General features: G+C 49.6%; 29 non-coding genes across 29 annotated transcripts; all 29 read right to left on the reverse strand.

Annotated features, from left to right (window-relative positions):
• Positions 1–15358: 15358 nt before the first annotated feature.
• Positions 15359–15430, reverse strand: TRNAP-UGG. The gene has a single exon. It is a non-coding gene; the product is annotated as a tRNA-Pro (tRNA).
• A 2377-nt stretch (positions 15431–17807) lies between these two features.
• TRNAP-UGG lies at positions 17808–17879 on the reverse strand. The gene has a single exon. It is a non-coding gene; the product is annotated as a tRNA-Pro (tRNA).
• Positions 17880–20225: 2346 nt separating this feature from the next.
• On the reverse strand, positions 20226–20297 carry TRNAP-UGG. Its single transcript has one exon. It is a non-coding gene; the product is annotated as a tRNA-Pro (tRNA).
• A 1344-nt stretch (positions 20298–21641) lies between these two features.
• Positions 21642–21713, reverse strand: TRNAP-CGG. Its single transcript has one exon. It is a non-coding gene; the product is annotated as a tRNA-Pro (tRNA).
• Positions 21714–26492: 4779 nt separating this feature from the next.
• On the reverse strand, positions 26493–26564 carry TRNAP-CGG. The gene has a single exon. It is a non-coding gene; the product is annotated as a tRNA-Pro (tRNA).
• Positions 26565–29928: 3364 nt separating this feature from the next.
• TRNAP-UGG lies at positions 29929–30000 on the reverse strand. The gene has a single exon. It is a non-coding gene; the product is annotated as a tRNA-Pro (tRNA).
• A 1328-nt stretch (positions 30001–31328) lies between these two features.
• TRNAP-CGG lies at positions 31329–31400 on the reverse strand. Its single transcript has one exon. It is a non-coding gene; the product is annotated as a tRNA-Pro (tRNA).
• Positions 31401–32336: 936 nt separating this feature from the next.
• TRNAP-UGG lies at positions 32337–32408 on the reverse strand. Its single transcript has one exon. It is a non-coding gene; the product is annotated as a tRNA-Pro (tRNA).
• A 1340-nt stretch (positions 32409–33748) lies between these two features.
• On the reverse strand, positions 33749–33820 carry TRNAP-CGG. The gene has a single exon. It is a non-coding gene; the product is annotated as a tRNA-Pro (tRNA).
• A 936-nt stretch (positions 33821–34756) lies between these two features.
• Positions 34757–34828, reverse strand: TRNAP-UGG. The gene has a single exon. It is a non-coding gene; the product is annotated as a tRNA-Pro (tRNA).
• Positions 34829–36168: 1340 nt separating this feature from the next.
• TRNAP-CGG lies at positions 36169–36240 on the reverse strand. Its single transcript has one exon. It is a non-coding gene; the product is annotated as a tRNA-Pro (tRNA).
• Positions 36241–37178: 938 nt separating this feature from the next.
• TRNAP-UGG lies at positions 37179–37250 on the reverse strand. The gene has a single exon. It is a non-coding gene; the product is annotated as a tRNA-Pro (tRNA).
• A 1349-nt stretch (positions 37251–38599) lies between these two features.
• TRNAP-CGG lies at positions 38600–38671 on the reverse strand. The gene has a single exon. It is a non-coding gene; the product is annotated as a tRNA-Pro (tRNA).
• Positions 38672–39607: 936 nt separating this feature from the next.
• Positions 39608–39679, reverse strand: TRNAP-UGG. Its single transcript has one exon. It is a non-coding gene; the product is annotated as a tRNA-Pro (tRNA).
• A 1345-nt stretch (positions 39680–41024) lies between these two features.
• On the reverse strand, positions 41025–41096 carry TRNAP-CGG. The gene has a single exon. It is a non-coding gene; the product is annotated as a tRNA-Pro (tRNA).
• Positions 41097–44452: 3356 nt separating this feature from the next.
• Positions 44453–44524, reverse strand: TRNAP-UGG. The gene has a single exon. It is a non-coding gene; the product is annotated as a tRNA-Pro (tRNA).
• Positions 44525–45869: 1345 nt separating this feature from the next.
• On the reverse strand, positions 45870–45941 carry TRNAP-CGG. Its single transcript has one exon. It is a non-coding gene; the product is annotated as a tRNA-Pro (tRNA).
• Positions 45942–48311: 2370 nt separating this feature from the next.
• On the reverse strand, positions 48312–48383 carry TRNAP-CGG. Its single transcript has one exon. It is a non-coding gene; the product is annotated as a tRNA-Pro (tRNA).
• Positions 48384–49337: 954 nt separating this feature from the next.
• Positions 49338–49409, reverse strand: TRNAP-UGG. The gene has a single exon. It is a non-coding gene; the product is annotated as a tRNA-Pro (tRNA).
• A 2349-nt stretch (positions 49410–51758) lies between these two features.
• Positions 51759–51830, reverse strand: TRNAP-UGG. Its single transcript has one exon. It is a non-coding gene; the product is annotated as a tRNA-Pro (tRNA).
• A 1348-nt stretch (positions 51831–53178) lies between these two features.
• On the reverse strand, positions 53179–53250 carry TRNAP-CGG. The gene has a single exon. It is a non-coding gene; the product is annotated as a tRNA-Pro (tRNA).
• Positions 53251–54206: 956 nt separating this feature from the next.
• TRNAP-UGG lies at positions 54207–54278 on the reverse strand. Its single transcript has one exon. It is a non-coding gene; the product is annotated as a tRNA-Pro (tRNA).
• A 1355-nt stretch (positions 54279–55633) lies between these two features.
• On the reverse strand, positions 55634–55705 carry TRNAP-CGG. Its single transcript has one exon. It is a non-coding gene; the product is annotated as a tRNA-Pro (tRNA).
• A 947-nt stretch (positions 55706–56652) lies between these two features.
• Positions 56653–56724, reverse strand: TRNAP-UGG. The gene has a single exon. It is a non-coding gene; the product is annotated as a tRNA-Pro (tRNA).
• A 1348-nt stretch (positions 56725–58072) lies between these two features.
• Positions 58073–58144, reverse strand: TRNAP-CGG. Its single transcript has one exon. It is a non-coding gene; the product is annotated as a tRNA-Pro (tRNA).
• Positions 58145–59098: 954 nt separating this feature from the next.
• Positions 59099–59170, reverse strand: TRNAP-UGG. The gene has a single exon. It is a non-coding gene; the product is annotated as a tRNA-Pro (tRNA).
• Positions 59171–61529: 2359 nt separating this feature from the next.
• Positions 61530–61601, reverse strand: TRNAP-UGG. Its single transcript has one exon. It is a non-coding gene; the product is annotated as a tRNA-Pro (tRNA).
• Positions 61602–64221: 2620 nt separating this feature from the next.
• Positions 64222–64293, reverse strand: TRNAP-UGG. Its single transcript has one exon. It is a non-coding gene; the product is annotated as a tRNA-Pro (tRNA).
• Positions 64294–65645: 1352 nt separating this feature from the next.
• On the reverse strand, positions 65646–65717 carry TRNAP-CGG. The gene has a single exon. It is a non-coding gene; the product is annotated as a tRNA-Pro (tRNA).
• Positions 65718–140977: the final 75260 nt, after the last annotated feature.

The raw sequence follows: 140977 nt of genomic DNA on the forward strand, positions 1-140977 counted from the left end.
TATTTACCCCTTCACAAAACACATGAACCTGGGTTCACCCAATTATATTAATAGGCAGCGGGTTTGAAACAAACATAAGCAAGTACTTCTTCACACAACACACAGTCAACCTGTGGAACTCCTTGCCAGAGGATGTTGTGAAGGCCAAAAATATCACAGGGTTCAGAAAAGAATTAGATAAGTACATGGAGGACAGGTCCATCAATGGCTATTAGACAGGATAGTCAAGGTTACAACCCCATGCTCTGAGTGTCCCTAAAATTCTGATTGCCAGAACCCAGGACGGGATGACAGGGGATGTATCACTCGATAGTGGCCCTGTTCAGTTCATTCACTCTGAAGCATCTGACACTGGCCACTGTCACAAGACAAGATACTTGGCTAGATAGACCATTGTCTAACCCAATATGTAAACAATTAGTAATTTTCTTTTTGTCAGATCTTGGAATTTCCAGGAACCCCATTGTGCTGGCTGGTGTACAAACACAGAACCAAAAGACAGTTCATGGCTCACAGAACTTACAATCGAAGTATAAGACAAGAGGCAACAGCTGGCTGCAGACAGACAAGGGAGTACAGCAAAACAACAAGAAAATATTGGGCCGCATGATAGGTAGTGGTAATCCAGTCTAAATGAAAGCCATGTGTTATATCACTCGACTCATATCCTAAATGGAACAAAGATGGGAACCACTGAATGGCTGATGCTGAAATACTTCTTCACCCAGGCAATGCAAGTTGCAATTGCTCAACACCTCAGGAAAATCAAGCCACTTATATAGGTGCCTGATTATAGGCTTAAAGGCCAGGTGTTTAAAGGTAATTAGGTGCTTAAAGATGCAGATAGGTACCTATGTTCCTAACTTCTATTGCAATCAAGGGGAGCTGGGTTCCCAGGTGTTTTGAAAACCTTACTAGTCACCTAGATGCATCTTAATGTGCCCAAGTGCCTTTAAATCTTTGGCCCTAGATGTCTAATCTTAAACTATATCCCCCTTCAAGTGACTTACCCAAGTCCATACGGTGTATCATGGCATAGCTAGGAATAGAACCCAAGGGTCCTGGTTCACCATTTCAACTTCTGACCTGTAGAATTAATTTCATATACGCTCTAGCTAGCATGACTTGTTAAGGGTTATTTTTCTCTTGGAGGCTGGAGCAAAATTTTGCATTCTGAGTGCATGGCAGTGTTTTTTTGCTAGACATCTTCATTTATTTTCTTTACAACCAAGGTAACCAGCCCAAATTAATCTACTTTGTATTACTAAGGTACTTGGCAATCTGCTTTTCACTGGTAGTATAACTGGCAGATTTTTTTTTCACCAAAGATTTTCTCCATTCTCTGGTTAGTTCTCTTAGGTTAGTATATCAGTGCTTGTTCTTTGGACATGGGAAATGGCTTAAGAGTAACAGTTCTCATTTTTTTTTTCAATATTAAAGTCAGTTTTATTCAGTGATTCAACATGCATGTGGTTCTCTGGGCCCTCTATAGAAATACTTTTTTAGATCTTCAGTTTCAGTTGTCTGGATTTGCTGGGCAACTTTTCATCCTAGAATCCTTCCGACCTTTCATTGTTTCTACTTTTTTCCCCCCACACACTTGTTTTCCTTGCTATATCAACTGTTGCTATTAAGGAATCTCCAGTGAATACTGTATGTTGGCTTCAGTTTGGGCTTTTAAATTAGTTAGAACTAACTCCTAGGTTCTCTTTTTAGGCTTGTACCCTTGCAGCTACAAGGAAGATGAAACTAACTCAATTCAATTGGCTCTCAAAGAGAGACAATTACACATTCTGCTGCTAATTGCTAGAGCTGGTCAAAAGAATAGTTTAAAAAATCATGGGACGTTTTAAAAGGTTTTTACTGGATTCTTGATTTTTTTTTTAAAATCAACATTGAGAAATTTTGGACCAACTCTATATCTGGCTTTAACTAAATAAATAAAGTGGAACATGTTAAAGGAAATTTTCATTGAAAAATTTTTCTGTTTTTTTTTTAAATGACAATGGAATTTTTGTTGGAAATAATGGTCAAATTCAATATCTTTCAACCAGCTCTAATGATGATCTCTCCATCCTGCTAGCTAGACAATTAACGTGACAGACACCACTATATAAACCATAGCCTAGATTCACTCTCACTGACACAGGGACTGCAAACTGCATTCTTCAGGAACTGCTGAGACTCTGCAGAGGATGGATTTTGAAGCGAGGTCATGTTTTCAGTGGAGCCCCACTTACAGAAGCTGCCACAGGACAATGTTCAGAATAAGTGTATCACACTGAAAAATTATGTGTTGCTTGCCCTTTTAATGACTGGTTCACTAAGGATAACAACCTTGTGATGCTGTATGGAATCTGGGGGACACTTGAGGATATTATGAATATTAATATTGTAAAATTGTCATGAGTTATACCAGATATGCCATGTAAGGTATCTGCAAAAATGTTATAACTTGCCAGATATGATAATCTCCTTTATGTGTTTGTATCACCTTTGTATTATGAGTTATAGATATGTACGTCCGTATTTCAAACTTGTGCTATGCTACTGGGTGTCACCCCCAGACAGTTTGGGCATCCATTAAGGACCATCAGCTATACAACTGACCCACTGAGAGAAGGCAGATATACCTTATGACTCAGCAAGGCATGCAGGGGCATGCCTGTGGAGAGAACTCTAAGGTATCCAAGCCATGTGCTGGGCAGATTGTGTTTGGAACAAAAGAAGCACAGGCTGCATGGCAAAAGACCATAAAAGGCAGCTGCATCTTCTCCATCCGAAGAAGTGGGTATTCACCCACGAAAGCTCATGCTGCAAAACGTCTGTTAGTCTATAAGGTGCCACAGGATTCTTCTTTGAAATCTTTGTATATATATGACTGTTTTACCATTTATCATCTCTCTTCTTGTTCTTTCTTTTTTCTTTTTAATATACCTTTAGTTTTAGATGCTAAAGGGCTTGGCTGGCAGCGTGGTATTTTGGGTGAGATCCAAACCTATACTGACCTGGTAACGTGGCTGACTCTTTGGGGTCAGAAGAACATTTTGTACATGTGATCAGAGTTTAAAATAACTTCTCACTGTACTGGACCTATGTGCTGACTGGGAACCAGAGAACTGGAATGCAATAAAGGGGGCTGGCTGATTTCTTTTTTTGCTTCTTGATAGCCAGTGTTTGGGATCAGAAGCACAGTTTGTGACTGGTTGGGAGGTGTTATCCACCAGTCTTGGGAGCATCTGCTCTCCCTTTTGCAGCCTGCCCTGACCTTGGCATTTCCAGCGTGGGCTGCCCTAGGCACCTCCAGCCACAAACCCATTACTGTTAAAAGAACTACTTTTGGCATTTTTTCTTTAGCTAGTTGCAGTAATAGGGTTCTTATCCTTTGGCAGCACATAGCAATGCAGAATCTGTACAATGGGTAGAGGTCTGAACTGAAGGTCTCACATTCAAATATTGCTTATGACCCCAGTTTGAAACCATTACCAAAGCTGTGTGTCCTAATCGTGTACTCGCCTAGCCAACACCCTCCCTTGGCAGAATAGGGGATGTGGATTCATTTATTGATTGAGATTTCTATAGGGCAGGTCTTATACTTTGAGCCTCAAGTTCAGAAGCGGATGAGTAGCATGTTTGAAACCCTGAGGCTTTTACAGATTCTTTGCCAAACTGTGAGCACAGCCTAACAGTAAGTCGGTGGAAAGGAACATGTGCAGGCTTTCAAAGGCTCACAGCAATGTTCCTTCCAGATACTGGTAACTTACATGCTCAAAATATTGGCTGGAATTAATATTTAAAAGTTATCCTGCTGTGTGAAAGCAATGGAATTAACTTTGTCTAACTATGAAACCAGGGCAAAATGAATATGATGAGGTAATTAAGGCAATTATTAGAGACTACTAATTCAGATGTGAGAAATTGAAAGAGATTCATAAGGTTAATATCGGTTTTGGAGATTATAGACTATATTATGAGATGCACTATATAACTTTTGCTCCTGTCTCTAAATTTAAGATCTTTACCGGGGATTTGAAGCAAAACACTGTATCAAATGGATTTTAAAGGTCATTGAGGGAGCGGGGAAGAAGTGGAAGAAAAAAACCAAGGGTGGGAATCTCTATCATTCTGTTTGTGGAACTATAATTTTACCAGTTAAATTGCAATAAAGACGATAAAAACAAAGCAACTGTCAAAAATGAAAGTTGCCCTTTATTAAAAGAGAGATTTTTTATTCTAATAGCCTTTAAAATGGCAAATAAATAAATAAACTAGGTAAAAAAAACATTTGACATCGCATTAATTTGCAAGTATTTTTTAAACTAAAGGAATTCTGGCTCTGGAGATGTTTATGGGTGAGACTGAAAAGGGGTGCTGGGGAAACTGAATTTAAATTAAAATTACAAGCAGAAGTATATTATCCCTCCTTAATCTACCAGGCCATCTACTGCGGGGAGTGCTGGTTCTTTGGAAGATGAAAAGTCTTAGCCTCTGGTGCTCTTTGCACTACTGCAGGGAATTTGGTTTCCTTAGACCAGAATGATTAGGGGAATGCAAAAACTCTCATACGTGGATGGATAATTTATCTTAGAAAGGAGATGAATAAGAGGGGACATGATAAAATAGCAAATAATGGCTGCTGTATGGAAGGTACTTCTGTTTGCCCAGTCTCATAGCACAAAAGCAAGAGACATTCAGTGAAATTGAAAAGTAGCAAATTCAAAATGGATTAAATGAAATATTTTCCCACACAGAGCTTAAGTGGATGTGACCCTTAATAACAAAGTAAAAAACAAAATATCCACTGACTTCAACGGAAGCAGCAGAAGGCTTTTAATGTGGAGTGCTGACATTAGTGTAATGCCTCTATCCTACCCAACTACCTCCTCTTGCACTATACTTCCCGTGGGTTTGACAAACAGGCCTGGGTTCTTCTGGGTCCTGCCTCCAGCCTTGGCTGAGTGTTTTCTTCATCTCATTCTGACACACAGTCACCTAGGAGAACCTCCACCTCCCATGCTCTTCCCTGGCAGAAGTACCAGTGTTCTGCTTGGAAGGATACAATTCTAGCTACTGTCTTAACTGTAACCAGCCACCTGATATATGGATACTCCCAAGGAATAACACAGAGACACAGTATATCAGACTGGGTAATTGTATTAAACAAAAGGTGAACATTATTTAACAATGCAAACCATGTTAGGGTTACCAGTGCCCAACCCTGTGACTTACACTGAAGGGGAATAAGACTTTAATGTCCTGTTATTACACATACTATGTTGGGGCCATGGCTGGATGGTTAGGGTGGCAAATTTGTTAGTAGATGAGAGCAAGCTTCCTCCACTTTAGGAGATAGTCAGTGTATAAGTATCTTCCAGACAATGCCCCTGAATACCTAACTAAGTATTGATGCACTCACAAACTCCGTGACATGGCTAATCCTCAGGTTCAGATCCTGTCCTGGTTCCCTCAGCAGTTATAGGAGGGGTTTGATGGTCTTGGTCCTGGTCCTTGCTAGACTATGCTGGTCATGAAGAATTTTTCACTACCAAAAGGATACTGCTGCTGTGCCTCAGCCCACCATACAGGGACTCAGGGAATATGTGCTGAAAATGGAACTGGCTATGTGAGGCATTGCCTCTGTTTTCTTTGTCTCTGGTATATTTCGGATGAAATGCGCCACAGCACAGAGAACCTCACAAAGCTCTATGCACAGCTTAAATCCCACTTTAAACCTCAATACATACTTTAAGCAGTTCATAAGCCTTTAGCTGGCCCTCTACACGAGGGTGAATTTCACCCATTGTGAATAAAATAAGCTAGGGGAAATAGCCCTTTTTCATTTTGGTCCCAATGAGGGATCAGCACAAGTTGCAACCACTCGGCATCTGGGCCATAAATGTGAGAGCTCTCAGCCTGAACAAGAAACAAAGTATCTGCCATCTCTTAATTGGAAATTAAATTTAATTAAAATGCAGAGAAAAACACTCATCACCCACTTAATGAAATGAAGGAGGCTTCAATGTCATTATCTAGGGAAAGCAGCCTTTGTAGACTCTAGTTAAATATCAAAATCAGTCTTGAAAGACTCTGCTGTAATCTTAGTTCTTGACATTAGAATTAGATAACCACATTTATTTAGTTATTTTGGTTAAATGTTACCCTGGGATCCTTTACTGCTTTTATCTTTAGTGCCAAATTTTTAATTTGTAAACCTACAGTTTCGCTGTATGAAGCACCCAGGGAAGATATTTAGTGCTCTCAGAAATTCTGGGTGAGAGCTCAAACTGCTGGTGATTGTTAATTTCAGGAGGGACCCCACACTCTTAAAACCTGGCCCTTGGTGATGCTGACAACGCTGGGCAGAAGGGTTACAGGTAGATACATTTTCAGTTAGGATGGCTTATGTCAAGCCTCACTTGTGACAGCCAGTGGCTTTGCTCTGCTAAGTACAATGCTGGAAAAAAATGTGACTCAAGAGAGGTGTGTTCTATTCTTGGCTCTGACAGGCTTTCTTTTTCAAAAGGGATATGCTGTAGCTTAACCAGAAGTTATGAGCTTGATGCAGGAATTACTGGGTACAATCTCTGGTGTGTGTTATGCAGGAGATCTGTATCTTCTAGTGTTAAATCTATGGAAATGAGAGGGTGATGAGTTGGCCACCTGTATTCACAGCCATACACGCGATGGGGGTAGGGAAATGCTGAGCTGTGATTCTGACCTTTTTGCTAAACTCTATTTGAGTTATTGTGTCCTTATCCTCCCAGCCCACTCCCCACCACTGTTTCATCCTCCTGTTGTGCCTGTTCTTTGAGGCGCTTATGAGTTCATTAGGGCACAACTACCTTCGCTGTTACATGTCTTTCTAGTGCCTAGCATAATGAGACTACGACTGTGGTTCCTGGTAGTACCATAATAAATAGATTCATAAGGAACCCTTATGATAATCTAGTCTGACCTCCTGTATAACACAGGCCATACAATGTCACTCAGTAATTTCTTCATCAAGCCCCTAATCATAAACTATCAGGGTTGGAAAGGATGTCATCTAGTCCAATACGCTGCTCAAAGCAGGATAAATCCCCTGACAGATTTTTGCCCTGAACCTTAAATGGCCCCCTCAAGGACTGAGCTCACAACCCAAAGTCGAGGGGCACCAAACCTCAAACCACTAAACTGTCTCGCCCTCTAGTTAAGCTAGAGTATATCTTTTACAGTCTTGATTTAAAGACTTCAAGTGATGGCGAATCAACCACGTGTCTAGGTAAGTAGTTCAAATGGTTAATAACCCTTACTGCTAAAAATGTGATATGGTCTGTTCTCCATACTCGTTTTGATTCAAGTTCCAGCCATTTGAGCGTGTGTGTGTGTGTGTGTGTGTGTGTGTGTGTGTGTGTGTGTGTGTGTGTGTGTGTGTGTGTGTGTGTGTGTGTGTGTGTGTGTGTGTGTGTGTGTGTGTGTGTGTGTGTGTGTGTGTGTGGAGCCCGCTGCAAACAGAAATCTTCTCCCTAGGCCATCACTGGCAATTTTTAAATCAAAACTGGGTGTTTTTTTTCTGAAAGATTGGCTCCAATTCCAACAGGAATTGTTTTGGGGAAGTTCTGTGACCCCTGTTATGGAAGACGTCAGACTAGATCACAGCAGTTTCTTCTGGCCTTAGAATCTCTGAATACCATGATCAAGTCATCTCTTAACCTTCTCTTGGATAAACTAAATAGATTGAGCTTCTTTAGTCTCTACCTGCGAGGGAGGTTTTTCACCTCTCAAATCTTTGTAGTGCTTCTGAACCCTGTCCAATTTGACCACATTTTTTAATGTGGTCACCAGAACTAGACATCATATTCCAGAAATGGTCTCACGACTGCTGTAGGCAAAGGGTGTCTGTGCCAGAGGCGTTCAGAGAAATGGGGCGGGCACGTGTTGCCCTATAAGACACAGCGACATGTCACCTCTGGGGGGCCATGAGTATGCTCCAGGCTGCAGTGCGCCCTGGACTGCCTGCAGTAGATAGCACCCATCTACCTGTTCCGGGATGGCCATGAACAGACCTGGAGCTCACAGCTAGAGCAGGAGGCTGCTTGTAAGTCCCGTCACTGGGGGATGAGCACGTGCAGGGTGGAAATTTGTCCTGGGGGTCCAGGGAAGGAGCAGCGGTGAGTGGACCCGTGCCGTCACGCAAACCAAATAGAAAGAACAGCAGGAAAAGCACCCCCAGGGAGAGACTAGCCCCCGGCCCGCCCCCCACGAATTTACAGGAGAGCAGCAAAGAAACCATGGCAAGGGCTTGTCCGGGATTTCTCGCACCCTACGCGAGACTCCTCTCTCTAGACCAGGGGTCTGCAACCCGCGGCTCCGGAGCCGCATGCGGCTCTTCAGCCTCCTTGTTGTGGCTCCCTTCGGCCTTGACAAAAGAAAAAAAAAAGAATAACGGTTATTTATTAATTTATTTTTTATTTATATTATTTTATTTTTGTTTATTTTGTTGCACAGTTATCTTGGAGTTTGAGGTGATATTTTAACATCGAATTTTTAAAAAGTTTTTATAATTTGTCAATTAAAATATGCGTCACATCCACGTCTATAGCCCTCACCTTTACCTGCAGGCGGCTTCTTGAGTGTGCGACCCCCGCGGTAAGCTAACCATGAATACATCCCAAAAAAGTAAAATCTCAGAAGAAAATAGAGAGTTTAATTCTGCATGGACAGATTCCTTTGCCTTCACTGCCAACGACACTGGCTTACCTGTGTGCTTGATATGTGGCGAGAAATTAGCAAACAACAAAAAATGTAATGTTGAAAGACATTTTCAAAACAAGCACTCAGCATTTTCTGAAAAGTACCCAACTGAAGATGGGCGAAAGAGAGCGATTTCGGAACTACTACGGAAAGTTGAGCAGAGCAAACATACTTTCAAGAAGTGGATCAACTCTCCAAACTCAACTACAGCTGCTAGTTTTGTGGCAGCTCATGAGATCGTAAGGAGGGGGAAGCCATTCACAGATGGAGAATACATGAAAGAATCGTTCATAAAAATATCAGAGCATCTATTCTCCGAATTCAAAAACAAACACGAAATTATTCAGAAAATTAAAGAAATGCCTCTCTCTGCAAAGACCGTCAAGGACAGGACCATTAAAATGGCAACAAACATCACCAGTAAGCAAATTGATGACATCAATTCAGCTCAAGCATATTCAATTGCCTGTGATGAGTCAAGTGATGTAAACGATATTGAGCAGACAGCACTGTTATGCAGATATGTGAACTCTGATGGGAAGAACTGATTGAACTCATACCGCTAAAGGGCCGAAGGCGGGGACAGGACATTTGTGAGGCTGTTTAGAGTTGTCTAAAAGCCAAAGGAATAAACACCACTCACCTGGTGTCAGTGTCTACTGATGGTGCACCCAGTATGAGAGGAGCACAGAAGGGCTTTGTGATTTTTACTTCAAAAGTCGCTGGATCGAGAGCTGATGACGTTTCACTGCATCTTGCACCAAGAAGCACTGTGCGCTCAAATATTCCCCCCTGAATGTGTGGAAGTGATGAACCTCGTTATTAAGATAGTGAACAAAATAATTGCAAACGGGTTAAACCACCGACAGTTTTGTTCATGGTTAGATGAAGTCGAGAGCGCATATTTGGATCTCCTGCTGCACAACAGAGTTCGGTGACTGTCAAGGGGAGACGTGCTGAAATGCTTCGCTGCTTGTCTGGAACATGTGAAAACCTTCTTGGAAAGCAAAGGCCTCAGCTATCCCGAACTGGGAGACCTCGATTGGCTGGAAAAGTTTTATTTCATGGTGGATATGACAAGTCACTTAAACACGCTGAATAAAAATCTCCAGGGAAAGGGAAGCACGGCCCTGCAGTTGCTGGAGGATGTTCTGGCGTTTGAGCGCAAGATGACAGTGTTTGCCAGAGATGTACAGAGAGGTACGCTCTCACTTCCCCTCCCTGAGAGAGTTCAAAGAAAAGAACAATCACATAAATTGTGATTATTTACACCGTGCAATTATGGCAATGCAAGCTGCATTTGGAGAAAGATTCAGCGAGTTCAGAAAGGAAAAAAACACTCTGTCCTTCCCTGTCACACTGCTGGACATCGGACCCATCCCTGCTGAACATATCTGCATTCACAGGGATAAGTCAGCCCGATCTTGAAATTGAACTGGCCGACATAGCGGATAAAGACTTATGGGTGTCCAAGTTCAAAAGCCTGACAGCGGATCTCGAAGAAGTCGCCCGTCAGAAGGCCACTCTCGCTAAAGAGCGCAAATAGCATGATATTGAAAACCTCCCCAGCCCCGACAAACTTGTTTTTGAAACATGGAGTGCCATTCCCGACACGTATATGAACATGAAAAAGTATGCATTTGGAGTCCTGTCCATCTTTGGCTCAACATACTTATGCAAGCAAGTTTTATCGAGCATGAACTTCATAAAGTCCAAATATCGCTCCCGCCTCACAAATGAGAGCCTACAGTCCTGTGTGAAGATCAAAGTCACATCTTACAGCCCCGACATCGGGAAGATCAGCATCGAGCTTCAGAAACAGAAGTCACATTAAACAGGTGAGAACACTAATATTTAATAGGCTATTATTATTCAGAAAAAAACATTTATTTCAGACCCGGAGCTGATGTAGTTTTTTATTGTATGTTCAGGTGCTTCGGTTGATTGCTGGCCGAGAAAGAAACCCGAAGAGGATGAGAGCACACTGAAATGGACTTGTCAAAAAACGTTCCTAATTTTATGTTTACTTTTTTAAAACTGCTAAGCTGCAACTATATGTTTTTTATATTAAAGTGGGCTACGTTTTATTTTAATTTTACACAAATACGGGAAGGACTCAAAAAGGCCTGCATAGTTCAGTGTTTAATTTATTTCAAAGTAGGCCTACACATGCACACTCCACTTCTGTTTGTTGTATTCTGTTGTTGTAACAGGTAAAATTAAAAAAAGATTAAAACTTTTAAAAGTTTATAAGCAGTGTTATATTTTGCGGCTCCAGACTATTTTTCTTTAGTGGAAGAGGGGGCAAAATGGCTCTTTTGATAGTAAAGGTTGCCGACCCCTGCTCTAGACCAACAAGCCTCTCTTGCCAGGGAGGGGCTCGGCACGCCTCGGAAGTCGGGGAGAAACAACAGGCCGCTGTAGGCCTAAAGTTGAAAAGGACCGCGCCTCTCTTCAGCTTTCCAAGGTCACCTCCACGCTGGCTCTGTCGCACGCCTAGGGCAACAAACCACCTTTACACCCTAACGCCACTCTCACGCCACGGGACTGGGGAGAAAAACGCAGGCAAAAGTTGGGGGAAAAAAGAAAGGGAGAGTGGCAACCAGACCCTTTGGCGAGGGCTTGTCCGGGAGTTGACCCCGGGGACTCTCGCACCCGAAGCCACACTGGGACTGGCAAGAGTCAACAAACCGTTTCTTTGGAGAACAGTCTTTTTTCAGATTTTTGCAACCAAACCAAGCCAAGCTCCACAAGAACAGGCAGAGTTAGCCCTAAAATGAAAAAATACCCCGCGTGCCTGACTTCACCTTTCCAAGGTCTCCTCCTCGCTCTCTCACGCCGTAAGTGAGAACCGTTCAGCCGGACCGAGGAACCAAATTCAGACCCTAACGCAGCCCTCACTCTTCGGGACGTTGGGGAGCAATAGGGGGAAAAAACGAACAAGCCATGAACAAACAAAGAAGCGCGCAATAGTCAGCCGCAAAGGCAGGCTTGGCAAGGGCCTGGATGAAACTGAGACCCGTGATCTCTTGCGCCCAAAAGCAGACTCACGCTCCTTTCCGACTCATCCTTTTGGAACTGTAAGGAAAGCAGCGTTTCCCAGGAGTTTCCAAAAACGGGCCCCGAAAGAGCCTGACGGCACGAAGGGAGGGCAGGAAACACGGCCTCGGGGAGGGCTTGTCTGGGATTTGAACCCGGGACCTCTCGCACCCGAAGCGAGAATCATACTCCTAGACCAACAAGCCACCTTTGGGTGTGGGGCCTGTCGTATGGCCTCAGAAGGTTAGGCCAAAACCCAAGCCGCCTGTAAATTTTCACCAGTTCTAACTGGTGCTCCTCCAGTGCCACGACGCCCTAGGCAACAGTCTGTGTGTGCTGTTGGTTGCCGGTCGGTAGCATGGAGTGCCTGCGTCTTTGCCTCCCAGGGAGAGATAGGTTGAGCCCTCGCCAGTGAGGAGAAGTGTGGGTAGAAAAAAAGATCCAGAAAGTCCCCCTTTCCGTCTGAGCGGGGTGCTCCCTTGTGGAGTCGGGGGTCCTGCCCCTGAGAGCTGTCCGGCTAGGGTGCGGGCGCCCCCAGGTCTGTGTGCACTTTTGTGTCTGAGGCGTGCGCTGGGTTCTTGTCTTGGGGCTGGGAGCGTGTGCCTGTGCCCAGTGGAGGGCTGGTGTGCGGGGAGCTGTCAAGCTCGTCCTCCTGCGTAGGCCCACAGGTAAGCCTCCCCCCATGGTCGGGGTTTCCATCGGAAAGGCTCCCCAGCGTGGTGTAGAGCTGGACGGTTAAGCCTCCCTGCGTGGCTTGCGGTGGGGCGCATGAAGGCCCGGCGGGCGTCATTTGTGGGGACACGGCCTCAGGAAAGGATTTGGGCCACCAGGTCAACCCCTTTGGGTCCAATGGGCGGAGGATGCCGCTGTCTCCCTGTGCCCCCACCTCGAGCCGGTTCCCCCGCCAGTGGCTGAGACGGCTGCCCAGCCTCCCCTGGCCCGCGCCCCCAGTTGCCCTTGCGCCACGTGCTCAAGATGGCCCTGCCCACACTGGAGGAGGCGGCCCTCTGCAACCCTAGCTCCCAGGCTCTGCCGGCCACCAGGGCAACCCGGCACTCCCTTCGGACGCTAAGGCAGCTGTGGCTCGACAGACGGTTGGAGCAAAAACACAGGCCGGGTGAATCGCACCATCCGAGAGAGCTCCCGCAAGGGCTTGTCCGGGATTTGAACCCGGGACCTTTCGCTCCCAAAGCAAGAATCATGCTCCTAGACCAACAAGCCACACCCCCAGGTGCTGGACATGCCCTGGCCCCTCAGAGTGAACCAAACAAAACGCTCACTGTGCTGATGAGGTTTCGCTCCCCCGCCAGGACTGGAAGGCGTTACGGTGGCCAGCTAGGCCTATCAACGCCGCCAACGGGCTGCACCTGGAGCAAGAGCCAGGGAGCAGAGATGGAGTGCAAGCGGACTCAGCTGGGCAGGAACGGGCAGGGCCTCTAAAGCCAGGAAGCCGGCAACAGACAGAGGTTGCTGCTGCTGGGAAAGGGCACTCGCTCCCTGGGAGGATTTGCAGCTGGTACACCCGGAGCCAGGAGGGAAACCAGGACTTTTAGGAAGCAGTCCAGGGAAGGAGCAGCGGTGAGCGGACCCGTGCCGCCACGCGAACCGAATAGATTGACCATCAGGAAAAGCACCCCACGGGAAAGACTAGCCCCCGGCCCGCACCCCCCGAATTTACAGGAGATCAGCAAAGAAACCATTGCAAGGGCTTGTCCGGGATTTCTCTCAGCCTACGCGAGACTCCTATCTCTAGACCAACAAGCCTCTCTTGCCAGGAGGGCTCGCACGCCTCGGAAGTCGGGAGAAACAACAGGCCGCTGTAGGCCTAAAGTTGAAAAGGACCGCGCTCTCTTCAGCTTTCCAAGGTCACCTCCACGCTGGCTCTGTCGCACGCCTAGGGCAACAAACCACCTTTACACCCTAACGCCACTCTCACGCCACGGGACTGGGGAGAAAACGCAGGCAAAAGTTGGGGGAAAAAGAAAGGAGAGTGGCAACCAGACCCTTTGGCGAGGGCTTGTCCGGGAGTTGACCCCGGGCCTCTCGCACCAAGCCACACTGGGACTGGCAAGAGTCAACAAACCGTTTCTTTGGAGAACAGCCTTTTTTCAGATTTTTGCAACCAAACCAAGCCAAGCTCCACAAGAACAGGCAGAGTTAGCCCTAAAATGAAAAAATACCCGCGTGCCTGACTTCACCTTTCCAAGGTCTCCTCCTCGCTCTCTCACGCCGTAAGTGAGAACCATTCAGCCGGACCGAGGAACCAAATTCAGACCCTAACGCAGCCCTCACTCTTCGGGACGTTGGGGAGCACTAGGGGAAAAAACGAACAAGCCATGAACAAACAAAGCGCGCAATAGTCAGCCGCAAAGGCAGGCTTGGCAAGGGCCTGGATGAAACTGAGACCCGTGATCTCTTGCCCAAAAGCAGACTCACGCTCCTTTCCGACTCATCCTTTTGGAACTGTAAGGAAAGCAGCGTTTCCCAGGAGTTTCCAAAAACGGGCCCCGAAAGAGCCTGACGGCGCAAAGGGAGGGCAGGAAACACGGCCTCGGGGAGGGCTTGTCTGGGATTTGAACCCGGGACCTCTCGCACCCGAAGCGAGAATCATACTCCTAGACCAACAAGCCACCTTTGGGTGTGGGGCCTGTCGTATGGCCTCAGAAGGTTAGGCCAAAACCCAAGCCGCCTGTAAATTTTCACCAGTTCTAACTGGTGCTCCTCCAGTGCCACGACGCCCTAGGCAACAGTCTGTGTGTGCTGTTGGTCGCCGGTCGGTAGCATGGAGTGCCTGCGTCTTTGCCTCCCAGGGAGGGATAGGTTGAGCCCTCGCCAGTGAGGAGAAGTGTGGGTAGAAGAAAAGATCCAGAAAGTCCCCCTTTCCGTCTGAGCGGGGTGCTCCCTTGTGGAGTCGGGGGTCCTGCCCCTGAGAGCTGTCCGGCTAGGGTGCGGGCGCCCCCAGGTCTGTGTGCACTTTTGTGTCTGAGGCGTGCGCTGGGTTCTTGTCTTGGGGCTGGGAGCGTGTGCCTGTGCCCAGTGGAGGGCTGGTGTGCGGGGAGCTGTCAAGCTCGTCCTCCTGCGTAGGCCCACAGGTAAGCCTCCCCCCATGGTCGGGGTTTCCATCGGAAAGGCTCCCCAGCGTGGTGTAGAGCTGGACGGTTAAGCCTCCCTGCGTGGCTTGCGGTGGGGCGCATGAAGGCCCGGCGGGCGTCATTTGTGGGGACACGGCCTCAGGAAAGGATTTGGGCCACCAGGTCAACCCCTTTGGGTCCAATGGGCGGAGGATGCCGCTGTCTCCCTGTGCCCCCACCTCGAGCCGGTTCCCCCGCCAGTGGCTGAGACGGCTGCCCAGCCTCCCCTGGCCCGCGCCCCCAGTTGCCCTTGCGCCACGTGCTCAAGATGGCCCTGCCCACACTGGAGGAGGCGGCCACTCGGGCCGGCCCTCTGCAACCCTAGCTCCCAGGCTCTGCCGGCCACCAGGGCAACCCGGCACTCCCTTCGGACGCTAAGGCAGCTGTGGCTCGACAGACGGTTGGAGCAAAAACACAGGCCGGGTGAATCGCACCATCCGAGAGAGCTCCCGCAAGGGCTTGTCCGGGATTTGAACCCGGGACCTCTTGCTCCCAAAGCAAGAATCATGCTCCTAGACCAACAAGCCACACCCCCAGGTGCTGGACATGCCCTGGCCCCTCAGAGTGAACCAAACAAAACGCTCACTGTGCTGATGAGGTTTCGCTCCCCCGCCAGGACTGGAAGGCGTTACGGTGGCCAGCTAGGCCTATCAACGCCGCCAACGGGCTGCACCTGGAGCAAGAGCCAGGGAGCAGAGATGGAGTGCAAGCGGACTCAGCTGGGCAGGAACGGGCAGGGCCTCTAAAGCCAGGAAGCCGGCAACAGACAGAGGTTGCTGCTGCTGGGAAAGGGCACTCGCTCCCTGGGAGGATTTGCAGCTGGTACACCCGGAGCCAGGAGGGAAACCAGGACTTTTAGGAAGCAGTCCAGGGAAGGAGCAGCGGTGAGCGGACCCGTGCCGCCACGCGAACCGAATAGAAAGAACAGCAGGAAAAGCACCCCCAGGGAAAGACTAGCCCCCGGCCCGCCCCCCACGAATTTACAGGAGAGCAGCAAAGAAACCATGGCAAGGGCTTGTCCGGGATTTCTCGCAGCCTACGCGAGACTCCTATCTCTAGACCAACAAGCCTCTCTTGCCAGGGAGGGGCTCGGCACGCCTCGGAAGTCGGGGAGAAACAACAGGCCGCTGTAGGCCTAAAGTTGAAAAGGACCGCGCCTCTCTTCAGCTTTCCAAGGTCACCTCCACGCTGGCTCTGTCGCACGCCTAGGGCAACAAACCACCTTTACACCCTAACGCCACTCTCACGCCACGGGACTGGGGAGAAAAACGCAGGCAAAAGTTGGGGGAAAAAAGAAAGGGAGAGTGGCAACCAGACCCTTTGGCGAGGGCTTGTCCGGGAGTTGACCCCGGGGCCTCTCGCACCCGAAGCCACACTGGGACTGGCAAGAGTCAACAAACCGTTTCTTTGGAGAACAGCCTTTTTTCAGATTTTTGCAACCAAACCAAGCCAAGCTCCACAAGAACAGGCAGAGTTAGCCCTAAAATGAAAAAATACCCCGCGTGCCTGACTTCACCTTTCCAAGGTCTCCTCCTCGCTCTCTCACGCCGTAAGTGAGAACCGTTCAGCCGGACCGAGGAACCAAATTCAGACCCTAACGCAGCCCTCACTCTTCGGGACGTTGGGGAGCAATAGGGGGAAAAAACGAACAAGCCATGAACAAACAAAGAAGCGCGCAATAGTCAGCCGCAAAGGCAGGCTTGGCAAGGGCCTGGATGAAACTGAGACCCGTGATCTCTTGCGCCCAAAAGCAGACTCACGCTCCTTTCCGACTCATCCTTTTGGAACTGTAAGGAAAGCAGCGTTTCCCAGGAGTTTCCAAAAACGGGCCCCGAAAGAGCCTGACGGCGCAAAGGGAGGGCAGGAAACACGGCCTCGGGGAGGGCTTGTCTGGGATTTGAACCCGGGACCTCTCGCACCCGAAGCGAGAATCATACTCCTAGACCAACAAGCCACCTTTGGGTGTGGGGCCTGTCGTATGGCCTCAGAAGGTTAGGCCAAAACCCAAGCCGCCTGTAAATTTTCACCAGTTCTAACTGGTGCTCCTCCAGTGCCACGACGCCCTAGGCAACAGTCTGTGTGTGCTGTTGGTCGCCGGTCGGTAGCATGGAGTGCCTGCGTCTTTGCCTCCCAGGGAGGGATAGGTTGAGCCCTCGCCAGTGAGGAGAAGTGTGGGTAGAAGAAAAGATCCAGAAAGTCCCCCTTTCCGTCTGAGCGGGGTGCTCCCTTGTGGAGTCGGGGGTCCTGCCCCTGAGAGCTGTCCGGCTAGGGTGCGGGCGCCCCCAGGTCTGTGTGCACTTTTGTGTCTGAGGCGTGCGCTGGGTTCTTGTCTTGGGGCTGGGAGCGTGTGCCTGTGCCCAGTGGAGGGCTGGTGTGCGGGGAGCTGTCAAGCTCGTCCTCCTGCGTAGGCCCACAGGTAAGCCTCCCCCCATGGTCGGGGTTTCCATCGGAAAGGCTCCCCAGCGTGGTGTAGAGCTGGACGGTTAAGCCTCCTGCGTGGCTTGCGGTGGGGCGCATGAAGGACCGGCGGGCGTCATTTGTGGGGACACGGCCTCAGGAAAGGATTTGGGCCACCAGGTCAACCCCTTTGGGTCCAATGGGCGGAGGATGCCGCTGTCTCCCTGTGCCCCACCTCGAGCCGGTTCCCCGCCAGTGGCTGAGACGGCTGCCCAGCCTCCCCTGGCCCGTGCCCCCAGTTGCCCTTGCGCCACGTGCTCAAGATGGCCCTGCCCACACTGGAGGAGGCGGCCACTGGCCGGCCCTCTGCAACCCTAGCTCCCAGGCTCTGCCGCCACCAGGGCAACCCGGCACTCCCTTCGGACGCTAAGGCAGCTGTGGCTCGACAGACGGTTGGAGCAAAAACACAGGCCGGGTGAATCGCACCATCCGAGAGAGCTCCCGCAAGGGCTTGTCCGGGATTTGAACCCGGGACCTCTTGCTCCCAAAGCAAGAATCATGCTCCTAGACCAACAAGCCACACCCCCAGGTGCTGGACATGCCCTGGCCCTCAGAGTGAACCAAACAAAACGCTCACTGTGCTGATGAGGTTTCGCTCCCCCGCCAGGACTGGAAGGCGTTACGGTGGCCAGCTAGGCCTATCAACGCCGCCAACGGGCTGCACCTGGAGCAAGAGCCAGGGAGCAGAGATGGAGTGCAAGCGGACTCAGCTGGGCAGGAACGGGCAGGGCCTCTAAAGCCAGGAAGCCGGCAACAGACAGAGGTTGCTGCTGCTGGGAAAGGGCACTCGCTCCCTGGGAGGATTTGCAGCTGGTACACCCGAGCCAGGAGGGAAACCAGGACTTTTAGGAAGCAGTCCAGGGAAGGAGCAGCGGTGAGCGGACCCGTGCCGCCACGCGAAACGAATAGAAAGAACAGCATGAAAAGCACCCCCATGGAAAGACTAGCCCCCGGCCCGCCCCCCACGAATTTACAGGAGAGCAGCAAAGAAACCATGGCAAGGGCTTGTCCGGGATTTCTCGCAGCCTACGCGAGACTCCTATCTCTAGACCAACAAGCCTCTCTTGCCAGGGAGGGGCTCGCACGCCTCGGAAGTCGGGAGAAACAACAGGCCGCTGTAGGCCTAAAGTTGAAAAGGACCGCGCCTCTCTTCAGCTTTCCAAGGTCACCTCCACGCTGGCTCTGTCGCACGCCTAGGGCAACAAACCACCTTTACACCCTAACGCCACTCTCACGCCACGGGACTGGGGAGAAAAACGCAGGCAAAAGTTGGGGGAAAAAGAAAGGAGAGTGGCAACCAGACCCTTTGGCGAGGGCTTGTCCGGGAGTTGACCCGGGCCTCTCGCACCAAGCCACACTGGGACTGGCAAGAGTCAACAAACCGTTTCTTTGGAGAACAGCCTTTTTTCAGATTTTTGCAACCAAACCAAGCCAAGCTCCACAAGAACAGGCAGAGTTAGCCCTAAAATGAAAAATACCCCGTGCCTGACTTCACCTTTCCAAGGTCTCCTCCTCGCTCTCTCACGCCGTAAGTGAGAACCGCTCAGCCGGACCGAGGAACCAAATTCAGACCCTAACGCAGCCCTCACTCTTCGGGACGTTGGGGAGCAATAGGGGAAAACGAACAAGCCATGAACAAACAAAGAGCGCAATAGTCAGCCGCAAAGGCAGGCTTGGCAAGGGCCTGGATGAAACTGAGACCCGTGATCTCTTGCGCCCAAAAGCAGACTCACGCTCCTTTCCGACTCATCCTTTTGGAACTGTAAGGAAAGCAGCGTTTCCCAGGAGTTTCCAAAAACGGGCCCCGAAAGAGCCTGACGGGCGCAAAGGGAGGGCAGGAAACACGGCCTCGGGAGGGCTTGTCCGGGATTTGAACCCGGGACCTCTCGCACCGGCGAGAATCATACTCCTAGACCAACAAGCCACCTTTGGGTGTGGGGCCTGTCGTATGGCCTCAGAAGGTTAGGCCAAAACCCAAGCCGCCTGTAAATTTTCACCAGTTCTAACTGGTGCTCCTCCAGTGCCACGACGCCCTAGGCAACAGTCTGTGTGTGCTGTTGGTCGCCGGTCGGTAGCATGGAGTGCCTGCGTCTTTGCCTCCCAGGGAGGGATAGGTTGAGCCCTCGCCAGTGAGGAGAAGTGTGGGTAGAAGAAAAGATCCAGAAAGTCCCCTTTCCGTCTGAGCGGGTGCTCCCTTGTGGAGTCGGGGTCCTGCCCCTGAGAGCTGTCCGGCTAGGTGCGGGCGCCCCCAGGTCTGTGTGCACTTTTGTGTCTGAGGCGTGCGCTGGGTTCTTGTCTTGGGGCTGGGAGCGTGTGCCTGTGCCCAGTGGAGGGCTGGTGTGCGGGGAGCTGTCAAGCTCGTCCTCCTGCGTAGGCCCACAGGTAAGCCTCCCCCCATGGTCGGGGTTTCCATCGGAAAGGCTCCCCAGCGTGGTGTAGAGCTGGACGGTTAAGCCTCCGCGTGGCTTGCGGTGGGCGCATGAAGGCCCGGCGGGCGTCATTTGTGGGGACACGGCCTCAGGAAAGGATTTGGGCCACCAGGTCAACCCCTTTGGGTCCAATGGGCGGAGGATGCCGCTGTCTCCTGTGCCCCCACCTCGAGCCGGTTCCCCGCCAGTGGCTGAGACGGCTGCCCAGCCTCCCTGGCCCGCGCCCCAGTTGCCCTTGCGCCACGTGCTCAAGATGGCCCTGCCCACACTGGAGGAGGCGGCCACTGGGCCGGCCCTCTGCAACCCTAGCTCCCAGGCTCTGCCGGCCACCAGGGCAACCCGGCACTCCTTCGGACGCTAAGGCAGCTGTGGCTCGACAGACGGTTGGAGCAAAAACACAGGCCGGGTGAATCGCACCATCCGAGAGAGCTCGCAAGGGCTTGTCCGGGATTTGAACCCGGGACCTCTTGCTCCCAAAGCAAGAATCATGCTCCTAGACCAACAAGCCACACCCCCAGGTGCTGGACATGCCCTGGCCCCTCAGAGTGAACCAAACAAAACGCTCACTGTGCTGATGAGGTTTCGCTCCCCCGCCAGGACTGGAAGGCGTTACGGTGGCCAGCTAGGCCTATCAACGCCGCCAACGGGCTGCACCTGGAGCAAGAGCCAGGAGCAGAGATGGAGTGCAAGCGGACTCAGCTGGGCAGGAACGGGCAGGGCCTCTAAAGCCAGGAAGCCGGCAACAGACAGAGGTTGCTGCTGCTGGGAAAGGGCACTCGCTCCCTGGGAGGATTTGCAGCTGGTACACCCGGAGCCAGGAGGGAAACCAGGACGGTTAGGCAGCAGTCCAGGGAAGGAGCAGCGGTGAGCGGACCTGCCGCCACGCGAACCGAATAGAAAGAACAGCAGGAAAAGCACCCCAGGAAAGACTAGCCCCGCCCGCCCCACGAATTTACAGGAGAGCAGCAAAGAAACCATGGCAAGGGCTTGTCCGGGATTTCTCGCAGCCTACGCGAGACTCCTATCTCTAGACCAACAAGCCTCTCTTGCCAGGGAGGGCTCGCACGCCTCGGAAGTCGGGGAGAAACAACAGGCCGCTGTAGGCCTAAAGTTGAAAAGGACCGCGCCTCTCTTCAGCTTTCCAAGGTCACCTCCACGCTGGCTCTGTCGCACGCCTAGGGCAACAAACCACCTTTACACCCTAACGCCACTCTCACGCCACGGGACTGGGGAGAAAAACGCAGGCAAAAGTTGGGGGAAAAAAGAAAGGGAGAGTGGCAACCAGACCCTTTGGCGAGGGCTTGTCCGGGAGTTGACCCCGGGGCCTCTCGCACCCGAAGCCACACTGGGACTGGCAAGAGTCAACAAACCGTTTCTTTGGAGAACAGCCTTTTTTCAGATTTTTGCAACCAAACCAAGCCAAGCTCCAAAAGAACAGGAAGAGTTAGCCCTAAAATGAAAAAATACCCTGCGTGCCTGACTTCACCTTTCCAAGGTCTCCTCCTCGCTCTCTCACGCCGTAAGTGAGAACCGTTCAGCCGGACCGAGGAACCAAATTCAGACCCTAACGCAGCCCTCACTCTTCGGGACGTTGGGGAGCAATAGGGGGAAAAAACGAACAAGCCATGAACAAACAAAGAAGCGCGCAATAGTCAGCCGCAAAGGCAGGCTTGGCAAGGGCCTGGATGAAACTGAGACCCGTGATCTCTTGCGCCCAAAAGCAGACTCACGCTCCTTTCCGACTCATCCTTTTGGAACTGTAAGGAAAGCAGCGTTTCCCAGGAGTTTCCAAAAACGGGCCCTGAAAGAGCCTGACGGCACGAAGGGAGGGCAGGAAACACGGCCTCGGGGAGGGCTTGTCCGGGATTTGAACCCGGGACCTCTCGCACCCGAAGCGAGAATCATACTCCTAGACCAACAAGCCACCTTTGGGTGTGGGGCCTGTCGTATGGCCTCAGAAGGTTAGGCCAAAACCCAAGCCGCCTGTAAATTTTCACCAGTTCTAACTGGTGCTCCTCCAGTGCCACGACGCCCTAGGCAACAGTCTGTGTGTGCTGTTGGTCGCCGGTCGGTAGCATGGAGTGCCTGCGTCTTTGCCTCCCAGGGAGGGATAGGTTGAGCCCTCGCCAGTGAGGAGAAGTGTGGGTAGAAGAAAAGATCCAGAAAGTCCCCCTTTCCGTCTGAGCGGGGTGCTCCCTTGTGGAGTCGGGGTCCTGCCCTGAGAGCTGTCCGGCTAGGTGCGGGCGCCCCAGGTCTGTGTGCACTTTTGTGTCTGAGGCGTGCGCTGGGTTCTTGTCTTGGGGCTGGGAGCGTGTGCCTGTGCCCAGTGGAGGGCTGGTGTGCGGGAGCTGTCAAGCTCGTCCTCCTGCGTAGGCCCACAGGTAAGCCTCCCCCCATGGTCGGGGTTTCCATCGGAAAGGCTCCCCAGCGTGGTGTAGAGCTGGACGGTTAAGCCTCCCTGCGTGGCTTGCGGTGGGGCGCATGAAGGACCGGCGGGCGTCATTTGTGGGGACACGGCCTCAGGAAAGGATTTGGGCCACCAGGTCAACCCCTTTGGGTCCAATGGGCGGAGGATGCCGCTGTCTCCCTGTGCCCCCACCTCGAGCCGGTTCCCCCGCCAGTGGCTGAGACGGCTGCCCAGCCTCCCCTGGCCTGCGCCCCCAGTTGCCCTTGCGCCACGTGCTCAAGATGGCCCTGCCCACACTGGAGGAGGCGGCCACTCGGGCCGGCCCTCTGCAACCCTAGCTCCCAGGCTCTGCCGGCCACCAGGGCAACCCGGCACTCCCTTCGGACGCTAAGGCAGCTGTGGCTCGACAGACGGTTGGAGCAAAAACACAGGCCGGGTGAATCGCACCATCCGAGAGAGCTCCCGCAAGGGCTTGTCCGGGATTTGAACCCGGGACCTCTTGCTCCCAAAGCAAGAATGATGCTCCTAGACCAACAAGCCACAGCCCCAGGTGCTGGACATGCCCTGGCCCCTCAGAGTGAACCAAACAAAACGCTCACTGTGCTGATGAGGTTTCGCTCCCCCGCCAGGACTGGAAGGCGTTACGGTGGCCAGCTAGGCCTATCAACGCCGCCAACGGGCTGCACCTGGAGCAAGAGCCAGGGAGCAGAGATGGAGTGCAAGCGGACTCAGCTGGGCAGGAACGGGCAGGGCCTCTAAAGCCAGGAAGCCGGCAACAGACAGAGGTTGCTGCTGCTGGGAAAGGGCACTCGCTCCCTGGGAGGATTTGCAGCTGGTACACCCGGAGCCAGGAGGGAAACCAGGACTTTTAGGAAGCAGTCCAGGGAAGGAGCAGCGGTGAGCGGACCCGTGCCGCCACGCGAACCGAATAGAAAGAACAGCAGGAAAAGCACCCCCAGGGAAAGACTAGCCCCGGCCCGCCCCACGAATTTACAGGAGAGCAGCAAAGAAACCATGGCAAGGGCTTGTCCGGGATTTCTCGCAGCCTACGCGAGACTCCTATCTCTAGACCAACAAGCCTCTCTTGCCAGGGAGGGCTCGCACGCCTCGGAAGTCGGGAGAAACAACAGGCCGCTGTAGGCCTAAAGTTGAAAAGGACCGCGCCTCTCTTCAGCTTTCCAAGGTCACCTCCACGCTGGCTCTGTCGCACGCCTAGGGCAACAAACCACCTTTACACCCTAACGCCACTCTCACGCCACGGGACTGGGGAGAAAAACGCAGGCAAAAGTTGGGGGAAAATAGAAAGGAGAGTGGCAACCAGACCCTTTGGCGAGGGCTTGTCCGGGAGTTGACCCCGGGCCTCTCGCACCAAGCCACACTGGGACTGGCAAGAGTCAACAAACCGTTTCTTTGGAGAACAGCCTTTTTTCAGATTTTTGCAACCAAACCAAGCCAAGCTCCACAAGAACAGGCAGAGTTAGCCCTAAAATGAAAAAATACCCCGCGTGCCTGACTTCACCTTTCCAAGGTCTCCTCCTCGCTCTCTCACGCCGTAAGTGAGAACCGCTCAGCCGGACCGAGGAACCAAATTCAGACCCTAACGCAGCCCTCACTCTTCGGGACGTTGGGGAGCAATAGGGGGACAAAACGAACAAGCCATGAACAAACAAAGAAGCGCGCAATAGTCAGCCGCAAAGGCAGGCTTGGCAAGGGCCTGGATGAAACTGAGACCCGTGATCTCTTGCGCCCAAAAGCAGACTCACGCTCCTTTCCGACTCATCCTTTTGGAACTGTAAGGAAAGCAGCGTTTCCCAGGAGTTTCCAAAAACGGGCCCCGAAAGAGCCTGACGGGCGCAAGGGAGGGCAGGAAACACGGCCTCGGGAGGGCTTGTCCGGGATTTGAACCCGGGACCTCTCGCACCGGCGAGAATCATACTCCTAGACCAACAAGCCACCTTTGGGTGTGGGGCCTGTCGTATGGCCTCAGAAGGTTAGGCCAAAACCCAAGCCGCCTGTAAATTTTCACCAGTTCTAACTGGTGCTCCTCCAGTGCCACGACGCCCTAGGCAACAGTCTGTGTGTGCTGTTGGTCGCCGGTCGGTAGCATGGAGTGCCTGCGTCTTTGCCTCCCAGGGAGGGATAGGTTGAGCCCTCGCCAGTGAGGAGAAGTGTGGGTAGAAGAAAAGATCCAGAAAGTCCCCTTTCCGCCTGAGCGGGTGCTCCTTGTGGAGTCGGGGTCCTGCCCTGAGAGCTGTCCGGCTAGGTGCGGGCGCCCCCAGGTCTGTGTGCACTTTTGTGTCTGAGGCGTGCGCTGGGTTCTTGTCTTGGGGCTGGGAGCGTGTGCCTGTGCCCAGTGGAGGGCTGGTGTGCGGGGAGCTGTCAAGCTCGTCCTCCTGCGTAGGCCCACAGGTAAGCCTCCCCCCATGGTCGGGGTTTCCATCGGAAAGGCTCCCCAGCGTGGTGTAGAGCTGGACGGTTAAGCCTCCCTGCGTGGCTTGCGGTGGGGCGCATGAAGGCCCGGCGGGCGTCATTTGTGGGGACACGGCCTCAGGAAAGGATTTGGGCCACCAGGTCAACCCCTTTGGGTCCAATGGGCGGAGGATGCCGCTGTCTCCCTGTGCCCCCACCTCGAGCCGGTTCCCCCGCCAGTGGCTGAGACGGCTGCCCAGCGTCCTGGCCCGCGCCCCAGTTGCCCTTGCGCCACGTGCTCAAGATGGCCCTGCCCACACTGGAGGAGGCGGCCACTCGGGCCGCCCTCTGCAACCCTAGCTCCCAGGCTCTGCCGGCCACCAGGGCAACCCGGCACTCCTTCGACGCTAAGGCAGCTGTGGCTCGACAGACGGTTGGAGCAAACACACAGGCCGGGTGAATCGCACCATCCGAGAGAGCTCCCGCAAGGGCTTGTCAGGGATTTGAACCCGGGACCTCTTGCTCCCAAAGCAAGAATCATGCTCCTAGACCAACAAGCCACACCCCCAGGTGCTGGACATGCCCTGGCCCTCAGAGTGAACCAAACAAAACGCTCACTGTGCTGATGAGGTTTCGCCCCGCCAGGACTGGAAGGCGTTACGGTGGCCAGCTAGGCCTATCAACGCCGCCAACGGGCTGCACCTGGAGCAAGAGCCAGGAGCAGAGATGGAGTGCAAGCGGACTCAGCTGGGCAGGAACGGGCAGGGCCTCTAAAGCCAGGAAGCCGGCAACAGACAGAGGTTGCTGCTGCTGGGAAAGGGCACTCGCTCCTGGGAGGATTTGCAGCTGGTACACCCGAGCCAGGAGGGAAACCAGGACTTTTAGGAAGCAGTCCAGGAAGGAGCAGCGGTGAGCGGACCCGTGCCGCCACGCGAACCGAATAGAAAGAACAGCAGGAAAAGCACCCCAGGAAAGACTAGCCCCGGCCCGCCCCACGAATTTACAGGAGAGCAGCAAAGAAACCATGGCAAGGGCTTGTCCGGGATTTCTCGCAGCCTACGCGAGACTCCTATCTCTAGACCAACAAGCCTCTCTTGCCAGGAGGGGCTCGCACGCCTCGGAAGTCGGGAGAAACAACAGGCCGCTGTAGGCCTAAAGTTGAAAAGGACCGCGCCTCTCTTCAGCTTTCCAAGGTCACCTCCACGCTGGCTCTGTCGCACGCCTAGGGCAACAAACCACCTTTACACCCTAACGCCACTCTCACGCCACGGGACTGGGGAGAAAACGCAGGCAAAAGTTGGGGAAAAAGAAAGGAGAGTGGCAACCAGACCCTTTGGCGAGGGCTTGTCCGGGAGTTGACCCCGGGCCTCTCGCACCCAGCCACACTGGGACTGGCAAGAGTCAACAAACCGTTTCTTTGGAGAACAGCCTTTTTCAGATTTTTGCAACCAAACCAAGCCAAGCTCCACAAGAACAGGCAGAGTTAGCCCTAAAATGAAAAATACCCGCGTGCCTGACTTCACCTTTCCAAGGTCTCCTCCTCGCCTCTCACGCCGTAAGTGAGAACCGCTCAGCCGGACCGAGGAACCAAATTCAGACCCTAACGCAGCCCTCACTCTTCGGGACGTTGGGGAGCAATAGGGGGAAAAAACGAACAAGCCATGAACAAACAAAGAAGCGCGCAATAGTCAGCCGCAAAGGCAGGCTTGGCAAGGGCCTGGATGAAACTGAGACCCGTGATCTCTTGCGCCAAAAGCAGACTCACGCTCCTTTCCGACTCATCCTTTTGGAACTGTAAGGAAAGCAGCGTTTCCCAGGAGTTTCCAAAAACGGGCCCCGAAAGAGCCTGACGGCGCAAAGGGAGGGCAGGAAACACGGCCTCGGGGAGGGCTTGTCCGGGATTTGAACCCGGGACCTCTCGCACCCGAAGCGAGAATCATACTCCTAGACCAACAAGCCACCTTTGGGTGTGGGGCCTGTCGTATGGCCTCAGAAGGTTAGGCCAAAACCCAAGCCGCCTGTAAATTTTCACCAGTTCTAACTGGTGCTCCTCCAGTGCCACGACGCCCTAGGCAACAGTCTGTGTGTGCTGTTGGTCGCCGGTCGGTAGCATGGAGTGCCTGCGTCTTTGCCTCCCAGGGAGGGATAGGTTGAGCCCTCGCCAGTGAGGAGAAGTGTGGGTAGAAGAAAAGATCCAGAAAGTCCCCCTTTCCGTCTGAGCGGGGTGCTCCCTTGTGGAGTCGGGGGTCCTGCCCCTGAGAGCTGTCCGGCTAGGGTGCGGGCGCCCCCAGGTCTGTGTGCACTTTTGTGTCTGAGGCGTGCGCTGGGTTCTTGTCTTGGGGCTGGGAGCGTGTGCCTGTGCCCAGTGGAGGGCTGGTGTGCGGGGAGCTGTCAAGCTCGTCCTCCTGCGTAGGCCCACAGGTAAGCCTCCCCCCATGGTCGGGGTTTCCATCGGAAAGGCTCCCCAGCGTGGTGTAGAGCTGGACGGTTAAGCCTCCCTGCGTGGCTTGCGGTGGGGCGCATGAAGGCCCGGCGGGCGTCATTTGTGGGGACACGGCCTCAGGAAAGGATTTGGGCCACCAGGTCAACCCCTTTGGGTCCAATGGGCGGAGGATGCCGCTGTCTCCCTGTGCCCCCACCTCGAGCCGGTTCCCCCGCCAGTGGCTGAGACGGCTGCCCAGCCTCCTGGCCCGCGCCCCCAGTTGCCCTTGCGCCACGTGCTCAAGATGGCCCTGCCCACACTGGAGGAGGCGGCCCTCTGCAACCCTAGCTCCCAGGCTCTGCCGGCCACCAGGGCAACCCGGCACTCCCTTCGGACGCTAAGGCAGCTGTGGCTCGACAGACGGTTGGAGCAAAAACACAGGCCGGGTGAATCGCACCATCCGAGAGAGCTCCCGCAAGGGCTTGTCCGGGATTTGAACCGGGACCTCTTGCTCCCAAAGCAAGAATCATGCTCCTAGACCAACAAGCCACACCCCAGGTGCTGGACATGCCCTGGCCCTCAGAGTGAACCAAACAAAACGCTCACTGTGCTGATGAGGTTTCGCTCCCCGCCAGGACTGGAAGGCGTTACGGTGGCCAGCTAGGCCTATCAACGCCGCCAACGGGCTGCACCTGGAGCAAGAGCCAGGAGGAGAGATGGAGTGCAAGCGGACTCAGCTGGGCAGGAACGGGCAGGGCCTCTAAAGCCAGGAAGCCGGCAACAGACAGAGGTTGCTGCTGCTGGGAAAGGGCACTCGCTCCCTGGGAGGATTTGCAGCTGGTACACCCGGAGCCAGGAGGGAAACCAGGACTTTTAGGAAGCAGTCCAGGAAGGAGCAGCGGTGAGCGGACCCGTGCCGCCACGCGAACCGAATAGAAAGAACAGCAGGAAAAGCACCCCAGGGAAAGACTAGCCCCCGGCCCGCCCCCCACGAATTTACAGGAGAGCAGCAAAGAAACCATGGCAAGGGCTTGTCCGGGATTTCTCGCAGCCTACGCGAGACTCCTATCTCTAGACCAACAAGCCTCTCTTGCCAGGGAGGGGCTCGGCACGCCTCGGAAGTCGGGAGAAACAACAGGCCGCTGTAGGCCTAAAGTTGAAAAGGACCGCGCCTCTCTTCAGCTTTCCAAGGTCACCTCCACGCTGGCTCTGTCGCACGCCTAGGGCAACAAACCACCTTTACACCCTAACGCCACTCTCACGCCACGGGACTGGGGAGAAAAACGCAGGCAAAAGTTTTGGGAAAAAACAAAGGTAGAGTGGAAAAAAGACACTATGGCTAGGGCTTGTCCGGGAGTTGACCCCGGGCCTCTCGCACCAAGCCACACTGGGACTGGCAAGAGTCAACAAACCGTTTCTTTGGAGAACAGCCTTTTTTCAGATTTTTGCAACCAAACCAAGCCAAGCTCCACAAGAACAGGCAGAGTTAGCCCTAAAATGAAAAATACCCCGCGTGCCTGACTTCACCTTTCCAAGGTCTCCTCCTCGCTCTCTCACGCCGTAAGTGAGAACCGTTCAGCCGGACCGAGGAACCAAATTCAGACCCTAACGCAGCCCTCACTCTTCGGGACGTTGGGGAGCAATAGGGGGAAAAAACGAACAAGCCATGAACAAACAAAGAAGCGCGCAATAGTCAGCCGCAAAGGCAGGCTTGGCAAGGGCCTGGATGAAACTGAGACCCGTGATCTCTTGCGCCCAAAAGCAGACTCACGCTCCTTTCCGACTCATCCTTTTGGAACTGTAAGGAAAGCAGCGTTTCCCAGGAGTTTCCAAAAACGGGCCCCGAAAGAGCCTGACGGCGCAAAGGGAGGGCAGGAAACACGGCCTCGGGGAGGGCTTGTCCGGGATTTGAACCCGGGACCTCTCGCACCGGCGAGAATCATACTCCTAGACCAACAAGCCACCTTTGGGTGTGGGGCCTGTCGTATGGCCTCAGAAGGTTAGGCCAAAACCCAAGCCGCCTGTAAATTTTCACCAGTTCTAACTGGTGCTCCTCCAGTGCCACGACGCCCTAGGCAACAGTCTGTGTGTGCTGTTGGTCGCCGGTCGGTAGCATGGAGTGCCTGCGTCTTTGCCTCCCAGGGAGGGATAGGTTGAGCCCTCGCCAGTGAGGAGAAGTGTGGGTAGAAGAAAAGATCCAGAAAGTCCCCCTTTCCGCCTGAGCGGGTGCTCCTTGTGGAGTCGGGGTCCTGCCCTGAGAGCTGTCCGGCTAGGTGCGGGCGCCCCAGGTCTGTGTGCACTTTGTGTCTGAGGCGTGCGCTGGGTTCTTGTCTTGGGGCTGGGAGCGTGTGCCTGTGCCCAGTGGAGGGCTGGTGTGCGGGGAGCTGTCAAGCTCGTCCTCCTGTGTAGGCCCACAGGTAAGCCTCTCCCCATGGTCGGGGTTCCCATCGGAAAGGCTCCCCAGCGTGGTGTAGAGCTGGACGGTTAAGCCTCCTGCGTGGCTTGCGGTGGGCGCATGAAGGCCCGGCGGGCGTCATTTGTGGGGACACGGCCTCAGGAAAGGATTTGGGCCACCAGGTCAACCCCTTTGGGTCCAATGGGCGGAGGATGCCGCTGTCTCCTGTGCCCCCACCTCGAGCCGGTTCCCCGCCAGTGGCTGAGACGGCTGCCCAGCCTCCTGGCCCGCGCCCCAGTTGCCCTTGCGCCACGTGCTCAAGATGGCCCTGCCCACACTGGAGGAGGCGGCCACTGGCCGGCCCTCTGCAACCCTAGCTCCCAGGCTCTGCCGGCCACCAGGGCAACCCGGCACTCCTTCGGACGCTAAGGCAGCTGTGGCTCGACAGACGGTTGGAGCAAAAACACAGGCCGGGTGAATCGCACCATCCGAGAGAGCTCCCGCAAGGGCTTGTCCGGGATTTGAACCCGGGACCTCTTGCTCCCAAAGCAAGAATCATGCTCCTAGACCAACAAGCCACACCCCCAGGTGCTGGACATGCCCTGGCCCTCAGAGTGAACCAAACAAAACGCTCACTGTGCTGATGAGGTTTCGCTCCCCCGCCAGGACTGGAAGGCGTTACGGTGGCCAGCTAGGCCTATCAACGCCGCCAACGGGCTGCACCTGGAGCAAGAGCCAGGAGCAGAGATGGAGTGCAAGCGGACTCAGCTGGGCAGGAACGGGCAGGGCCTCTAAAGCCAGGAAGCCGGCAACAGACAGAGGTTGCTGCTGCTGGGAAAGGGCACTCGCCTCCTGGGAGGATTTGCAGCTGGTACACCCGGAGCCAGGAGGGAAACCAGGACTTTTAGGAAGCAGTCCAGGGAAGGAGCAGCGGTGAGCGGACCTGCCGCCACGCGAACCGAATAGAAAGAACAGCAGGAAAAGCACCCCAGGGAAAGACTAGCCCCGCCCGCCCCACGAATTTACAGGAGAGCAGCAAAGAAACCATGGCAAGGGCTTGTCCGGGATTTCTCGCAGCCTACGCGAGACTCCTATCTCTAGACCAACAAGCCTCTCTTGCCAGGAGGGGCTCGCACGCCTCGAAGTCGGGAGAAACAACAGGCCGCTGTAGGCCTAAAGTTGAAAAGGACCGCGCCTCTCTTCAGCTTTCCAAGGTCACCTCCACGCTGGCTCTGTCGCACGCCTAGGGCAACAAACCACCTTTACACCCTAACGCCACTCTCACGCCACGGGACTGGGGAGAAAACGCAGGCAAAAGTTGGGGGAAAAAGAAAGGGAGAGTGGCAACCAGACCCTTTGGCGAGGGCTTGTCCGGGAGTTGACCCCGGGCCTCTCGCACCAAGCCACACTGGGACTGGCAAGAGTCAACAAACCGTTTCTTTGGAGAACAGCCTTTTTTCAGATTTTTGCAACCAAACCAAGCCAAGCTCCACAAGAACAGGCAGAGTTAGCCCTAAAATGAAACATTACCCCGCGTGCCTGACTTCACCTTTCCAAGGTCTCCTCCTCGCCTCTCACGCCGTAAGTGAGAACCGCTCAGCCGGACCGAGGAACCAAATTCAGACCCTAACGCAGCCCTCACTCTTCGGGACGTTGGGGAGCAATAGGGGAAAACGAACAAGCCATGAACAAACAAAGAAGCGCAATAGTCAGCCGCAAAGGCAGGCTTGGCAAGGGCCTGGATGAAACTGAGACCCGTGATCTCTTGCGCCCAAAAGCAGACTCACGCTCCTTTCCGACTCATCCTTTGGAACTGTAAGGAAAGCAGCGTTTCCCAGGAGTTTCCAAAACGGGCCTCAAAGAGCCTGACGGCGCAAAGGGAGGGCAGGAAACACGGCCTTGGGGAGGGCTTGTCCGGGATTTGAACCCGGGACCTCTCGCACCCGAAGCGAGAATCATACTCCTAGACCAACAAGCCACCTTTGGGTGTGGGGCCTGTCGTATGGCCTCAGAAGGTTAGGCCAAAACCCAAGCCGCCTGTAAATTTTCACCAGTTCTAACTGGTGCTCCTCCAGTGCCACGACGCCCTAGGCAACAGTCTGTGTGTGCTGTTGGTCGCCGGTCGGTAGCATGGAGTGCTCTGCCTTTGCCTCCCAGGGAGGGATAGGTTGAGCCCTCGCCAGTGAGGAGAAGTGTGGGTAGAAGAAAAGATCCAGAAAGTCCCCTTTCCGCCTGAGCGGGTGCTCCTTGTGGAGTCGGGGTCCTGCCCTGAGAGCTGTCCGGCTAGGGTGCGGGCGCCCCCAGGTCTGTGTGCACTTTTGTGTCTGAGGCGTGCGCTGGGTTCTTGTCTTGGGGCTGGGAGCGTGTGCCTGTGCCCAGTGGAGGGCTGGTGTGCGGGGAGCTGTCAAGCTCGTCCTCCCGCGTAGGCCCACAGGTAAGCCTCCCCATGGTCGGGTTTCCATCGGAAAGGCTCCCAGCGTGGTGTAGAGCTGGACGGTTAAGCCTCCTGCGTGGCTTGCGGTGGGGCGCATGAAGGCCCGGCGGGCGTCATTTGTGGGGACACGGCCTCAGGAAAGGATTTGGGCCACCAGGTCAACCCCTTTGGGTCCAATGGGCGGAGGATGCCGCTGTCTCCCTGTGCCCCCACCTCGAGCCGGTTCCCCCGCCAGTGGCTGAGACGGCTGCCCAGCCTCCCCTGGCCCGCGCCCCCAGTTGCCCTTGCGCCACGTGCTCAAGATGGCCCTGCCCACACTGGAGGAGGCGGCCGGCCCTCTGCAACCCTAGCTCCCAGGCTCTGCCGGCCACCAGGGCAACCCGGCACTCCCTTCGGACGCTAAGGCAGCTGTGGCTCGACAGACGGTTGGAGCAAAAACACAGGCCGGGTGAATCGCACCATCCGAGAGAGCTCCCGCAAGGGCTTGTCCGGGATTTGAACCCGGGACCTCTTGCTCCCAAAGCAAGAATCATGCTCCTAGACCAACAAGCCACACCCCCAGGTGCTGGACATGCCCTGGCCCTCAGAGTGAACCAAACAAAACGCTCACTGTGCTGATGAGGTTTCGCTCCCCCGCCAGGACTGGAAGGCGTTACGGTGGCCAGCTAGGCCTATCAACGCCGCCAACGGGCTGCACCTGGAGCAAGAGCCAGGGAGCAGAGATGGAGTGCAAGCGGACTCAGCTGGGCAGGAACGGGCAGGGCCTCTAAAGCCAGGAAGCCGGCAACAGACAGAGGTTGCTGCTGCTGGGAAAGGGCACTCGCTCCCTGGGAGGATTTGCAGCTGGTACACCCGGAGCCAGGAGGGAAACCAGGACTTTTAGGAAGCAGTCCAGGGAAGGAGCAGCGGTGAGCGGACCCGTGCCGCCACGCGAACCGAATAGAAAGAACAGCAGGAAAAGCACCCCCAGGGAAAGACTAGCCCCCGGCCCGCCCCCCACGAATTTACAGGAGAGCAGCAAAGAAACCATGGCAAGGGCTTGTCCGGGATTTCTCGCAGCCTACGCGAGACTCCTATCTCTAGACCAACAAGCCTCTCTTGCCAGGGAGGGCTCGCACGCCTCGGAAGTCGGGGAGAAACAACAGGCCGCTGTAGGCCTAAAGTTGAAAAGGACCGCGCCTCTCTTCAGCTTTCCAAGGTCACCTCCACGCTGGCTCTGTCGCACGCCTAGGGCAACAAACCACCTTTACACCCTAACGCCACTCTCACGCCACGGGACTGGGGAGAAAAACGCAGGCAAAAGTTGGGGAAAAAGAAAGGAGAGTGGCAACCAGACCCTTTGGCGAGGGCTTGTCCGGGAGTTGACCCCGGGCCTCTCGCACCAAGCCACACTGGGACTGGCAAGAGTCAACAAACCGTTTCTTTGGAGAACAGCCTTTTTCAGATTTTTGCAACCAAACCAAGCCAAGCTCCACAAGAACAGGCAGAGTTAGCCCTAAAATGAAAAAATACCCCGCGTGCCTGACTTCACCTTTCCAAGGTCTCCTCCTCGCTCTCTCACGCCGTAAGTGAGAACCGTTCAGCCGGACCGAGGAACCAAATTCAGACCCTAACGCAGCCCTCACTCTTCGGGACGTTGGGGAGCAATAGGGGAAAACGAACAAGCCATGAACAAACAAAGAAGCGCGCAATAGTCAGCCGCAAAGGCAGGCTTGGCAAGGGCCTGGATGAAACTGAGACCCGTGATCTCTTGCGCCCAAAAGCAGACTCACGCTCCTTTCCGACTCATCCTTTTGGAACTGTAAGGAAAGCAGCGCTTCCCAGGAGTTTCCAAAAACGGGCCTCAAAGAGCCTGACGGGCGCAAGGAGGGCAGGAAACACGGCCTCGGGGAGGGCTTGTCCGGGATTTGAACCCGGGACCTCTCGCACCCGAAGCGAGAATCATACTCCTAGACCAACAAGCCACCTTTGGGTGTGGGGCCTGTCGTATGGCCTCAGAAGGTTAGGCCAAAACCCAAGCCGCCTGTAAATTTTCACCAGTTCTAACTGGTGCTCCTCCAGTGCCACGACGCCCTAGGCAACAGTCTGTGTGTGCTGTTGGTCGCCGGTCGGTAGCATGGAGTGCCTGCGTCTTTGCCTCCCAGGGAGGGATAGGTTGAGCCCTCGCCAGTGAGGAGAAGTGTGGGTAGAAGAAAAGATCCAGAAAGTCCCCCTTTCCGTCTGAGCGGGTGCTCCCTTGTGGAGTCGGGGTCCTGCCCTGAGAGCTGTCCGGCTAGGGTGCGGGCGCCCCCAGGTCTGTGTGCACTTTTGTGTCTGAGGCGTGCGCTGGGTTCTTGTCTTGGGGCTGGGAGCGTGTGCCTGTGCCCAGTGGAGGGCTGGTGTGCGGGGAGCTGTCAAGCTCGTCCTCCTGCGTAGGCCCACAGGTAAGCCTCCCCCCATGGTCGGGGTTTCCATCGGAAAGGCTCCCAGCGTGGTGTAGAGCTGGACGGTTAAGCCTCCCTGCGTGGCTTGCGGTGGGGCGCATGAAGGCCCGGCGGGCGTCATTTGTGGGGACACGGCCTCAGGAAAGGATTTGGGCCACCAGGTCAACCCCTTTGGGTCCAATGGGCGGAGGATGCCGCTGTCTCCCTGTGCCCCCACCTCGAGCCGGTTCCCCCGCCAGTGGCTGAGACGGCTGCCCAGCCTCCCCTGGCCCGCGCCCCCAGTTGCCCTTGCGCCACGTGCTCAAGATGGCCCTGCCCACACTGGAGGAGGCGGCCCTCTGCAACCCTAGCTCCCAGGCTCTGCCGCCACCAGGGCAACCCGGCACTCCTTCGGACGCTAAGGCAGCTGTGGCTCGACAGACGGTTGGAGCAAAAACACAGGCCGGGTGAATCGCACCATCCGAGAGAGCTCCGCAAGGGCTTGTCCGGGATTTGAACCCGGGACCTCTTGCTCCCAAAGCAAGAATCATGCTCCTAGACCAACAAGCCACACCCCAGGTGCTGGACATGCCCTGGCCCTCAGAGTGAACCAAACAAAACGCTCACTGTGCTGATGAGGTTTCGCCCCGCCAGGACTGGAAGGCGTTACGGTGGCCAGCTAGGCCTATCAACGCCGCCAACGGGCTGCACCTGGAGCAAGAGCCAGGAGCAGAGATGGAGTGCAAGCGGACTCAGCTGGGCAGGAACGGGCAGGGCCTCTAAAGCCAGGAAGCCGGCAACAGACAGAGGTTGCTGCTGCTGGGAAAGGGCACTCGCCTCCTGGGAGGATTTGCAGCTGGTACACCCGGAGCCAGGAGGGAAACCAGGACTTTAGGAAGCAGTCCAGGGAAGGAGCAGCGGTGAGCGGACCCGTGCCGCCACGCGAACCGAATAGAAAGAACAGCAGGAAAAGCACCCCAGGGAAAGACTAGCCCCGGCCCGCCCCACGAATTTACAGGAGAGCAGCAAAGAAACCATGGCAAGGGCTTGTCCGGGATTTCTCGCAGCCTACGCGAGACTCCTATCTCTAGACCAACAAGCCTCTCTTGCCAGGGAGGGCTCGCACGCCTCGGAAGTCGGGAGAAACAACAGGCCGCTGTAGGCCTAAAGTTGAAAAGGACCGCGCTCTCTTCAGCTTTCCAAGGTCACCTCCACGCTGGCTCTGTCGCACGCCTAGGGCAACAAACCACCTTTACACCCTAACGCCACTCTCACGCCACGGGACTGGGGAGAAAACGCAGGCAAAAGTTGGGGGAAAAAGAAAGGAGAGTGGCAACCAGACCCTTTGGCGAGGGCTTGTCCGGGAGTTGACCCCGGGGTCTCTCGCACCCGAAGCCACACTGGGACTGGCAAGAGTCAACAAACCGTTTCTTTGGAGAACAGCCTTTTTTCAGATTTTTGCAACCAAACCAAGCCAAGCTCCACAAGAACAGGCAGAGTTAGCCCTAAAATGAAAAAATACCCCGCGTGCCTGACTTCACCTTTCCAAGGTCTCCTCCTCGCTCTCTCACGCCGTAAGTGAGAACCGTTCAGCCGGACCGAGGAACCAAATTCAGACCCTAACGCAGCCCTCACTCTTCGGGACGTTGGGGAGCAATAGGGGGAAAAAACGAACAAGCCATGAACAAACAAAGAAGCGCAATAGTCAGCCGCAAAGGCAGGCTTGGCAAGGGCCTGGATGAAACTGAGACCCGTGATCTCTTGCGCCCAAAAGCAGACTCACGCTCCTTTCCGACTCATCCTTTTGGAACTGTAAGGAAAGCAGCGTTTCCCAGGAGTTTCCAAAAACGGGCCCCGAAAGAGCCTGACGGCGCGCAAAGGAGGGAGGGCAGGAAACACGGCCTCGGGGAGGGCTTGTCCGGGATTTGAACCCGGGACCTCTCGCACCCGAAGCGAGAATCATACTCCTAGACCAACAAGCCACCTTTGGGTGTGGGGCCTGTCGTATGGCCTCAGAAGGTTAGGCCAAAACCCAAGCCGCCTGTAAATTTTCACCAGTTCTAACTGGTGCTCCTCCAGTGCCACGACGCCTAGGCAACAGTCTGTGTGTGCTGTTGGTCGCCGGTCGGTAGCATGGAGTGCTCTGGTCTTTGCCTCCCAGGAGGGATAGGTTGAGCCCTCGCCAGTGAGGAGAAGTGTGGGTAGAAGAAAAGATCCAGAAAGTCCCCTTTCCGTCTGAGCGGGTGCTCCTTGTGGAGTCGGGGTCCTGCCCTGAGAGCTGTCCGGCTAGGTGCGGGCGCCCCAGGTCTGTGTGCACTTTTGTGTCTGAGGCGTGCGCTGGGTTCTTGTCTTGGGGCTGGGAGCGTGTGCCTGTGCCCAGTGGAGGGCTGGTGTGCGGGGAGCTGTCAAGCTCGTCCTCCTGCGTAGGCCCACAGGTAAGCCTCCCCCCATGGTCGGGGTTTCCATCGGAAAGGCTCCCAGCGTGGTGTAGAGCTGGACGGTTAAGCCTCGCGTGGCTTGCGGTGGGCGCATGAAGGCCCGGCGGGCGTCATTTGTGGGGACACGGCCTCAGGAAAGGATTTGGGCCACCAGGTCAACCCCTTTGGGTCCAATGGGCGGAGGATGCCGCTGTCTCCTGTGCCCCCACCTCGAGCCGGTTCCCGCCAGTGGCTGAGACGGCTGCCCAGCCTCCCTGGCCCGCGCCCCAGTTGCCCTTTGCGCCACGTGCTCAAGATGGCCCTGCCCACACTGGAGGAGGCGGCCACTCGGGCCGGCCCTCTGCAACCCTAGCTCCCAGGCTCTGCCGGCCACCAGGGCAACCCGGCACTCCCTTCGGACGCTAAGGCAGCTGTGGCTCGACAGACGGTTGGAGCAAAAACACAGGCCGGGTGAATCGCACCATCCGAGAGAGCTCCCGCAAGGGCTTGTCCGGGATTTGAACCCGGGACCTCTTGCTCCCAAAGCAAGAATCATGCTCCTAGACCAACAAGCCACACCCCCAGGTGCTGGACATGCCCTGGCCCCTCAGAGTGAACCAAACAAAACGCTCACTGTGCTGATGAGGTTTCGCTCCCCCCGCCAGGACTGGAAGGCGTTACGGTGGCCAGCTAGGCCTATCAACGCCGCCAACGGGCTGCACCTGGAGCAAGAGCCAGGGAGCAGAGATGGAGTGCAAGCGGACTCAGCTGGGCAGGAACGGGCAGGGCCTCTAAAGCCAGGAAGCCGGCAACAGACAGAGGTTGCTGCTGCTGGGAAAGGGCACTCGCTCCTGGGAGGATTTGCAGCTGGTACACCCGAGCCAGGAGGGAAACCAGGACTTTTAGGAAGCAGTCCAGGAAGGAGCAGCGGTGAGCGGACCTGCCGCCACGCGAACCGAATAGAAAGAACAGCAGGAAAAGCACCCCAGGAAAGACTAGCCCCCGGCCCGCCCCCCACGAATTTACAGGAGAGCAGCAAAGAAACCATGGCAAGGGCTTGTCCGGGATTTCTCGCAGCCTACGCGAGACTCCTATCTCTAGACCAACAAGCCTCTCTTGCCAGGGAGGGGCTCGGCACGCCTCGGAAGTCGGGGAGAAACAACAGGCCGCTGTAGGCCTAAAGTTGAAAAGGACCGCGCCTCTCTTCAGCTTTCCAAGGTCACCTCCACGCTGGCTCTGTCGCACGCCTAGGGCAACAAACCACCTTTACACCCTAACGCCACTCTCACGCCACGGGACTGGGGAGAAAAACGCAGGCAAAAGTTGGGGGAAAAAAGAAAGGGAGAGTGGCAACCAGACCCTTTGGCGAGGGCTTGTCCGGGAGTTGACCCCGGGGCCTCTCGCACCCGAAGCCACACTGGGACTGGCAAGAGTCAACAAACCGTTTCTTTGGAGAACAGCCTTTTTTCAGATTTTTGCAACCAAACCAAGCCAAGCTCCACAAGAACAGGCAGAGTTAGCCCTAAAATGAAAAAATACCCCGCGTGCCTGACTTCACCTTTCCAAGGTCTCCTCCTCGCTCTCTCACGCCGTAAGTGAGAACCGTTCAGCCGGACCGAGGAACCAAATTCAGACCCTAACGCAGCCCTCACTCTTCGGGACGTTGGGGAGCAATAGGGGGAAAAAACGAACAAGCCATGAACAAACAAAGAAGCGCGCAATAGTCAGCCGCAAAGGCAGGCTTGGCAAGGGCCTGGATGAAACTGAGACCCGTGATCTCTTGCGCCCAAAAGCAGACTCACGCTCCTTTCCGACTCATCCTTTTGGAACTGTAAGGAAAGCAGCGTTTCCCAGGAGTTTCCAAAAACGGGCCCCGAAAGAGCCTGACGGCGCGAAGGGAGGGCAGGAAACACGGCCTCGGGGAGGGCTTGTCCGGGATTTGAACCCGGGACCTCTCGCACCCGAAGCGAGAATCATACTCCTAGACCAACAAGCCACCTTTGGGTGTGGGGCCTGTCGTATGGCCTCAGAAGGTTAGGCCAAAACCCAAGCCGCCTGTAAATTTTCACCAGTTCTAACTGGTGCTCCTCCAGTGCCACGACGCCCTAGGCAACAGTCTGTGTGTGCTGTTGGTCGCCGGTCGGTAGCATGGAGTGCCTGCGTCTTTGCCTCCCAGGGAGGGATAGGTTGAGCCCTCGCCAGTGAGGAGAAGTGTGGGTAGAAGAAAAGATCCAGAAAGTCCCCCTTTCCGTCTGAGCGGGGTGCTCCTTGTGGAGTCGGGGTCCTGCCCTGAGAGCTGTCCGGCTAGGGTGCGGGCGCCCCCAGGTCTGTGTGCACTTTTGTGTCTGAGGCGTGCGCTGGGTTCTTGTCTTGGGGCTGGGAGCGTGTGCCTGTGCCCAGTGGAGGGCTGGTGTGCGGGGAGCTGTCAAGCTCGTCCTCCTGCGTAGGCCCACAGGTAAGCCTCCCCCCATGGTCGGGGTTTCCATCGGAAAGGCTCCCCAGCGTGGTGTAGAGCTGGACGGTTAAGCCTCCCTGCGTGGCTTGCGGTGGGGCGCATGAAGGCCCGGCGGGCGTCATTTGTGGCGACACGGCGTCAGGAAAGGATTTGGGCCACCAGGTCAACCCCTTTGGGTCCAATGGGCGGAGGATGCCGCTGTCTCCCTGTGCCCCACCTCGAGCCGGTTCCCCGCCAGTGGCTGAGACGGCTGCCCAGCCTCCTGGCCCGCGCCCCCAGTTGCACTTTCGCAACGTGCTCAAGATGTCCCTGCCCACACTGGAGGAGTCGGCCGTCTGCAACCGTTGCTCCGAGGCTCTGCCGGCATCCAGGGCAACCCGGCACTACCTTCGGACGCTAAGGCAGCTGTGGCTCGACAGGCGGTTGGAGCAAAAACACAGGCCGGGTGAATCGCACCATCCGAGAGAGCTCCGCAAAGGGCTTGTCCGGGATTTGAACCCGGGACCTCTTGCTCCCAAAGCAAGAATCATGCTCCTAGACCAACAAGCCACACCCCCAGGTGCTGGACATGCCCTGGCCCCTCAGAGTGAACCAAACAAAACGCTCACTGTGCTGATGAGGTTTCGCTCCCCCGCCAGGACTGGAAGGCGTTACGGTGGCCAGCTAGGCCTATCAACGCCGCCAACGGGCTGCACCTGGAGCAAGAGCCAGGGAGCAGAGATGGAGTGCAAGCGGACTCAGCTGGGCAGGAACGGGCAGGGCCTCTAAAGCCAGGAAGCCGGCAACAGACAGAGGTTGCTGCTGCTGGGAAAGGGCACTCGCTCCCTGGGAGGATTTGCAGCTGGTACACCCGGAGCCAGGAGGAAACCAGGACTTTTAGGAAGCAGTCCAGGAAGGAGCAGCGGTGAGCGGACCCGTGCCGCCACGCGAACCGAATAGAAAGAACAGCAGGAAAAGCACCCCAGGAAAGACTAGCCCCGGCCGCCCCCCACGAATTTACAGGAGAGCAGCAAAGAAACCATGGCAAGGGCTTGTCCGGGATTTCTCGCAGCCTACGCGAGACTCCTATCTCTAGACCAACAAGCCTCTCTTGCCAGGGAGGGGCTCGGCACGCCTCGGAAGTCGGGGAGAAACAACAGGCCGCTGTAGGCCTAAAGTTGAAAAGGACCGCGCCTCTCTTCAGCTTTCCAAGGTCACCTCCACGCTGGCTCTGTCGCACGCCTAGGGCAACAAACCACCTTTACACCCTAACGCCACTCTCACGCCACGGGACTGGGGAGAAAAACGCAGGCAAAAGTTGGGGGAAAAAAGAAAGGGAGAGTGGCAACCAGACCCTTTGGCGAGGGCTTGTCGGGAGTTGACCCGGGGCCTCTCGCACCAAGCCACACTGGGACTGGCAAGAGTCAACAAACCGTTTCTTTGGAGAACAGCCTTTTTTCAGATTTTTGCAACCAAACCAAGCCAAGCTCCACAAGAACAGGCAGAGTTAGCCATAAAATGAAAAAATACCCTGCGTGCCTGACTTCACCTTTCCAAGGTCTCCTCCTCGCTCTCTCACGCCGTAAGTGAGAACCGTTCAGCCGGACCGAGGAACCAAATTCAGACCCTAACGCAGCCCTCACTCTTCGGGACGTTGGGGAGCACTAGGGGAAAAAAGCAGACAAGCCATGAACAAACAAAGAAGCGCGCAATAGTCAGCCGCAAAGGCAGGCTTGGCAAGGGCCTGGATGAAACTGAGACCCGTGATCTCTTGCGCCCAAAAGCAGACTCACGCTCCTTTCCGACTCATCCTTTTGGAACTGTAAGGAAAGCAGCGTTTCCCAGGAGTTTCCAAAAACGGGCCCCGAAAGAGCCTGACGGCGCAAAGGGAGGGCAGGAAACACGGCCTCGGGGAGGGCTTGTCCGGGATTTGAACCCGGGACCTCTCGCACCCGAAGCGAGAATCATACTCCTAGACCAACAAGCCACCTTTGGGTGTGGGGCCTGTCGTATGGCCTCAGAAGGTTAGGCCAAAACCCAAGCCGCCTGTAAATTTTCACCAGTTCTAACTGGTGCTCCTCCAGTGCCACGACGCCCTAGGCAACAGTCTGTGTGTGCTGTTGGTCGCCGGTCGGTAGCATGGAGTGCCTGCGTCTTTGCCTCCCAGGGAGGGATAGGTTGAGCCCTCGCCAGTGAGGAGAAGTGTGGGTAGAAGAAAAGATCCAGAAAGTCCCCCTTTCCGTCTGAGCGGGGTGCTCCCTTGTGGAGTCGGGGGTCCTGCCCCTGAGAGCTGTCCGGCTAGGGTGCGGGCGCCCCCAGGTCTGTGTGCACTTTTGTGTCTGAGGCGTGCGCTGGGTTCTTGTCTTGGGGCTGGGAGCGTGTGCCTGTGCCCAGTGGAGGGCTGGTGTGCGGGGAGCTGTCAAGCTCGTCCTCCTGCGTAGGCCCACAGGTAAGCCTCCCCCCATGGTCGGGGTTTCCATCGGAAAGGCTCCCCAGCGTGGTGTAGAGCTGGACGGTTAAGCCTCCCTGCGTGGCTTGCGGTGGGGCGCATGAAGGCCCGGCGGGCGTCATTTGTGGGGACACGGCGTCAGGAAAGGATTTGGGCCACCAGGTCAACCCCTTTGGGTCCAATGGGCGGAGGATGCCGCTGTCTCCCTGTGCCCCCACCTCGAGCCGGTTCCCCGCCAGTGGCTGAGACGGCTGCCCAGCCTCCTGGCCGCGCCCCAGTTGCCCTTGCGCCACGTGCTCAAGATGGCCCTGCCCACACTGGAGGCGGCCACTCGGGCCGGCCCTCTGCAACCCTAGCTCCCAGGCTCTGCCGGCCACCAGGGCAACCCGGCACTCCCTTCGGACGCTAAGGCAGCTGTGGCTCGACAGACGGTTGGAGCAAAAACACAGGCTGGGTGAATCGCACCATCCGAGAGCTCCGCAAGGGCTTGTCGGGATTTGAACCCGGGACCTCTTGCTCCCAAAGCAAGAATCATGCTCCTAGACCAACAAGCCACACCCCCAGGTGCTGGACATGCCCTGGCCCCTCAGAGTGAACCAAACAAAACGCTCACTGTGCTGATGAGGTTTCGCTCCCCCCGCCAGGACTGGAAGGCGTTACGGTGGCCAGCTAGGCCTATCAACGCCGCCAACGGGCTGCACCTGGAGCAAGAGCCAGGGAGCAGAGATGGAGTGCAAGCGGACTCAGCTGGGCAGGAACGGGCAGGGCCTCTAAAGCCAGGAAGCCGGCAACAGACAGAGGTTGCTGCTGCTGGGAAAGGGCACTCGCTCCTGGGAGGATTTGCAGCTGGTACACCCGGAGCCAGGAGGAAACCAGGACTTTTAGGAAGCAGTCCAGGAAGGAGCAGCGGTGAGCGGACCCGTGCCGCCACGCGAACCGAATAGAAAGAACAGCAGGAAAAGCACCCCCAGGAAAGACTAGCCCCGGCCCGCCCCACGAATTTACAGGAGAGCAGCAAAGAAACCATGGCAAGGGCTTGTCCGGGATTTCGCAGCCTACGCGAGACTCCTATCTCTAGACCAACAAGCCTCTCTTGCCAGGGAGGGCTCGGCACGCCTCGGAAGTCGGGAGAAACAACAGGCCGCTGTAGGCCTAAAGTTGAAAAGGACCGCGCCTCTCTTCAGCTTTCCAAGGTCACCTCCACGCTGGCTCTGTCGCACGCCTAGGGCAACAAACCACCTTTACACCCTAACGCCACTCTCACGCCACGGGACTGGGGAGAAAAACGCAGGCAAAAGTTGGGGAAAAAGAAAGGAGAGTGGCAACCAGACCCTTTGGCGAGGGCTTGTCGGGAGTTGACCCGGGGCCTCTACGCAGCCACACTGGGACTGGCAAGAGTCAACAAACCGTTTCTTTGGAGAACAGCCTTTTTTCAGATTTTTGCAACCAAACCAAGCCAAGCTCCACAAGAACAGGCAGAGTTAGCCCTAAAATGAAAAAATACCCCGCGTGCCTGACTTCACCTTTCCAAGGTCTCCTCCTCGCTCTCTCACGCCGTAAGTGAGAACCGTTCAGCGGACCGAGGAACCAAATTCAGACCCTAACGCAGCCCTCACTCTTCGGGACGTTGGGGAGCAATAGGGGGAAAAAACGAACAAGCCATGAACAAACAAAGAAGCGCGCAATAGTCAGCCGCAAAGGCAGGCTTGGCAAGGGCCTGGATGAAACTGAGACCCGTGATCTCTTGCGCCCAAAAGCAGACTCACGCTCCTTTCCGACTCATCCTTTTGGAACTGTAAGGAAAGCAGCGTTTCCCAGGAGTTTCAAAAGCGGGCCCGAAAGAGCCTGACGGCGCGAAGGAGGGCAGGAAACACGGCCTCGGGAGGGCTTGTCCGGGATTTGAACCGGGACCTCTCGCACCAGGCGAGAATCATACTCCTAGACCAACAAGCCACCTTTGGGTGTGGGGCCTGTCGTATGGCCTCAGAAGGTTAGGCCAAAACCCAAGCCGCCTGTAAATTTTCACCAGTTCTAACTGGTGCTCCTCCAGTGCCACGACGCCCTAGGCAACAGTCTGTGTGTGCTGTTGGTCGCCGGTCGGTAGCATGGAGTGCCTGCGTCTTTGCCTCCCAGGGAGGGATAGGTTGAGCCCTCGCCAGTGAGGAGAAGTGTGGGTAGAAGAAAAGATCCAGAAAGTCCCCCTTTCCGTCTGAGCGGGGTGCTCCCTTGTGGAGTCGGGGGTCCTGCCCCTGAGAGCTGTCCGGCTAGGGTGCGGGCGCCCCCAGGTCTGTGTGCACTTTTGTGTCTGAGGCGTGCGCTGGGTTCTTGTCTTGGGGCTGGGAGCGTGTGCCTGTGCCCAGTGGAGGGCTGGTGTGCGGGGAGCTGTCAAGCTCGTCCTCCTGCGTGAGCCCACAGGTAAGCCTCCCCATGGTCGGGGTTTCCATCGGAAAGGCTCCCCAGCGTGGTGTAGAGCTGGGCGGTTAAGCCTCCCTGCGTGGCTTGCGGTGGGGCGCATGAAGGCCAGCGGGCGTCATTTGTGGGGACACGGCGTCAGGAAAGGATTTGGGCCACCAGGTCAACCCCTTTGGGTCCAATGGGCGGAGGATGCCGCTGTCTCCTGTGCCCCACCTCGAGCAGTTCCCCGCCAGTGGCTGAGGCGGCTGCCCAGCCTCCTGGCCCGCGCCCCAGTTGCCCTTGCGCCACGTGCTCAAGATGGCCCTGCCCACACTGGAGGAGGCGGCCACTCGGGCGGCCCTCTGCAACCCTAGCTCCCAGGCTCTGCCGGCCACCAGGGCAACCCGGCACTCCTTGGACGCTAAGGCAGCTGTGGCTCGACAGGCGGTTGGAGCAAAAACACAGGCCGGGTGAATCGCACCATCCGAGAGCTCCCGCAAGGGCTTGTCCGGGATTTGAACCCGGGACCTCTTGCTCCCAAAGCAAGAATCATGCTCCTAGACCAACAAGCCACACCCCCAGGTGCTGGACATGCCCTGGCCCCTCAGAGTGAACCAAACAAAACGCTCACTGTGCTGATGAGGTTTCGCTCCCCCGCCAGGACTGGAAGGCGTTACGGTGGCCAGCTAGGCCTATCAACGCCGCCAACGGGCTGCACCTGGAGCAAGAGCCAGGGAGCAGAGATGGAGTGCAAGCGGACTCAGCTGGGCAGGAGCAGGCAGGGCCTCTAAAGCCAGGAAGCCGGCAACAGACAGAGGTTGCTGCTGCTGGGAAAGGGCACTCGCTCCTGGGAGGATTTGCAGCTGGTACACCCGGAGCCAGGAGGAAACCAGGACTTTTAGGAAGCAGTCCAGGAAGGAGCAGCGGTGAGCGGACCCGTGCCGCCACGCGAACCGAATAGAAAGAACAGCAGGAAAAGCACCCCCAGGAAAGACTAGCCCCGGCCGCCCCCACGAATTTACAGGAGCAGCAAAGAAACCATGGCAAGGGCTTGTCCGGGATTTCTCGCAGCCTACGCGAGACTCCTATCTCTAGACCAACAAGCCTCTCTTGCCAGGGAGGGGCTCGGCACGCCTCGGAAGTCGGGGAGAAACAACAGGCCGCTGTAGGCCTAAAGTTGAAAAGGACCGCGCCTCTCTTCAGCTTTCCAAGGTCACCTCCACGCTGGCTCTGTCGCACGCCTAGGGCAACAAACCACCTTTACACCCTAACGCCACTCTCACGCCACGGGACTGGGGAGAAAAACGCAGGCAAAAGTTGGGGGAAAAAAGAAAGGGAGAGTGGCAACCAGACCCTTTGGCGAGGGCTTGTCGGGAGTTGACCCGGGGCCTCTCGCACCCGAAGCCACACTGGGACTGGCAAGAGTCAACAAACCGTTTCTTTGGAGAACAGCCTTTTTTCAGATTTTTGCAACCAAACCAAGCCAAGCTCCACAAGAACAGGCAGAGTTAGCCCTAAAATGAAAAAATACCCCGCGTGCCTGACTTCACCTTTCCAAGGTCTCCTCCTCGCTCTCTCACGCCGTAAGTGAGAACCGTTCAGCCGGACCGAGGAACCAAATTCAGACCCTAACGCAGCCCTCACTCTTCGGGACGTTGGGGAGCAATAGGGGGAAAAAACGAACAAGCCATGAACAAACAAAGAAGCGCGCAATAGTCAGCCGCAAAGGCAGGCTTGGCAAGGGCCTGGATGAAACTGAGACCCGTGATCTCTTGCGCCCAAAAGCAGACTCACGCTCCTTTCCGACTCATCCTTTTGGAACTGTAAGGAAAGCAGCGTTTCCCAGGAGTTTCCAAAAAACAGGCCCCGAAAGAGCCTGACGGCACGAAGGAAGGGCAGGAAACACGGCCTCGGGGAGGGCTTGTCCGGGATTTGAACCCGGGACCTCTCGCACCCGAAGCGAGAATCATACTCCTAGACCAACAAGCCACCTTTGGGTGTGGGGCCTGTCGTATGGCCTCAGAAGGTTAGGCCAAAACCCAAGCCGCCTGTAAATTTTCACCAGTTCTAACTGGTGCTCCTCCAGTGCCACGACGCCCTAGGCAACAGTCTGTGTGTGCTGTTGGTCGCCGGTCGGTAGCATGGAGTGCCTGCGTCTTTGCCTCCCAGGGAGGGATAGGTTGAGCCCTCGCCAGTGAGGAGAAGTGTGGGTAGAAGAAAAGATCCAGAAAGTCCCCCTTTCCGTCTGAGCGGGGTGCTCCCTTGTGGAGTCGGGGGTCCTGCCCCTGAGAGCTGTCCGGCTAGGGTGCGGGCGCCCCCAGGTCTGTGTGCACTTTTGTGTCTGAGGCGTGCGCTGGGTTCTTGTCTTGGGGCTGGGAGCGTGTGCCTGTGCCCAGTGGAGGGCTGGTGTGCGGGGAGCTGTCAAGCTCGTCCTCCTGCGTAGGCCCACAGGTAAGCCTCCCCCCATGGTCGGGGTTTCCATCGGAAAGGCTCCCCAGCGTGGTGTAGAGCTGGACGGTTAAGCCTCCCTGCGTGGCTTGCGGTGGGGCGCATGAAGGACCGGTGGGCGTCATTTGTGGGGACACGGCGTCAGGAAAGGATTTGGGCCACCAGGTCAACCCCTTTGGGTCCAATGGGCGGAGGATGCCGCTGTCTCCCTGTGCCCCCACCTCGAGCCGGTTCCCCCGCCAGTGGCTGAGACGGCTGCCCAGCCTCCTGGCCGCGCCCCAGTTGCCCTTGCGCCACGTGCTCAAGATGGCCCTGCCCACACTGGAGGAGGCGGCCACTCGGGCCGGCCCTCTGCAACCCTAGCTCCCAGGCTCTGCCGGCCACCAGGGCAACCCGGCACTCCTTGGACGCTAAGGCAGCTGTGGCTCGACAGGCGGTTGGAGCAAAAACACAGGCCTGGGTGAATCGCACCATCCGAGAGAGCTCCGCAAAGGGCTTGTCCGGGATTTGAACCGGGACCTCTTGCTCCCAAAGCAAGAATCATGCTCCTAGACCAACAAGCCACACCCCCAGGTGCTGGACATGCCCTGGCCCCTCAGAGTGAACCAAACAAAACGCTCACTGTGCTGATGAGGTTTCGCTCCCCCGCCAGGACTGGAAGGCGTTACGGTGGCCAGCTAGGCCTATCAACGCCGCCAACGGGCTGCACCTGGAGCAAGAGCCAGGGAGCAGAGATGGAGTGCAAGCGGACTCAGCTGGGCAGGAACGGGCAGGGCCTCTAAAGCCAGGAAGCCGGCAACAGACAGAGGTTGCTGCTGCTGGGAAGGGCACTCGCTCCCTGGGAGGATTTGCAGCTGGTACACCCGGAGCCAGGAGGGAAACCAGGACTTTTAGGAAGCAGTCCAGGGAAGGAGCAGCGGTGAGCGGACCCGTGCCGCCACGCGAACCGAATAGAAAGAACAGCAGGAAAAGCACCCCCAGGGAAAGACTAGCTCCCGGCCCGCCCCGCACGAATTTACAGAAGAGCAGCAAAGAAACCATGGCAAGGGCTTGTCCGGGATTTCTCGCAGCCTACGCGAGACTCCTATCTCTAGACCAACAAGCCTCTCTTGCCAGGGAGGGGCTCGGCACGTCTCGGAAGTCGGGGAGAAACAACAGGCCGCTGTAGGCCTAAAGTTGAAAAGGACCGCGCCTCTCTTCAGCTTTCCAAGGTCACCTCCACGCTGGCTCTGTCGCACGCCTAGGGCAACAAACCACCTTTACACCCTAACGCCACTCTCACGCCACGGGACTGGGGAGAAAACGCAGGCAAAAGTTGGGGGAAAAAGAAAGGGAGAGTGGCAACCAGACCCTTTGGCGAGGGCTTGTCCGGGAGTTGACCCCGGGGTCTCTCGCACCCGAAGCCACACTGGGACTGGCAAGAGTCAACAAACCGTTTCTTTGGAGAACAGCCTTTTTTCAGATTTTTGCAACCAAACCAAGCCAAGCTCCACAAGAACAGGCAGAGTTAGCCCTAAAATGAAAAAATACCGCGTGCCTGACTTCACCTTTCCAAGGTCTCCTCCTCGCTCTCTCACGCCGTAAGTGAGAACCGTTCAGCCGGACCGAGGAACCAAATTCAGACCCTAACGCAGCCCTCACTCTTCGGGACGTTGGGGAGCAATAGGGGGAAAAAACGAACAAGCCATGAACAAACAAAGAAGCGCAATAGTCAGCCGCAAAGGCAGGCTTGGCAAGGGCCTGGATGAAACTGAGACCCGTGATCTCTTGCGCCCAAAAGCAGACTCACGCTCCTTTCCGACTCATCCTTTTGGAACTGTAAGGAAAGCAGCGTTTCCCAGGAGTTTCCAAAAACGGGCCCTGAAAGAGCCTGGACGGCGCAAAGGAGGGCAGGAAACACGGCCTCGGGGAGGGCTTGTCCGGGATTTGAACCCGGGACCTCTCGCACCCGAAGCGAGAATCATACTCCTAGACCAACAAGCCACCTTTGGGTGTGGGGCCTGTCGTATGGCCTCAGAAGGTTAGGCCAAAACCCAAGCCGCCTGTAAATTTTCACCAGTTCTAACTGGTGCTCCTCCAGTGCCCCGACGCCGGAGGCAACAGTCTGTGTGTGCTGTTGGTCGCCGGTCGGTAGCATGGAGTGCCTGCGTCTTTGCCTCCCAGGGAGGGATAGGTTGAGCCCTCGCCAGTGAGGAGAAGTGTGGGTAGAAGAAAAGATCCAGAAAGTCCCCCTTTCCGTCTGAGCGGGGTGCTCCCTTGTGGAGTCGGGGGTCCTGCCCCTGAGAGCTGTCCGGCTAGGGTGCGGGCGCCCCCAGGTCTGTGTGCACTTCTGTGTCTGAGGCGTGCGCTGGGTTCTTGTCTTGGGGCTGGGAGCGTGTGCCTGTGCCCAGTGGAGGGCTGGTGTGCGGGGAGCTGTCAAGCTCGTCCTCCTGCGTAGGCCCACAGGTAAGCCTCCCCCCATGGTCGGGGTTTCCATCGGAAAGGCTCCCCAGCGTGGTGTAGAGCTGGACGGTTAAGCCTCCCTGCGTGGCTTGCGGTGGGGTGCATGAAGGCCCGGCGGGCGTCATTTGTGGGGACACGGCGTCAGGAAAGGATTTGGGCCACCAGGTCAACCCCTTTGGGTCCAATGGGCGGAGGATGCCGCTGTCTCCCTGTGCCCCCACCTCGAGCCGGTTCCCCCGCCAGTGGCTGAGACGGCTGCCCAGCCTCCTGGCCCGCGCCCCCAGTTGCCCTTGCGCCACGTGCTCAAGATGGCCCTGCCCACACTGGAGGAGGCGGCCACTCGGGCCGGCCCTCTGCAACCCTAGCTCCCAGGCTCTGCCGGCCACCAGGGCAACCCGGCACTCCCTTCGGACGCTAAGGCAGCTGTGGCTCGACAGACGGTTGGAGCAAAAACACAGGCCGGGTGAATCGCACCATCCGAGAGAGCTCCCGCAAGGGCTTGTCCGGGATTTGAACCCGGGACCTCTTGCTCCCAAAGCAAGAATCATGCTCCTAGACCAACAAGCCACACCCCCAGGTGCTGGACATGCCCTGGCCCCTCAGAGTGAACCAAACAAAACGCTCACTGTGCTGATGAGGTTTCGCTCCCCCGCCAGGACTGGAAGGCGTTACGGTGGCCAGCTAGGCCTATCAACGCCGCCAACGGGCTGCACCTGGAGCAAGAGCCAGGGAGCAGAGATGGAGTGCAAGCGGACTCAGCTGGGCAGGAACGGGCAGGGCCTCTAAAGCCAGGAAGCCGGCAACAGACAGAGGTTGCTGCTGCTGGGAAAGGGCACTCGCTCCCTGGGAGGATTTGCAGCTGGTACACCCGGAGCCAGGAGGAAACCAGGACTTTAGGAAGCAGTCCAGGGAAGGAGCAGCGGTGAGCGGACCCGTGCCGCCACGCGAACCGAATAGAAAGAACAGCAGGAAAAGCACCCCAGGGAAAGACTAGCCCCGGCCCGCCCCACGAATTTACAGGAGAGCAGCAAAGAAACCATGGCAAGGGCTTGTCCGGGATTTCGCAGCCTACGCGAGACTCCTATCTCTAGACCAACAAGCCTCTCTTGCCAGGAGGGGCTCGGCACGCCTCGGAAGTCTGGGAGAAACAACAGGCCGCTGTAGGCCTAAAGTTGAAAAGGACCGCGCCTCTCTTCAGCTTTCCAAGGTCACCTCCACGCTGGCTCTGTCGCACGCCTAGGGCAACAAACCACCTTTACACCCTAACGCCACTCTCACGCCACGGGACTGGGGAGAAAACGCAGGCAAAAGTTGGGGAAAAAGAAAGGGAGAGTGGCAACCAGACCCTTTGGCGAGGGCTTGTCCGGGAGTTGACCCCGGGCCTCTCGCACCAAGCCACACTGGGACTGGCAAGAGTCAACAAACCGTTTCTTTGGAGAACAGCCTTTTTTCAGATTTTTGCAACCAAACCAAGCCAAGCTCCACAAGAACAGGCAGAGTTAGCCCTAAAATGAAAAAATACCCCGCGTGCCTGACTTCACCTTTCCAAGGTCTCCTCCTCGCTCTCTCACGCCGTAAGTGAGAACCGTTCAGCCGGACCGAGGAACCAAATTCAGACCCTAACGCAGCCCTCACTCTTCGGGACGTTGGGGAGCAATAGGGGGAAACGAACAAGCCATGAACAAACAAAGAAGCGCGCAATAGTCAGCCGCAAAGGCAGGCTTGGCAAGGGCCTGGATGAAACTGAGACCCGTGATCTCTTGCGCCCAAAAGCAGACTCACGCTCCTTTCCGACTCATCCTTTTGGAACTGTAAGGAAAGCAGCGTTTCCCAGGAGTTTCCAAAAACGGGCCCCGAAAGAGCCTGACGGGCGCAAAGGGAGGGCAGGAAACACGGCCTCGGGAGGGCTTGTCCGGGATTTGAACCGGGACCTCTCGCACCCGAAGCGAGAATCATACTCCTAGACCAACAAGCCACCTTTGGGTGTGGGGCCTGTCGTATGGCCTCAGAAGGTTAGGCCAAAACCCAAGCCGCCTGTAAATTTTCACCAGTTCTAACTGGTGCTCCTCCAGTGCCACGACGCCCTAGGCAACAGTCTGTGTGTGCTGTTGGTCGCCGATCGGTAGCATGGAGTGCCTGCGTCTTTGCCTCCCAGGGAGGGATAGGTTGAGCCCTCGCCAGTGAGGAGAAGTGTGGGTAGAAGAAAAGATCCAGAAAGTCCCCTTTCCGTCTGAGCGGGTGCTCCTTGTGGAGTCGGGGTCCTGCCCTGAGAGCTGTCCGGCTAGAGTGCGGGCGCCCCAGGTCTGTGTGCACTTCTGTGTCTGAGGCGTGCGCTGGGTTCTTGTCTTGGGGCTGGGAGCGTGTGCCTGTGCCCAGTGGAGGGCTGGTGTGCGGGGAGCTGTCAAGCTCGTCCTCCTGCGTAGGCCCACAGGTAAGCCTCCCCCCATGGTCGGGGTTTCCATCGGAAAGGCTCCCCAGCGTGGTGTAGAGCTGGACGGTTAAGCCTCCCTGCGTGGCTTGCGGTGGGGCGCATGAAGGCCCGGCGGGCGTCATTTGTGGGGACACGGCGTCAGGAAAGGATTTGGGCCACCAGGTCAACCCCTTTGGGTCCAATGGGCGGAGGATGCCGCTGTCTCCATGTGCCCCACCTCGAGCCGGTTCCCCGCCAGTGGCTGAGACGGCTGCCCAGCCTCCCTGGCCCGCGCCCCAGTTGCCCTTGCGCCACGTGCTCAAGATGGCCCTGCCCACACTGGAGGAGGCGGCCACTGGCCGGCCCTCTGCAACCCTAGCTCCCAGGCTCTGCCGCCACCAGGGCAACCCGGCACTCCTTGGACGCTAAGGCAGCTGTGGCTCGACAGGCGGTTGGAGCAAAAACACAGGCCGGGTGAATCGCACCATCCGAGAGAGCTCCCGCAAGGGCTTGTCCGGGATTTGAACCCGGGACCTCTTGCTCCCAAAGCAAGAATCATGCTCCTAGACCAACAAGCCACACCCCCAGGTGCTGGACATGCCCTGGCCCCTCAGAGTGAACCAAACAAAACGCTCACTGTGCTGATGAGGTTTCGCTCCCCCGCCAGGACTGGAAGGCGTTACGGTGGCCAGCTAGGCCTATCAACGCCGCCAACGGGCTGCACCTGGAGCAAGAGCCAGGGAGCAGAGATGGAGTGCAAGCGGACTCAGCTGGGCAGGAACGGGCAGGGCCTCTAAAGCCAGGAAGCCGGCAACAGACAGAGGTTGCTGCTGCTGGGAAAGGGCACTCGCTCCCTGGGAGGATTTGCAGCTGGTACACCCGGAGCCAGGAGGAAACCAGGACTTTTAGGAAGCAGTCCAGGGAAGGAGCAGCGGTGAGCGGACCCGTGCCGCCACGCGAACCGAATAGAAAGAACAGCAGGAAAAGCACCCCAGGAAAGACTAGCCCCGGCCCGCCCCCCACGAATTTACAGGAGAGCAGCAAAGAAACCATGGCAAGGGCTTGTCCGGGATTTCTCGCAGCCTACGCGAGACTCCTATCTCTAGACCAACAAGCCTCTCTTGCCAGGAGGGGCTCGCACGCCTCGGAAGTCGGGAGAAACAACAGGCCGCTGTAGGCCTAAAGTTGAAAAGGACCGCGCCTCTCTTCAGCTTTCCAAGGTCACCTCCACGCTGGCTCTGTCGCACGCCTAGGGCAACAAACCACCTTTACACCCTAACGCCACTCTCACGCCACGGGACTGGGGAGAAAAACGCAGGCAAAAGTTGGGGGAAAAAAGAAAGGGAGAGTGGCAACCAGACCCTTTGGCGAGGGCTTGTCCGGGAGTTGACCCCGGGGCCTCTCGCACCCGAAGCCACACTGGGACTGGCAAGAGTCAACAAACCGTTTCTTTGGAGAACAGCCTTTTTTCAGATTTTTGCAACCAAACCAAGCCAAGCTCCACAAGAACAGGCAGAGTTAGCCCTAAAATGAAAAAATACCCCGCGTGCCTGACTTCACCTTTCCAAGGTCTCCTCCTCGCTCTCTCACGCCGTAAGTGAGAACCGTTCAGCCGGACCGAGGAACCAAATTCAGACCCTAACGCAGCCCTCACTCTTCGGGACGTTGGGGAGCAATAGGGGGAAAAAACGAACAAGCCATGAACAAACAAAGAAGCGCGCAATAGTCAGCCGCAAAGGCAGGCTTGGCAAGGGCCTGGATGAAACTGAGACCCGTGATCTCTTGCGCCCAAAAGCAGACTCACGCTCCTTTCCGACTCATCCTTTTGGAACTGTAAGGAAAGCAGCGTTTCCCAGGAGTTTCCAAAAACGGGCCCTGAAAGAGCCTGACGGCACGAAGGGAGGGCAGGAAACACGGCCTCGGGGAGGGCTTGTCCGGGATTTGAACCCGGGACCTCTCGCACCCGAAGCGAGAATCATACTCCTAGACCAACAAGCCACCTTTGGGTGTGGGGCCTGTCGTATGGCCTCAGAAGGTTAGGCCAAAACCCAAGCCGCCTGTAAATTTTCACCAGTTCTAACTGGTGCTCCTCCAGTGCCACGACGCCCTAGGCAACAGTCTGTGTGTGCTGTTGGTCGCCGGTCGGTAGCATGGAGTGCCTGCGTCTTTGCCTCCCAGGGAGGGATAGGTTGAGCCCTCGCCAGTGAGGAGAAGTGTGGGTAGAAGAAAAGATCCAGAAAGTCCCCCTTTCCGTCTGAGCGGGGTGCTCCCTTGTGGAGTCGGGGGTCCTGCCCCTGAGAGCTGTCCGGCTAGGGTGCGGGCGCCCCCAGGTCTGTGTGCACTTTTGTGTCTGAGGCGTGCGCTGGGTTCTTGTCTTGGGGCTGGGAGCGTGTGCCTGTGCCCAGTGGAGGGCTGGTGTGCGGGGAGCTGTCAAGCTTGTCCTCCTGCGTAGGCCCACAGGTAAGCCTCCCCCCATGGTCGGGGTTTCCATCGGAAAGGCTCCCCAGCGTGGTGTAGAGCTGGACGGTTAAGCCTCCCTGCGTGGCTTGCGGTGGGGCGCATGAAGGCCCGGCGGGCGTCATTTGTGGGGACACGGCGTCAGGAAAGGATTTGGGCCACCAGGTCAACCCCTTTGGGTCCAATGGGCGGAGGATGCCGCTGTCTCCATGTGCCCCCACCTCGAGCCGGTTCCCCCGCCAGTGGCTGAGACGGCTGCCCAGCCTCCCCTGGCCCGCGCCCCCAGTTGCCCTTGCGCCACGTGCTCAAGATGGCCCTGCCCACACTGGAGGAGGCGGCCACTCGGGCCGGCCCTCTGCAACCCTAGCTCCCAGGCTCTGCCGGCCACCAGGGCAACCCGGCACTCCCTTCGGACGCTAAGGCAGCTGTGGCTCGACAGACGGTTGGAGCAAAAACACAGGCTGGGTGAATCGCACCATCCGAGAGAGTTCGCGCAAGGGCTTGTCCGGGATTTGAACCCGGGACCTCTTGCTCCCAAAGCAAGAATCATGCTCCTAGACCAACAAGCCACACCCCCAGGTGCTGGACATGCCCTGGCCCCTCAGAGTGAACCAAACAAAACGCTCACTGTGCTGATGAGGTTTCGCTCCCCCGCCAGGACTGGAAGGCGTTACGGTGGCCAGCTAGGCCTATCAACGCCGCCAACGGGCTGCACCTGGAGCAAGAGCCAGGGAGCAGAGATGGAGTGCAAGCGGACTCAGCTGGGCAGGAACGGGCAGGGCCTCTAAAGCCAGGAAGCCGGCAACAGACAGAGGTTGCTGCTGCTGGGAAAGGGCACTCGCTCCCTGGGAGGATTTGCAGCTGGTACACCCGGAGCCAGGAGGGAAACCAGGACTTTTAGGAAGCAGTCCAGGGAAGGAGCAGCGGTGAGCGGACCCGTGCCGCCACGCGAACCGAATAGAAAGAACAGCAGGAAAAGCACCCCCAGGGAAAGACTAGCCCCCGGCCCGCCCCCCACGAATTTACAGGAGAGCAGCAAAGAAACCATGGCAAGGGCTTGTCCGGGATTTCTCGCAGCCTACGCGAGACTCCTATCTCTAGACCAACAAGCCTCTCTTGCCAGGGAGGGGCTCGGCACGCCTCGGAAGTCGGGGAGAAACAACAGGCCGCTGTAGGCCTAAAGTTGAAAAGGACCGCGCCTCTCTTCAGCTTTCCAAGGTCACCTCCACGCTGGCTCTGTCGCACGCCTAGGGCAACAAACCACCTTTACACCCTAACGCCACTCTCACGCCACGGGACTGGGGAGAAAAACGCAGGCAAAAGTTGGGGGAAAAAAGAAAGGGAGAGTGGCAACCAGACCCTTTGGCGAGGGCTTGTCCGGGAGTTGACCCCGGGGCCTCTCGCACCCGAAGCCACACTGGGACTGGCAAGAGTCAACAAACCGTTTCTTTGGAGAACAGCCTTTTTTCAGATTTTTGCAACCAAACCAAGCCAAGCTCCACAAGAACAGGCAGAGTTAGCCCTAAAATGAAAAAATACCCCGCGTGCCTGACTTCACCTTTCCAAGGTCTCCTCCTCGCTCTCTCACGCCGTAAGTGAGAACCGTTCAGCCGGACCGAGGAACCAAATTCAGACCCTAACGCAGCCCTCACTCTTCGGGACGTTGGGGAGCAATAGGGGGAAAAAACGAACAAGCCATGAACAAACAAAGAAGCGCGCAATAGTCAGCCGCAAAGGCAGGCTTGGCAAGGGCCTGGATGAAACTGAGACCCGTGATCTCTTGCGCCCAAAAGCAGACTCACGCTCCTTTCCGACTCATCCTTTTGGAACTGTAAGGAAAGCAGCGTTTCCCAGGAGTTTCCAAGAACGGGCCCCGAAAGAGCCTGACGGCGCAAAGGGAGGGCAGGAAACACGGCCTCGGGGAGGGCTTGTCCGGGATTTGAACCCGGGACCTCTCGCACCCGAAGCGAGAATCATACTCCTAGACCAACAAGCCACCTTTGGGTGTGGGGCCTGTCGTATGGCCTCAGAAGGTTAGGCCAAAACCCAAGCCGCCTGTAAATTTTCACCAGTTCTAACTGGTGCTCCTCCAGTGCCACGACGCCCTAGGCAACAGTCTGTGTGTGCTGTTGGTCGCCGGTCGGTAGCATGGAGTGCCTGCGTCTTTGCCTCCCAGGGAGGGATAGGTTGAGCCCTCGCCAGTGAGGAGAAGTGTGGGTAGAAGAAAAGATCCAGAAAGTCCCCTTTCCGTCTGAGCGGGGTGCTCCTTGTGGAGTCGGGGTCCTGCCCTGAGAGCTGTCCGGCTAGGGTGCGGGTGCCCCCAGGTCTGTGTGCACTTTTGTGTCTGAGGCGTGCGCTGGGTTCTTGTCTTGGGGCTGGGAGCGTGTGCCTGTGCCCAGTGGAGGGCTGGTGTGCGGGGAGCTGTCAAGCTTGTCCTCCTGCGTAGGCCCACAGGTAAGCCTCCCCCCATGGTCGGGGTTTCCATCGGAAAGGCTCCCCAGCGTGGTGTAGAGCTGGACGGTTAAGCCTCCCTGCGTGGCTTGCGGTGGGGCGCATGAAGGACCGGTGGGCGTCATTTGTGGGGACACGGCGTCAGGAAAGGATTTGGGCCACCAGGTCAACCCCTTTGGGTCCAATGGGCGGAGGATGCCGCTGTCTCCCTGTGCCCCCACCTCGAGCCGGTTCCCGCCAGTGGCTGAGACGGCTGCCCAGCCTCCTGGCCCGCGCCCCAGTTGCCCTTGCGCCACGTGCTCAAGATGGCCCTGCCCACACTGGAGGAGGCGGCCACTCGGGCCGGCCCTCTGCAACCCTAGCTCCCAGGCTCTGCCGGCCACCAGGGCAACCCGGCACTCCCTTCGGACGCTAAGGCAGCTGTGGCTCGACAGACGGTTGGAGCAAAAACACAGGCCGGGTGAATCGCACCATCTGAGAGAGCTCCCGCAAGGGCTTGTCCGGGATTTGAACCCGGGACCTCTTGCTCCCAAAGCAAGAATCATGCTCCTAGACCAACAAGCCACACCCCCAGGTGCTGGACATGCCCTGGCCCCTCAGAGTGAACCAAACAAAACGCTCACTGTGCTGATGAGGTTTCGCTCCCCCGCCAGGACTGGAAGGCGTTACGGTGGCCAGCTAGGCCTATCAACGCCGCCAACGGGCTGCACCTGGAGCAAGAGCCAGGGAGCAGAGATGGAGTGCAAGCGGACTCAGCTGGGCAGGAACGGGCAGGGCCTCTAAAGCCAGGAAGCCGGCAACAGACAGAGGTTGCTGCTGCTGGGAAAGGGCACTCGCTCCCTGGGAGGATTTGCAGCTGGTACACCCGGAGCCAGGAGGGAAACCAGGACTTTTAGGAAGCAGTCCAGGAAGGAGCAGCGGTGAGCGGACCCGTGCCGCCACGCGAACCGAATAGAAAGAACAGCAGGAAAAGCACCCCAGGGAAAGACTAGCCCCCGGCCCGCCCCACCCGAATTTACAGGAGAGCAGCAAAGAAACCATGGCAAGGGCTTGTCCGGGATTTCTCGCAGCCTACGCGAGACTCCTATCTCTAGACCAACAAGCCTCTCTTGCCAGGAGGGCTCGCACGCCTCGGAAGTCGGGAGAAACAACAGGCCGCTGTAGGCCTAAAGTTGAAAAGGACCGCGCCTCTCTTCAGCTTTCCAAGGTCACCTCCACGCTGGCTCTGTCGCACGCCTAGGGCAACAAACCACCTTTACACCCTAACGCCACTCTCACGCCACGGGACTGGGGAGAAAAACGCAGGCAAAAGTTGGGGGAAAAAAGAAAGGGAGAGTGGCAACCAGACCCTTTGGCGAGGGCTTGTCCGGGAGTTGACCCCGGGGCCTCTCGCACCCGAAGCCACACTGGGACTGGCAAGAGTCAACAAACCGTTTCTTTGGAGAACAGCCTTTATTCAGATTATTGCAACCAAACCAAGCCAACCTCCACAAGAACAGGCAGAGTTAGCCCTAAAATGAAAAAAATACCCCGCGTGCCTGACTTCACCTTTCCAAGGTCTCCTCCTCGCTCTCTCACGCCGTAAGTGAGAACCGTTCAGCCGGACCGAGGAACCAAATTCAGACCCTAACGCAGCCCTCACTCTTCGGGACGTTGGGGAGCAATAGGGGGAAAAAACGAACAAGCCATGAACAAACAAAGACGCGCAATAGTCAGCCGCAAAGGCAGGCTTGGCAAGGGCCTGGATGAAACTGAGACCCGTGATCTCTTGCGCCCAAAAGCAGACTCACGCTCCTTTCCGACTCATCCTTTTGGAACTGTAAGGAAAGCAGCGTTTCCCAGGAGTTTCCAAAAACGGGCCCCGAAAGAGCCTGACAGCGCGAAGGGAGGGCAGGAAACACGGCCTCGGGGAGGGCTTGTCCGGGATTTGAACCCGGGACCTCTCGCACCCGAAGCGAGAATCATACTCCTAGACCAACAAGCCACCTTTGGGTGTGGGGCCTGTCGTATGGCCTCAGAAGGTTAGGCCAAAACCCAAGCCGCCTGTAAATTTTCACCAGTTCTAACTGGTGCTCCTCCAGTGCCACGACGCCCTAGGCAACAGTCTGTGTGTGCTGTTGGTCGCCGGTCGGTAGCATGGAGTGCCTGCGTCTTTGCCTCCCAGGGAGGGATAGGTTGAGCCCTCGCCAGTGAGGAGAAGTGTGGGTAGAAGAAAAGATCCAGAAAGTCCCCCTTTCCGTCTGAGCGGGGTGCTCCCTTGTGGAGTCGGGGGTCCTGCCCCTGAGAGCTGTCCGGCTAGGGTGCGGGCGCCCCCAGGTCTGTGTGCACTTTTGTGTCTGAGGCGTGCGCTGGGTTCTTGTCTTGGGGCTGGGAGCGTGTGCCTGTGCCCAGTGGAGGGCTGGTGTGCGGGGAGCTGTCAAGCTCGTCCTCCTGCGTAGGCCCACAGGTAAGCCTCCCCCCATGGTCGGGGTTTCCATCGGAAAGGCTCCCCAGCGTGGTGTAGAGCTGGACGGTTAAGCCTCCCTGCGTGGCTTGCGGTGGGGCGCATGAAGGCCCGGCGGGCGTCATTTGTGGGGACACGGCCTCAGGAAAGGATTTGGGCCACCAGGTCAACCCCTTTGGGTCCAATGGGCGGAGGATGCCGCTGTCTCCCTGTGCCCCCACCTCGAGCCGGTTCCCCCGCCAGTGGCTGAGACGGCTGCCCAGCCTCCCCTGGCCCGCGCCCCCAGTTGCCCTTTGCGCCACGTGCTCAAGATGGCCCTGCCCACACTGGAGGAGGCGGCCACTCGGCCGGCCCTCTGCAACCCTAGCTCCCAGGCTCTGCCGCCACCAGGGCAACCCGGCACTCCTTCGGACGCTAAGGCAGCTGTGGCTCGACAGGCGGTTGGAGCAAAAACACAGGCCGGGTGAATCGCACCATCCGAGAGAGCTCCCGCAAGGGCTTGTCCGGGATTTGAACCCGGGACCTCTTGCTCCCAAAGCAAGAATCATGCTCCTAGACCAACAAGCCACACCCCCAGGTGCTGGACATGCCCTGGCCCCTCAGAGTGAACCAAACAAAACGCTCACTGTGCTGATGAGGTTTCGCTCCCCCGCCAGGACTGGAAGGCGTTACGGTGGCCAGCTAGGCCTATCAACGCCGCCAACGGGCTGCACCTGGAGCAAGAGCCAGGAGCAGAGATGGAGTGCAAGCGGACTCAGCTGGGCAGGAACGGGCAGGGCCTCTAAAGCCAGGAAGCCGGCAACAGACAGAGGTTGCTGCTGCTGGGAAAGGGCACTCGCTCCTGGGAGGATTTGCAGCTGGTACACCCGAGCCAGGAGGAAACCAGGACTTTTAGGAAGCAGTCCAGGGAAGGAGCAGCGGTGAGCGGACCCGTGCCGCCACGCGAACCGAATAGAAAGAACAGCAGGAAAAGCACCCCAGGGAAAGACTAGCCCCCGGCCCGCCCCCCACGAATTTACAGGAGAGCAGCAAAGAAACCATGGCAAGGGCTTGTCCGGGATTTCTCGCAGCCTACGCGAGACTCCTATCTCTAGACCAACAAGCCTCTCTTGCCAGGGAGGGCTCGCACGCCGGAAGTCGGGAGAAACAACAGGCCGCTGTAGGCCTAAAGTTGAAAAGGACCGCGCCTCTCTTCAGCTTTCCAAGGTCACCTCCACGCTGGCTCTGTCGCACGCCTAGGGCAACAAACCACCTTTACACCCTAACGCCACTCTCACGCCACGGGACTGGGGAGAAAAACGCAGGCAAAAGTTGGGAAAAAGAAAGGGAGAGTGGCAACCAGACCCTTTGGCGAGGGCTTGTCCGGGAGTTGACCCCGGGGCCTCTCGCACCCGAAGCCACACTGGGACTGGCAAGAGTCAACAAACCGTTTCTTTGGAGAACAGCCTTTTTTCAGATTTTTGCAACCAAACCAAGCCAAGCTCCACAAGAACAGGCAGAGTTAGCCCTAAAATGAAAAAATACCCCGCGTGCCTGACTTCACCTTTCCAAGGTCTCCTCCTCGCTCTCTCACGCCGTAAGTGAGAACCGTTCAGCCGGACCGAGGAACCAAATTCAGACCCTAACGCAGCCCTCACTCTTCGGGACGTTGGGGAGCAATAGGGGGAAAAAACGAACAAGCCATGAACAAACAAAGAAGCGCGCAATAGTCAGCCGCAAAGGCAGGCTTGGCAAGGGCCTGGATGAAACTGAGACCCGTGATCTCTGCGCCCAAAAGCAGACTCACGCTCCTTTCCGACTCATCCTTTTGGAACTGTAAGGAAAGCAGCGTTTCCCAGGAGTTTCAAAAACGGGCCCGAAAGAGCCTGGACGGCGCAAGGGAGGGCAGGAAACACGGCCTCGGGAGGGCTTGTCCGGGATTTGAACCGGGACCTCGCACCGAGCGAGAATCATACTCCTAGACCAACAAGCCACCTTTGGGTGGGGGTCCTGTCGTATGGCCTCAGAAGGTTAGGCCAAAACCCAAGCCGCCTGTAAATTTTCACCAGTTCTAACTGGTGCTCCTCCAGTGCCACGACGCCCTAGGCAACAGTCTGTGTGTGCTGTTGGTCGCCGGTCGGTAGCATGGAGTGCCTGCGTCTTTGCCTCCCAGGGAGGGATAGGTTGAGCCCTCGCCAGTGAGGAGAAGTGTGGGTAGAAGAAAAGATCCAGAAAGTCCCCCTTTCCGTCTGAGCGGGTGCTCCCTTGTGGAGTCGGGGTCCTGCCCCTGAGAGCTGTCCGGCTAGGGTGCGGGCGCCCCCAGGTCTGTGTGCACTTTTGTGTCTGAGGCGTGCGCTGGGTTCTTGTCTTGGGGCTGGGAGCGTGTGCCTGTGCCCAGTGGAGGGCTGGTGTGCGGGGAGCTGTCAAGCTCGTCCTCCTGCGTAGGCCCACAGGTAAGCCTCCCCCCATGGTCGGGGTTTCCATCGGAAAGGCTCCCCAGCGTGGTGTAGAGCTGGACGGTTAAGCCTCCCTGCGTGGCTTGCGGTGGGGCGCATGAAGGCCCGGCGGGCGTCATTTGTGGGGACACGGCGTCAGGAAAGGATTTGGGCCACCAGGTCAACCCCTTTGGGTCCAATGGGCGGAGGATGCCGCTGTCTCCCTGTGCCCCCACCTCGAGCCGGTTCCCCCGCCAGTGGCTGAGACGGCTGCCCAGCCTCCCCTGGCCCGCGCCCCCAGTTGCCCTTGCGCCACGTGCTCAAGATGGCCCTGCCCACACTGGAGGAGGCGGCCACTCGGGCCGGCCCTCTGCAACCCTAGCTCCCAGGCTCTGCCGGCCACCAGGGCAACCCGGCACTCCCTTCGGACGCTAAGGCAGCTGTGGCTCGACAGACGGTTGGAGCAAAAACACAGGCTGGGTGAATCGCACCATCCGAGAGAGCTCGCGCAAGGGCTTGTCCGGGATTTGAACCCGGGACCTCTTGCTCCCAAAGCAAGAATCATGCTCCTAGACCAACAAGCCACACCCCCAGGTGCTGGACATGCCCTGGCCCCTCAGAGTGAACCAAACAAAACGCTCACTGTGCTGATGAGGTTTCGCTCCCCCCGCCAGGACTGGAAGGCGTTACGGTGGCCAGCTAGGCCTATCAACGCCGCCAACGGGCTGCACCTGGAGCAAGAGCCAGGGAGCAGAGATGGAGTGCAAGCGGACTCAGCTGGGCAGGAACGGGCAGGGCCTCTAAAGCCAGGAAGCCGGCAACAGACAGAGGTTGCTGCTGCTGGGAAAGGGCACTCGCTCCCTGGGAGGATTTGCAGCTGGTACACCCGGAGCCAGGAGGGAAACCAGGACTTTTAGGAAGCAGTCCAGGGAAGGAGCAGCGGTGAGCGGACCCGTGCCGCCACGCGAACCGAATAGAAAGAACAGCAGGAAAAGCACCCCCAGGGAAAGACTAGCCCCCGGCCCGCCCCCCACGAATTTACAGGAGAGCAGCAAAGAAACCATGGCAAGGGCTTGTCCGGGATTTCTCGCAGCCTACGCGAGACTCCTATCTCTAGACCAACAAGCCTCTCTTGCCAGGAGGGCTCGCACGCCTCGGAAGTCGGGAGAAACAACAGGCCGCTGTAGGCCTAAAGTTGAAAAGGACCGCGCCTCTCTTCAGCTTTCCAAGGTCACCTCCACGCTGGCTCTGTCGCACGCCTAGGGCAACAAACCACCTTTACACCCTAACGCCACTCTCACGCCACGGGACTGGGGAGAAAAACGCAGGCAAAAGTTGGGGAAAAAGAAAGGGAGAGTGGCAACCAGACCCTTTGGCGAGGGCTTGTCCGGGAGTTGACCCGGGGCCTCTCGCACCCGGCCACACTGGGACTGGCAAGAGTCAACAAACCGTTTCTTTGGAGAACAGCCTTTTTCAGATTTTTGCAACCAAACCAAGCCAAGCTCCACAAGAACAGGCAGAGTTAGCCCTAAAATGAAAAATACCCGCGTGCCTGACTTCACCTTTCCAAGGTCTCCTCCTCGCTCTCTCACGCCGTAAGTGAGAACCGTTCAGCCGGACCGAGGAACCAAATTCAGACCCTAACGCAGCCCTCACTCTTTGGGACGTTGAGGAGCAATAGGGGAAAAAGCGAACAAGCCATGAACAAACAAAGAAGCGCGCAATAGTCAGCCGCAAAGGCAGGCTTGGCAAGGGCCTGGATGAAACTGAGACCCGTGATCTCTTGCGCCCAAAAGCAGACTCACGCTCCTTTCCGACTCATCCTTTTGGAACTGTAAGGAAAGCAGCGTTTCCCAGGAGTTTCAAAAACAGGCCCGAAAGAGCCTGGCGGCGCGAAGGGAGGGCAGGAAACACGGCCTCGGGAGGGCTTGTCGGGATTTGAACCGGGACCTCGCACCCGGCGAGAATCATACTCCTAGACCAACAAGCCACCTTTGGGTGGGGCTGTCGTATGGCCTCAGAAGGTTAGTGTGCTGTTGGTCGCCGGTCGGGGCATGGAGTGCTGCGTCTTTGCCTCCCAGGGAGGACGTTGGGGGGCAATATAGGGGGAAACGAACAAGCCATGAACAACAAAGAAAGCGGCGCAATAGTCAGCCGCAAGCAGGCAAGGCTTGGGCCCTGATGTCGCACCCGGCGAGAATCATACTCCTAGACCAACAAGCCACCTTTGGGTGGGGTCCTGTCGTATGGCCTCAGAAGGTTAGGCCAAAACCCAAGCCGCCTGTAAATTTTCACCAGTTCTAACTGGTGCTCCTCCAGTGCCACGACGCCCTAGGCAACAGTCTGTGTGTGCTGTTGGTCGCCGGTCGGTAGCATGGAGTGCCTGCGTCTTTGCCTCCCAGGGAGGGATAGGTTGAGCCCTCGCCAGTGAGGAGAAGTGTGGGTAGAAGAAAAGATCCAGAAAGTCCCCCTTTCCGTCTGAGCGGGGTGCTCCCTTGTGGAGTCGGGGGTCCTGCCCCTGAGAGCTGTCCGGCTAGGGTGCGGGCGCCCCCAGGTCTGTGTGCACTTTTGTGTCTGAGGCGTGCGCTGGGTTCTTGTCTTGGGGCTGGGAGCGTGTGCCTGTGCCCAGTGGAGGGCTGGTGTGCGGGGAGCTGTCAAGCTCGTCCTCCTGCGTAGGCCCACAGGTAAGCCTCCCCCCATGGTCGGGGTTTCCATCGGAAAGGCTCCCCAGCGTGGTGTAGAGCTGGACGGTTAAGCCTCCCTGCGTGGCTTGCGGTGGGGCGCATGAAGGCCCGGCGGGCGTCATTTGCGGTGGGGCGCATGAAGGCCCGGCGGGCGCCCGACGGCGTCAGGAAAGGATTTGGGCCACCAGGTCAACCCCTTTGGGTCCAATGGGCGGAGGATGCCGCTGTCTCCCTGTGCCCCCACCTCGAGCCGGTTCCCCCGCCAGTGGCTGAGACGGCTGCCCAGCCTCCCCTGGCCCGCGCCCCCAGTTGCCCTTGCTCCACGTGCTCAAGATGGCCCTGCCCACACTGGAGGAGGCGGCCACTCGGGCCGGCCCTCTGCAACCCTAGCTCCCAGGCTCTGCCGGCCACCAGGGCAACCCGGCACTCCCTTCGGACGCTAAGGCAGCTGTGGCTCGACAGACGGTTGGAGCAAAAACACAGGCCGGGTGAATCGCACCATCCGAGAGAGCTCCCGCAAGGGCTTGTCCGGGATTTGAACCCGGGACCTCTTGCTCCCAAAGCAAGAATCATGCTCCTAGACCAACAAGCCACACCCCCAGGTGCTGGACATGCCCTGGCCCCTCAGAGTGAACCAAACAAAACGCTCACTGTGCTGATGAGGTTTCGCTCCCCCGCCAGGACTGGAAGGCGTTACGGTGGCCAGCTAGGCCTATCAACGCCGCCAACGGGCTGCACCTGGAGCAAGAGCCAGGGAGCAGAGATGGAGTGCAAGCGGACTCAGCTGGGCAGGAACGGGCAGGGCCTCTAAAGCCAGGAAGCCGGCAACAGACAGAGGTTGCTGCTGCTGGGAAAGGGCACTCGCTCCCTGGGAGGATTTGCAGCTGGTACACCCGGAGCCAGGAGGGAAACCAGAACTTTTAGGAAGCAGTCCAGGGAAGGAGCAGCGGTGAGCGGACCCGTGCCGCCACGCGAACCGAATAGAAAGAACAGCAGGAAAAGCACCCCCAGGGAAAGACTAGCCCCCGGCCCGCCCCCCACGAATTTACAGGAGAGCAGCAAAGAAACCATGGCAAGGGCTTGTCCGGGATTTCTCGCAGCCTACGCGAGACTCCTATCTCTAGACCAACAAGCCTCTCTTGCCAGGAGGGCTCGCACGCCTCGGAAGTCGGGGAGAAACAACAGGCCGCTGTAGGCCTAAAGTTGAAAAGGACCGCGCCTCTCTTCAGCTTTCCAAGGTCACCTCCACGCTGGCTCTGTCGCACGCCTAGGGCAACAAACCACCTTTACACCCTAACGCCACTCTCACGCCACGGGACTGGGGAGAAAAACGCAGGCAAAAGTTGGGGGAAAAAAGAAAGGGAGAGTGGCAACCAGACCCTTTGGCGAGAGCTTGTCCGGGAGTTGACCCCGGGGCCTCTCGCACCCGAAGCCACACTGGGACTGGCAAGAGTCAACAAACCATTTCTTTGGAGAACAGCCTTTTTTCAGATTTTTGCAACCAAACCAAGCCAAGCTCCACAAGAACAGGCAGAGTTAGCCCTAAAATGAAAAAATACCCCGCGTGCCTGACTTCACCTTTCCAAGGTCTCCTCCTCGCTCTCTCACGCCGTAAGTGAGAACCGTTCAGCCGGACCGAGGAACCAAATTCAGACCCTAACGCAGCCCTCACTCTTCGGGACGTTGGGGAGCAATAGGGGGAAAAAACGAACAAGCCATGAACAAACAAAGAAGCGCGCAATAGTCAGCCGCAAAGGCAGGCTTGGCAAGGGCCTGGATGAAACTGAGACCCGTGATCTCTTGCGCCCAAAAGCAGACTCACGCTCCTTTCCGACTCATCCTTTTGGAACTGTAAGGAAAGCAGCGTTTCCCAGGAGTTTCCAAAAACGGGCCCCGAAAGAGCCTGACGGCGCGAAGGGAGGGCAGGAAACACGGCCTCGGGGAGGGCTTGTCCGGGATTTGAACCCGGGACCTCTCGCACCCGAAGCGAGAATCATACTCCTAGACCAACAAGCCACCTTTGGGTGTGGGGCCTGTCGTATGGCCTCAGAAGGTTAGGCCAAAACCCAAGCCACCTGTAAATTTTCACCAGTTCTAACTGGTGCTCCTCCAGTGCCACGACGCCCTAGGCAACAGTCTGTGTGTGCTGTTGGTCGCCGGTAGGTGTGTTGTGAATATTCCACGTCTGGTTTCTACCTTAGGGCTCTGTGTTATCCCCATTCTATTTCTGGCTTTTTTAAAAAAAAAATTGTCGTTGTTCATGAGTTTTTAGGCATTTCATCTACCACTTCTGTTAAGGGTCCACTTAGCTGGAACCTCACCTCCAACATATACTGGTCTGTAGCGGTCCTGTATCCAAGGCATGTGCTTTCAAAATTTTCTATGGAGGCCTTTATATCATTGCTTACCGTGTTCTTTGGGAATTTCTTGGAATGGGGAGCCTTACCTCTAGTAGGACTGTTTAAGGTTTGCTGGTAGACCCAACTTAACCCTTTCCAGCTCTAAGAGCTTTATTTCTAACTCCGACTCCAAGCGTTTTGCCTCTTCCTCCATGTGTTTCTCCTCCATTTCCGTCTCCAAGTGCTTTTCCTCTGCCTCCTGGCATTTCACCTCTTTTCTCTCCTCCATCTCGAACTCCAAGTGCTTTAAGTCTATTTGTCTTTCATGTTCCTTCTGTTTTCCTTCAGCCTCCAGTCTGGCTAATTCCAGTTTCTTCTGGACCTCACTTTCGGTCATCTTTGCTAACCTTCCTGACCTTAGCCTAACCTTGCCTGAGAGCTAGGGAAAAAAAACCAAAAAACCCAAACCAGCTTGTATTCCCTTGCTGTATTTTAACTACTCTGCCCTCAGGCAAAGAAAAAAAACTCTAGCTGCTTTTCGCTAAAAAAAAAATGTCCTTTTAAAATCCTGAGGTCTGTTCTTCTGGTTCAAAATGATCCCAGCGCATTGCCACCATGTCAGGATTCCCTCCTCACTCTGAGCTCTGCTGTACAGATGTGGGGACCCGCATGAAAGACCCCCTAAGCTTATATTCTACCACCTTAGGTTAAAAACTTCCCCAAGGCACAAATTCCTTTCCTTGTCTTTCTACGGTATTGCCACCACCAAGTGATTTAAACAAAAATTCAGGGACAAGTCTCTTGGAATCCCTATTCCCCCAAAATATCCCCCCAAGACCCTTCATCCCTTTCCTGGGGTGGCTTCAGAATAATATACCAACCAATTGCCTTTAATGTAATTACAGACCAGACCCTTTATCTTTAGATCACTGAACTCAATCAGGTTCTTAAAAGAAGAACTTTATTATAAAGAAAAAAAGTAAAAGAATCACACCTGCAAAATTGGGATGGAAGGTAACTTTACAGGGTAATAAAAAGATTGAAAACACAGAGGACTCCCCTCTGGACTCAGCTTCACAGATACAAAAACAGGAATAAAACTACCTCTTAGCATGGGGAAAATTCACAAGCGAAAACAAAAGATAACCTAATGCATTCTCTTGCCTTACTTACAATGTTTGTAATCTTAGATGGATCATTTCAGGTATGTTTTCAGGAGATGTTATACCTGCCTGGTCTCTCTCTCTCCATCCAGAGAGGGAACAAACAAAACGAGTACAAACAAACCCCATTTGTCTGTTTTGTCTAAGCTTGTAGAGTGGAGGTAGGAAGGAGGGTAACTGGAATTCAAGCATGAAAAGTGGGTAAAAAATTAGGGGACTGGAAAGAACATCAGGTTTTACTGTGAAGAAGAAGAAGTGAAAGAAGTCCATGACAAGTTCTGGAACACAAAAGGAGAGAGGAAATTTGTAATTTAGTTCAGAGCCTGCTTGTGGATGTATACATCCCCTGCGAAAGAGATGATGATAAAAATGGCTATGAGAATTGCTTTAGACAAACAGTCTCACCTGTGGACCTTGGCCTTATGGGTGCCCAGGAACTCCCCACGCTGGAGGAGCTCCTGCTACGAGGCCTCAGGGACAAGGCTGGAGGGTCCGGGACTGTCCATAGCAGAAGGAGTGTATGACGTTATTGATATAAATTGGGACCATATAGAACATGGGTTGCAACAAAGGTCCTGTAGTGGCACCAAATCTTAAGTAAAGGGGGTCATATAAGGTGTCTAAGACCAGGTTCTGGGTTGCTGGTTATGATTATGCTGTCTGTATGTCTGTGTATCATTTTGTAGTTGAAGTTATAAGTATTGGCTCTGTACTATCTGTATTTTGTATTATGCTCTGCTTCTGGGAAATATCCCAGACAAGCTGGTGTTAGCCCTGCCTAGCTGGCTTGATGGCCCATTAAGGACCATCAGCTACACAATTGACCCATGGAGAGAAGGCAGACACGCCTTGTGACTCAGCAAAGTACGCAGAGACTTGTCCATGTGACTGCAGACTCCATTTTGCTGTAATTTTCCACAGTGAGGACAAAGAGATTCTTACACCTGGAAAAGTCTATATAAGGCTGATGCATCATCTCCATCTGGTCTTCAATCCTGCTTCTAACCTCTGGAGGGACTTTGCTACAAACTGAAGCTCTACACAAGGGACTGAGGACCCATCCCAGCGGGGGATGTTCCAGAGACTTAATTTGAACCTGCAGTTTACTCCAGCACTGCTGCAAGCCTGAACTAAGAACTTTGCCATTACTGTATGTAATCGATTCCATTTAACCAATTCTACCTCTCATCTCTACCTTTTTCCCTCTGTAAATAAACCTTTAGATTTTAGATTCTAAAGGATTGGCAACAGCGTGATTTGTGGGTAAGATCTGATGTGTATATTGACCTGGGTCTGGGGCTTGGTCCTTTGGGATCGAGGGAACCTTTTTCTTTTATTGGGGTGTTGGTTTTCATAACCATTCATCCCCAGGACGAGTGCACTGGTGGTGATACTGGGAGACTGGAGTGTCTAAGGAAATTGCTTGTGTGACTTGTGGTTAGCCAGTGGGGTGAGACCAAAGTCCTTTTTGTCTGGCTGGTTTGGTTTGCCTTAGAGGTGGAAAAACCCCAGCCTAGGGCTGTGACTGCCCTGTTTGAGCAATTGGTCCTGATTTGGCACTCTCAGTTGGGTCCCGCCAGAAACGCTCCGTCACAGAGTGTAAGCATTGATTCTTGCTTGCCTGCTTGGTTGCTGGAAAGCACATATTTAGTAATGGGTGAAGGCTGGGAAGCTTATTATACTTTGGCAATAAAACTGGTTATACTCATACACCTGGTGTGGCTTCACTGAGTGTAGACGAGTCCCCCTTGGCCTGACAGAGAGGTAAATAGCAAGGTTCCCCAAGGATCTGTACTGGGACTAGTGTAGTTTAACATATTCATGGATAATCTGGAAAAGGGGGTATAATGTGAGGTGGCAAAATTTGCAGGTGATACAAAATAGTTAAACCCAAAGCAGACTGTAGAATCATAAAATTGTGACTTGGTGACAAAAGGGCAACAACATAATCCCAACTGTACGTACACAATAAAGGGATTTAAATTAGCTGTTACCACTCAAAAAAGAGATCTTGAAGTAATTGTGAATAGTTCTCTGTAAACATCTGCTCAATGTGCAACAGTAGTCAAAAAAGCTAACAATGTTAGCAATCATTAAGAAAGGGATACATAATCAGACAGAAAATGTCATAATGACACAATGTAAATTGATGGTATGCCCACTACTACCCTGTCTCAAAAGAAGTTATATTAGAATTGGGAAAAGTACAGAGAACTGCAAAAAAAATGATGAAGGATATGGAATATTTATTTCATATGAGAAGAGGTTAAAAAGACTGGGTCTGTTCTACATGGAAAAGAGATGACTGAGGGGGTATATGATAGGTCTATACAATCATAAATGGTGGGTAGAAAGTGAATAAGGAACTGTTATTTACCCCTTCACATAATGTATGAACACTAGGTTCACCCAATGAAATTAATAGGCAGTAAGTTTAAAACAAATGTAAGCAAGTACTTCTTCACACAACACATAGTCAACCTGTGGAACTCATTGACAGGGGATGTTGTGATGGTCAAAAATATAATTGGGTTAAAAAAATAATTAGGTAACTACAAAGAGCAGGGGTTCATCAATGGCTATTAGCCAAGATGGTCAGGGATGCAACCGCATGCCCAGGGTATCCCTAAACTTCTGATTGTTAGAAGCTGGGACTGGACAAGAGGGGATAGATCAATTGATAAATTGCCCTGTTCTGTTAATTCCCTCTGAAGCATCTGGCACTGGCCACTGTTGAAAGACAGGATATTGGGCTAGATGCACCATTGGTCTGACCCATTATGACCATTTTTATGTTCTCATTACATGGTGTGAAAAGTTAATTAGTGCCAGAGCAGAACAGAAACAGAAAGAGGAGCAAAAAAGATTGTAAACTTAAGGGGAAAAAAACACAACAAAGGTTGCAGGATCTCATCAACATGCCACTCTCCAAGGCCCGAGAGAACTTCAGCTTTCACAGAGCTTCATAATTAACAGTCTGGAAGCAGCACTTAGCAAGATTTTGAATGGTTACAAAGCTCCACCGGGTAACTGGAAATATTCAGGTATCTTCTTTAATTTTTGTTGTATAGAAGCAGGCAGAGCATATCTTTAAATCCTTTGACTTTACTGAAGACCATCACAAAGATGACTATGAAAGAGCGCTGACTATGATCGATGCAGACTTTATGCCTCAAAGAAATTTGGTTTATGAAAGAGCATGTTTTTACTAGATAATTCAAGATCCAGGGGAAAGTGTTGAATGTTTTTATGAGTTCTTTATGCATTGGTTGCAAATTGTGACTTTGGGATTGCAAAACATGAAAATATAAGACAGGCTGATTATTGGATTAACAGATAAAATATTTTACTGCAGCTACAATTAAAAACAGACCTATCCACAGCTATACAAATAGCAAAGCAGTCTGAACTAGTCAAACAGCAGAATAAAAACCAGGAGCAACTTGAAAAACCTGAAACAACTTTGATATAGTAAGCATTACAAGTTCTACAAGCCATTACCATAAGACTTCCTAAGGCTAGGAGAGAGAACTCCTAGGCTAAGATGGACAAATTCCAGTCAAACACCAAAGCCTTACCGCTTAACTCCACAAGATGTGGAAGAATTCGTAGCCCAACAGAAGTGTGTTGTGCCAAAGGTGCACAACACACAATGCACAAAATATGGACATTTTGAAATTATTTGCCACACCAAAGCATTCAGGGAGTTGACTCATTACAGACAACCAAGAGCCATCGTTTCTGGTATCTATCAAATATGATGATATAGAACTGGAAAGTGAAACAATATTAATGAAAAAGCTATTGATGTCAAAATTGACTCAGAAGCAGATATCATATTCATTTCTCAATATCCTTGAACTCCTCTAAGAGCTGAAGTTACCTGACACTACTCTGACTAGCCCAGGAGGTATTCTGAGCTGCATGGGCCAAACTACAGAAACAACCTGCAAAGACAAAAGCTGTTCGTTTAGAGCATTCGTGATCAAAGGCCAACAGCCTTCTCCACCAACGTGGCATCCATGATGGGCCTAGTGAGAAAGGAGGGAGAACTTGATGGAATATATTTGGTGATACTGGACTTTTGAAAGGAGATGAAGTATAAATCATCTTGAGACAATTCTGAACCAAACAGTAGACATACATCTTGCAGTATTCTTATTCCATTAGTTCATAATGTAGAACTGAATTAAAGATGACCTCCCGAGGTCCCGTCCAACCCTGATATTCTAAAGAGAATGGAGCATATTGAAATAATCAAGAAAATCTCTGAGCCAACAGCATGGTGTGCAACAATGGCAACAATTATAAAGAAAAATGACAAATATGAATCTGTGTGGATCTAAAAGAGTTAATGAAGCAGTTGTGAGAAAAATATGTCCTCCCAACACTGGATGACTTCCTCCCCATTGTGAAAGGAGCTATAGTATTCTCCAAGCTAGATGCCTCAAGTGGATTCTGGCAAATTCCTTTAGTCAAATAAAGTGCTAAACTGACTATACTTATCACAACCTTTGGGATATTTTGCTTTCAAAGATTACCTTTTAAGACACCAGTGCACCTGGTAGAACTGTTAACAAAAACAACTGGAGTTGTCCTTTTCATGGGGGATATTATGATAGATGGGTCTTTGATGGAAAAATACAACAAACCCCACAACGAAGCCCTAAGCCTAATCAGGGCCACCCAGAGGGGGGGCAAGTGGGGCAATTTGCCCCAGGCCCCGCAGGGGCCCCCACGAGAGTTTTTGGGGCCCCTGGAGCGGGGTTCTTCACTCGCTCCGGGGGCCCCGGAAAACTCTTGAGGGGCCTGGGCCCTCGGAGCTTCTTCCGCTTTGGGTCTTCGGCGGCAATTCGGCGGCGGGGGGTACTTCTGCTCCGGGACCCACTGCCAAAGTGCCCCAAAGACCCGTGGCGGGGGGCCCTTCTGCCCCAGGACCCGCCACCGAAGTGCCGGGTCTTTGGCAGCAATCTGGCAGCAGGGGGCCCCTGCCGCTGAAGACCCCCGGCCCCCTGAATCCTCTGGGCAGCCCTGAGCCTAATCAGTCAGTCCAGACTGAAGCTAAAGAGGGAAAAGTCTGGTTTAACATACACTCTGTCACAGAGCTGAACATTGCATCAGTTCGAGCTCCTGGGTAGCTGAGTGCAAAGACATATGTGAAAGCTGTGTATGGATCCAGACCAGTATCAGAAAAGACACAACACCAGATATAAAAAGCAATCTTGACAGACATGCCTCTTCAGAAGTTCTAAGTGACATTAGGCCGACTGGCTCAAGTATCTAAGGGACACTAAGGAAGTGAGAAGAGAATGCTTTGCAGTACCTGGACAATTAAGTGAGTCAGACTCATGATTAAAGGCAATTGTATTGTAATTTTTAAACAAAATGAGAGGAAAAACCCTAAATCTCATCCATGAAGGACATCAATGATTAACTAAATGCCAAGAACGGACCAAGCAGTCACTGTGGTGGCTGGATATCAGCCAGGGCATAAACGACAAAGTATCTGCATGTAAACATGTCAGAACTGACAGACCAACACAACACAAAGAATATTTAATAAGATCACCTCTACCTGATAGACCTTGGAAGAAGCTAGCTGCAGACTTATGTGAATTCAGAGGACATCATTACCTGGTCATAATAGACTGTGTTTCCAGGTATATAATAACAATGTACTTGAAAGACAACATCTTGCAGTCTTATCAAGAAACTGAAGAGCACTTTTGCTCACTTTAGTGTTACAGAACAACTCTTCAAAACATCCCCATAAAGTGGGAGAATGCTGTTTATCCCCATTTTACAGATTGGGAACACACAGGGCCGGCTTCAGGCACCAGCTCAGCAAACAGGTGCTTGGGGCAGCCAAGGGGAAGGGGCAGCAGGTTGGGCTCTTCGGTGGCAATTCGGCGGCGGGTCCCTCAGTCCCTCTTGGAGGGAAGGACCTGCCACTGAATTGCCATTGAAGAAGAAAGCGGCGCGGTGGAGCTGCCGCCAAATGCGATCACGGCTTCTTTTTTTTTTTGTTTCCGCCACTTGGGGTGGCAAAAACCCTGGAGCCGGCCCTGGGGACATGGGCACAGAGAGAGACAACGTGACTTGTCTAAGGGCACACAAGAAATCTGTGGCAAAGCAGGGAACTGAATGCAGGTCTCCCCAGCAGAACCCTAACTCTCCTTCCTCCCTTTTGTCTAATGATCTGTCTAGTGTACATCCGTACCCACGGTCCAGCACTTTCCCTCCATGTCAAAAACAAACTGACCAACTCACCTCCTTTGACAGGACCTGCTTAACTTAATCAGTTCCTGACTCTACTGAGCCCAATGAGCAAATAATGAATAATAGTCAGAAAGCAGCTTTATTTAGGTACAGTGCTATACAAATACGGGCATCTGGCTGAAAAACAGCCATTCACCAAAATTTGTGACAGCAGGAACTAATGTAATCCACACACTTCCTGAGTGTGGTGTTCTGTCCCATCTAGTAGCACCAAGATCACTTAGAGAAAGAGCTTAATAAGTTTACTCTACAGCCTTAGCTAATAGCTATATGGCTTTTGGCTCATGCATAAGTTCCACATGACCCAGGTTCAAACCTGCCTGCTGATGATCCTGGTGTCTGGGTGTTACAAGTAGGGGCTTGTCGGGGATTTCAGTTGGGAAGTTTCTGAAGCTTGGGACATGCTTCCACAGCTAGGGGAAGTATGTAACTCACACACCTTCTGGTTGTGGGGTTCTGTCCCACCTAGTGGCACGCAACCCACTTAGAGAAAAAGATTAATGAGTCTGGTCTACAGCCTTAGCTACCAGCCATATGGCTTTTGGCTCATGCACTAAGCTCCAGAGGCCCCAGGTTCGATCCTGCCCACCAACGACTGGGGTCTGTTGGTGTTACACTAGCTCATGTGAATGTTTGCAAATGGTGGAAGGGGTGGGGGAAGGGATCATGAACAGTACTATGTGCAAAAATCTCAAATTTTGAAAGTTTCCGATGAAAATGAGGGACAATTTTTTTACAAAAATGTTCACTAAAAATTCATCCCGTTTTTTCAACCAGCTCTGGTTACAAACATAATGGAACAGAAAAGCCAATTAGAACTTGGACAAGTGATCAGGAATACTGAGTGTAATTCTTCACAGTTTATACCTTCCACAATTATTTATACCTAGGGAGAGTGAGCATAAATCAGTATAAACAGCTACTTGTCTGATTCAGTAGCACGTTATACTTACTTTATACTAGCTAAGACACGAGGCAGTGGAGAACCAGGCTTGCTCTTCAGCATTATTCACTAGCTCTATTTTTGACCTGAAAAAAGAACACTACCAATAACAAAAATAACCCACTCCTCCCTTTTCCTCCTCTTTTAAAGAAAAATAATATGTATGCTCCTTCCCTCTCTCCCTGTAAATAATAAAAGCCTCTGAAATGTATTGTTGAATCACTGTCAAAGTAATGATGGTGATTTTGTAAAATAAACTCCTACCCAAAAGCTCCAATAATTAGATTCTCCCCCACCCCAACCTTATGTTCCTATTGTTCATTAATTCCAGATCCAAGCATTTGTTATAAACTCATCATCAGTGCCAACTCTAACAAAGAAACAAAAGCAAAATACAATTTAACAATGGGAACAAGTAAAATGTTTACATGGAAAGTAAATAAAACCAGTGATAAGAAGAAAACCCTCAATTTCACCTAATTATACAGAGCTAGTACAAACTGCCACCACTTGTCAATTTTTTTGTTTTGTGCAAACTGAAGTTTAATTTTTAGCATCAATGGATTGTTATGTCCTGTGTTTAACTACAGTGTAGGTGTGGTCTACATAGCAGCAGATTAATTATAGTCTATCACCAATGCACCTCATCCATGACCTTGAGAGACAGCTCCACTAGTGAGATGGGAGTTTTGTCTCCATGGTGTATTCAAACTTTGGCTTTTCTTTAGAGTGCCAACCAAGGTGTCAATTGCGATGGTGTCTCTTTGGATGTGGCTATCTAGCCACAAGAAATTGGACAAACAAGCTCAATTTTTTTTGCTCCTCGATTTCAACACGTAGAGCATATTAACAGTAAGGGGCAGCCAGCATTCTGCTCATCCTGCCCTCCTTGGGAAAGAACTCAGCTATTAACAACCACAAATATGAGTTTAGAAAGGAGATTTACAGAAGCCTCATGCTAAATGGAGATTTGGCATTCAGAGATGGAGCCCAAACTAATAATTAAGAGCAATATACTCAGCTAAAACACTTCTGTTGTTGTTCTAATTGGTTTATATAGATAGAAAATAGACATGAAGAAACAGTTTTAAAAAATGGTGTAAGTCCCTAAAGATGCAATTCACCAATGTGCAGAGAGTCAGCACAATGCCTATGTACCATTTCAACCCTCAAAGTATTGCTTAAGTAGGGCTTTAATGGGATATAGGCTAGGTGATGCCCCATTGCACAGGAGTGAATTTAATCCAGAGTGAAGAATATCAATTGTTTTCCCTTTTATGGATGCTATTCTGACTCTTTCTTTTGATCAATATTATAACAAGGATTTTTTATAATATAACATTAAAATGATATTATGATATAACAAAAACAATACAGCAGCCAAAATACAGACCCTGGTTTCACTGTGTTCCTACTGTAATGCAGATAAATAATAACAAGGAATAGGAAAGAGAAAAAAGGTGATTAAATGATGTCACTTACATGACATTGTCTCACAAAACGGCTTCATAAACTCTATGAATATTGGGACTGATTCTAGAAGAAATTCTATCCAAGGGCTGTTTAAAAATGGAGCAGACTGCAGTGAAGCACAATTAAAAGAAAAAGAAGAATCAACCCTCTGAATCCAAGTAATTTCAAAACATCCATCTAAGCATCCAGGCCAAGTGCCAAGATGAAATCAATCTGTGTTGGCTCTCTCAAACCCTTGAAGTGTGATAAACTTAATACCAGCATTCATCCACTTTGTTACCTTTTTTGCAGCTTTTATAGTCAAATTCTCACCTTTTTTCCCAGTGTTTTGCATGTGTAATCCAAGATCTGAAAGAGCTCTCTGCCATCTATTGATGGATTGAGGGGAAAGGCCTCAGTAGCAGACTGTATTTGCATAGACACACCTGCTTTGCCTGGGTGGTCATAGACAGACTTGCTTTTCCAAAGTGATCAGTTTGGGCTAATTTGGGGTTTAAATACACATTACTCTTGAACGCAGGTGTAATGAAACATCACAATCCCTGTATGACTAAAGGGCAGAAGAACTGTATTAAATATGCTCAAATTGAGAGGATCCCAAACCCAAACTCCCTCACTCCTAGTTAACTGGCATTTTTCACTTACTGGAATTACCCTAACATGCCGGATAAAAAAGCTTTTACTGTAGTAATATGGCCACAGATCTGGCCTAGGTGGGTTTCTTACAAAACAATCCAAGTATGGCCTTGGGAAAACATCTACGGTACTTGAGCTCCAACCAAAGCCCACTGAAGTCCATGAATGTCTTTCCCTTGACTTCAATGGACTTTGGGTCTGCCCCTTGTCCCCACTTCTAGGTGCAAAGCTCATCATCATAAGAAAAAGCATCTCTTCATAGAAAGGCAAGCAAGACATCCATGTGCCAGGGTGGGAGACATGTTTTCTCCTGTCTCTTTACCTATCCTCATTTAGCCAGCTTCCCACTCCACTGGCATTTCCAACCTACAAAGATTTGTGCCCGTGTCTTTTTGTACTTGAAAAATCAAGGTGTCCTGTCCCAGTGTCAGTGAAACATATTGAAAGGAAAGACAAAGGAACACATTAATTTCATATATCAGAGGGGTAGCCATGTTAGTCTGGATCTGTAAAAGCAGCAGAGTCCTGTGGCACCTTATAGACTAACAGATGTATTGGAGCATGAGCTTTCTTGGGTGAATACGCTTCTACAGAATTCATGTTCTGCATCATGGATCGGGCAAGTGGTATGAGCTGCAAGACTTACAGGTGACCGATATCCTGCCCCAGATGATAACGCTTTCAGAGTCCTATATCCAGATCTGGAAGAGGCGGGATGAGGACGAGACCAACCAGCAGGGGGCGTGAGAGGAGAGCAGAGTGCTCCAGATGTTTACCACCATCCTCTCCAGGGAACCGGAGGAGAGACTGGGACGCTGCACCCCACAGCTGGACTGCGTTTCTCATCCCTGGTCTAGCACAATGCACAGTACGTGCCAGCAAGACTCAGCCCAATCAGCTTCTCCACCAGCCTCCGAGGGGACAGTGGGATGGAGTCTTGCATCACCCAGTGCCTTTCTGCTGGTCTCTGGCTGCACACATGCCCCAGCAAACCTTGGCCTGTGCCCGTGGCAAAGGAAGCCGATCCCGCCTGTCGCAGACAGCCATCTGTCTGGAAAACTCTTCAGGGAACCCAGGCTGTTCCCCTCATTTCATGTCCAACTGACGTCCCCATTTCAGCTGTACTGCCGCTGGCTGGTTGCTGGAGCAGACCATGCCCTGGGCACAGTGGCTAGTGAGGCTTGGAGCAGGAACGGCCTCTCTTCTACTTGCCAGTCCTGCTTCCTTATGTGCATTAAAGGAGTTCAGGGCTGGGATGAGAAGCGCCGTCCAGCTGTGGGGTGCAGCGTTCCAGTCTCTCCTCCGGTTCCCTGGAGAGGATGGTGGTAAACATCTGGAGCACTCTGCTCTCCTCTCACGCCTCCTGTTTTGTATTCACCCACGAAAGCTCATGCTCCAATATGTCTGTTAGTCTATAAGGTGCCAAAGGACTCTTTGCTGCTTTTATTAATTTCACAGAGAGCCTGGATCTAGCTGAGTGTGTTTACTCTCACAGAAGCAGTAAAGGAAGGTGGTTGACAAGAAGCTTCCCACTATTTAACCCCATGTTTGCAGCGGGGAATTAGAGTAGATCAATGGTCCCCAAACTTTTCAGGGTTGTGCCCCCCCCTTACCCCTGTCTGCACCCCACCCCACTCCTCTGGAACTGGGTCTGGAAGCGGGTCTGTGGCTTCTGGGGTGAGGGGACACAGACAGGGTAAGGGGGCCATGGCTGGGGCCACAGCTAGGGGTGGGTCTGAGGCCAGGAGCAGGACCAGGAAGGGCGCTATGGCCCGGGGCTGATGTGGAGCTGCGACTGGGCCATGGTTGGGGGCTGCGGCTGGGAGCGGGACCGGGTGTGGGGCCATGAGCCTGGGCCGCGGCTGGGGGCAGGGCCAGAGCTGGGAGTGGAGCTGGGCTCAGTCTTATTGGAAAACCCGGGAGGTGGGTGGGCACAAGCCCACCCACTTCTAAAAGCCCCTCCTCCAGCCTAGCGGGAGGGACCACTGGACCCAGGGACCAAATGAATACAGGGGACAACAAATGAGAAAAACGGACTGAGGTGAAGGTCATAGGTTGAAAACGAGGATGGGGACACCGAGCAGAGAACCCCGGACAGCGCCCACTGCTCCTCAAAGGTGTCGAGGGAGCCAGCGGATGCTGCCCAGTGGAACTTTGCCCAGATGCCTGAAACTAGGGAGGAATGGAAAAAGGCCCCATAGTCGCAGAGCACCCCCTTCGTCCTGAATTCTCTTCCTGGTAGTGTAGATGGAGAGTTTGGCCAGGGCCAAGAGGAGGTTGACAAGGAGATCTCGTGACTTCATGAGGCCACGGATGGAGTGTGCAAAAAGAAACAGGTCCGGGAAAAAGTGCAGCCAGAACCTCAACAAGAGGTTCTGGAGGAGCCAGAATAGGGACTGCAACCTGGCGCATTCAAAATAGGCATGCGCCAGGTTCTCCCTCAGGCCGCAAAAGGGGCAGGCCTCGGGTACAGGTGTGAATCGTGCCAGTACACACCCATGTTCATGGCTCTGTGAAGGAGCCGCCAACTGATGTCCCCGGCAGGCCGTGGGACCAAGGTGGAATAAAGGCTGGCCCATCGGGGCTCCTCACCCTCTTTAGGTGGAAGGTAGTCCCACTGTTTGGTGTCGGGGCAGGACGCAAGGGTGAGGAAATGCAGTGTGTGGAGGACAAGTGTGTACAGTTGGCCTTTAGGCACGGTTTGGAACTGGACTGGCTGCAGGGTGTGCAGCCGGCTCGGGGTGTGGGAACGGGGAGGCTGCTGCAGGAAGATGAGAGAAACGGGTGACAAGGCGGCCTCCACCTCCTGGAGTATGCACAGGGGGGTCAGAAGGGTGGAGAGCCCCATGCACCAACCAAGCACATGGGGATCCACCCAGTCCCCCTGTCGTAGTCCAGGAGGTCTCCGACCCTAGTGGTTTCTGCCAGGACCAACCTCCGGCACACCGAGGGAGACTCCGCCACCTGCACACGTAGATCGGGGTTGTGTAGCAGGGGTTCCGTGAGGAGGTCCGCCCCCTCGGTGACCACAAAGGACCTGGTCACCAAAAAGAGTTTCCAGGTCTGGAGGAGGTTCTGGTAGAAGACCAGCAGCTCTGAGAGGTCTTGCGGAAGATCCCTCGGGTGGAGAAAAACAAGCTACTGGTCATATCGGAGCCCTCAGGGCTCAGTGGTGCTCCCTCCCTGCCTCCCATGGGGGCTGGCCCAGGCCCTGCCACGCCCTCCCCCAACGTTCCTCCATGACCCCCTATGGGGGCACACCTGACAATTTGGGGACCTCTGGAATAGATCCAGATCCAATGCAGCTTCCCCTAATCCCAACGATCCTCTCCTCTGTGCCTCTGAACTAATCTTCCCCAGACTGGGAAAGGCTGGATTAGGTTATATAGCAGGGATGGCCAAATTTACTGACCCTCCAAGCCATGTACCACAATCTTCAGAAGTTCAAAAGGCAGAGTGCACCTGCCGGGGCTTGAGCTGCGCGGAAAACACCTGCTGGGACTTAGGGTTTCAGCTGCACTCCTGCTGAGCCCTGGCAGGCCTACCCCATGGGGCTGAAGCCCTGAGAATCCCTCCCTTTTGAGGAGGAGCCAGAGGCAATGCATGGGGGGGACACATGGGGTCATGTACTCCCCCAGATTTTTGCCATAGTTCGCTGGCCATGCTCAGTCACATGGTGCCACCGGACCCCCTCTCTCTGCATGGCAGCTGCTGGAGCTGGCAAGCTGGGAGCTGCGGGCGCTGGGGAGAGGCAGCAGCAACAGGACGGAGCTGCAGGGAGAGTTGCTGATTTTGCTGCTGCCTCTCCCCGCAGAGCGAAAGCAGTGCCCCTTCGCTGCAGCTCCCAGCTCTTTCCCGCCGCCTCTCCATGTGGAGCTAACAGCTGGGAGCTACAGGGAGGGGCCACTGAGGGTAAGAAGGGTTGTGTGACTTAAGCTGTTGGGATGAGCAGATCTTTAAATTGTGCCCCCCCCCACTGTCAGCAGATACCAGTCATATCTGGCAGAAGCCCCTAGCTCCCCACTATTCCCAGTCTGGGAGGTGGCGAGTGGGGGGCTCTGCAAGCTGCACTTTAACTATAAAAGAGCCACCTGTGGCTCACAAGCCGCAGTTTGGACACCCCTGTGATATAGGATTACAGCATTGTCAGCAGCAGCAATAAGCCACATGTACTGCCAAGTGGTCCAGCAATGCCTGCAAGAGATTCAATAACGTCTGAAGAGCACCTGATTCAAATTGAACCCAGGCACTGCTGGAATGAGGTTGCTATTACAGGGGCAACACTCCATGTAGCTTGTCCTTCTATCAAAGACAACAGACATCTGTTTGTCAAGGGAGCATGGGAGCTGGTAATTAATCCTGGACATGCAGGCAAAGGGAGTCTGAGCAATGCCTTTTTTCTCCCCCAACTTGTCCAGAAATGATGTACATATGCTGCACCTACATAAGAGGAGAAGACATCTACCCAAGCTGGTAATTACACCTCCCATCTACAGAGTAGACCTAGCCTCAAGGAAAGACTATTGTAACACTGTATCTGGCACTAAAGGTGAAAGCAACAGGGAAATTCCAGCAATCGGTAAAGTGCAGTAGCCTAGGTCCTTAAAATACCTAGAACATAACTTACCTGTGTCCTTCATCCATGCACTAGCTCCTAGGTGATTTCCAGTGCCAGTCCAAGGACCCGGTCTTAATCTTTAGGGCCTTTGCCTACACTCAAGGCAACATCTCTGTTAATGACCCAAAGACCCACTAATGTCACCTCAGGCTTGGATTATTGTAATTCACTGTATCTAAACTGAGTGTGTAGACAATGCTCAGGCTCCAGAATGTGGAGCTGCAGTCTTCTCCATGGCTCAGGTCACCATGAGCACAGTTTAAGGCCTGGGTCCTAATCTTCAAAACAATTAATGGATCAAGCCCCAGCTACATTAAGGACTGGATTACTATAAACTACCAGAGCAGCTGCATTCCTCTGCGATAATGCAGCTCTCAAAACCTAGGATGAAGCAGATGAGAGCTGGGGAACAAGCATTCTCAGTTGGGAATGAACTTTCAGAGGAGCTCAGTTGAAACCAGAGCCTGGCCATCTTAATGAAACACTTCATAAGGCCTCTTCAAAAAGGCTTTTCCACCATAAGAATGACACTCAACACTCTCTTCTACCCAATAAACTCCAACCAACCAATCAAAATTAAAAAAAAAGGAATTTAACAACATTTAATAAAATAATCAAACCCCAAGCACTATCCCAAGCAAAGTTTTGACTCCAAAAAGAGAGACGTGTTGGACAATCCATGAAGTCTGCTATTGCTATTGATTTTACATGGAAGCAACCCGACACTACAGTGATAGGAGGCAGTACAAACCCCTGAGATATATAGAAATAGAGATGCTCTTCTGGGCCCGTGAACCAGCACTGCTCAGGGGGCATATCTCATGTGCCAAAGATGAGGAATTCTCTGCTGGGGATGCCTGACTGTGGAATGCATCTGACGAAGTGGGTATTCACCCATGAAAGCTTATGCTCCAATACTTCTGTTAGTCTATAAGGTGCCACAGGACTCTTTGTCACTTTTTACAGCTCCAGACTAACATGGCTACCCCTCTGATACTTGACTGTGGAATGACGCTTATGAGGAAGGGAAACAGTTTCTGAGCCTCACCCTGGTCAGAGAATGCGGGAGGAGTCAACTTGCTGCAAAAGCCACAATAACCAAAAACAAAGAATTAAAATAACAGCCACAAGACAAATCACAGGAAGCCAAAGCTGCCAGATCTGGGACAGGTGAAGGGCAGAGTCTGCTATCTCTATGGAAATATTGTTCATGCATATAGCGTTGAGATGTTGTGTGCTATCTGATCTCTACAGCGTGAGAGAGATGGTTTCTGGCCCTCATTGTAACCATTTGTAAAATGGACATATGGCTCCGTACAGTGTCTATCCCACAAGAGCAAGAAACTGACAATGTGTAGAACAAGTTTTAGACCATAGAGCAAAGGGATGCTATATAAGTATCAGTTACCATTAATCAAGATGTGATCTACAATTGTTCTAAAATTGAGAAAATCACTTACATTCCCATAAATGAATAAATGAAAAATGGCAAAAAAGAATCTGTGGGCATAATGCCCCATCTGATAATTTTTTTAGAAATCCAGTGTGCTTTCATTTTAAATATCCAAGAGGCTTTAAAACTTGGGGGAGTGGGGAAAAACAGCAGAGAGAGCATTCAACAAAAATTATGTTTAAGAGTCTCCATATCAGTGACATTAAATATTTAATAGAAGCTGGATTTTTTTTTCAGAATTCAAACAGTCCTTGAAGGAGTTGGCTTTTTATTATTGCTACTTTTTAACTTGCATATGAGTTCAAGAAAGAAGATTCCCCCAGATACCCATTACCAATGCTGTCTGGGGGGATTAATTAAAATTTGATGAAGCATTGTTATGGCAATCACATTTTCAAAAACTGAATCCCAAGGAAGTGCTATGACCGTTACAGCATTTGGGCTAATTATGCATGGGAACCCTCTGCTAATTCTGCAGATATAAGTTATACATGTACAGCCAAACTCTGCTCTTACATACACAACAGATAAATTGTCATTCATAGTGGTAATTCATAATCATTCATGATGACAATGAATAGTCACCGGGGCAAAGAGCATGTGTGAGAATGACTCTATAGCTTGGTGATTAGGGCATTCCTGTGGGATGGGGAAGGAATCAAGTTCAAGTGCCTACTCTAATGATTATTTACACAAACTGGAACAGCTTCAACTGGAGAAATTAAGAAAGCCCCATAGCAGGATGGCCCAGTGGCCTCAGCACTCTCCTGCAATAAGGGAGAGCTGAGTGAAAATTCTTTCTCCATATCAGGCAGAAGATGCAATTGAACTTGGGTCATACTCATCTCAGGTGAACACACTCACTACTGGGATAAAGCTTGAAAGGAGCCACTGCTTCCTCTTTCAGCCATTTTGTGGCACTCCTCCTTTCCTTGCCTTTTGCCAAAATGTCTTAAAATCAAAACAATTTTTTTCTAGTTAGATAAAAACAAAACATTTGGTTTCAATATTATTGAAATGTTTTGATTTTTTTCTGTTCGTAGAACCATAGATCTGGAAGGGACCACTCGAGGTCATCAGCTCCCTGTGCTGAAGAAAGACCAGGAAAACCTACACCATCCCTGCCAGGTCCAACCTGCTCTTAAAAAGCTTCGAAGATGGGGATTCCACAACCTCCATTGGAAGCCTATTCTACAGCTTAACTATCCTTACAGTTAAAAAAGATTTTCCTACAGTGTAACCTAAATCTCCCTTGCTGCATTTTAAGCCCATTACTTCTTGTCCTACCTTCAGTGCATACGAAGAACAATTGATTACTGTCCTCTTTAGAACAGCCCTTAACGTGTTTGAAGACTATCAGGTCCCCACCTCAGTCTTTTCTCAAGACTAGACACACCCCTTTTTAAATCTTTCCTCATTGGTCAGGTTTTCTAACACTTTTGTCATTCTGTTGCTCTCCTCTGGACTCTCTCCAATTTATCCAGATCTTTATTAAAATGTGGCACCCAGAATAGGCACAGTACTCCAGCACCAGTGCCAAGCAGGGCGAGACAGTTACCTTCTATGTCTTACATGCAACATTCCTGTTAATGCATATTAGTCTTTTCTGCAACCACATCACATTGCTGACTCATATTCAATTTGTGATCAATTACAATCCCCAAATCCTCTTCCGCAATGCAACCACCTAGCCAGTTATGCCCCATTTTGTAGTCATGCATTTGATTTCTCCTTCAAAAGTATAGTACTTTGAACTTCTCTTTTCTGAATTTCATATTGTTGATTTCAGAACAATTCTTTAATTTGTCAATGTCATTTCTAATTCTAATCCTCTCCTCCAAAGTGCTGGCAAACTCTGCCAGTGTGGTGTTATCCACAATTTTTATAAGCATGATATCCACTCCATTATCCATGTCAACCTGTTTCTGCTTCTCCTAGGCGGAGGTGCAGCAGGTGGCTGTGTACTCTGCCTCTGCCCCGCCCTGAGTCCTGGCTCCGCAGCTCCCATTGGCTGGGAACCAGGGCCAATGGGAGCTGCAGGGATGGTGCCTGTAGGCAAAGAGAGTGTGCAGAGCCGCCTGCCACACCTCTGCCTAGGAACAGCAGGGATAGGTCGCCGCTTGCAGGGAGCTGCCTGAGGTGAGCACCCCCCCCGGGATATGGCATCCCAAAACCCCTCCTGTGCCCCAACTCCCTGCCCTGAGCCCCCTCCTGCACCAAATTCCCTCCATGAGCCTGTGCTCTGCATCCTCTCCCATGCCCCAACCCCCAGCCCTGCACCCCTTCCCGCCCTCCAAACCCTTATGGCCATTCCTCCACCAAGGAGCAGTAGGGACATGTCACTGCTTCTGGGGAGCCACACAGAGCCAGGTAGAGGGATTAGAAATGACGGTTAATAGAGCTTTCTGGTTGGTACAGGGCCAGATAACACAGTTTTTACTGTATTACTTTGTCCTGCCTTGAGTGCAGGGTACTGAACTAGATGACCTATTGAGTTCCCTTTCAGTGTGTATACCAAATGGAACCAGAACAGACAGGGCATGCCCCCAGCAACTCATGGTGTGGGTAATTGTGAACCAGACCGGCAAAATTCTAGATGATCCTTCTTCTAAGTATTTTATACATATAATGCTTCATATGAAATAGAAATCTCCTTGAATTGTATGTGTGATAAGAGCATATTAATGATAGCATTTGGCTTCTGAGCCAGATGGGGTTTTGAAAGAGCAGAATGAACTGTGGGCAAATCAGTAAATCAACTGGGAGAACAGCACAATATTTATCAGTGAGTTTTACACAAATGCTACCTTCCCTCCAGAATCATTATCACATCTTTCAGGATTAGAGATTAAAGAATGCCAATTATCTCTCTTCCTGTTCTCAGACACCTGGGTTTTGTAGAAAGAGGAGATCAGTAAACATGATACATTCTATGATTGTGTGTGATTAACTAAATCAACCTGGTGTGGTTTCCATTCTGTAGCTACACTCTGATACCCATTTCATAAAATGTATTGATTTCCCCATAGGAAATGTTTCATTTTAGACACTTTGCAACACTTCATGGTTCCAAAATATCACTGGATGCATGTTCCAGTTTTATAAGGTGTTTTGCCACACAGCAGTCACTCCTATATATAATGTGGGCATTCTGAAAAGATGCAGGGGTAACTCTGAGTGCATGAATATTTTTGCTAGGGATGGATGAACCGGTTTGGAAATAAAAATCATTCCCTAGGAATCTGCCCATTGCTAGAAATGAACTAGAAAGAGAACCTTTCTGATAGTCTCAAATTTGAGATGGGCCAAACAGAGAATCTTGTCTCAGATTCTGAAAATGCTCCCCTGCAATGTTTTGTACCCATTGATGTTTTTTGTTTGCTTCCATGAGTATAATCTGTAGTCAGATGCCTTGAACCTAAGAAATTATGCCAATCAGAGGGATTCAGGCAGGGTTCCCAACTTTACTGATGATAAACATCTTCTGTAAAGAACTGCACCACAGCTAACAACAAGTGTTTCTCCAAGATCTAATTGTTTATATGTTCTGTTAAACAGCTTGCAAGATGTACACTAGTGCCAACTGGTGACACCTGCCACTATTCTATCTAGGGCACCACAGTTGTGTTATTATTGCATTACATACCACAGTCATTCAGAATTTCACAGTGGCATCAGGAACAGAAATTGGATTTTCCTGCTCTACAAAGTGCCAGTCCCCACCACAGGCACCAAAGGAACATCTGTTGGCTCTTAGCAGCACAAAGCTGATGATACACAGTTGTGAAGTTCTGATTCCATTCAGTAGAGGGCTGTGATGTACCCCAGTGCATTAAAATATTTTCCTTCACCTTCATTTGTTCTATAATGCTATAAAGGCCATAATTCCAAGCGGTCAGCACCCACAATTGGGGCTTGATTTCCAAATATGCTCAGCACCTGCCCAAATCTGGATATTTATCTAGGTGCCTAAGTTTTGACTGGGAACTGAGCTCTTTGGAAAACTATACCTAAAATTCTGTAAGGGAAAAGAATAGGAAGAGAACGGAAAAGTGACTGTGTACACAAATTCCATTCCAGCTGGGCAACTTTGGTTGACAAACTCATGCCTCTGATACATTAAACTGCCCTAGAACTTCAGAAAAGGCATGGCTGTTATCTTCCATATTAACTGCTCAAATATATATGCTAAGAAGAACCGGACCACAATTTTTTTGTACATCTTGTTCTCTACAATGGATCTGTAATAAGGCAATTTGGTAGCCTCTCCCCTGTCCTCCCTTTTGTCCTATCTTGCTCTCAGTTGCTTTTATGAGCCCATTCTCCCTTTTGTTTCACATCCAGTCCGTGTTTTCCTTCCCTCTCCCAATCCCATTCTGAAGACACACACTGACGACTCTGATATTACCGGTCTCTGTTAAATTATAGATAGCTGTGTAGGAGTGTGTGTGTGTCAGGGACCAGGGTCTTGCTTTATTTATAGCTGTGCTGTTAAGACTTCTATGGCTGTGGAAGTTGTCATAGTCTGCCAGAACATGTGATTGCCTGGACAGCTTCCTCAATAATATAATTCTCAATATATGGCTAAATCAGAGAAAGCCTGTGCTTGCAGCCACTCCATTTTGTCAGACATAAGCAAAGTTGGGTTTGGCCTGAGAAATGGTTTAATGAGAGCCTGGGATGGATTCAGAGATTCCAAGGCAAGAAGGGACAACTGTGATCATCTAGTCTGACTTCCTGTGTAACACCTGCCCAAGTGGTGGTAGTTGTAATCACACTCGGGTTGGGAGAGAAGAATGCAGAATCATTGGAGGGTCCTGATATTAAAGCACTGGGCTAGGCCTTAGGCAGACTGGCTCCAGTTCCTGGCTCTAACATGCTCTTCACGTGTGACCCCAGGCAAGTCACTTAATCTCTCTGTGCCTCTGCTTTCAGTCTATAAAGCAGGGGTAATAATTCCCTTTTCCTACCCATTGTCTGTCTTAGACTGTAAGCTCTTCAGTGCCAAGAGTGTCTCTCACTCTGCATTTGTACCGCACCTAGTACAATGGGGCTTCTAGGCACTAGAATAATCCAAATAATTAATCAGAAAATACAAACTACAGTCTCTGTGGGAATGAAGCCATATTCTTTACTAGCCTGAGCCTGCTCAAGCCTGTCTAGTGTTGTGTTGTCTTGAATGCCAATCCACAGGAGTGGCATTTTAATGCATCTCCTTTTCCCTCAAGTCCATCACTTCATCATTTACATGAGTTTGCAGGGTGCTGTTTAATATTCTGCTGTGAAGCTGTCTGTTTTTTCTGAAGGATACAAGAGACCTATTTGTACACAACAGCTGCTTACACAACCCCCAGGTTGGATAAATGCACATGTTACTAATGCTATAAAATCAGCAAAGTGGCTGGATACAAAATTATCAAAGCATTGAAGTAAAAATAATAAGTAGCTGTTAGCTCCAGTTGAGTGATGCTAGAGCCCATCCTTCGAGTGAGGGCATTCCTCTGGGGATGTATTGCCACCTGTACAAACATCATATGCCACATATTTAGTGTTGCACTAGGAGACGACATCTTATCTATCAAGAGAAAGCCCATAATACTTTGATAACTGAGCCATCAAAACCTTATGAGGAAGGTCAGCCCTTGATGCTGGTAATTCTGATTGAAATTATAGTAGCACTTAGATGCCCCAACCACCATCAGGGCTGCATTCTGGTAGGTGTTATACATACACGTAGGATATGTCTACACTTGAGCTGGGAAGTATGATTCCTCAGCTTGTGTAGACATACCTGCGCTAACTGTGCTTGATTTAGTGCCTAAAAATATCCATGTGTCCACAGTGGCACAAGCAGTGGCTCGGGCTAGCCACATGGGTATGTATCCAAAGGGTTGGGTGGGACTGTCCACAGAGGGTGCTAGCATGAGTGGCTGCCTGGACAGATTGCTATTTTTAGGTGCTAGGCTGAGCAGAGCTAGTGAGGGTACATCTATGCGAACTGGGAATCAGACCTCCTAGATCAAATGAAGATGCACCCTTACTTAGAGACAGTCCCTGTGTTGGAGAGCTTACAAATCTAAATAGACAAGACAGATAAAGGATGGAAAGCATATAAGGATCTTATTCACAAAGAGGCTCAAATGGCTTGCCTGAGGCAACACAGAAGGTATGTTGCAGAGGTAGGACTTAAAACTTGGATCCCCTGAGCATCAAAGACAAAACCTTATCCACAAGACCATCCCTTTAGAATCACAGAATATTGGGGTTGGAAGAGACCTCAGGAGGTCATCTAGTCCAATCCCCTGCTCAAAGCAGGACCAACCCCAACTAAACCATCCCAGCCAGGGCTTTGTCAAGCTGGGCCCTAAAAACCTCTAAGAATGGAGATTCCACCACCTCCCTAGGTAGCGGATATGTTTGATATGCCTGCTGTTCCCATTGGTACTATCGTGTCTCTGTCTCTAAGCTAGTCTCTTTCCTTTCTGCTGAGCAAGGTTGATGGGTTTGGGTTCACAAGGTTAATATGAACGTTTTGTTTTGTTTTGTTTTTAAATATTCATTCCTTGTGGGTTCATTTGATCTCGGTTGTGCTTTGAGCTGATGGGTTTCTTTGAAGTCGAACTCATCCAAAGACACCAAGCTGCTTTGCTTGATTCTCAGATTGAAACCAGCAGGTATCACATGGTTTCCATCTCACATCCATAGATCAGTTCAAATCTGATAAAAGCCCAGGGCCGCTCGGCGGGGGGGAGAGGGCAAGTGGGGAAATTTGCCCCAGGCCCCGCAGGGGCCCCCATGAGAGTTTTTTGGGGGCCCTAGAGTGGGGTCCTTCATTCACTCCGGGGGCCCCGGAAAACTCCGGGTCTTCAGCAGTAATTCGGCCACGGGGGGTCCTTCTGCCCTGGAGCGGAAGGACCCCCCGCCGCCGAATTACTGCCAAAGTGGGATCCGCCGCCGAAGTGCTGGGTCTTCAGCGGCAATTTGGCCGCGAGGGGCCTCCACCGCGGGTCTTCAGGGCACTTCGGCGGTGGGTCCCAGAGCAGAAGGACCCCCTGCTGCCGAATTACCACCGAAGCGGGGCCCCCCCGCCGCCAAAGACCCCAGGCCCCCTGAATCCTCCCTGTATAAGCCTCTCTTGGTGAGCTTAGCCAACTTTTGGGGTTCTCACAAAATCAAGTGACTTTCAGCTGAATCCAGGCTCTATTATGACAGCTTTGTACAGCTCTAGTCTGGATATCTTTCGGTATCCTCAGTACAGTCCATATCATAGAATCATAGAATCATAGAATTCAAGATCAGAAGGGACCATTATGATCATCTAGTCTGACCTCCTGCAAGATGCAGGCCACATAAAGATCCACCCACCACCTTAGCGACCCTACCCCCCCCCCCCTGAGGAAGGGGAAAAAAAAAAACAGGGCCACTGCCAATCTATCCTGGAGGAAAATTCCTTCCCGACCCCAAATCGGCGGGCTGAAGCTGAACGAGCGCATGCGGGCAAGACTCTCATACCATCTGGAAAAAGCTAAACAACATCCTATCATCATTGATTGTGTACTAATTACCCCAGTGCATTTTGATTTTGACCTATTGACTAAGCCTATTCTATCATCCTATCATCCTCCATAAACTTATCTAGCTTAATCTTCCTAGGTCCTTAGGTCCTCCTTGTCTCCCCTGTTCCTTCTGTTCCAGCACTCACTCCATGATTGTTTCTCTGATTACCTTTTCTTCCTTAATAATTTCAATTTCTGACAATTTATTTCTGTTTGTCCTCGTGTCCATTAGCACTGAGCTGAAATAATTCCTCTCCTCCCTCCCCTGTTATTCCCCCTTATATATATTTAAAAGTGCATCCATATCTCCTCTCTCTTCTCTTTCTTTGGTTAAGGAAAAACCTCAAAACTCCTTTCATACGACAGTCCATTCATTCCATTCCTCGTCCCATTCTCTCGGCCTTCTCTTCCTTCAGTTCCTCCTTCATCCATCCATCTTAAACAATAGGAGACCAAAAAACACAACAATGAGAAAAAGATCTAACCAATAACTTATATACTATGGGACTAGCACCTCCTTATCCTACTACTACTACCCTACCCTAGACTGCCTAGCTTTTAGCTAATTATTTTTTTCCTACTCACATTCATCTCGCATAGTCATCCTATCCATCAACTCCTCAGGACTCCTCTCCCTCCTCTCCCCCTTCTCCTCCAACTGTCCCCCCTATCTTGTTAGTCATCCTAAATGCATAACCTTACACTTCTCACTATTGAATTTCATCCTGTTACTAATACTCCAGTTTACAAGTCAAATCAAAATCTCCCTGGAGGATATCCGATTCCTTCCAAATTGCAATTCCTCCCCAACTGGTGTCATCCGCCAAACTTTTTATCAGCACTCCTCTTGGTGGTTCCCAGGTAGCGATATAATAAATGAATAAAAAAAATCAACCAAAAGGAACTCTCCTGGAACTCCCCCCCAACCCCCACCCGACAGTTCTCCCTTCCCCCCTCCTCTCCCTCTGCAGTCTCTTCAGCTCCTTATCCACTCCTCTTTTTTTTTTCATTTCATCTTTCTTTTTTTAATTAACCAGTAATTCTTCCTTATACCATACTTAACGCCTTACTGAAATCAAGATATATTAGATCCATCATTTTCTTCTCTAAAAAAAAAAAATCAACTTCAAAGGAAGAATCTTTGTTTTCTTGAATCTTGTCAATCCATCCACCATGTTGTCCTTGTCACAGTTGCCCTCTCCCTCAAGGTCGTAACCACTTCTCTTTTTTTTTTTTTTTTCCATTTTTACATATCTTAAGAACAAAATCTGTGTTGTGTGAACTAATTAGTCATAGCTTTGATTTTTTTTAAAAATGTAATAACATAAATCTTCAAGGATATGCTGGTAACTTTCTTTCCTTACTCTTTAATCATTTTTATTATTTTTAAACTAAGTTACTTGAATACTCTGTGGGGTGTTGATGGGGTGTCCAAACCCTGCATTGGTGAGGGTTAAGGAACTGTTCTGGGCTGGAACACTTTGCCCTGCCTTCCCTGCAAGATGGATCAGGTCTTGGGGGAGGCTGTAAAAGGAGAGACTGGAGAGAGAACAGGCATCCAACCCCTGGCTCCTGGGCAGGACTATGGCTCTGTGATAGAGTGCACTGGCCTTTTAAGAAGGAAGAGGACAGTGCATCTGTGACTCATCAGCTGACCCCAACTCGGTTTAAAAGAGGGCACCTGGGCCCTAAACAGGAGAGGTCCCTGAAAGAGTCAATCAGGAAAAGGGCAGGTGAGAGCTGAAAGGGAGTGAGAAATCAGCAGGTGGGGAGCTGTAGCCAGGAGAGTGTAGGTGGTTCCTGGGGGGAAGGGGGAAGGTAGTAGGAAAGCAGCAAGAGGGTCTTCTAGTTAATAGTCCCAAGCCAGAGAACCAGGGCCAAAGGGCTGGAGAGGACTGAAGGCCAGAGAACATTAGAGGCAGTTGACTTCTAGTTTCAAAGGCCCATAGAGGAGAACAGGCAGGAGAGCAGTGGCAATGAGGGATGATCTCCCAGCTGAAAGGCTGTGGAGGTTCCCACTGGTAAACAGCAGGAAGTGGGTGTCTGTCCTGGTAGAAGGACAGGAGATGACCAAAGAAGAGCCTGAGACCCTGGCTGTTGACCTTTCGGATAACAAAGACCACAGGCCAGGTAAGTCCAGTGCCCCATCACATCCCCTATGGGGGCCCGGGAGGTCCACTCTGACATGGGAATCAAACAATGTTGTGTCATCCAGGGAATTTCAGTGTAATTTATAGGTGCTGGGAGATATGACCATGTTTCAGATAACAAGGGGTTTGGGATAAATGAGGTTCAGAATATAGAAGTAGCACGCTAATATTTTCCACGGTCATGTGTGTCACAGTTCAAGACAACACACCTGTATTTCCCCCTCATAGTCCACCAAATGCACCCACTGTAGGCTTCCGGCTCCTCAGCTGTCACATCTCTTGGGTGGAGACCCGTGTCTCCCGAACTGGGTTCTTTCAGGCTGCAAAGTTCCTTGCCTACATTGTGATATTCCCAGCAAGCCAAACTGCCTAAAAAGGCCAGTGTCTGCACTTTGCTTTCTCTCCAAAGAGTAGGGACAGCTGTAATTGAAAGCAGTTATAAGTTGCCACACAGCTCTTTCTACAGAAATACTTTTACTCTTAAGGTGAAAGCATTACAGAGAAATTATATTAAAAATGAAAGACTCTACATGCATATTAATAAGCTTACTAGATATCACCCCCCACAACTCCCACAAGGACTCTGGTCAGAGTCAGTCCTTGAAACCCCACCCAAGGGATTTCCCTGTAGTCACAAATTCAGAATAATCTAGCTCAGAATTGGCACTCCCATGAATAGGTCAGTCTTTCTTTTGATCTTGAGACTCCAGGAACAGGTAATCATCAGACAAGGATGATTGATCAGTAAGGAATGTCTTCTCCTTAGGGTGTAGCTTCAAAAGGCTGGGGTTTTGCATAAATAGAGGTGGAGAATTTGCATTCACCACCTCCTAGAGATTCCACAAACCAACTGCTTGATGGTTTCTGTCCCAAAAGTCCATTCTTTCCTGGCACATTGTTCAGTACAGTCCTTTGAAGTCCATAACACTTTCCAAGGTTCACATCACATCTCCCCCCTCAGGAGATCACATACAATCCCAGCCCACAACTATACATAACCTTTGCATTCAGTAAAATGCACTCCAAAGTTACTTAAACTTAATTCAACAAGGATTAAAAAAAAAAAAAGACTGTTGCAGGAAATTGCCATATCGGTCACAATGTGACGATTGCAAATGAGCACCACCTGGTGGTCAGTCAAACAAATCAAGTTAACCCATGACTTTCCCTACGCTGTGATGAAACTATGGAAACATTCTGCATGTCATTGCAGCTGAGAACTAGCTAGCAGCAATGCCAGGTGAGCAAAATGAAACCTCCCAGTGGCTGATCCAGAAGGATCTGCACTGAAGTGGGCTTAACGGACTATTTTTTCTTTATCTGTCCAATGACTTTTTGCTGTTCTTCACATTTTAGCTAGTCTCCATTCAAGAATCATGACCAATGTCCAACTATGGACGTGAGAAAAGGAAAAGACCTATCACCATCTTGAGTCCTTCCCTCTGCAAGGGCAAAATGTAGTTCTCCTGATAGAGATATTAAGGTGTGGTGAAATTTACCATAGTACAGGAGGCCCAAAACCTCACAAACTTTTTTTGCTTCTTAAATGCAGATCAGGTAGAACAGAAAGATTTGGGTGGGCTCTGTAGTGGGTGAATTTTACCTGTTGATTATACTAGTCATACAAGAACCTGCCCTTCCCTTTCTCTTCATGGTCAGAAAACTTGGGATTGCCCAGTGAATCATGTGTAACCTTGAGCTAATCTCTCGCCCTCGCTCTAATTGTACTTACCTACCATTCCATTTAAAGCATTTTGACTTCTTGGAGTGAGAAAATACTGTATTATTATTAGAGATAAATGAAGACCGCATTATAATTTCTGTTTATTATCATTTATATGTTTGTATTACAGTAGTGTCTAGAGGCCCCAAGCAGGGCTTGGCACCCCCACTGTATTGATTTTGGAGCTGCACTGTAGAAAGTCCTCACTTACAGTCTAAGTAGGAGGGACAACAGATGGGTATGAAGAATAGACAGGAGAAGCACAAGGTAACAGCAGCACAATTATGATTAGTGTAATATGTGGCAGACACAGTACACCCACTGTTTGACTATTGTCAAGTGTTTTGCAGTCATTATGGCACAGCAGATAAACCATAATGGGAAAAGATTATATATTCTGTGGGACAGATCCTTAACCTGTGTAAATCATTATAACTCAGTTGAAGGCAATGGAGCTATGAAAATTTACACCAGCTGAGGATCCGGCATTACATTCTTCCTTCCCCACAAAAATGCACAGATTAATTTTCCCCAGCCATATGCTACAGTATGCTACAGTGTTTCCATACTTTTCAAAAAGACATTTTTTTTTCTTTTTTTATGGGGAAGGGAAGGTAAAGTGTGGGGGTGAGGGCCCTCCTTTGTAACTCTCATCAGTAAATCCTGTAATTACATCCCTTGTCAATTTCAGAGCTCGGAATTCCCCCTAATACATTTTACTTTTCCTCCTGCTTCATCAATGAAGTCAAAAGTGACATCCTCTAAAAAGATTGGTGGAATGGCTACGCAGCTCAATTATTAATTCAAATGCTACTCACGTGCTGGAGCAAATAGAATTTCTTCTGACAGGCCGCTTGTCATGTTATGGTCTTATTTGATTAACTCGCCCCTTTGGAGGTGTTCGTGATCTCATTATATCTTTAATGATAAAATTCCCTTCTGCTATGTGCTATATTATGTTATGTTAAAAGGGATTAATTCATATTTTGCTTGTTACTCATGTAATTGGATAAGTATTTAACAGAGGAGAGTTGATTAAATTTCTGATAAAACTATGCACAGCACCTAAATTATATTCTGAATGCCTTAAAAGTTGGTCTGCTGGCAGCTCGTGGAGCAGCTGGTAAACCCTATAAAACTTTTCCCTGAAGTGTTTTTTTGAAGGCCATGGAAAGGCTGTTTGTGTTGCACTCAGCAGTGTCCTGACAACCAATAACATAGATTCCAAGGCCAGAAGGGACCAGTGTGATTATCTAGTCTGTGAGTATGTCTACACTACGGGATTATTCCGATTTTACAGAAACCGGTTTTTTAAAACAGATTGTATAAAGTCGAGTGCATGCAGCCACACTAAGCACATTAATTCGGCGGTGTGCGTCCATGTACCGAGGCTAGCGTCGATTTCCGGAGCGTTGCAGTGTGGGTAGCTATCCCATAGCTATCCCATAGTTCCCGCAGTCTCCCCCGCCCATTGGAATTCTGGGTTGAGATCCCAATGCATGATGGAGCAAAAACAGTGTCGCGAGTGATTCTGGGTAAATGTTGTCACTCAATCCTTCCTCTGTGAAAGCAACGGCAAACAATCATTTTGCGCCCTTTTCCCCTGGATTGCTCTGGCAGATGCCATAGCATGGCAACCATGGAGCCTGTTTAGCCTTTTTTCACTGTCACCGTATGTGTACTGGATGCTGCTGACAGACGCGGTACTGCAGTGCTACACAGCAGCATTCATTTGCCTTTGCAAGGTAGCAGAGACGGTTACCAGCCCTATTGCACCGTCTGCTGCTTTGGAAATTGGCGATGACGGTTACCAGTCATATTGTACCGTCTGCTGCTGTCATGGGTGCTCCCGGCTGGCCTCACTGATGTGGCCGGGGGCACATGGACAAAAATGGGAATGACTCCCCAGGTCATTCCATTCTTTATGTTTTGTCTAAAAATAGAGTCAGTCCTGCCTAGAATATGGGGCAAGTCTACTAGAGAACCAGAGAGCACAGCCGCTCCGGGTCAGAGCCCCAGATATCCCGCAGAAATGATGAGCTGCATGCCATTCTAGGGGGTGCCCCTGCAACAACCCCACCCGTTGCTTCCCTCCTCCCACACCCCTCCTGAGCTACCATGGCAGTTATCCCCCCATTTGTGTGATGAAGTAATGAAGAATGCAGGAATAAGAAACACTGACTTTTTAGTGAGATAAAATGAGGGGGAGGCAGCCTCCAGCTGCTATGATATTCCAGGCAGGACATCTCCATTACTCATTAAAGGGTGGTGGGGAGAGGAGCACAGCCTCTCGCTGCTATGATAGTCCAGAATCTCCATTAGACATGAAAGGGGGTGGGGCAAGAGGCGCTCAGCCTCCAACTGCTATGATGAGGATGGTTACCAGCCCTATTGCACCATCTGCTAGGACTGAATCTCCAGGAGACAAAGCTTAAAGAAGGGAATGTCCGGGAGTCATTCCCATTTTTGCCCAGGCGCCCCCTGCCGACCTCACTGAGGCCAGCCAGGAGCACTCATGGGATGATGATGAGGACGGCTATCAGTCATATTGTACCGTACCGTCTGCCACCGGGGAGGGAAAGGGAGGGGATGCTGCTGTTTAGCGCTGCAGCACCCTGTCTACCAGCAGCATCCAGTAGACATACGGTGACATTGAAAAGAGGCAAGAAATGATTTTTCCCCTTTTCTTTGGGGGGGGGGGCAAAGGGGCTAAATTGACGACATATTCCCTGAACCACTGGTGACAATGTTTTTGACCCTTCAGGCATTGGGAGCCCAGCCAAGAATGGAAATGCTTTTCGGAGACTGCAGGAACTGTGGGATAGCTCGAGTCCTCAGTCCCCCCTCCCTCCCTCCATGAGCGTCCATTTGATTCTTTGGCATTCCATTACGCTTGTCACGCAGCAGTGTGCTGAGTCCCTGCTGTGGCCTCTGTCTATCATAGCCTGGAATTTTTTCAAATGCTTTGGCATTTCGTCTTCTGGAACGGAGCTCTGATAGAACAGATTTGTCTCCCCATACAGCGATCAGGTCCAGTATCTCCCGTACGATCCATGCTGGAGCTCTTTTTGGATTTGGGACTGCATGGCCACCTGTGCTGATCAGCGCTCCATGCTGGGCAAACAGGATATGAAATTCAAAAGTTTGCGGGGCTTTTCCTGTCTACCTTGCCAGTGCATCCAAGTTCAGATGGCTGTCCAGAGCGGTCACAATGGTGCACTGTGGGATAGCGCCCGGAGGCCAATACCGTCGAATTGCGGCCACACTAACCCTAATCCGACATGGCAATATCAGTTTCAGCACTACTCCCCTCGTCGGGGAGGAGTACAGATATCGATATTAAGAGCCCTTTATATCGAAATAAAGGACTTCATTGTGTGGATGGGTGCAGGGTTAATTCGGTTTAACACTGCTAAATTCGATATAAACGCGTAGTGTAGACCAGGCCTGAGCTCCTGTATAACACCAGCCATAGAACTCCCCCAATTCATTCCTAGAGCAGATCATTCAGAAAAGCATCCAATCTTGATGTCAGTGATGTTAGTGATGAAGAATCCACTACAATCCTTGGTAAATTGTTCCAGTGGTTAATTACCTTCACAGATAAAAATTTACACCTTATTTCCAGTCTGAATTGGTCTAGCTTCAGCTTCCAGCCATTGGCTTGTGTTATATCTTTCTCCGCTAGACTGAAAATCTAATACAGAATTTCATCCTGGTAAAAAAGTAATTGTTTTAATAGATTGCAATGCAGCGAATTTAAATTGGAAGGTGGGAGCATAGACTGCAGTGACACTTTACTGAATTAATCAAATGAGAGAGGCGCATGCCATGTGGTTAAAACGTGAGACCGATAGAGATCAGGGTTCTGTGCTCACTTCTGTCACAAACTCGCTATGTGATATTGGCCCAAACAGCCTAGGCACATTTTTTTTAGCTCTTTTTAAATAGGGTCTTAATTTTTGTGCCAAGAACAATTAGGTGTTTTTTTTTGTTTTCTTGCATCCACAGTTCTTGGTTGTCCCCCAGATTACAATACTTGGATGTTTAAATATTTGATGTTCAAATATAATCAGGTATTTACTCCTCTATCTAGCCAAAACTCTGCTCACAGAATTGCACCCAAAGTTATTGGCTTACACAGATTTCAGCCACAGAAAAAATGGAAGTTGGGCTTGTTAACCTAGGGTGAAAGCCTCGCCCCGCTGAAGTCAATGACAGTTTTCTCAGTCAATGACCAGGATTTCACACCTCGTCTTTAGGCTCTCTCTGCCTTGGTATCCCAGGCTATAACAGGTGATAATGACACCTGTCATTGTGAGGCACAAATGAGGATTGGTTTCCAAATGATTTGCTGTCAAAGAGGGCTACATGTAGAATGAGCATTATTACAGAACAGTAATATTTAGCTTGTATGGGCCCATTAAAATCATTGGAAAGGTGCCCACTGAATTCAGTGGGCTTTGAACCAGGCCCACGTAGCATCATTTATCCACAGAGTTCAAAGTACTTTGCAAAAGAAGGTCAGTATTGTTATCCCCATTTCACAGATGGGGAAACCGAAACACAGATAGGCGACGAGACCTGCCCATGGGTCATAGAGCAGGTGATTAATTTCAGTTAGTGGGTGTGATTAGTGGGTTTGGATTGATAGCAAAGTTTGGGCTACCCACAATATCCCTTCAGAGTTGTTATTCCCTCATCAGGAGCTCTTTCTGCCTCCCCTCATTTAACTTTTGGCCTACACTACCACAAAAGTCCACACAAGTCATCTGTCCCTTCAAAGTCCTGGGTCACACAGTGATAGGTGACAGCTGCACAGTTTCACCCAAACTCATCTGTCCTCTTAACCTGCAGGGGCTAAACAGCTTTTGTTCTTAATGAATAAATGCAAGCAAAACACTAATGAGAAATGGAACATGTGCTGTGCTCACCTGTCATGTAGGGGAGGGGATATTTACTGATTGCCAGAGTCAGTGAAAATGCAGGGCAAACTAAGCTCTCATTCTGGCTTTTGAACTAACTGTGAATTTCATCAGGAACTTTGAATGTGCATGTTAGAACCCAACCACAGTTTGCTAATTTAGGAGCAGATTGTCACCCAGCCTAATGCAGCCTGTGATTTATTGAACACAGTGTTAAAATGACACATAGTCACTTTAAGGGGGTTCCAGGCCCCGCTTGCAGGCGGGGGGTGCTGTAGGAAATAGTGATCTGGGCCTTGAGCAGTCAGTTCTGAAGAGAACCAGCTTAGAGTAAAGTGTGGAACAGTGTTGTGCTGCTCTGTTTTAGGGAGCAGCCTGCTTTGTCTCTCTCTGTTTTGTGATTCTTGTGTTTTAGCATTTAGTTCTATCCACAGGCATGCCCCTGCATGCCTTGCGGTGTCGTAAGGTATATCCCTTGCCTTCTCTTAAAGGGTCAGTTGTATAGCTGATGTCCCTTGATGGGCCATCAAGCAGGTTAGGCAGTGCAGATGCCAAACTGTCTGGGGGTGTCACCCAGATGCACAGCACACGTTTGGAACTACAGACATACCATAGATATCTATTACTCATAATAAAAGGGTGATTCAAACAAGATTAACATACTTAGCAAATTATAACATTTTTGCAGATGCCTTACATAGCATATCTGGCACAACTCATTGTAATTTCACAATACTGGTATTCCATAGTGTCACACCGTCACTCTCTGGGCCAGTCAGGGCTGCAGAGACAATAAGTGACAGAGAAAGAGGAGCACCTCCTCTCATACAAAGGATGAATGGGCAGCAGCAACAAAGAGTTTTGCAGTGACGTGCATTCTGTCCCCTTTAGTGTGAAGAATGGTAACTACAGCATAAGCCAGCAAAGGTGATATTGGTACAGTGAAAGGAACCAGTGCCTGAGGATCCTCTGGACTCTCTGCAGTCAAGAGCCTTACCACCCTTTCCAGCCTTTCCACCATTAGCAGCAAGAGCCAAGTTCTCATCTCAGTTGGTAATTCCATTGGTTTACACCAGCAAGGAATATGCTTCTATCCTGCTTCTAATCTCATGGCTCCATGCTGTACAGTCGGTGCATATTTTCAGTGGTGATATGTGTGTATGTTTAAGGGTAGAATTTAGTCCTTACTAATACTTCCTGAAGTGGTTAGGTATTAATATTTCTATTTTAGATAGGGAAACTGAGGCAGGAAGGTTAAAGGCTATGACCACAGCCACAAAGTATGTTAGTATCTGAACAAGGATGAGACTTTAGGAGTTCATAGATCTTGCTTCTGTGTTTGGACCACTATGCACCATCTCTTTCAAGGAGAAGCCTTAAAATCATATGTTGTATTATTCCATATACTGCATCTATCTATAAGGCTGCCTTCTTGTCTTACCCACGACTCTTAGATTTGTTTAAACAAATAAATATTACAAAAAACAAACAAACAAACAAAAAAACCCTACTCATTAAATCTAGTAAGACGGGCATGACGTAAGTATCAAGGTAGTCCAACATCTTCAGACTTGGATGCCTAAAGTTAAACATCCAAATCAATGTGAGTGCTCAGCATTTGTGACGATTGGGCTTTCTATCTGGGTGCCTAACATTAGGAACCCAAGTTTGAAAATGAGGGCTTTCTGTGATTTATTGAAGATCATTCAATGAGAAGATGCAGAGCTGGAAATAGAATCCAAGAGTCCTGACTCCCAGTCCTCTGTTGTAGCCATTAGAATATTCAGTTATATGTATCTGTACATCCTTTGTATTAAGTTTCAGGTAATATTCAAACTCGTAGTATTCTTATTATTATCTTATATATTTTATATCCCTCTAAGTATTCTAGGCAGTCCACAGAAAATATAAAATACGTAGGATCCACTAAATCCACTAAATTGACCTGGCTTCTCTGCCTTCAATGGAGCTCTGCTGATTTACACCTGCTTTAGACCTAAACCATAGTCCCACTCCCTTGAAGATCATACAAGCTAATTAGAAACAAGACACAACAGAGGATAATAGCAAACACAGACAAGAAAAACAATTATTCAATGGAGCAGTTATTTAGATGTCTCATGTTCCCTTGGAGATTCCATTAAGTTTCCAAATGTTCCTGGTTCCTTTTCCTAGTCTACTTGTGCACTAAATATCCATGGACATAAAATGTACAGAAAACTTCCCTAAACTGGAGGGAATAGATCTGTTAACAAGTACAACTCATGGTGTGTGTGTGTGTGTACGCATGGCACATCAGTTAAAACAAAAAGTATAGTTTCTTGATTGCCCTGTACAAGCTCCATTTACTAAACAGGAGACGTAGGAGACATACATTTTTCAGGGAGCATTACGTTGGCCAAAGGTCGCAAAAAACAATTTCAGAGGCAGCCTGCTCACATTAGTTTCTTGAGATCTTGATTACAAATTTATAAGAGATATATGCCGGACACTGAGAGATGGTCTCAAAGATTACTGCCCTTTGCACACTCCCCTGGGAACATTAGAAACCCTGTCCATCAACCAAAATAAACAGCTCCTCTCATGAACACATCCAAAGAATGCCCTATAAATCATACCTGTCAAAAATACTGGTGGCATTGCAAAAGACAGAAATCAATCCAAAACTCATTAGTTCGCCTGACAAGTGCTTAATCTTATATTGTTTAATGCCAACCTGAACAACTCAGATAGAATAGAATCATGAAAAGCAGGAGCTGGGTTTTTCATTACAGAAAGTTTTGCAATGATTATGGCTTAATCTGGCTCTCAAATCCTCTCTCTTTTCATTTTCCCTTCTCTGAACCACTTGCCACAGGGTATTGACTCCAGTAGAGTTCCCTTCACTGTTGTGGACTCAATACATCATTGTTGCCTCATTCAATAGCTTGCAAAGATGTGCCTCTGCATTTTGCAAATGTCTTCAGCTAAGCAGGGCAAACAGGTGTGGATTACATCATGCACTATATTGTTTGGAAAGGTGGCTAAAAGAAATGCATATTGGCTTTCTGTCAGATCGGTAGTAAATCTTTGGATCTACCAAGCTGGAGTCAAAGCGTAAAGCAAGCATTGGGTTGTGTAGAGAAGCAGGAAAACCCAGTTTGCAAAGATATTGTAGAGCAATTTGTGGCAATATATTTCTCATCCAGAGAGTTGAGGAAAATTGTGGGGGGTGGAGAGAAATGGGGGAATCCTCGGAATGGTATTGCGGTGAATGCTTTAGGCAGAATGTTGTTTTTACATTATAGACAGGGCAGGTAGCAACCCCTATTATTAAGGTAGCCAGATACTTCCCTTTATAAGATCCTGTTTCCAGCTGCTCATAACTTTACTACGCTTTAACTGTCTGAGCTGAAATTTTCCATGCCATGTGTCTGCCTCAGGTTGAATTTGCTTTTGGAAAATTTCAAACAGTTCAGCAGTTTTCAAGAATGAGGCCAGGGAAAATTAAGTTGTTTTGCCCATACTAAACATTTCCAGTAAGCTTCCCTTTGAGAAGATCTAGTATCCCCATGCATTGGAGCAGGGACTTGAAACTGGTGGCGGCATTCGTCAGGAAGTGCCTCTTGCTATATGTGTGAAAATCTGCCCACGCATGCAATACCTGACAGATGGCGATCACCGTCCCTGAGAAAACGAGAGCCATTAAGGGAATTCCTAGACCAAAGATGTGAAGGGAATCCAGCGATTTATAGGCATGGCCAGATTCTGCACATACCTAGCAGAAGCTGTGAACAGGTAACAGACAATAATACATTGTGAGATGGGCCAGGGACCCAAGAACAGGCATTTGAAAGAATAAAAAGCAAATCATAAGCAAAACTCCAGTTCTAAAGTACAACCCTGCAGAGCTGCTAGAGTTAGTTTGATGTCCCAGAAGGAGGCCTGGGAGCAGCACTGATGCAAAGCCAGCAGTATTTGTTAGTAGAGCCCTGAAAGACACAAAGGGCATAAGCTTACATAGAAAAGGAACAACTGGCTGTGCTCTTTGGCATGGTTTCACAGGCAACCTTTGTTGTGGCATTTCCTAACTTTTGAGTGCTTGACTTGAAACCTTAAGAATATGCTTATATACACGTATATACTCTGTGTGTGTGTGTGTGTGTGTGTGTTAGTTTTGAATCCTCACATCCAAATCTGCCTCTCTGGTACTGGTGCTAGTTCATATCCAAAAGCCAGAAGAGGTTTGTTTTCTTTATCTGTTTTAGATATGGATTGGGATTCTTGAAAGCCCATGGAGTATGAGGGAGTGGGCTATAGCTGATGATATATCAGGCAGAAAGGGGTTTTGAGACACTGATGGGTACTGTTCCTGCATCAGCTGATGTACTCTTGTCCTTCATTATTCATCCCCTGTAATGGCATTTGTAAGAAAAGAATAAGTGCATCCTGCTCATTAAGAGTCATCATAATAATTCTTGCATTCCTTGTGGTTTAGTGCTCCCATCTTTCCTCACTCAGTTCTTTGACTTCCTGTTGCTGATTTCATTTTCCCAGGGGATTTCATCAGCTGTGCTGACTGCTTCCTTGGCATTCTCCCCTCCATCTTCCTTTCTATCACTGACTCCCATAATTCTAAACAGTCTGTTTTCTCTCTTACACATACTCCTTGTTCTTATGGTCAGCAACACTCCTATCTCCTTCCTTGCTCTATTTTAATCTCACTTACACTAACTACTCCCTGATGTTTGACCAATCTCTCCTGAATCTCATTCCTCAGAAATTGACCATGTCACAACGTTTTTCTCATTGCTGTATACCGTGTTGTTGTAGCCGTGTTGGTCTCAGGATATTAGAGAGACAAGATGGGCGAGGTAATATCTTTTATCGGACCAACTTCTGTTGGTGAGAGACACTTACCCAAAGTTTACACAGAGCTCTTCTGACACCTTGAGTTAGTCTCCGTGACCTGAAGAAGAGTGCTGTGTAAACTCAAAAGCTTGTCTCTCTCACCAACAGAAGTTGGTCCAATGAAAGATATTACCTCACCCACCTTGTCTCTCTAATATTTTCTCACTCATTTCAATCCCGAATGAGTTTCCAGCCTAATTTTCACTCTTGACCTTTTCCACCTTAGTGGGGTGGTGAAAGCTCAGAAAGATCATTTCAAACATAGGATCCTTGTAGTTAGAGATGGAGAGCCCCTGAAGGATATCCTGTCCATATCCCTGCCAGTCCAGGATTCTTCCCTGAAGTATATCTTCAAATGTTTTGTCCAGTTATTTTAAATGATTCTCAAAATGGAACTTCCACCATCTCATTCATGAGACCATTCCATTAAAGGAAGGGATTAAGGTTCATGGTAGAATGGATAGTCACACTGTAAGCTATTGGTTCAGGACATTCCTGACTATGAATTTGTATAGCACCTAGCACAGGGGAGACCTTCTAGGACTGCTGTCTGACTATCAATAACGTAATAATAATGATACTCCTTGTATGGCTCTCAAAACCAAGATTTCAGGGAAGTCCAAAGAATGAGCTGGCTATTACATATACTTTGGTTCATGTCCGAAACAGTGAAGCTGGACAGCAATTTTGTGACAAAATAGTTTTTCATTGGAAATGACAATTTGTCAGAAATAAAACTTTATGCAGGAAAGGTTGGTTTTGACAAAATTTTCATCAGGAAGGGTGTTTTTTGTAGTGTGGTTGGCCCAATGGTTAGGGTGCTTGGAGACCCAAGTTCAAGTCCCTGCTCTGCTTAATTCAGGCCTGATTCAGGGACTTAATCATGGGTTTCCCATATCTCGGGAGTGGACTCTAGACATCTGGCTCTTCTGGTGGGTCTCTTTCTGGTCTCTCATGTAAAATTTCAGAAGGGCTCTGTTTCATCCCAATGTAGAATAGGAAATTGCTCAAATCTTGAAAACTTTCATCGAATGGGAAAACCGTTTCCTGACCAGCTCTAATAGTCAGTGAAATGTGCACATTATGGAAAACATTCCGGTTGAGCAAAGATGCTTAAGGCACATGCCTGAATCCCACTGAAGTCAATGGGATTTAAACACATGCTTGAAATTAAGCATAAAATTATGTGTATTCCTGAATTCATACAATGCTGATAGATTAGAGAGGCAATTGCTTATATTAAGAGTTTAAGGGAACAATTACATCTCTTAGCACTGCACCCTTGCATGTATTTTACCATAGCTCTTAAAGCATACCTGTGCCACTGTATGATTGAAATATGACCATTTATATCATTAATATTGGCACTACTAGACAATTGCAACAAATCTTGTACAAAGTATGTCATGTAAGATGTCAATGGGAAAGTTATGATTTGCTTAGTATGGTTATCCTGTCTGTATGAATGTATCATCTTTCTATCTAAAGTTATGAATGTTGACTATGTACCCGTATTTCAAATGTGTTTTCTTCTGTGGTAACACCCACAAGGTAATTTACATCCAGTCTGGCCAGCACATTGTGAATGAACTATTCAAGTTGATGGCCCATTAAGGAGCACTTAACTCTTACAGTGAACCATGGAAAAAGCTCTTCCTCATATGCTGAGCCTTCCTGTGGACACTTTAGTCAGAATATAGATTGCCCCTATGAGTCATCAAGCCATGTAAGGCCGTGTGACTAGCTCTTGTGGACTCCATCTTGTACCTGTAATTTCCCACAAACTAAGACTGAGAGTGTTCCCTCCACATGGGAGAAAGTATAAAGGAAGGATCCTGGAAGGATCTCCATGGTGCCTCTTTCACGCTCTGATCTCTGGTCTATGGACTTACACTAAAAGGACCATTCCAATCAATGGACTGAGGACCTTCCAATCTTTTGGAAGTTACCAGAGACTTTACAAACCAGCAGTTTATTCCATCACTGCTTCAAACCAGAAACAAAAACTTTGCAATGAGTGTATGTATTTGTTTTCCTTGACTATTTTAACTCTTTCCTCTTTCTTTTCTCTTATAAATAAACCTTTAGATATTAGATATGAAAGGACTGGCATCAGCATGATTATTGGGTAAGATCTGAGTTATATATTGACCTGGCTGTGTGGCTGATTTTTTGGGATTAGAGGAACCCATTGTTTAATGACATTGCTTTTAATATCCACTCATCATTAAGTCTAATATCTAGGAGGCAAAACAAGGGCTGGGATATTTAAAGAGATTGCATTTCTGGCTTCTTTTTAACCAGTGTGGTGATACAGCAGTTTACTTTAGTTACTGGCTTGGTATGCGTTATGGAAGAATAACCACCGGTTTTGGGGTGGGTCTGCCCTATTTCTCACCAGTTTGTCCTGAATCTGGTATTCTCAGCTGTGACCCACTGAACCACGGTGACAATACCCATTATGATGAAAAGTCTTCTCTTGATGACCCTTGAAATCTTAGTAGGATAATGGGATCCTTCCTTCCCTAGGGGCTTAATTACCTAAAATCAGTTGGAAGAAGCCCCATTGAATTTATTGGGATTTTAATGGGATCCTGCATGTTTTCGGGCAGTTAAAAGAGTGAACACAGAGTTTATTTGCTGCGTTTCACTTCAGTTCCTCATTCTGTGTTCCAGACTCCAAATAAAGTTGTTTACCAATGGAAAAACTTTAAGCATTCTACATTATAATTGAAAGAGAAAATTCACTTCTATTATCATTAAGCAATAATTATTTTGTTTTTCTACGGAGGATTCAGTAAGATAAACAGTTCACAAATAAATAAGCTTTCAGGGCCTCAGGTCATCCATTTATTGATTCACAAGGTACTTATCCCTTAGTTCACTCCCAAGTAAAAAAAAAATAAGATAGTAATTATATTAAAAACAGCTCACTTTTTAATTATTTAAAAGTGCTATTCCAAACTCTAACAAGATGGTAATTGCTCCAGCAGTTTTTATGTCCCAATGAAAAGAATTAGCCATGGGGAAACAAATTGAAATCCACCCACTGTTCTACATGATTTTGTTTTAGTACAGTACATCCATTTCAGATGCATAAGATGTTTAAGGGAACTATACTTCACTCATACACTGTAATGCTAAGGAAGTCTTCTTACATCTAGGCAGTGATGGGAGCAATGGAAAAATGCTAACATAGAAAGTTATTTAGGGAAAGAGAAGGGGCCCCAGGTCAGGTTACATACTCAGATAAAATAGGTCAGGGAGATGCCAACTAGATTTGTGCTAGAGTCAGAATTTCCATTTTTTAGGAAATTCTAACATTTCAATTTTTTTCAGCAAAACATTATATTTCAAAATTTCCCACAAAACAAATTTTTAAAAAATAGTTTTGGGTCAATTGAAATGTTTCATTTAGATCAAAATATTTTTTTAATTTGGAATTTATTTTATAATTTATCATATAAAATCAAAATTTTTAATCAAAAAGTCTTTCAAAATGAAAAACTGAAATGTTCCATTCTGGTAAAGTCAAAACAAAACATTTTTTTAATACAAAATGTTGTCTAAATTGACATGTACACACAGAAATGGCATTTTCCAATGGACAACTGTTCCATCATTTTTTTTAGCAGCGATAATGTGAACAATTATAAATATTTATAAGGCTTAAAAAAAGAACAACGATGGAGAGAAATTTTTAGGGGTGTACTGTGAGGGTTTTGCTAGAAGTAAAAGATGAAGCTAAGAAAGGAACAATATAGGTTTAAATTAGGAAATATTTACTGAGAGTGTGCTGTGTTACACTGTGGCAGAGCTTCTCAAGGGAAGTGGTACTGCTAGCAACTGGAGTATTGGCAAAAACTGGGTAACATTCTATGGCCTATATTATGCTGGAAATCATACGAGATAATCATAGTGGCCCTTTCATGCCTTAGAATCTACAAATCTGTGAAACAAGACTGAACAACTAGACTAGAAAACTTACTGCAGGAAACAATCCCTCCTGGGGAGGCAAATGGATATATGACCTAAGTAGTCTCTTCCACTTCCTACTTCTGTGATTCTAAGAATCAGCTACCATTATTAATATAATTTTTTTTATTTATTATTTATATTGCATTAATGCCTAGAGGCCCCAGTTAGGGAGAGGTGCTGTACTCACACGAAATGAAAAGATGATCCATGATCCAAGCCAAACAAACCTAATTTCCTTCTTTGACTTGGTTACTCGTGGGTAGTGGGGAAGCAGTAGATGTCATATAGCTTGATTTTAGTAAGGTTCTTGACCCAGTCCCAGATGACATTCACAGAAGCCAAGTAGGGAAATGTGGTCTACATAAAATTACTATAAAGTGGTTACAAAACTGACTGAAGGTCCGGACTCAAAGAGTAGTTATTAATGGTTCTCTGTCAGACTGAGAGAATGAATCTCGTGGGCTCCCACAGTGGTCAGTCCTTGCATGATAGAGTTGAGGGTATGCTTATAAAAATTACTGATGACACCAAGCTGGATAGGGGTTGCAAGCACTTTGGAGGACAGAATGAGAATTCAAAACGACCTTGGCAAACTGGAGAACTGATCTGAATTCAACAAGATGGAATCGAAAAAAGAGATGTGCGTTGTGCTTCACTTAGGAAGGAAAAGTCAAATGCACACTACAAAATGGAATAACTGGGTAGGCAGTAGTTCTGCTGAAATGGATCTGTGGGTTATAGAATAGAATGAGTCAATAGTGTGATGCAGGTGCAAAAAGGCTAATGCATTCTAGTGTGCATTAGCAGGAGTGTCATATGTAATACATGGGAGGTAATTGCCCCACTCTGCACGGCACTAGTGAGGGCTCAGCTGGAGTCCTTGGTGTCACGCTTTAGGAAAGATGTGGATAAACTGGAAAGAGTCCAGAGGAGAGCAACAAAACTGATAGGTTTAGAAAGCCTGACCTCTGAGGAAAGATTAAAATAATTGGGGTTATTTAGTCTTGAGAAAATACTGATGGGGAGGAGGCTGATAACAGTCTTCAAATATGTTAAATAAAAAAAACTTACCCTGCAGTAATAAGTGGAGATATACTTTTCTCACAGAGCTGGAAGGGACTCTGAGAGGTTATTGAGTCCAGCCTCCTGTCTTCACTAGCAGGACCAAGTACTAATTTTGCCCCAGATGCTTAAGTGGCACTCTCAGGGATTGAACTCATAACCCAAGGTTTAGCAGGCCAAAGAGCAAACCACTGAGCTATCCCTAACAGCGCCTATGTTTTGTGGCTCTCTGCTTCAGGTATTGCAACTAGGCCCATGGGGTTTCTGTGCTGCTCAGGTTTGGCCTAGCTGCCTCCCTCTTCCTCTCCCCGCATCATGGCAGAAAGGCAGCCAGAATCTGTCCTTTCATTACCTGAGCAGACAGAGCCTAGCACAATTAGATCCTGAGTGCCCTCCTTTCAGGCCTCTAGGCACTACCACAGTATAAATAAGTAAAGAATGGTCATTATTAAATAAGTCAAGTGAACACACATTGAGCAGGAATTTTCAATGCATGTAAACTGTTGGGAAAAAAAGGATAAAACTAACTCCAGTTGATAACTTTACCTTATTATTCTATACTGCATATTTTAAATTTGATGTGAACTTGTTGTGAGGAACCCAGTTTCCTTTGCTCCACCAGAAAAAACAAATCTGAAATGATAACATCCATCTGTTTACTGTTAGTAAGGGCACAAGAAAATTCATGAAAGATCTGGTAAACTGTGACAGTGGAATAGGCTGACTGTAAACCTTGTTGACAGAAACAGAGTAAATTATCCAGTTCCAAATAGTCAGCTATAATTCTGTAAACTCTCTCTGCTCGTGAATTTTACAGCATGTACATCTTGGTGAGATTGGGCTATAATTATGCAGCAGTTTAGCATAGCTCAAGGATGGTGTAATAGCCTCAACAGCAAGTGTGAAATACCTAAACTCACTCACACCACACGTTCTTATCCTGAAATGGCTATTTGTTCTTCTGAAGGAGATAATTGGCTTCCATGATAATTGGTCTCTTATCTCACACCTCACAAACCGCGCCCTAGTCTACACTGAAAAATTATGTTGGTATAATTACTTTGCTGAGTGATGCAGTTATACTGACCAAACTCCCAGTGTAGACAGATCTATGTTAGCAGCAGGGCTGCCTCTTGGGGAGCTGGAGTACCTACGCTGATGTTACATTTGCTATTGTTACACTAAGCACCATCTGGCCCCATCTGCCCCAAACCCAGTGTGACCCATGTTGCCTAGCGTAGCCCTCACTGAAAATGCCAAGGCCAAGCTGCAAAAGGGAGAGCAGATTCTCCCCAAACTAGTGATTAACACTGAAATTAGATTCACCAACCAGTCACAAACTGAGCTCCTGTTCCCCCACACTGGTTATCGAGAAGTTAAAAAAAGAGATCACCCAGCCCCCTTTATAACATTCCAGTTCTTTGGCTTCCAATCAGCACATAGGTCCAGGACAGTGAGAAGTTTGCTCACTGTACAAAATGTTCTTCTGACCCCATAAGGGCCAGCCACATTACTAGGTCAATATTAGTTTGGATCTCACCCAAAATGCCAACCAATCCTTTAGTGTCTAAAATGAAAGATGTATTGAAAAGAAAAGAAAAGAAAAGAAAAGAAGAGAGTTATTAAATGGTAAAGCAATCAGATAATGACATGACTACATCAGGTTCTTAGCAGTGTCCGTGAGTTTGCTGGCTTGAAAGTCCCTCTGGAACACATCCAGGGCTTGGATGGGTCACTCAGTCCTTTGTTCAGAGCTTCAGTTTGTAGAAAAGTTACTCCAGAGGTAAGAAGGAGGAGTGAAGACAAAATAGAGAAGATGCAGCTGCCTTTTTATATCCTTTGGCATGTGGCCTGTGTACTTCCTTTGTCTCAAACACAAGCTTCACAGCACATGGCGTGGAAAAGCCTTAGCGTTCCCCTCTATAGGCATTTCCCTACACGTCTTGCTGACTCAAAAGGTGTAGCCCAGGCCTTCTTGCAATGGGTTCATTCTACAGCTGATGTCCCTTGGTGAGCCATCAATCAGGCTTAGTGCTGATGCCAATCTGTCTGAGGCCTGGTCTACACTAGCGGGTGTGGGGTCGAACTAAGGTACGCGACTTCAGCTACGTGAATAGCTACGTGAATAGCGTAGCTGAAGTCGAACTACCTTAGTTTGACTGACTTACCCCTCCTGACGCCGCAGGATCGAAGTCCGCGGCTCCCCCGTCGACTCTGCCACCACCGTTCGCGGTGATGGAGTTCCGGAGTCAACGGGAGCGCGTCCGGAGTTCGAACTATCGCGTCTGGATTAGATGCGATAGTTCGAACTCCGAGAAGTCGAACTCTCCGCGTCGACCTGGCGGGTAAGTATGGACCTACCCTCAGTGTTTCACCCAGAAACACAGCACAAGTTTTGAAATACAAATATACCAGACATATCTATAGCTCACAATACAAAGGTGATACAAACATATAAACAAGATCATCATACTTGGCAAATCATAACATTTTCACAGATACATTACATGGCACATCTGCTCAGATTCCTTGCAATTTTATAATATTGGTATCAACATTATCATAAAGTGTCTCTCATATTCCATACAGCGGGACACCCAGCCCTCATTCACTGGCTGATTGCTTGAAGGAATCACAGGCAAAGTTAATCTTGAGATGAGATTTACAGGAGACCATATGGATCAGTTCAGGAAGTGCAACCCTGAATGGGTGGTGTGGAAAAAAGCAGGAAGATGTTTCTGTGAGGAGCTGACAGACAGCTGGCTGGGGCTGTGTGATAGTGTATGATTGAATATGACTATTTCTATCATTGATATTACAGCTGTTATACAATTGTAACAATTCTTGTACAAAGTATGTCCTGTAAGATGTCAATGAAAAAGTTATGATTAGCTAAATACAATTATACTATTTATATGCCTGTATCATTTTTGTATCTGAAGTTATGCATATTGCCTATGTACTAATTTCTTACACATGTGTTGTACTCCTGGTAACAACACGTTACCAGGAGTACAGACAGAATTTACTTTAGTGCCAGACAGCTATGTATTGAGGACACTTATCTCTCACAATGGGACACTGAATAAGTTTATTCCACCCAGACAGTTCTTCCTGTGGACGCCTCAGAAAGAATATGGGCAATGGCTGCCCCCGTGAGTCATCAAAGCATGTGATATATTCATGTGACCTTTGGCCACCATCTTGGGCTCGTAACTTTCCACAAACAGAGGCTGTGGGCTGTGTTTGGGACAGTAAAATTCCATGCACGTGGCAGAGGCTATAAAAGGCATCTGAGATATCTCCATTTTGTCTTCATTTCCTGCTTCATTTCTCTGGACTGGATTTCTAACAAGGAAGCTCTAAACTGATGACCCCAAAGCTGTTTGGGTAATTCAGAGAGACTTTTGCAAGCTAACAGTTTATTCCATCGCTGCTATGATCTTGATCTATGAACACTGAAAAATCAGCTGCATGTATATGATCTGTTAACCATCTATAACTCTCCTTTCTTTTATTATTAAACCTTTAGTTTTTAGTTACTAAAGGATTGGTATCAGCGTGATTATTGGGTAAGATGTGAGTTAGATATTGATCTGGCTAAATGGCTGATCTCTTGGATTGAAAGGACTGAGTCTATATATGATGAAATTGGTTTTCAGTAACCACTCATCATAAAGTCCAGTGTCTGGGCGGGGAGCCAAGGGCTGGAATGCATTTTTGGCTTCTTATTAACCAGTGTAACGAGACAGAAGACTACTTCGTTACTGGCTTGGTGTCATCTAATGATAGAATAACCACCAATTTGGGGTGAGTCTGCCCTATTTCTCTGCAGTCTGTCCTGAATTTGGCATCCTCAGCTGTGACCCACTGAGGCATGGTGACAGACTGGCATTTCTGGCAGGGCAAAGAGGAAAGGGGATATGATTCAATCAGGGTATGTCTAGATTGGCCACTCCTTACAACGGCATGTAGCGTACATGTTCTGCATGCCTCCTAGTATGTGTATAAATAGCAGTATAGATGGTGAGGCATTGCTTAGGCAAGTAGAGTACAGACCATCTGAACCCTGAGGGTATGTACCATACAAGTCTGTCTACACACCCAAGTAGTTCTTCCCCCATCCACACTGCTATTTTTAGCAAGTAGTATCCCGCTGCCTCCCTGCTGCCAGAGCCTTTTCCCACTGCCTCTCCCTTGCCCTCCCTTTTCACTGTGGCATGTAACTGCACATGCCCGACATGCAACTGCCAGCGGTGTGCATTACAGAAAGAGCCTCAAGAGACAAGGGGACAGGAGCAGAGTTCATACCGATCCTTGGCAAGAGGAAAGTGTTTGCCTTTGGAACAGACCAGCTTTGCTGCAAGCATCAGGGGCAGGGCTGGTGCAACCCATTAGGTGACCTAGGTGGTCGCCTAGGGTGCTAATATTTGTGGGGCGGCGACCACGGCGGCTGGATCTTTGGCCGCCCCGGTCATTAGCGGTATTTCCTGGACGGGATCTTCCACCACCTCTGTCGGGGGTGGTATTTCGGGGGCGGGACCTTCCGCCGCCTAGGGCGTCAAAAAAGCTGGCAATGCTCCTGATCAGGGGTGAAAACCGGGCCCCATCCAAGTAATTGCCAAAATTTCCATTGACTTTTGGGGGGGGGCAGGATTTCACCCCAGTGCGGGGAGGATATGCCAGGATCTCCCATAGCAGGTCTTCTTCCTCCTCCTTCCTTTCTAGTGTCACAAGCTGAACTCTGTGCTGCACGATCAATATTCTCACGATAGTTCTTAGGAACAACATACAAGCATTTCCAGCAAGGGCACTTAAATTAAATTTTCTTAGACAACCAGTGCTGCTTCCTTACCAGAAGGCAAATGGGGGAATAATGTGCTGCTTATCAGGCTGATCACATTACCTTAAGTGCTCCTGTCCCTTTCTTGTATTGTCTCTGTAAGCCTGTACGGCAGAAACTCTCCTTTTGTTTTGTGTTTGCACAGTGCCCTGCTCAGTGGGCACTGGATCCCTGATAGTAGCCTGTAGGCCCCACCACAATACAAATAAATAATCACCCCAGTCCATTTCTCACCCTCTCTAAGGCCACATGCACCCTTCTGATTGCACGTATGGCTTATCACAGGCGAAGTGAGAGCCCCTTATGAAAACATTTGCAGGAAGCCTCTTGTAAGGATTCTTCCAATCTCAGCTCCTCAAAAAACTGTATATGGAACAGAAGCAGCAAATCTCACCAGAAACTCTGTTGGAACCATGCACAGGGGTTCTGTCCGCAACCATGTCATAATTTGTCTTTGTTTCAGTAAACCCCTAAGGGCTGGTCACCTGTGCTAGAGAAACAGTTGTCAGGCTGGCTCAGAATATGTGCATTTCAAGACTCATCTTCTGCCCTATCCACAAGTTGACAACTTGCTTTCCCTCTGCCAGGCCTTCCAGTACCCTACTCTTTGCCCTCTCCACATGAATGATTGAGCAAGCCTTCCCCTGCAAGGTCAACATTATTCACTTGAAGTGGTATTTTTGTTTCTGGGGATTTTTTGGGCGGGGAGGGAGAAGGCAGGGGTCTTTTTATACAATAATGCTTTTTTGATAAAAAAGGAAATTTCCATGAAAAATGTACATTTTCAACAACTTGTGTGTGTGTGTGCGTGAGGGGAGGGGGGCGACATTTTTGCCCAAAAAACCCCAAATCCCTAGACCCCAAAATGTTTTGGATTTCAGTGACTGAAAATTTTTGGCCAAAACTTGAAAAAATTTCCAATGGAACTCTGAAAACTTATGAAGAAAAAATGGCATGGAAACAAGAGCATTTCTGTTTTTGTCAACATTTTTCACAGGAAGAAAAATCCTTTCCTTTGAGATAGTGTCATAACTACTGCAGGTGAAAAGAAGGAAAGGGATGGTATTTGTTGGCTGAGAAGATGGAGGAATTGTCACCTCTCTCACAAACACTCCCTTCCACCACCACCCCCAACAATGCTCTAAAACCATCCTCTGTGCCCCATGTCTCTCTTGCTCTCTGGTGACAAGTGTCACCCTCCTTTTCACCTGAAAAATTTATCACCTTAAGTCACGCACGCTGTTTGCAAGAACTAGAATTACCATTTTACCTGAGCATATGAAAAGCACCACACTGGAATTGCCTATAGACTCAAGAGACAGCTGCTGTTGGTACAGCAGAAGATATTGACACTTGAGCCAGTGGGAGGGAAACAAATTGTCCAGATAATGCTATTAAATTGTTTTGTTTTTTGTTTCTGTTTTTGCCTAGGCTCCAAAGTCCATTTTAGCTCCTAAGGGGCTATAAACATCAAACATTTTATTTAAAAAAAATGATTTCCAGCATCAGTCAATATTTAAAAATGGGTTATCTCCCCCCACCCTGCCCTGCACCAGCTGCTGTCTCTAAAATATATATATGAGCAAACATCAGACAGTGATATAAGGGATGCCAATATCTTTCCCAAGGCCCTTAGGGGCTGACACATTTTATTTCAAAGCACCTCAGTCCACCCAAAAGTTAGCTCTACAAATTATTAAACAAACAAAGGTTTTTATTTCCCTAGCTGAACAAATGGTGATTAAAATGAAAGTGTTCTGCACTTTCACTTGCTAAACTCTTTAAACTGAAGTTTATTTTAATCCTAAGTATTAGGGGGGAAAATTCCTGGCTCACTGAAGTCAATAGTAAAATGTTAATTGGGAGCCAGGATTTTGCCCCCAATCTGCACTGAGCTACAGGGCTAGGTCTGCTTTTCAGTTGAGGTTAGTGGCCAACAATGCCAATGTCTTTAACGGTAGAAGGGGAAGGTCACAATATAGTATATATTGCCTATGCCTGCGTGTGTATGGCAACACTACCAATCCCCAAGCGTTCAAAAATCATAAGAACATAAGAATGCCCAGACTGAGGCAGACAAAAGGTCCATGATCCAGCCCAGTATCCTGTCTTCCGACAGTGGCCTGTGCCAGATGCTTCAGAGGGAATGAACAGAACAGGGCAATTTCAAGTAATCTATCCCCTGTTGTCCAGTCCCAGCTTCTGTTAGTCAGAGATTTAGGGACATCAGCAGCATGGGGTTGCATCCCTGATCACCTTGGCTAATAGCCATTGATAGACTTAGCCATTGATGGATCTATTCTCCATGCATTTATCTAATTCTTTTTTGACCTCAGTTATACTTTTGGCCTTCACAACATTCCCTGGCAAAATCATGAGTCAGGTTCCAAATAATAATAATAGTAATAGTAATAATAACAATTAACAATTAATATAATATACATTCTGGGTTCTCTTTGTTTTCCTTCTGGTTTCAGAGCCTGCAGGGTGCACTTGGGTCATGTTGTTATGTGCTATGAGTAATCACGAGAGCTATAAATTTACTTCTTTAAAAAATAAAAGCTGTGATTCATATCTAATTACATGTCTCCAGGAGTTGGATCTTCAAATAAAACACCAAATTTTGTGAGATTCATGATAAAATTCTGAGAATCAGCAATATTGCTCTGATATTTCTAATATGCCTGTCACCATGGTATCTATGTGCTAAATACATTATTAATATTTAAGAGGGGACTCGGGTCACTGCTTCTTTAAGATTATAGACTTCAAGCTTACCCCAAATCTGTCAGCTGCTAATGGCTGTCAGGTGGGTGAGCTTCTGCCTTGTAGTAGAAACATGCTGATGTAAGCAGAGTCTGAATGAGCTCTCCCCTAACGTCTAGTGGTGAGCTCTGGAAAAAGACTTCAGAAGCTGATCTTGGTGTGCATGGTCACACCCACCCTGCCTAGGTGCTCAGCATGATGGGATTGCTTGCCCAAATGATCACTTGTGGCTGGTGTTGGATCCCCAGTCTACTTGTTATTGGGGCAGGAGTAATAAAGGGTGGTTATCATTGTTGTATGAATTGAGGGCAGCAGAACTGTACCTGGCATACCTCAATGGAGGGACTCACCTTCAAGTGAATGGAATCGCTAGGCAGGGGACATGGGTTCCAAAGCCCAATGAGTTGCGAGAGGGTCTCAGATGCCATTTGACCTGTCCTCTCTCCATGATATAATAAAAGAGCTAATTTAGACTCAACTGAGAGTCTTGTTACATGCTGCAGAGCTGAAATCACTGATACCTAGGTCTAAGTATTAGACCTACTTTGGGACAGTGTCTCTATTGCAAGAGACTTTTCAGTGTGCACCAGCAGTGGGGCTCCCCCACTACCAGCTGAAATCACTGAGAGCTGTGTTAAGGGGGGGGGGCAGGACTGAAGATATCTTGGTGAGTGGGTAGCTGGTGGAGAGTGGCCAGCGGAGAAGTTGGTGGAGAGAGCCAGAGCAGAGCCCCGCAGAGGCATGGAAATCAGCTGTTGGGTGATGAGCAAGTGCCCAAGCAGTGCAGCATGTAAGGTGTCTCCTTACCCCCTCGCTGCCTTCCACACAGGGTGGGAGGTGAACTCTGCAGATGAACTTCTGAACTCTGGGGCTACACTGGCCAAGGACAGCAACTGTGAGTGGGATACAGAGAAGGGATGGGCATGTTAAATGAACTTTTGGGTTGCTGGACTTAAGACCCTGCCCAGCTTACTTGGGTGTGGGTCTTTTGCTCATAGTTTGTGCTTATGAACCCTAGTTGTGGTGTTTTCCCAAATTAATGCTGAGTTAATTCCCTCTTTTTATTAAAAGTTTTTGCTACACTCAGACTCTGTGCTTGTGAGAGGGGAAGTATTGCCTCTTAGAGGCGCCCAGGGGGTGGTGTGTAATTGTCCCAGGTCACTGGGATGGGGGTTGAGCTGGTTTTGTACTGTATTGTTGAAAAGGAAACCCTAGATGCTGGACCCAGCCCTGGTTGCTGCTGGCTCCACCTGGCAGAAGGGTTATACTTGTTTTATTTTTACTTCATCACTCCACTTCCTTGCCTGCCTTAGTCTCTTTCCTCCACTTGTTGAATCCCGTTATAAACCTACTGTTATGCTGGCAGACCAGGTGCCAGCTCATGCCAAGGCCCTTAGGCCTCAGCTGAACACTGACGAATACATAGCTGGAAACCACTCTGGCTCACCTGTGTGCTAGTGTTATTAAAATAAGTATTAAGATTTATAAAAATGTGTTTAGTGTTTAGACTTTATGAAATGCTTGTAGGATGCTGCATGCATTAATCTCACTTAACATCTGTACCCCATGTTATCAGGTTATATTATGTGTCTGCATTGTAACCCTCTGTAACTGAGTAACTCACTAAACAGGAACGAAGCATTAATTAACGTAAAGGCTGGCTTCCTATAGAAGGTGTTAGGTCCCGCACACAAGAACCGTTGAAACCAAAGGAGCCATTGTGAAACATCAAAGACCAAAGACTTTAATTGCCCCCCTTCCCAGCATGAAGAGGAGACGTACATGTGAACTCATCCCATCAGCTTGAACTCTGGGGAAAGGGAATAAAAATCCATGAGAAGAAGAAACTGGATTTCTATGCTCCTTGGACTTTGGGAGGGCAAGATTTCTAAGCATAAGCAAAGGATCCCCAGCTTCTTAGCCTGGGTTAGCCCTACAGGACATAGAGAGCTTGCATATTACAGCAGTTTCTATCACCTTTTGGAACCTAAAACTGTAATTCATTGGTGAGTATATGTTTACCTGTGTTAACCTTGTAAATAACACTCTCATTTCTTTTTCTTTGTTAATAAATCTTTAGTTAATTTATTATAGGAATGGCTACAAGTGTCGTTTCTGATATAGTATCTACTGTGCAATTGACCTGGGGTAAGCAACTGGTCCTTTGGGACTGGGAATAACCTGAATATTGTTGTGATTTAGGGTGTAAGGGACCACCTGTCACAAAGGCAGGCTTACTTCGGTGACAAGATAGATCAGGGTACCCAAGGGGACTGTCTGTGACTCCATGTTAAGGCTGTTGCAGTGCCTGAGGAGGTCACACGTGTTGCTTGGTTGGTGAAATCTAAGTATAGCACTCACAGTCAGTTTGGGGTTTGTGCTCTCATTGTGCTCAGTCTGCCCTGAGCGTGGTACTCACACTCCTCAGCCCCTCCAGGCAGCTTTACACCTGTCCTGGAGCACAGACTGCCTTTACATTACTTGTTTGTACAGCACCTAGCACCATGGGGTCTTGATGCTTGACTGGGGTTCCAGGAGCAATACAGTACAAGTAATGGATTAATAAATAAATATAAGAATAAAGCACTTCTCATCCTAAAGAACTTCACAAACTGGACACACGGTGGAGGGAGGAAAGGGGAGAAGTGTGATCTAATGTTCCGGCAGCCAGGAATATCCAAGTGTGGCAACCACCATCTTGGCTTACAGAGCCACCCTGGCTAACTCCAGAGCTAAAAGCATAAGGTGCTGCAGCTTGAAGTGAGGAGCCAAGACTCCCTAATTGAGGTTGTGACAGGCTCATCTCTTCCCTGGATCAGGCAGAGTGGCATGTAGCACACACTCACCAGTGGGTTATACAAGCTGTTATTCCGACTCCTACACCAACTTCCTCAGGGACCTTGTATGAGTCATTTCACTTCTCTGCCCCTCTTTAAAATGGGGGATAGTAATTATTTCCTCCCACTATTGGGCATAAAGCTCCATGAATCTTGCACCTATTCTTATTAGGAATGCTTGGTGGGAAGCAAGCAAGCAGGCTGCACAAGAGTGAGGGGGATGTTTGGAGAAAGTCCAAACACCATAGGTCCTTCAGCATCCACACAGAGAAAAGTGCAGAGTCTTAGGGCTTGTGTACACTTACAGTGCTGCAGCAGCCACTGTAGCATTTAGCAAAGACACTACCTTTCATAAACAGACAGTTAAGGGTTAATTCATCTTTTACCTGTAAAGGGTTAAGACTTCACATAGCCTAGCTGACACCTGACCACAGGAACCAATGTGGGGAGAAGATGTTTTCAAAGAGGGAGGAGGGAAATCAGTCTTTGTCTGTTAGAAAATTTGTGCCAGAGTGAAGAATCCAGGAATCAGCCATCTAACATTTCTTAAAAGTAGTGTTTAGAGAAGAAATGTATTAGATAATGTTTATTTTCTTTTGTGACTTTGTTTTGCATAGAGGGAGAATCAAATTGGGTTTCTTTGTGTAACTAAGGTTTTTTCCCAGAGGGACAGCCTCCGTGTTTTGAATCTGTTGTCTGTGAGAGTAGCTTGCATGCTAATCTCACAGAGGTATTCCTTTCACCATTTTTCTTTAATTAAAAGTCTTCTTTTAAGAACCTGATTGATTTTTCCTTGTTTTAAGATCCAAGGTTTTTTTTGGATCTGGGCTCACCAGGAATTAGTGGGAGGTGAATCAGTCTCAATCCTGCCAGGAAAGGGGGGATAAAGATTGGGGAAATATTTGGGGGGACGACAGAGTTTCCAAATGACTCTCCCATAAACGTTTGTTTAGACTATTTGGTGGTGGCAGCTACTAGATTTAAGCTGGTAAATAAGTTTAGGGGTTAACTCATGCAGGTCCCCACACCTGTACTCTAAAGTTCAGAGTGGGGGTGATACCTTGACACTACCTGTGCTGATGGGGGAGCTTCTGTCAGTTGTTTATAGTTGATGGTGTCTTTGTCTCCTCCTTTTCTATGTGACTTGTCTTCTTAGGCCTAGGCTACACTAGCAGGGGGATTTGAATTAAGATACGCAACCTCGCGTGTAGCTGAAGTCGAAGTATCTTAGTTCGACTTACCTGGCCGTCCTCACGGTGGCGAGTCGACTGCCGTGGCTCCCCCATCAACTCTGCTTACTCCTCCTGCCGAGGTGGAGTACGGGCATCGATTAGCGGACCAATTTATCGCGTCCAGACGAGACGTGATAAATTGATCCCTGATACATCGAACACTACCTGTCGATCTGGTGGGTAGTACAGACGTATCCTTAGACTGTGAATTCTTTGGGGCAGGCACTGTGGTTTTGTGTGTGTTTGTACAATGCACAGTATAGCGGGCCCTTGCTCACGACCCATGACGTCTGAGTGCTACTGAAATATACATATTTAATAACTGCATTTGTAAATCACAGGCCTGAGCTCTTAGAGAGATTGATCTTTCTACTCCTTTTGTACGGAGAAAGGGAGAAAAGCCAGCTCTGGTGAGCTTCATTTTTATCAGTTACAATAGTGCCTACCCAGAATTTCATCTTCTGAGTTGGTTATTTTAATTACAATTTGTTTGTTTTCATTGTATAAATGACAATAGGTTATTATTACAGCACTGTATTTGAATTGTGCAGGATATGCCTTGGAATCAGTGGGTCATTCTGAGTGTTTTCATAATGGACTTTGGATTGATAACAAACTCAGCAGAGAAGAAAGGCAGAAGAATCCTTAATAATGAAAAATGTTAAGCAACCTACATACTAAGGTCACCACCAGTTCCCCCTATAATGATGACTACAGGGATTAGCTATCTCTAGTACGGATGATTTAACAGTGTCCTGAAAGGAGGTACTGCAGGAGAGATAAAGAATTTACCCCATCCCCCTCTTCAAGTCACTGGGGAGGCTCTGGTGAACTTCTGAGACCTCTCTCCAGCCCAGCTTTGAGCACCACATACTATTCCTCTAACACAGAAAAGTTAACAGCATGGGTAACATTTATTTTGCAACAAATACCAATTTGGAAATTTCTAGACCTGTTAGCAATTGTGCCAGCAGATGGCACTATGCAGCAGTCAAAAGCTAAGCAGATGGACACTTTAAATGCAGCAGCAGTTTATCAGGTTGCTGGTGAATCTGTACAGAAATCGCAACTCTATCTTTTTTTTTCTCTCTTTCAGAGATGACAAATGTAACAATCACCCCGGGTAGAACTGAAAAGCAAGAACACTAGAGAATTAGAGATTAGGGCCCTGCCTGTCTCCACCACCCCACAGCAGTTGTTTCAAACAAGCTTTCTTTATTCTTGCAGATTGCACGTGGCCCCACAATATTGCTAAAGGTTAAACTTGAAACACCTCCTTTTGGGCCCCCCATTTTTTTTTTAAAGGAAGGTGGCTTCTTTGGTATATCCCGTTCTGTCTCTCCTTTTTTTTCACCCTCAAAGGCCCCTCGGTTGTGGCTACCTACCTCCCTGCCAAGGAGGACTTTGCACTGCTTGTGAAATGCCAACCCAGGCTATAGGTGATGATGGGATGAGTTCTATCTTAGTCCCTTATGGAAAGATCCTGAAGAACTTATAAGGAATGATATTAATTGGGTTCAGCAGAAATTTAAACAGGATTCTATAGAAATGATGCTGATACCTATGGGAGTCACTATCTCCTTTCTATCATTTTTTTTTTAAGCAATCTGTGTAACTTGCTCATGAATTAGAACCTGGCTATAGAATTCTATTGGGTAAAAATGTTATAGAAAAGTTTTCGTTCTCCACTGGATTCTATAGGACATTCAGAATAAGAGAAATACTGTACTTGCAGCTTCTTGTAGCTTTGGGGAAATGAAAGCCTGAGCTTTATCCTGAATTTGGGTTACCCCTTGTAGACTAGAAGCACTGGGACCTAGTGGACAAGGCACTGAATGGAGAACCAGGAGACCTGTTCTCAGTTCTGTCATTTGATCTGCTGTGAGATCTTGGGCACATCCCTTTGTCGTCTCTGCGTAGGTTGTAAACTGTTTTGGGCGGGGACAGCCTCTTACTATTTGTATAATGCCTAGCACAATGGAGACCCAATCTAGGCAGTGCCATAATATAAACAATAACAATAAGGTGAAAGCCAATCACGAGCCATACAAAAGCTTTAATTTCCTTCAGATTTGGGCTGTGACACTGGGAAATGAGTGGATTTGAACAGGCTCTTCTGATGTGTAAGTGATAAGTAACAGTCAGCATGGATTTGTCCAAAACAAATCGTGTCAAACCAACCTGATAGCTTTCTTTGACAGAGTAACAAGCCTTGTGGATAGGGAGGAAACAGCAAACGTGGTATATTTTGACTTTAGTAAAGCTTTTGATACTGTCTCGTATGTCCTTTTCATAAACAAACTAGGGAAATGCAACCTAGATGGAGCTACTATAAGGTGGGTGGAAACTGGTTGCAAAACCATTCCCAGAGAGTAGTTATCAGTGATTCACAGTTATGCTGGAAAGGCATAATGAGTAGGGTCCTGCAGGGATCAGTTCTGAGTCTGGTTCTGTTCAATATCTTCATCAATGATTTAGATAATGGCATAGAGAGCACATTTATAAAGTTTGTGGATGATACCAAGCTGGGAGGGGTTGCAAGTGCTTTGGCGGATAGGAATATAATTAAAAATGATCTGGACAAACTGTAGAAATGGTCTGAAGTAAACAGGATGAAATTCAATAAGGACAAATGCAAAGTACTCCACTGCAGAAGGAACAATCAGTTGCACACATACAAAATGGGAAATGACTGCCTAGGAAGGAGTACTGCAGAAAGGGCTCTGGGGGTCATAGTCGACCACAGGCTAAATATGAGTCAAAAGTGCAATGCTGTTGCAAAAAAAAAGTGAACATCAGACTGGGATGTATTAGCAAAAGTGTTGTAAGCAAGTCACGAGAAGTCATTCTTCCGCTCTACTCTGTGCTGATTAGGCCTCAACTGGAGTGTTGTGTCCAGTTCTGGGTGCCACATTTCAGGAAGGACGTGGACAAACTAGAGAGAATCCAGAGAAGAGCAACAAAAGTGATTAACGGTCTAGAAAACATGACCTTTTCATGGGAAGATTGAAAACATTGGGTTTGTTTAGTCTGGAAAAGAGAAGACTGAGAGGGGACATGATAACAGTTTTCAAGTATGTAAAAGGTTATTACAAGGAGAAGGAAAAAATTTGTTTTTCTTAACCTCTGAGGACAGGACAAGAAGCAATGGGCTTAAATTGCAGCAAGGGCAGTTTAGGTTGGATATTAGGAAAAACTTTGTAACTGTTGGGGTGGTTAAGCACTGGAATAAATTGCCTAGGGAGGTTGTGGAGTCTCCATCTGTCATAAACAGATAGTTAAGGGTTAATGCCTCTTTTACCTGTAAAGGATTAAGAAGTTCACCTAGCCTAGCTGACACCTGACCAGAGGAACCAATGGGGGAACAAGATGTTTCAAAAGGAAGGAGGGAAGTTTCCTTTGTTTAGTCAGTTTCAGTTTCAGCCAGAGTGAAAAAGATCAAGGAACCAGCCTCTTATCAGAATAGTAAGTTTTAGAATGGAATAAATAGTTTTATGTTTATTTTCTTTTGTAACTTGTCTTTGTGCAATTAAGGGAATTATCAAATTGGGTATTCTTGTGTGTATTAAGGTTTTTGCCCAGCAGAACACCCTGTGTTTTAAATCTGTTGTCTGTGAGATTAGCTGATATGCTGTCTCCCAGAGTTTTTTTTCTTTTACCTTTCTTTTCTTTAATTAAAAGCCTTATTTTTAAGAACCTGATTGATTTCCCCCCCTGTTTTTTAGATCCAAGGGAATTGGATCTGGACTCACCAGGGATTGGGGGCAGGGATGTGAGGAGGAAGGAGTACCGGTAATTCTTCCTTGTTTTTGAGATCCAAGGGAATTGGATCTGGACTCACCAGGGAATTGGTGGAGGAGTCTCTCAAGGCTACTCAGGGAGGGGAAGGTTTTGGGGGGGAAGAGAGTTGTCCAGGTACTCAAAAATCTGGATGGTGGCAGCGAGACCAGATCTAAGCTGGTACTTAAGCTTAGAGGTGTTCATGCAGGTCCCCACATCTGTACCCTAAAGTTCAGAGTGGGGGTGAGACCCATGACACCATCATTGGGGACTTTTAAGAGCAAGTTAGACAAACACCTGTCAGGGATGGTCTAGATCAGTGGTGGGCAACCTGCAGCCCACAGGTAATCCGCTGCCGGGTTGCCAGATATTTTGTTTACATTTGCATGGCCGCCCACAGCTCTCAGTGGCTGCCGTTCGCCACTTCCCGCAGCTCCCATTGTCCAGGAATGGCAAACCGCGGCCATTAGGAGCTGCGGGCAGCCATGCACATATAAACAAAATGTCTGCTGGCCTAGCAGCGGATTACCCTGACGGGTCACGTGCGGCCCGTGGGCCGCAGGTTACTCACCACTGGTCTAGATAATATTTAATCCTGCCATGAGTGCAGGGGACTGGACTAGATGACCTCTCAAGGTCCCTTCCAGTTCTATGATTCTACAATTATATGTAACATGCATTAAAAATAATACAAACTGGAGACATAAATTCATCATCCTGCTAAATGGACATTTAAAAGAAGCCCTGGCAGTGTGTCACTATGCAAAACAAGCCATGCCATCCTCTAATGAAATTTACATTTGCAGTCATCTTCACCACAACCTCTCTCAGGAGCTCAGCATGCTCTCAGAAAGCATGCTCTTTCTGAGAGCAGTCCTTGTCTGGAGTGCTAACTTATGCACTGAAAGAAAGATTTGTCTCCATTCCCACATGAAGCCTAAAGCTTATAAACAACAATCTAGTATGTGCAGGATCCCCATATCGGTTTCAATTGCCACATGGCAAAAAGTCCATGTGACGTTAAAGTTTAAAATACTTTTAGCCCAACAAACATCACCCAGTAGTCCAGGATGATTTCAGCTCTTGGAGCATCTGATACTATGGTACAACTCCTTTGGCCTGATAAATAACTTGAACCCTGGACACTTGTTCATGGTTTCACATATTGCATATGGAGGAAAAAAAGGATCATCCATAGATTGCCAGGATTATTTATTCTGTATTTATGAGCAGCAGAGAAAACACAACAGGAAGGGCGATTTCTATAGAAAGAATAGCAAGCTAGCTATTGTGCTGTGAACATCATTATCTGCTGTACCAACCTTACCTGAGATAAGAAGCCTACAGTTTATGGGGCTGATTTTACTCCGGCATTATTGCTATTTTATGCCTTTGTAGCTCCATAAAAGACTCAGCCTTGACAGAAATCAACACTGGTGTAAAACTGGAGTGATTCAGTGGCAAATCAAGCCCTCTGATGGAAAGAATTCTGTTTGTTATATGGGAGTGAATTCCTCTCTTCCTCCTCTGGCATTCTGTTACATTTCTACAGGGCCTTCTCCAGTTAATGGATTAAACACAACAACAACACACTTTCAAGGTTAGTCTGACATCAGCGAGTTTACTGTTAATGGAATGCAATAGCCTAAATCAGCCATTCATTAATACCAACCTATGTTCTGAATTGCTTACAGGTCACTGTAAAAATCTACCACTAATGGGAGCTACAGAGCACCTTATTGCTGGGAGAACTGTGGAAAATATTCATATAGAAACATGAAAGCTTTGCAATGTGAAGTTTGCTCATTTGGGGCTAGAACCTCAGCTGATGTAAGTCAGTGTCTCACTATTAATTTTAACATGCTACACCATCTGAGCATCTGGCCAATTCATAGATTGCACAATCATCTTATCTAATCTATTTCTGTATCGAATCCGTGAGATATTGTCCTGTTTAAGAGCAAAAAATCCTCATTCTTGGACAGTTTTAAGTCTTGACCTTTTAAATTCCATTTTGGCTTAAATCAAGTTTTGCTGAATCATGCAAAATGTTGCCTGTTTCAATGCCAAATTTGTTTTGTTCACATTTTATCCTAAGTGGGGCCATGTAGCTAGATATCCACTTTATTTGGAACTACCTGCCTCAGATTCTCACAACTTGGTGGAGTCTCTTCTTCATTCCTGGAGCCTTGTCATTAGAGTTCTGAGTGAGGCAGTTTCAAGGTGGCTGAAATCAGCATCTTAGAGGTTCATAAGAAAGCAAAACGTCTTCCTTTTGCACCTGCAATTATTACTAAGGCAATTCACAGATCTGGATCTCTGTTGGTTTTGGGATGAGAGCCTGCTTTTGTACTGAAAATGTTTGATTCCTGAAAATGCAAATTCATGCTTTTGCTGGGCTTTGATGTGGAAAGCTGCAGTCATACAGAGGTGGCAGTGGTGACATATCCCAGTGGTCACATTTGTGAATATCTGTGAGAATACTGCTTCCTATTTTCATGTTTTCTGTCATAACAGGGACTCTGTGTGTGTGTGTGTGTAGGGGGGATATCAACTTCTTTTTCTACATCATTTAGCCAGGATCAACTCTTTGGATCAAAAGGGTTTATCCCATCTCACCTCACACACTTCCTGTATTGCAAAATATGAGTGCAGCATTGTGTGGAATCCTGTTTTCTGTTTCTACTGATATTTTTATTGTTGTTATTAATACTTGGATCTTATTTAGTGCTTTTACTGAAGTATTAAATTGATTAGCCTCACAAGACCTCTGGCAGCTGGGTAAGTATTACTATAGCCTTTTTACAGATGGGGAAACTGCAGCACAGAAGGATAAGGGAATCTCCAAAGATACACTGTGAGTTGGTGGCACATACATGGATAGGACTCAGGAGTCCTGACTTCCTAGCTTCAGGAGAGTGCACAACTTAGTTAGCTGTATTCAATGTTGGAGTTATTGGGTAGCAGAAATAAAGCCTCTATTGTTTCCCAGCAATAGCTGCATAAAGTTATGAAAAAAAATATGTACTGCTCTTTGCTAGTGTTCTATTTTAATGGAACATTAAGCTCATGCTACTTTAAGTTACAACTCAACTCGTCTAGAAGCAAATACAACATCCATATAAATATAAAAAAAATGACTTTGGTCAACACAATCACAATAAATAGCGAATGGCTTCAGAGTAACGGGACACTAAAAAGTATTACTGCGGCTCCCTCAAGTGTATCAAGGCTTCCATTAGTCATCAAGGTGAATGGCTTCATTTGATGCGTGGCCTTCAGTACAACAACCTTCTGAATGCTTGATGACATCACAAATTGAGAGCAGGGGATCTAATCAGAATGAAGTGATGTTAATAAATATCATCACAGATCCCCGGACTGATGAAGTTCTGTGCATGGAAGGAGCCTGGGGCATTAGTCCTTTGAGTTTGCTGAATAGCTGTGGTATTAAATATTTCCCTTGTGCCATTTATCTCCTGCTGGGACAAATTTTCCAAAAGTCAACCTCTCGGTTGAGGGAACGATTTTGATGCATAACTTTGAGTCTTGTCATTCTGGCATTGTCTTTGGACTGCAGACACAAATTCGCATACCCATTTCTGTAGCTGCCTGACTGCAGGAACATGTCCATTACTTACAGATGCAAGTGCCCTTGATTTGCACTTGAAATCAGTCTTCTGGTGCAAAGAAATGGGCACAAATTGCATCCACAATAAAGGAGTTTGGGCATCAGCCAGACTGAAAATACAATGCTCATCCTCTCCCTCTTGCAGTCCTGTTATCTCTCTCATTAACACTTTCTCTCTCTCCCTATTCCAATCACCCCCATTTTTTCTGTCTTTTTCATCCCTGTTCTGACTCTGTGACTTCCTTGTTCACCTTAATTTTCTAGTGGTTGTTACCAACAGAGCTTTTGGATTTCCAAGAGGTGCTTTTGTAACCCACTGTTGAATGTGTATCAGAAGTCCTTTCTGTGCTGATTGACAGAAGTTATGAGTTGCTGCAGCCCCCACCAAAGCAGTGTTAGCTCAAGCTGTAGCAGGTCATGCTCTGGAGGCTTTTAGTTCATTCCCCAACATGACAGCCAAAATGGTGGCCATCACAACATGGTAACACCGATTGATGTTAATTCCCTCTATTTGTAGGGTTATTCAACAAAGAAGAAACATAGACAAAGATGATATTTTTTGGGCAGTGAACATTGTGCTGTCAAACTTTATTATTCATCTGTGGTATAGTTAAATACATTTAGAAGAAAGTTTGGTCCAGACCACTGTTTTGAATATACTTCAGCCATATCTACGAAAGCAAACATCTGTCAACCCATGATAACCCTCTCATCCAACCTTGATTTCTCATTCCCATACCTGAGAAGCTGTTAATCTAGTAAAAATCCCAAACCATAAGAATGAAAAGGGCCTTGCCTGAGATCATTGCTAATGGCCAACTAATATCAGCGTATGGCGTTCAGCCCTGCCAAGTATGCCACAAATGTAATGCACTGGAGCTCCATTGGTATAAGGAGTAAGAAACCAGAGGTTACTCTAAAAGTGGTTCTTCTATGACATTGTCTGGAAAGCTGATGCTAATCGCTGTTTAAGATTCACCAATACTCTCTAGCTGTTTTGTGTTGCTCTGGCAATGCAAAGTACCCCTAGATGCCAGGTTAGCCACTGGTTTAATACAATTGACACCAGGTCAAATAACCAAATGTGGTCTGAAAACTGTAGTTTAGTGGATAGAGAACTGAACTGAGATGTAGAAGATCTGAGTTCTGTTGCCTGTTGGGTGACCTTCGCAAGCCTCTACATCAGTTTCCTCATGTGTGAAATGCCTCGTTTTGTAAAGTGCTTTGAGATCTATGGATGAAAAGAATTGGGTCAGAGCTAAATATTATTAGCAATGTTTCAAGCTACCATAGCTTCCTAAAACCTATGCTCAGCGGAAGCATTGGTTTCCCTGAAGAAAGAATAGTCTTCCTGTGTGTGTGTGAGGGGGGAACAGCTAACAGTGGCTATTTCCTTGTTATCATGACTACAATCACACCAGAGTGATTGTATGCACAGTTCTGATATTTCAGCAGTAAGTGCTTCACTAATTAGTCACAGCTCACATTTCCATTGATTCATAAATCACAGTTTTATAAGGTCTGGTTAGAGAATGCCAGAACTATACTGCTAAGACATTTTTTTTATTGGTGGGAGGGAAAAAAAAAACATATCCTTATAGCAGTCTCCTCTTTTTCATCATGTGAACCAAAAAAGAAACAAGGTCTCTCTAATTCACAGAAGGTGAATAATTGCCTCTTCTCCTAAAGGCATATTATTATCATATTCTACATTTTTGTACATTAACCATATCAGACAAAGACATTGCTGGGGGAGCAGTGCATTTGTTGATAAGTGTGTTAATGGGGTTGAACTGCTGCAACATTATAGACCTCTAGAAAAGAAGCAAATATTGTGCAAACCATTGGGAAGCTGAGTTTGTTTGCTTTCCCATGGTTGGAAGCCCCTGTTTCTAGTCCTGGAGATATGAGGCTATAAACCTCCCTCTGGTGCAAGACAGAATGTCACCTGATCTGAGCCTCAGACCAGAGCTATTCATAGAGTTGGTTGGGAATTTTTCAACACAACATTTTTTTCAGTGAAAAGTGCCAATTTGTGAAAATTGAAACTTGGTGAAACAGAGTCAGTTTTGACAAAGCTCCCAAATCAAAAACATGTTGGGAAAAAGAAGAGTTTTGAAACTGATGAAATGCAATTCCCTCCCCCCCGCAATTTTCTGGTTCCTCTGGGAATGGGGGTGGGTGGGAAGGGATAAGAGTGTGTGCAACCTTGAAAAGTTTGGGGAGCACTAGCATACAGTAAGTATCCAGTGTTTATAGGTAAATAGGAAGCCTCCATAGTTAAAGCTGAAAAATTGTTTGTATTAAAAGCCTCAATCTGGCACGTTCTTAACAACCAAAATTTACTCTGAAATTTCTCTAGAAATTAGCATAAAATGTTAAGGGGAAAATAAAGACAGAAAAAGAGTAGTTAAGTACCACTCATACGTTATTTGTATCTTATGTTATGTTACACAAACAGAAAACACATACATTCATTCAGAACAACTTTTATGTTGGAGTAAGAGATCATTTGATAAAGAGAGAACAAAAGTAAAGCCTCTCGGAAAAGGCATATGTTGCCTCTCTCTGAAAAGTCTGCATTGAAAAGAACACAAAATGGCTGCCTGTCTGCAATGACAGTTTACATTGAACTGAGCACAAAATAACTGCCTGTCTCTGCAGGCATTGGAGAACGCAGAGATTTATAAAGGTATAATCCACAGAAAACAAAGTCATAACAGATACATAGCTAAATGTGGCACATCACATACCTACCAGAAAAGGACCCGAGGGCATGAAGCATTATACGGATAGTGGGAATAGCTATAATGGACTTTTAAAGGAGATGGTGGTAGAGAAATGAAGCTCCTACTCTCTCCCTTGATGAGTATTAGGCCTAGTCTAAGCTACACTGTGAGGTCAATGTAAGCTGCCTTGAATTGACCTAGCTTTGGAAGTGTCTTCACCTAAATTTGGCTCCTGTTAAAATAAGTGCCTTTGTATGTCAATTTAGTATCACCACCTCCCCAATTGGTGTAGAGTCACTGTTATTGCCCCAAAGGGTCCGAGGTACTCTGCAAGAACGAGACCGACTCCACACTGAGAGTAATTGGCTTTAATGAAGGTAAAGTGACACATCTGCAACGGGGACCCCAAGCGTTGCTGTCACTGAGACGGGGACCCAGCGCCCTGTAGCTCGGCCTGGGGTGAAGTCCGAAAACAAACACAAAGCATGCTCATTTTATACAAACAGCAGCATATCAGCTCATACATAATGCAATAGAAACTCTCCACCCTCCGGGGCTGCCCCCCTGGCCAACAGCCAGGGGCTTGCCACGCAGCAGTCCCAGCCGGTTGCGGCAGGTTAAAGCTAGCATGCTGTGTCCTACAATAACCGGAGGCTGAGAAAGCGGAACTGCCTAAGCTAAGCCGTAACAGAATCTTCCGTGGTTCCCTAGCCTCCTACAGTCACGGTCGATGAAATTAAGTCAACACAGTGTCTGTGTAGACACCATGTTGCTTATGTCAACTGTTACTGGCCTTCAGGAGCCACTATGCCCTACACTGACAACACAATCAATACAAGTGCTCCTGGTGAGGATGCACACTGTCTACACAAGGATCCAAATTTGCACACACAAAACCACACACACACATGTGATTTAATAACTGCTGTGGCTGTATGCTGATGTAAGTTAGGTTGGTAATTTTGTAGTGTAGACATGGCCTTAGTCACAGGGAGCCAGCTAAGGTAAAAAGATCCACTGACTTCAGTAGAACCGTGTGATTTATATAGCAGAGGATCTGGCCTGGGGTTTGCTATATAAATAGCACCTCGAAAAGGAGATGAAGAGAAACCTCATTCTTTGCCACAAAATTCCGAGAGTCCTTCCTTGGAAGATTTCTTAGTAATAAAGAGGAAAACAACAAACATGCACTATTCACTTAAAAGTGTAAACTATCCTGATACAACAACATGCCACTTATGTCCTGTCCAGAACCAGAAAATAGTTTTGCCAGAAACCCCATTCTTGTGGTTATTCAGCTGCCAGTTTTAAACACATCTGTTCAAGTATCTGATTCAGCCTTGGTGTCTAAAGCACAGAGGTTTGGACATGCTTGTGGGGGTGAAATTCACCCCTGTGCAGGAAGCTAGCACAACCCCTATGTCTTATTTTAGTCCCATTTAATTCCTACTTTGAGGACCTAAGTGGTAAACATGTTGGTGTTCTGAATAGGCCTGAACTTTACCATTGGTAAACTCCCATATTTGTGGATGTTTATCCAAGGTGAACCTTTTGAGATTCCTCCAACACACTATTAGTTTGTCTTTCCAGTCTCCTGCCATCTCTGGTGCCATCATCATTTGTCTATCACCAACAAAATGTTTGGCTCTGTATAAACTGCAAAAAACAAGCCAATATTATTATTATTAATCATTATTTTATTATTTATTATTTATAATCATAATTAATTAATTAGAATTAGCATAGCACCTAGGAGCCACAGTCATGGACCAAGACCTCATTGTGCAAGTCGCTGGACAAACACAGAGCAAAAAGACAGCCTCTATCCCAAAGAGCTTACACTCCAAGTATAAAACAAGAGACAACATATGGATAGTATCAGAGGGGTAGCCATGTTAGTCTGGATCTGTAAAAGCAGCAAAGAGTCCTGTGGCACCTTATAGACTAACAGACGTATTGGAGCACTTGCATCCAACGAAGTGGGTATTCACCCACGAAAGCTCATGCTCCAATACGTCTGTTAGTCTGTAAGGTGTCACAGGACTCTTTGCTGCTTTAACATATGGATACAGACCAATGGGGGAATACAAAGAAACAATGAAACAATATTGGACAGCATGATTATTTGTGGTCTCCGCACTGCATAGTCTCTCCACAGGCAAACCTGATTCTATTGTGTGAGTATATTTGACGGCTCACATAACAAATAACATTTCTCAAGCTAATTGAAGTCAATTTGTAGCTGATGTGACTAGTGACAAGGCAGTGAAGAAAATGAAAGAGATGTGAAATAAGGTTTTAAGGCAGGAAGAAAAGCCCAGGAAAACTAATATACACAGACGGCTGGAAAGGAAGTTAACAATTTTAGCTCAGTTTAAGGTACTCTGTTAAATGGAAGGATGAGGGCTTGTAAAAAAAATGGCCAATATGTATATGAATTAAACATCTGGAGGGGACATAAAATAGGAAACCATTTAGAGGGAAATGAATCCCCTATAGAAGATATACTAGTCATAAGAACAGAATGTACTGTGTAACTCATGGTAAGGAAGGGATGCATTAACACATTATTTTTAAGAGTCTCAATCTCACTTTTATTTATATCTAAGCTTTTAATCCTTGAGTAATTAGTCATTACTAATATTTAACGACTGGCTTGCTAATTGGGCATCCCTAGATGGAGCTGAAGGCAGTTAAAATTCTAACAAACTGGCCATTACTACAGTAATGATCAAATTCTCTGGGATTATTACTATTATAAACTATAATTAACAGTTTATATCAGCTATATTTTATTTTGTATTTTTTTTCTCCAAAGGAAATATCCTGGATTGCGGCTGGGAGGCTATGATTAAATTCTCAGTATTAGGTACTTTGAACGGTTTTTCTATTTTTTCCAAAAAACAGTGGTAGAATATTTGTCTGAAATGTTTGTCAGAATGGATGGATCTTCCCTCAAGGGTCCAATAATACACCTCTACCTCGATATAACACCACCCGAAATAACGCGGTAAAGCAGTGCTCTGGGGGGGCAGGGCTGCCCACTCCTGTGGATCAAAGCAAGTTCAATATAACACGGTTTCACCTATAACGCGGTAAGATTTTTTGGCTCCCAAGGACAGCGTTATATCGAGGTAGAGGTGTACATTCTAGTAGTATGGAGAGACACATTGGCAAATAAGGTGTGGGTGGAACTCTATTTCAGATTCTACAAATTCTGAATGAATGTTTTAAAATAAGACAAGGCCCAACCTCCTTTATTGTATGTCCTTCTTTGCAGACACAGTTGCTGCCATCATGGGTTGTGACTGGGAACTGAAGCTAGGCCCGCCAGTGCTGAATCCATGAGACTCGTGCTTGAGCTAAAGAAGCAGTTCCTGTAGCCAGTAGCTGTATCGTCTCATATCCTCTGTGGCCCAGCCACGAAAGGGGACTGTGTAACAACATCCAGTGGTTGGAAGCTGAAGCTAAGCCAGTGGTTCTCAGGCTTTTGTACTGGTGACCCCTTTCACATAGCATGCCGCTGACTGCGACCCCCCTTATGCATTAAAAACACTTTTTTATATATTTAACACCATTATAAATGCTGGAGGCAAAGCAGGGTTTGGGGTGGAGGCTGACAGCTCATGACCCCCATGTAATAACCTTGTGACCCCCTTGAGGGGTCCCAACCCCCAGTTTGAGAACCCTTGAGCTAAGTGATTGAGATTAAATCAAGGGCATATTTTAACAGGTGAACAACATTCATATTTTAATCATTGGAACAACATTCCATGGGCTACGGTGGCTCCTCCATCACCTGAAATCTTTAAATCAAAATTCGAGGTTTCTTTCTAAAATATATGCTGTAGTTCCATGAGAAGATATGGACTAGACGCAGCAATTACTTAGCGGAATTTTATGGTCTGTGTTGTGCAAATCAGAGTAGATGATCGTAGTGGTCAAATCGGGGCTTAAAATCCACGAACATACACCTCAACATTTGTGCCAGCATTTTTGGTTCCACAAGAAGAATTGTATGCATGATTCAGATTATCTCCACCTACAAGTGACCTCATTTCACTGGCTGTGTTCATCATTGCGCTGGTTAGGCCTCAGCTGGAGTATTGTGTCCAGTTCTGGGCACCGCATTTCAAGAAAGATGTGGAGAAATTGGAGAGGGTCCAGAGAAGAGCAACAAGAATGATTAAAGGTCTAGAGAACATGACCTATGAAAGAAGGCTGAAAGAACTGGGTTTGTTTAATTTGGAAAAGAGAAGACTGAGAGGGGACATGATAGCAATTTTCAGGTATCTAAAGGGTGTCATAAGGAGGAGGGAGAAAACTTGTTCATCTTAGCCTCTAAGGATAGAAAAAGAAGCAATGGGCTTAAACTGCAGCAAGGGAGGCTTAGGTTGGACATTAGGAAAAAGTTCCTAACTGTCAGGGTGGTTAAACACTGGAATAAATTGCCTAGGGAGGTTGCGGAATCTCTATCTCTGGAGATATTTAAGAGTAGGTTAGATAAATGTCTATCAGGGATGGTCTAGACAGTATTTGGTCCTGCCATGAGGGCAGGGGACTGGACTTGATGACCTCTCGGGGTCCCTTCCAACCCTAGAATCTATGCAACTATGAATCATTTTCACAAGTCTGCATGAACAATTTTTGTAGGTATAAACTGTACCTAGAAAAAGGGGGTGATCTTTGAAAATTGGGCTTTTTCTATTGAGCTCCCATTTTCAGATCTTCATTATTTGAGCCGCATTTGTTCAATATTCACTTTGGAATTCTGAAACGTACAGACTGGTCTCCTGGATTCTAGCCCAGTTCTGCTACTGACTTGCTGTGTGACCACAAATGCCTCAGAACTGTCTAAAGTTACTCAGAGAAAGTCAGAACAGCCCAGGAATGGGATGATGCAAAGTGGCTGTAAAGCTAGAGGAGGGCAGGAAATCCATGAACATTTTCAAGATATCACAGAAATGTCTCATCCTCAATCTGGACACAAAGTCAAAATCTCAAAATTTTTCATGAACCAAAAAGCCAAAAAATGTTTTGGTTCACCACAATTGAAACATTGTTTGTTTCAGTTATTTCAAAATAATCATTTTGATTTTCACTTTTTTACTTTAATTAGCTTATCACTAGTTATTTTGAACCCGAAAAACAGAATTTTGTGATAAGACAATGTCAAAACAAAATGTTTTTACGGTTTCAAATAGTTTTTTTCCCCTCAACTGTTTCCGAGTTGAGAAATTTGTCAAAACTGACCCTTTCCCGCAGAAAGATTTGCTTTTGATACATCAGCATTTTCTGATTTGAAAAAACTTTCCATCCAAAAATGCTCTGTAAAACCATCTGAGCCCTCTTCCCCTGGGCATATGAGTTCTGTGCTATGACTCTGGCGTTCAGCACAGGCTCTCTCTTGGACTGCAGTACAGGGATACTGATTTACAGCAGCTGAAAATGCCTTATTTCAAAAACAGAACAGTAACACTATAGTGTGGTTGAACCATGCCTAAATGAGTATTCTGCCTATCGGAATGTCGCTGTTAATTATGGACCTATTTCTGATCCCATTGAAGTCAATGGCAATACCCCCATTGGTTATATTCGTGCAGGATCAGAACCTGTATCAGAGCATGACAGATTCCCTAAAGATGATAACTTACAAAGTTTAAAGATATTGAAACATATGTGGTTAAGGAATGCATAGGACCAAGAAGACCGGGATGAATCAGGCGAGATATTTTCAGTAGAGATAGGAAAATATTAAAACTATGTTACAAGGCACTGGTGAGACCTCATCTGGAAAGCAGTGTACAGTCCTGGTCACCCATGTTCAAGAAAGATTAATTGAAACAGAGAAGATGCAGAGAAGTGCTATTAGGACAATTAGGGGACTGGAGGAGCTATTTTATGAGCGGACACTAGAATAGTGGTTCTCAACCAGGGGTCCGGGTCTCTTAGAGAGCCGCAGGCAGGTTTTCAGGAGTCCACCAAGCAGGGCCAGTGTTAGATTCGCTGGGGCCCAGGGCATAAAGCTTAAACCCTGAGCCCCGCCACCCAAAGCTGAGGCAGATGTCTGAGCAACTTAGCTTCATAGGGCACCCTGTGGTGTAGGGTCCCGGGCAACTGCCTGGCTTGCTACCCCTTAATGCTGGACCTGGCTTTTATATGCCGAAAACCAATTGTTGTGGCACAGGTGAGCCGTGGAGTTTTTATAGCATACTGGGGGAGTTGGGGGAGGGGAGGCTTCAAAAAGAAAAAGGTTGAGAACCTCTGCACTAGAAGAGCTTGGCTTGATTTACCTAGCATATTGTAGGCTAGGAGGGGATCTGATTGCTCTCTATGGGAGTTAGGGTGTCCAGAAAACAAATGTGAAAAATAGGGATGGGGGTGGGGGGTAATAGGAGCCTATATAAGAAAAAGACCCAAAAATCAGGACTGTGCCCATAAAATCGGGACATCTGGTCACCCTAATGGTAGTAAGCACCAGGAAGTGCAAGAGCTATTTCAGCTAAACGACAATGGCACAAGAACAAATGGGTATAAATAATCCATGAATAAATTTAGGCTGGAAATTAGGTTTCTAACCATCAGAGGAGTGAGGTTCTAGAACAGACTTCCTGTAGGAGTAGTGGGGGCAAACAATCCAACTAATTTTAAAATGAAGCTTGATGAATTAGATTATATGATGGGGTTACCTGCAATAGCATGAGCCTGGGTTTAATGACGCAGAAGACTCTTCCAGGCCCATGTCCTATGTAAGACCATTTAAGAGTCTACCATGACACATACATGGAATCATAGAATATCAGGGTTGGAAGGGACCTCAGAAGGTCTAGTCCAACCCCCCTTGACAGGGCTTTGTCAAGCCTAACCTTAAAAACCTCTAAGGAAGGAGTTTCCACCACCTCCCTAGGTAACCCATTCCAGTGCTTCAACAATCCCAGTTCCCTCAACCCCTCCTCATAAGTCATGTGCTCCAACCCCCTAATCATTTTTGTTGCCCTCCACTGGACTCCTTCCAATTGTTCCACATCCTTCTTGTAGTGTGGGGCCCAAAACTGGATACAGTACTCCAGATGAGGCCTCACCAATGTCGAATAGAGGGGAATGATCACGTCCCTCGATCTACTGGCAATGCCTCTACTTATACAGCCCAAAATGCTGTTAGCCTTCTTGGCAACAAGGGCACACTGTTGACTCATATCCACCTTTTCGTCCACTGCAACCCCTCGGTCCTTTTCTGCAGAACTGCTTACTAGCCATTCGGTCCCTAGTCTGTAACAGTGAATGGAATTCTTCCATCCTAAGTGCAGGACTCTGCATTTGTCCTTGTTGAACTTCATCAGGTTTCTTTTGTCCCAATCCTCTAATTTGTCTTGGTCCCTCTGTATCCTATGCCTATCCACCAGCGTATCTACCACTCCTCCTCCCAGTTTAGTGTCATCTGCAAACTTGCTGAGAGTGCAGTCCACGCCATCCTCCAGATCATTAATGAAGATATTGAACAAAACCGGCCCCAGGACCGACCCTTGGGACACTCCGCTTGAAACTGGCTGCCAACTAGACATGGAGCCATTGATCACTACCCATTGATTCCAACGATCTAGCCAGCTTTCTAGCCACCTTATAGTCCAATCATCCAGCCCATACTTCTTTAACTTGCTGGCAAGAATACTGTGGGAGACCGTGTCAATAGCTTTGGTAAAGTCAAGGAATAACACATCCACTGCTTTCCCCTCATCCACAGACCCAGTTATCATCCAGAAGCCAAACATAGTTTGTTAGCTTAATGTTTAGAGTAAATAAAAGCCCTTTCCCCACAGGAAGCTTGGTGTGCAGCCATATCAATAGGAGAAAAGCACCGTGCACACACAAGCTAAGCATGGCCTTAGTCTCTAGCATTATGCAGCAATTTGTCAGCATGCCCCTCGGGATCCGCATGCTCTTCATCACACACAATAACAGAAAAGCTGAGCTTTACAGCCACCAGTTCATGACTGCTAAATAAACAGGAATGCACCTGCTTTACAAGGCTGTTTGTGCATGTGAAATGCAGCAGTTCAATGGATACAAATTGGGAAGCTTTGAGGTTTTGTATTAAAGACTAGCTGAATAGTGCTTCTTGACGGTGTCCTCCTTTTACATAATGAAAGCGAAAAGCATCAGAAAGCCTGTTTCTGAATTGTCAGCAGTAACATCTTATTTTGTTTATTTAGAGATGGTCCGAAGCTGTAACATTTAGAATGGGAATAGGATTTTTTACACCTCAGAGGTGTCCAGATCTGGGATTTTTGTTTTCAGTGCATTATAGGGCTATCTGCAACATGTAGACCTGGATTTTTCAGATTGCAAAATTTGGGGATGTTCAGATTGGGGATTTCATCCTGGGCCCACTCTTGTTTTTAATTAACACTGAGATTTAGGGGATTAGATGGTGCCGGGATTGGTAATGTAGTACTAAAGATCGAAAGCCTTCCTCCTTTTAAATTGCTGGTTCAATTTCAAGTCTAATGAATACAGATGGGAAATCATGATCAGCAACAAAGCTGTTCAGCAGTGTCAGTGAAATAAACATGAGGGTCCAGCTCCTCAGCTGGTATAAATCAGTGGAGCTCCAGAGTGGACCTAATCTGATTTACACCAATTGAGGATCCGGACGCATGTTATCGCTACTGAGTTTCTAGTGTCTGCACTAGATGCAGCTAGGTTAGCAGTGAAGATTACATGGTCTGTGGAAAGTGAACTACCCTCTTGCCTACAGAGGTGATCCTTCATGTTAAGGTTCATTGCGAGGGAAGCTCCACGCGGGGTCGATCGAACATACGCAACTTCAGTTACGTGAATAGCGTAGCTGAAGTCGACATACTTAGATCTACTTACCGCGGTGCCTCTGCGGTGACTTATGCTGCTGCCGCTCCACTGTTTCCCCCACAACCAGGGTGGCTGGGATCTGTGGGGTGCCCCTCTGCCCTCAGCAGCTGGAAGCTGCAGGGTGACCAATTTCCCGAACAGAAAATGGGACACCCAAGCTGCTCGTCCAAGGTGCCCCCTCCCCGTGCGAAGCTGTCACCTGTCGCTAGAACCTTGCAAGAGGGCCCATGAGGAAGCTGTCGGCTGTCGCTGAAACCCTCCGGGGCCTTGCTGGCTGCCAACTCCAGTCCCTCGGCCCTTGGTGCTGAAGCAGAGAATGTCAAGGTGGTCTCTGGAAGTCACAGATTCCATGACTTCCATGACCTCCGTGACAAACGTAGCCTCACTGATGAATATTTAATGTGTGGTATAGGATTCTGTGCAGAGCAGCACAGCTGGCATCTTGCAAAACATTGCACCCTTTACTTATTGGTAGCTATCTTCTCTTTCTAAGAGGACCCTGCACAGCTGTGTAATATTTTATATGCCTCTTTTACTCAGCAGGATTTCTCATTCTGAAAGATAGTCGTTAAAAATCTTATTAAGCCATTAAATGTCTACAGGGTGATCGTGCGGTCGTAATTATGAATGTTCTCTATGCAAACAGGACAGTTCGGTATAAGACCATTCAAAGTTACGCAAGAGATTCATTTAACACCTTACCTTCAAACTGCAAGGACAGATCCTCAGCTGGTATACATTGTCAGTTTACACCATCTAAAGTTCTGGCCCTACGATTCTAAGTTTCAATTTTATTATTTTCATCCAAATGAATCTTTCAGATCTATTCATTTATGAATTCTATTTAAGAAATGTCCAAACTTTTATTACCTAAGGGATGAGTTACAGCCTGTAAGGTATTTTTTAATGTTCTTATCATGCAAAGGAAATTCTCTTTTTAAATATACTAAAAAATGTTCTACGTTAAACATGGTGGATGAGTTTGGAGCTTTATTTCTTGCTTTTGTCAGGAAAAACTTGAAGAAAGATGTATTTCTCTGCTCCACATTTTTAATATTCTCCAGTGTGAATCATTGCCATATTCACACACTCAACTTGCTGTACATCTGAGTAACAACAACAACATAACTGGACTAAAATGAAAAGTTTCATACATCTTCTACACACAAGACATCCCAAGTGAATTCGATGTCTGCAGTGGAGTGTCAATGAAGCATTCAGACAAGGAAGTGGGCCAGATTTTCAAAGGAACGTACAGCATTTATGTGTGCTTGATTTGTGTACACAAACATCCACTGCATGAGTACATGAAACTCAGAGTTTTGGAAATAAGGCATATGCTCAAACTTGTGCCATTGGAATTACTGTCTTGCAGTCTTTGCAGCCTTGGACATGAAAAGCCTTT

This window comes from Mauremys reevesii, linkage group 6 (genome assembly GCF_016161935.1).
Source record: "Mauremys reevesii isolate NIE-2019 linkage group 6, ASM1616193v1, whole genome shotgun sequence".
Classification (NCBI taxonomy): Eukaryota; Metazoa; Chordata; order Testudines; family Geoemydidae; genus Mauremys; species Mauremys reevesii.